Here is a 144,179-nt window from a genome sequence, read left to right as displayed (position 1 = left end):
AACTAATTTGGCAAATGAGTTAGGATATCGCTGGTTCACCGTCAATAGATCTTTGAAGTGATTGCGTATAGGTGCAATATATAATGATTCTCTATATTGATCTAATGCGAGTATAGCACCAGCCAAATATCTGAGTATCTGTGGCAATGATCGATTTTTTTTGAATATTTTGGGTAACAATAAATATATTTCGCCTGATAGAATATTCCTGTTATGCTGGTATATACGTAGCGTACGTACATATTAAACTGCTTCTGGTGAAGAAATGATTTATGATTTAATTTATAGTTAATCATATTACGATAGAGGCACACAGGAAATATTGAACATAAATAGCTGAAGAATGAAAATGATATCAATGTATCACATATGTTTGTCATTATTTAAGAAAATGTTATGAAGATCTGTGTGTTTCAATTATAAACGATTTATCTTTCGGTGAAAATACATAATGCATTGATGAACATTTTATTTTAAACCGTTAGAAAATTTGAAAAACCCTTGAAGGCATATAAGAAATAGAACATAGACCATATATAATATATCTCGCAGTATATACTGAAATGGCTAGTCATCTGTTATCGAAAACGATGATAATAATATGTAATGAGATATGGCTAGTGTTCTCTTATATGGTAAAATGGACGCTTAAGCTAATGAAGTAATAGATTTTTTTTTCAAACAATAAACAGATTTGATAATTCTATAGCAATACATATGTCCGCCGTTTCTAGAAGAGTAGCAACAGTACACTTTCTTTTGTTTATGCACTTTCTCCCTGGTTGTGTTGGAATACTGGCTGCAGGATATTTCGGATAAAACATTTATCCGGACTTCTAATAAAACACGACTTTGCCTTTCGTTTAATGAAAAGTGACTCACAACATTTTTCTCTTAACTAAGGCCACTTAGACCTTGTGATCCATTTGGACTGCTTGTCTATCATTAGATAGAATTATATCAATGTGGTACCCCTCATGCCGAATGGCTGAAAATACGTTCCGCAAGTTGCTAGATCAGCGACATTCCGCGACGCTGAAATATTCGGAATCGTATGTCGTGGGAAATGTATGAAACGTCCACGAAATCGGAATCGAGGTTGGACGGATGTGAAGTGCAATTGCACTCGCATCAAAGTGCTGATCACACAAAAGTGTGCAAAATTGTGGAATGTCGATCGTACCGAACGGTACGAACGATTGCTTCTGAAAAATGGAAAGAGTTCAGTTCTATTTGATTGTCAAAGCGAAAAGATCTAGGAATCGGAAAAGAGTTTACCTTGAGTGGATCGGTCAAGTCTGTGAAATATAATTGTTTGAATACAAGTCAATTGAGGTCGTCAGCCAATAAAGATGGTTTAAACACAAACGATAATTTCAAACACTAACAATAATGTCCTGTCAAAAATTGTGATTGCATACACATAAACGATCAAAAATGACATTTTCCAACGTGTGCTTGTGGAGGATGTTTTTGTCGTTGAATATCGCATTAAAATCTTAATGAAACTATTCCAGTTCACTACAAGTCGGATTCACTAATTGCATTGATAAAATAATGATCCGCACCCATTTTTATAACGATAATCACAATATCAAATGCATATGTTTCAATTGAAGGTTAACCACGTGTTTGTTGACTTAGACAATGTTGTTGGACATCGAATATCGTTTTATAAACCGAATGGATTTTTCCAGCTCCATGTCGCTTCGTTTCTGCAAATTACATCTACAGATTACAGTAATAAAATATTGATCCAGACGCGCTTTTAGAATAATAATCGAAAAATTAATAGAAAATTGAGTCATCCATGTGTATGGAATCACAATTTTTGACAGGTCATTATTGTTGGAAATTATTGTTAGTGTTTGAAATTATCGTTTGTGTTTGAACCATCTTTATTGGCTGACGACCCCAAATGATATTAGTGATTTCACGTTCGAACCTTTTGTTAATTACATAAACAAATTATTCAATAAATATAATATTTGCTGTGAGCAAGATATCGTGTTTCATCTCAAAACTGGGATACGGGATACGACACCAAGTGCATATTCCAACAGATTGACCTACTGCATGGATGATTCATCTCGAGACTTGACAAAAAACCGTTTAACTGATTAAGAAGATTGTCAATGGTTGCAGATATTAGACGACAATTGAGGTTTAAAATGTATCTAGTTGACTTCTTATGTAGATTAAATGTTACAACCTATGAAGTAATAGATGTTTCGATCAAAATAAGTAAAAGATTTGATGAATATTCTGCTGATATGCTTGCCGTTAGTCAGGAAAAGGTTAAAGGTTAAACAGGTTAGGTCAGGTTTCTAAAATGCTTTCTTCAAACTTAATGATCAATTTCCAAATTATTCACTATCTTTCCAATACACTCACCCGCCTGAAGCAGTTGTGAAATTTGTGAGACTGTTGCAACTACTTCAAAAGGCTGTTGTGTTTGACGTTTGACAGATGATTCGTAAGTTTGTATCAACCTGATCTACCCTTCCTCATTGTTACAATGCCTAATAAAATATAAGATTTAAAAAATTGCTGATGCCAATATCCAATACAAAGGAACCCTTAATGGGAAATATAATAGCACTTGTCGTTAGCAAAATGCTCATAAAGCTCCAACCATCCACATACGTCTAAACCGCTTATTGTTGCAACTTGCATCATTTTTTTTTTTGTAAAATGCCTCAACCCTTTTTATTTAAAACTAGGACAATATGTAAGATCGTATGAGAAATATTAAATTTTTATCTCAATAAATCTTGAGATTGCTTTGCAACCCAAAAAAAAACCTCTAACCCACAAAAACAGTAAAAGTAAAATTCGTTAAACCCTAAATTAATTCAAACGAATGACTCCATTCAAACCCATTTTACAATTTCGTACAATAACTCGTTTTTTTTTCTTGATCAATTTGAAAATACGATTTTTGATTGAATCCTTTTTGTAAAATGATTTTCATTCGAAAAATATCTACGAAAAAAAATTATGACATTTTATAATGATATTAAGTATACAGACTTAACCCAGAAAAAACGTGCTCCAAAATATTTGATCGTTATTTCATTTGAGCGAAAACATTCGTCCCTGGGAACATTTTCAATTTACATTTTTAGGGTGCCGAATTTCGGATGACGATAAAAATTGCATCACATAAATAACAACACTGATACTTTTAGTCGATGTAGGGATCTTATTGTTGTGCACGGCAATGTAGAACACAAATGTAGGGTGGAAGAATTAGTGTTCAAATTGTATATATTTTTGGACAAAAAAAGGAATACCTCCAAACAATGCGAGTGCAATTTATTTGAGTATTTTTGCGAGGGATTGTTTTTTTTTGTTTTGCTTTTAATTTCCAGTATGTTCAATAGACAAACTGGGGAACAGTTTGATTGAACAGGGCGCTTATGTGTCGACTTAAATCCGGGCTTTTATTCTCTTAAAAGCTAGGTGTGTCGCCGGCTTCCTTGTTAAACGTATTTTACCCAAATATTCTAATGATGTTAACAAACTTAACAATCAATTGCTTTCATCATCTAAATATATATATGGAACATCCCTCTAATTACGAATTATTTACATTTAATCACAAAGAACTGTTTGAGGTCCACAACAAAAGATGTACACGTTCTGTACTAATAACTCATACCGTTCAATCTGATGCCAATAGCTATTTCTTAAATTAAGAAAATATACATACATGCACGTATGTACCTCCGAAACATATAATAATGTACGTACACTGTTTGCGCAATAGTTTTGAAAAGAACGAACTTTGTTTGAATAAGGGATAAAGATTCTATTTCGATTATTTTATTCAATCTGAAATGATGGAGATAAACAAGGAAACTATAAAGAAAATTAAAAGAATTTCTTCATGCGTTCAATCAAAATAAAAACTCGAAAATCCTTTAAACTAATATTTTCTCATATCAAACAAAATTTGAACAATGCAGTTGAAGACATCACGAATCTCGTCTTTTTTTGCGTTTTAGGTGAAATGCAGTCAGTATTCTGTACCTGAATGTTTCTAAAAGTATACTGTCATTTAAAGTGATTTCGTCCTGCTATTTTCACATAAATTTTACATTTACTTTCAACTAACGATTTCTATTCAGTTTTTCTCCATAATTTTTCGATGTCATTTTCACAATAGATTTACCAGATCGACGAAAGTAGTTGCCAATTTATTCCCAAGGATTTTATTTCTGAGTGAAAAACATAAATTTTCTTAAAATAAATAAAATTTTCTTTGTAATAACGGGACGTAATTCTCGCCTCAAGAACACGCAATCAGGATGCACATGCACAATTTAAATGTCTCAAAGCAGCGAGGAAAAAATATTAGGGTTTAACCATTATGGTTCCTAAAGCTCGTACATACGACTGTTCTTGAATTGATCAAATGTCTTTCACTAATAGAAATGTAGCATAAACTGACAAACTTAACAGCAATGTACCCTTTGCAAATTTGTAGCCTACATTTAGGCGAAAACATATTCGTTTTTTGATGATTTCTCTAAATCAATATTTACAAAAAGTAAAACCATTAAAACAGGCAAAAATGTGTTATTTTCAAAGAAAAAATTGATCTGTGGGTGATAGCTTATCCCTCTTGGAAAAACCTTTGCAGATTATGTAAATTTATGTAATCTGCACAGGCCTCACAAGCCAATTTTTCCTTTAAAAGTAACACATTTTTGCGTGCTTTAATCGTTTTACTTTTTTTTAAATTTTTTGTGTAAAGAAATCAAGAAAATGTATGTTGCTCCGACTGAATGTAACTCATTTAGAAGTCGAAGTGTATGTGTCTTTGCACGGGTTGACAATCTGACATCCAGCGGCAATACTGGTCAACGTAGTTTCAGTGTCGATTTGCTTAAATTTGGCATTCACCAGACAATAATTGTTCAAAACAACTCGGCTCATCTCCAAACTTTCAGCATAAAATTCTTTCAAACAACTCTTGGTAGACAAATAACTATTTTATGATTCACACTTCATGGTATGGAAAATCGAGAGGCTGACAATATTTCTCGTTTTATTTATTGCCAATGCAGGATGTTGTTAGGTTATCCTAAAAATGATGACAAAGTCACGAAATTTTGTTAACCCTTTCTACATTATATAGCTGAAATTAGACGGGGACACATAAACAAATTTTAATGGAAAAAAATCTAAAACGTTGTCTACTCCATCAAAAATGTGGTCGGAATTTTCAGCTCTAATCATCAACTCAAATACAAGATAAAGTTCCAACTGTAAAATTTGATTGTAAGCGATGCACGCATCTTAATGAGATTTTTTTGTTGTTGTTGTTACTTACCCAAGAAAGTACCATACAAGATAGGTTGTTAAAACTAAAAGAAAAAACATTCATTAAAAATAAGTCGATCCACGTAGGAGGTTCCCAGAAGACTGAACCGGAAATTTTGTGCAAAATTTTTAATTACAATTTCCAAGTAACATAAGTACACATAATAAAACGTTATAACGTCAGTGATGCTGAGTAACACAACGGCTCAGAATAAATGAAAAATTCTTATCAAAGGTGAATCGAATCATAATTGATATACCAAGCACGTGTTACACGTTTGTAGATAGTCGACATATATCTGACATTGATGTAAGGAATAATAAATTGAATAAAAATTTTAATTTTCTCCTGTGTGCAACTGCATGTTGGATTCAATAAATCAAGTTTTAATTCTGTTAGACAAATTAAAGAAAAAAGAAATTGTTGTGCAGTTACGCATCGGCATTTCAGACATCAACTCATTGAAATTCGGCGTCTAGATAAATCGCCACAAATGCACAATTTCACGATGTCAATTAATCTAAAACAAAGATTTCGATAAGATCATGCTCTTCAAAAGGAAAAGTCTATCAGAAAATCCTTTTATGGCATCATGCGCTTGATAGTATTTGTTTGAATTGTTCTAATACATGTGAGGCTATACCGGAAACTATGTAATATCGCCATAGGCGAGGTACCGCATTCAACATGGATTAAATCGCTCAACATGGATTAAATCGCTGCACAGTTTTTGAGCAAATATTGTTGCAGCATCATTTCGTTCTCATATTGGGGTCTTTCCTGTGCCATATTTAATGATACAAGAATCGGAATTCAAGGAATGTTAATGCAATTGTCATTGCTTCCATAATCTGTTGATATTCTTGACCGTCTCAACTATTTTTACTGCAAGATTCTCGTTTGCAAATTCTGCTACGGAACGGACAACAACGGGTAAACAATTAGATCAGAAATTCTGATTCTTGTTATTATACAGAAGAATATTTGTTAAAAATAGTGAAGTAATAGATTGAACGTGCTTCTGGTCGGTAAATGCAATTTTTTGAGTACATTTTTCGCATTTTCCCCTTCGGGTCGGGCCATAACGTCCTCACTCGTCAAAATAAAAATTTGAAACCTCTATACAACTTATGCGTTGGTAGTGAGCCAGCTGGTACATTCAGTATTGAACAAAATTTGGAATAGTAAATTACGTACTGGTACAGCGATTTTATGTTTGCACCTCTGTTTGCAAAAAATAAAAAAATCCATTACATTAGTTATTTGTTTACCGCGGGGAGAAAATACGAAATTTCTACAAGTGGTTTGCTCGACTTGGAATTTCCTATTTATCCCAAAGGTGAACACAACGTTTTTCATGCGTGTATGTTGTGTTTTGAAGTTTTTTTTTTTTCACGAAACAACATCGATTCGCTATACCATTTTCGAAAACATAAATAAAGTGACAGTTCTAATGAGAAAACTTTTATTTTCTTCTCACTGGAGAGAAACTGCTGCACTTTTCTTATTTGATATGTCATTTAACCAGTCGTCAAGCAAAGACAATTTTGTCATCTGAGGGGAGAAAATAAGACAAAACACAACCGAAGACTCCCGGAAACGAACTCTAACTCTACCGTCATCGGGGGGAAACGGGACTTCGTGGGTGCAGCGACTTTTCTTCGTTCTACTGTAATAATTTTCGAGCTATATGCCGAGAAATACTTGCAATTTACTTCGTATTACCAATTATACAACGTAATTGGACACGCATCCAACGTGTAAAAATATTAACGAATTCATTTAATTGTTATAATCTTTCTTGTTAGCTGTTTTTTTTATCAATTTTTATTTATCATTAACGAAATTGACATTGATTTCTGCCGTGCAAAACAATTGATGGATCTGTGAGTGGAATATTTAAGTCGGTGGATATTTTATGGTTTTCCTTTGAGAGATTTTCGTTTTGTGTGTACTGTATTATATACAATGTGCAAAGACGTTCCAGGTTCGTTTCAGTGGAATACCATTGCGAATGTACGAATAAAATGGAATATTGGTTTGGATAACAAGTCTTTCAATCAATCGACTGTGGTAAATGCACGTAATATTCTGAGATAATTAAAATATATTCACTCTTGTGTTATTACAACAAGTCCTCAGTGTGTGTCGTTTTTGTTTTTTTTTTATATTATTATTTCTCTTATTGGAGTTTGTGGGGGCTTAATTAATTGATTCGATTGAGTGAAATGTCATTTGAAATGTTATCGTACAGGTGGCACCGGATATGTTGCTTTTGGTTGCATTGATTTCGGGAAAGATATACTCAGTGGAATATGTGAGAAAATATATTTATTTGCTATGTGGATTTCTGTATTTCTGAAAAGAAATGAAAATTGAAAAGAAATTGAAGAATACAACCGGGGACTACATTATTATATGGTATACCTACTTGAAGGGTAAAGACTTCCGTTCAAAATATTTGCTTAGAAATATTCAGATGGAATTATCTACATCCAAAACAGAATTTTGAAGATAAAATAATTGGCGCTTACGTTATTAGTATATTCCTTATGGACCAACAGTCCACATAAAATTTAATAACACACTTTTAACGAGCCACAATACACACACGCATAATTTGCCCCGTTCATCCTTAATTGAAATATAATTACGTCGATATTTTCGTTGAACAATGGCTAAAGCATAATAATTATTTTATTTAGTCATTTAGTCAACCTCGTATATATCCCGTATTAACTGATAATTTGCTAAGTATCGTTTTTTTTTGCTTCTCGGATATACCATTCGGAGGCAAATGATACGCGAAGCTATTACATTGTCACTTACCAACCAAATGCTATAAATCACTGACTTTAACAAGGCAATTTTTCGTGTGTTGGATCTCTATATGATGAATTCTCATCAACTGATGTTAACAAATTACTTTTAAGCAGTTTTTTTCGGGTGCTTGGGTGGTCTACTTAACGTTTGGTGAGTGTGGCTGGTCTGATGGTTTGGTATATTGTTACGTTATATTTTTTTTCTCATTTTCGGAACAGCAAAAATATGTCGCTGAAAGAGGTTTTTTTCCCTCCTTTAGTTGGTTTAATCATGTCATCTTGAAAGTAGAATTTGCTAATTTGAGGCTTTCAACTGAACATAATTTATATCATTTAGTGCAATTTTACACAAAAATTCTTACGAAACAAAATTAATTAAAAAAAACAGTAGGAACCTTACGTTTTGATCAGCAATAATAAAAACGAAAGTTAAATTTATCGATTTGAGTGTGGGACTGTGAATGAAAACAAATTATCATCAATGAATAAATACCATTTACAGGCCAATGAGAAGGACTCAAACTTTGTGCATTTGTTCGTTTTTTGAATCATTTTTTTTACTTAAGCGGCTCGATTGGTGTTTTGTTCACATTCGCGTTATTCGTTGCATATCGCTGCATTAATTAATGGTGACAAATCCACTGAAGAGACTTACCGGATATAATATTGAGGTTAATCAGTGACACTTTTTCCAGATGGGCTGAAAGAGCGGTTGCCCACGGCGCCCCCAAAAGAGCACTGAGCTTAATTTACATTGACTAATTGACTATAGGCCATGTTTGGCCAAATAATTAATTGTTGCTTTTTAAGTATTTTTCTTACTAAGAGAAGGTGAATTAAGAAACGAAATATACGGACGTTTCAATTCCATTTCAAATGGTATACAGTGAACGACATCTCAAATGTCTCACTGTCAAATTTTCCTGAGAATTTTATTGTGTCATTGCAAATTCATAATGACATTCTCTGAAAAAAATGACAGTGAGACATTTGAGATGTCGTTCACTGTACAAATAAGATGAGTGTTAAAAACGAATTTCTTTTAGGAAGTCCTTTATCAGAAGCAGCATCAACGTTGTGTTTGGAAAATAAAATAAAAGACCTTATGAATCTGACAGAAAAGCTAAAACAGATAAGCTCACACAGTGCATATTATCTCCTTCGGTTTGCCATAACGACACCTCGTTTAATATTCTTTTTACGTGGGTCACCTATGTGGCAAAACTGTTCAGTATTACAGCATTATGACGAGGTGCTTAAAAATTCATTAGAATCACTTTTCAATTTACATCTTACAGAAAAGGCCTGGATCGAATCTTCTTTACCCATCAAGAAAGGTGGTATCGGCTACATGCTTCAGATATAGCTCTACCTTGTTTTCTTTCATCACACGGTGGGGCTGAACCAAATTTAAATAAAAAGGTCGGATAACCTCAATTTTTTTTCATGAAATGTTAGCATGGGTTGAGTGTAGATAATATACGTAAAAAATAAAAAAATTCACCGAGCCGTTTTTCAGAAAGTACTTTTCAACTGTTTGTAGACTGTCTCATACATGTGTGGGACGTTTTTTTGATATGCTAAGCTAACGTAAGTATAGCCAGTGCTCTCAGCTTTCGATTGATACCATACTTGCCATATAAGTTTGGAAAAATTAGCAGCTACTGTCCCTACTGTGTGGTATAAATAATGGAGAGTAAGAGACATTTTTATTTTGTACAATTGAAGAAAAACCTTATTTTTGTTATTCTTTCATCTTATTTCTGTTAAATAATAAAAAAAAAACAAAAAAAAAACTAAAAAAATAATTTTGCTCCAAAAATCAATCATTTTTTATACCACACAGTAGGGACAGTAGCTGCTAAACTTTCCAAATTTATATGGCAAGTATGGTATCAATCGAAAGCTGAGAGCACTGGCTATACTTACGTTAGTTGAGGTTACCCGACCTTTTTATTTAAATTTGGTTCAGCCCCACCGTGATCAATGTACAATGTCTCTACTTTGCTAAATCAATTGTTACACGAAACTTACCGACAAGCCGATTTGGTACAAGTTGAGGCTGAAGAACAGTGGTGTCAGAGGATTGGAGAGTTACCTGAGGAGTCGTTACGACCATTACAGAGTGCATGGGAAAATTTTTGAAATAACCAGAAAATTGGAAGTAATACATTCATGGCATAATGAGAAAATTGACAAGGATCGGTTGCTGGCAAATTCAACCGAAGAATCTGGTTCTTGGCTTCAAGCTTTACCATCACCGCAGCTTGGTACACATTTAAACAACGACGAATTTAGAGTAGCGATCGCATTACGTCTTGGTTTGCCAATAGTACAGCCCCATAAATGTGTATGTGGATCGAAATTAGACAAATACGGTAGATAGGGTTTATCTTGCTCCACAGCTTGAGGAACACTATCACGACATCGAAACTTCAACAATTTAATGCAACAAGGATTGAAATCAGCAGAAGTTCCTTGTTTACTTGAACCACCAGGATGTTCCAGACCAGATGGGAAGAAACCTAATGGCCTCAGTCTCTTACCTTGGACCAAATGAAAATCACTGTTATGGGACTATACTTGTGCTGATACTTTTGCGTCATCGTATATAAATCGAACTTCAAAAGAATTAGGTTGGGCAGCAAAACACGCGGAAGAAAAGAAGTACGAACACTACGTCGATTTGCGAGAACAATTTATTTTCATTCCAGTTGCCACAGAGACGTCCGGTGTGTTTGGCAAAGAAGCAATTAAACTAATAAAAGCAATTGGAAGCAAGATCGCTGAAGTTACTCATGAGAAAAGAGCGACGAGTTCTATGTTCCAGCGATTAGCACTCTCAATTCAGCGTGGAAATGTTGCATCGATTCTTGGTACAATTCCACCTTCCAAGAACTTGGCAGAATTATTTTATTTATAAATAATGTAAAATACTGTTAAATAAATGATTAAAATAGACTCAATACCGCACGTCCGTTGCGCTTATCGGTGGAATGAAGAAATAATCACGTCACCTATAGGTTAGTGGTACTAGACCAAAAAACGGCCCAATGAAATGATTAGTAATATTAGTGATAGTATAGACGTATATAAGTAACATCATTACTAACGTTTCTAACAACAATCAAATGCAACACTCGTTACAAATAATTTAATTTTAATTTACAAAACATGCAACTTATACCATCACCTAAATATATTTAACAATAAACTCAACTATTTTGTTATGCTTAACGCAGCAAGTGGTCTTCAACATCGTTTTTATTTGAAGAGAAAAAAAAACGTTTTTCATAGAACGATATCTTCATTATACTACATCTGAATAATAATAATAATCGCTTTGTCATCAAATAAACAAAAAATATATCTTACCAGACAGAGACTCGATTAATTTTATATAAATAAGTTAATTAAAGCAATTTGGAGGTTGTAGCTCGTGCTCTCGACTATTTCTTCTTGTTTATTTTTTTTATTTATATTTTTATATGTATAACATTTCGGGACACAATGACAATAACATCAAGAACAGAAAACATATCGATTAGTGAAAAGAACAGTATGAGGAATAAACAAATTGAGATGATCGTTTTCTTTGACAGACCCGCATATAACCGACATGATGCAGCCAATTATATTCAGAAATCGATGGGTGTTCGACGAAATTGATATTAGGAAATATTAAGAGAAAATTTAATAGGAAAAAAATGTACGGAATACGGATGTACATTTATGATTTTGTAAGAAAATAAAACTTTGCGGAACAATATACTTTTGATTATAGTTGTTTTCGATATAATCTGACCACGAACTAATTAACCATCTGTATATTCATTGAGTCTCTTATTTCTTTTGATCTAAATATATGAATTAATCACAGATTGACAAAAAATCTATTACTTCATTAATTCAAAAATTTATTTCGTTCTTCAAAATCAAACTAAGTCATAGTTCATCGCTTATAGTAACCGAGGGTAAATTTTAAGGTTTGATAACAGACGAGACATGTAGGGATATTGCGATGGAAGATTAGCAAAACTCGAAATATGTGAAATAAAACCAACAAACGTTTGCACACTTGAGGCAACATAAAGATCGTCAGAAAATATTGTAACTGGGTATTTGCAGTGGAATCACCTGGTCCTTGGGGAAGGGAATCAATGGATTTATTGAGCAAGATTGTCTCTAATCTGATTCGCATAATTGGTGAACCGAAGTCTAGAAATTAACTGTTTCAGAGAGTTTCACTCCAGCATCCTGAAAAGCACCCCAATGGAGGAGGTATATCTCGTTCAGTGATGTTCTTTTCTTTTTCGTTTTTATTTTGATTTTAATTGCTTGTACGTGATCAGGTTTACTGTAGAATGAATGGAAATAAAGTTTGGATTTTAGTCCTTGTTTCATAGTTTCAGGGGTTTCAGGTGAGTCGAAAATTAGGTGATTATTGTACACCTATAAGTACGTCTAATGACAAGTTATACAACAATAAAGGGTACTTCAAACTGATTTCTCTCCACCAATTTTTCTGTACCAATTGCAGTGATAAAAGATTTTTTTAAAGCTGAAAGAAAAATTTTAGATAATGTTTTATAGCTCAACATTTACGTGGCATTTTCAAATAGTAAGACATTCAGTTTTTAGTACAATATTCAGTGTATTCAGTGTACATCACAACCTGTACTACAACCCGTAAGGGTTGATGGTTTAACGCTAATACCGAGTAATACAATTTCTTATTCTATAACTGGCAGTTGGGATGACGAAATTCTTCAAACATTGTTCTGATGTCGTGTAGTATCGCGGACATGGGACCGAGCAAAATGGCGGTGTTCCTGTCTCGCCTGGTGGACACACTCTCTCGTGTGTGTCGGGAATGATGCGAGAGCAGAATGGTTCATACTCACCGTATTGTGCATTGGGACAAGGAATTCGTTGACAATCTGGCCAGTTTTTAGTACACTGAGTGGCTATAATGCAAAGTTCTGCTGAAAATATTATCTCATTAAAAAAGTGTACACTAAACGAGATCTACAGATCTACTCAACTGGAAATTCGATCGCTGGCTTTAATGGCTAAACTATAAATGTCAAATATATTTTTTTTTATTGTTTCAGTATACCATCTTGCAATGCACTCTCTCCATATGTAACTTTCATTAAAAATCCTTTTCCAAATATTATACTTTCCATTAAAAAAAATCTTAAGAGAAATGTTTTAAGTGATATCTAATCAACTGTCTCGTGCCACAAACAACCATCATGTGACCAAATACAATACGGTTTTTTTTTGCTTTACTTAGATTACACACATAGATATCCCTTTTTTGCCTTTCAAACAAGTGCATGCCGAAAAATCAGTGTCCTTTATTTATTTATTTTTTGAAAGCATACTCATTCAATGACTGTTCTAAGAAACCGCACCTGCACTTGAGATGTTGTATATTTTTTGTTCCTCCTAAATTTATTTATTTGGAAGGATAATACCAATATCTAAAAGTATAATGTTGGCGCCAGGACAATTATATTGTTTTAAGCTATCGTTGACAATATGCTTAAGATAGAGTTTCCCATCTATTTTTTTTTTTGGTAAATTTTGATTCAGCAATATTAATTATATTGTCCTCTGAATGTTGCAATGTTACGAAACATTTTCATGGAATCGTATACGGAACGATATAGAGATATTCCATCGTGGTTAATGTTTCACGCAAAAGTAATAAATAATGACCATTCAACAGGAAAACAGGATAAGTTAATAAAAGTTGTTATTAGTATCGATATTTATGTTGTGCATTGTTTCATTCATTTACTTTCGTTTTTATTATTTTCTCATGGTAGCAGAAGTTTGCAATTTATTACAAGAAATGTAGCCGTAAATATAAGAACGTTTGTTGGTATTTCTCTTGAACATTTATGGTGGTAATAATGGGGTAAAACACATTTTACGATATTCTTAATATCAGCGTCAACAATAAGTTATTACCGCAACATAATTTTACATTTATTGTGCACGACACTCTCTCTTCGCTCTCTACGAATATACTTTTCAATGATTGAGTAAAACTATCGCAAAACTGGCAAGTGAGAAAAATATTAATTTCGTCAATAGGACGGACGTCTTCGAATTGATTGTATTGTAATTTACCTGGGTATTGGCAGTCTAGGTGGAAGCTGGCTGTACTATTAGTAAAGATTACGACACAAATCTATGTATTGAAAAATGATAGAGAAAAATGAGATGGCAATTCGTGATCTTTGTTTTTTCATAGAAAATTGACGGAATCTACAGAGTATAGGACAGTGCCAATACTCATTTGTCGTTACATTTTTGGTATAGGACATGGTATGAGACATATGGTTTATAAAAAAGTGACTGCACTATAGTCGACAGCGATAACAAAAATAAGAGGATGTGCTATGCTAAATTCAATGAAGTAAAAAAAAGTTTGTAATCTATGTAATGATTGCGGTCTGCGTCTTTCGAGATTATTCATCCAATTTTCAAAACTTCTTCGGAAATTAAATAACAACATCGACGTCCCGTGCACATTTGTCTTGAACTTTCGATTTTAATTATTTGCATGATATAAACGAGTACACATATATATGAAGTGTGTGTTCGTCAAAGAACACCTTTACGCCTAAAACGGTCCAAAAATAGCAGATGTTTTTTTTAATATTAAAAAACATATTTAAAGAAAGAACAACCAATTTTTGATTCGTAATTAAAAATCTCTTCCGTGTAGTTGGTACTGGTACATATAATTTGAATAAATTTTAATATCGAAAATGTCTGTTGATTGATTCATATCACGTAAATATAACCATGAAAACGGCTCTCAAAAAATTATGACAGAGAACATACGTTCCGTTGTTTCAAAATGTTATTTGTGTTCGATTTTAAACACAAAAATTTCTATTGTGAGTATTATACAATTCCTATTTCATTATGCAGATGAAAATTCAATTATTTTCTTTCAGTATAACGTCATTTGATTGGATTCTTTCATTATTTTTAACAGGTTAGACGCACATTATTTACATAATTGAGAAAATATCTTTCAACACAATTCACTTCAGACAAAAAATATTTGCGTTTTCATAATAAATTATGTCAACGGAAAACTTTGCCGTATATAAATATCGTTACAAACAATAAAAAGAATATAAACAAAAAAAAACGGCTTCAATATACATGCTGTAAATCAAAAATTGTCCTATTAAACGTACCGAAAGAAATCTATTGGCTACCGAAAAATCTATGCTATCATTATGCCGAAATCAATGTTTTGGACGTCGTGTACGTGTACATTTTAATGCAAAACACCAAATAGGTGTAACCCCAACTGAAAAAAGGGACGGTTAACGACTTTGAACAGAAAAACACAACATTTTTTTGCCATACTAAGATTTATGATTTGAAACGAAATTGATTTTATCTGTGGGATTTCGATGATTTTTACAAAACTCTCAATTGGGCTTCCAATCTGCCGATGAAAATATTATTATTGAAGAGGAATCGCCAGCTCAATAAAAATCGGCATCGACAAGAGGAGATGAATATAAAATTGTCGTTTTTATTTGTTGCTTTTGAATCGGAAAATAATATGCAGCAAAATATTAAATCTTTGATTTTACTGCTCCGAAACGTTTTTACGGCACAATTGATCGACATTTATTCCTTTACTATTTGATTTGGGTTACAGGATAAACATATGGAGGCATTTCGGTTTTCATGCGTTCGCAAATAAAATAGTTCGAGTTCCTTGTTTGTATTGGTTCATTGAGACCGACAAATCCTGTTATATGGATATAAGAGTCTTTCTCCAAGATAAGATTTGTCTCCTTGCCAAGTCAATTATTTCTACAGAGGGATTCTTTTGAATTTCGACTGACCGAAATCGGCGCTATTTATTCCGGGACTTTTTTATATATGCCTAGTTAGGCCTTGGTGCCTAGGCCCCAAAACCAGTCTCAGATAATTTTGATCTTCCACACCTGGCTGGTGGTCAACGGTGCGAAGTCGAAAAATGGGGTTTCGTAATCCGGATTTCATTTCCGTAAGGTTTCGAGGACACTGGCGTGTATGGGTTCGTTGGAAAGCTGAGGTCGAGTACTCCTGGGGCAAATAATAACTTCATAGAATTTGATGATAAACGGCCGAAAATATGACTTCCGGAAAATTTCTGAAAATCGATGTAACCTCGGTGAACTTTGATGAGTGCTGTGACCTCACTAATGCAATTATTTTATTAAATTATTACTTATTATGAATGTGTAGGACCTCAGCTTTACAGCGATACCCATATTTAGAAGTTTGGCACGCGACTACGTAACAGATGAAAACTGTGTGTTTCACTCCGCCAAACTACTAAATATGCGTATCGCTGTAAAGCTGAGGTCCTACACATTCATAATAAGTACTCGACCTCAGCTTTCCAACGAACCCATACACGCCAGTGTCCTCGAAACCTTACGGAAATGAAATCCGGATTACGAAACCCCATTTTTCGACTTCGCACCGTTGACCACCAGCCAGGTGTGGAAGATCAAAATTATCTGAGACTGGTTTTGGGGCCTAGGCACAAAGGCCTAACTAGGCATATATAAAAAAGTCCCGGAATAAATAGCGCCGATTTCGGTCAGTCGAAATTCAAAAGAATCCCTCACAGCTATTGTTACAGTAAGTCTAGGGACATACAAAAAGGATGACCACAATTCAGTGTTGCCATAGAGAAGTCTAATTGGGATGGCTAGCGTAAGTTAACCTTCCTAAAATGCATAATTTTCGAGGTACAACTTTGTCTTGCAACACTGAATTGCGCACGTCCTTTTTGAATGTCTGCCTTTCTTCAACAATAATTTTCACTCAATGTATCCAACGCGTCCAGGCCCGAACTGGTTATATATGTGATCCCGACAAAACTCGGTTGTGCTTAATTATTTATTTATCATTTAGAGCGCCTTCACTCTTAATGCTTGGGTGCACCTTTAAGTAGATAGAGCAGCCTGGCCCTGAACGCGTCTTTATCTCGTATGAGCAGAGCAGTATTTACTTTTTATTTACCTTTATTGGTCTTTTACTCGGCGAAATCTCTCAGCTCGTTGTTCTATCGATTCAGGATTTAATTGCAAAGAAAAATTAAACAATTTTCCATCTCTGACCGATTAATTCAAATTTAAATTACGTTTTTTTCTCTCTTCTCCAATATTATTTAACTACTTGCCCGCATTAGTGATTCGAGTATTTAAAACTGACTGCACTATATATAAACAGCCCAATCGATTATATATAAAATATAGCATCACTTGTATGCAAATGCTAATTATGCACACCCACTTGTTAATTTAAAAATCAACCTAATTGATACCGCAAACAAACAACCTTTTTAACAAATGTTAAAACAAATGTCAAATCAAATCGATTGAGATGTTATCAGTAATGCAATATTTTGCATATTTGCGCTTTGAATTCAATTACAGAATTTGCACAAAAAACGTCTTAAATCGTCGGTATTTGACAGGGATTAACACATTCTGTAAACGTTTGATCATATTCATATATGCATGGCATATACACAAGCATATATATGGAGGTTTGTTTTTGCCATTAGGTTGAGGAGGTACATTTTTGTAGAGATGTACGTACAGGGAATTGGCTTAATACGATTTCCATTCGGAATGGATTTATAATTTAAAAATTGTTTTGTCAGGTTTGTAGTTTTGTGTGTAGCCGATGTAAAGTCATTTAGAGCACGAGATTATTGTGCGAGTCTTAAAATCATAAAGAAAAATATTTAATGATTAAACTTGTAACTTGTTTACTTGTAAGCCCGTTCGGTAGCACGTTCGTTTCATAAGTATAATTGACAATTATTGTTAAGAAATTTACATATAAATGCTCATAGCCTTTTAAGAGTTTTTTTTATATTTTTTCTTACTTGCTTCTGTATTGGAAGTAGCAAATTTACTGTGTAATCTTTTTAATTTCTTGAAATTCGTTCTGTTTATAACACGGGCTGACATTCTGAATATTATTAAGCGTTTCAGATTTTTGTATTAATTACCAGTATACGATCTGAAACGAATACATAAAATCGCACACAGTTTACCATCATGTTCGAGTTTTATCAACGCCGTGCGTTGGTTTTATCCAAAACAGTTGGACGGGATTCTCTGTCGTAGCATAATGAATATAAGTATAAGACAAATCGAAAAAAAAAATCTATTGGAATTAGTTTCCGGGACGGGTAGTCATCTGTTACAGAGAGCGACGGTCAACAGAAGCGCAGAGCTTTGGTCAGTGTTGACTTAAATTGCAAAATGTACTAATTCTCTAGCAGCAAAGGAAGTAGAAGATTTTGTATTAAACTCTATGAGATACTTCAAACGAAAGAAGGGACAGATTTTAGGATTAGATTGTTTTAATGTGTATGTCACTTGCAAAATGTTACTCACAGAAATGGATGCCTTGTTACAGCCTATATGAGGGCGTTTTTTGTTGATATCGTTAAAAAAATCCTTTCTGAAAAGTGTGAAACGACAAGAACCACCACGACTGTGTTAACCATAGAACAAATTAAATTTGTTTGTGACAGTTTGACAATTTCTGAGATCGACATGTGTTTTCCATTGTGCAACAAAATCAACACAAATTTTCAATTTCAGTAACTCAAAATTGCTCGTGTTATAATACACATCGTGAGCCCAATCAAGTACTTCGCACCGAGATTCATACAACGTTTTATGCAACATAGCGATCTAAAGTTCGCAGTTTTCGAACGTTCACGCTGTAAGAGCGGTCGAAATTCAAAGTGGAAAGTACGGTGGTCTTTCTAACGTTGCGTCATTTTCATACAATGAAGCGTTGAAATGCATTTTTCGGTTCATTTTTTCATCGAATCGTTAAAATTCAAATTTTAGGCACACTTGCGGCGTGAATTATGATCTCGAGTTACATAAATTGATTTTAAAACCAAGCAATTGAAAGTTTTGAAGGAAATTCGGTACGTTTCGGTACCTAGTCAAGCTACATTAAACTGGACAACTTAAATGACAAGTCAGTCTTCCGGTTCGTTTTACGCGTTTAATGGGCATGTGAACAATCAGATTTGTCCGTTTTGTGCAAGGTTGTGAAAGAACAGGTTAAGATACTTACGAAGGCGGGTGAAAATCTTGACAATTCAGACATGCATGTTTGAAAAGTCAACTTGAAAACAATTTTATTTTTTTGTCTTAACCTGTTCTTTCAGTCCCTTGGTTTTGTCAAACCACTACGATTACAGCTGGAGTTATAGCGATAGACACTCAACGTATGCGTGTCAAAGCACTTCTGTTTTATTTGACTACCGGCAATCACAGAAGAGAAAGAATTAACGAATGTGAAAATTTCTGTTAAAAATTCTTTTTAATTAAATTAACGTTTGTTATTGAAATAAGAAAAAGAAAAACATTTCTGGTATGGATGTTGTAATTATAATAGTTTTCGATTCACCTGCGTAATTTGAATTATTTAATGTCTCAACTTTTTTTTGACACAACTCATTAATTGCTGCAGCAGATGAAAATTTATAACCTTGCTGTTGAGGTTGTTAACTCATTTCATCTGTTCGTGGTGCAATGGAATTGTGGACGAAAATAATCGTAAATTGGCTACGTTATAATACTGTGACTGCTGTGAAAGCTAGAATGCTCCGTGATGTAACGAAACTAAAATATTTATGACAAATCGGGTAAAGCACATCATGTCATTACTTCCATCTCGGACCGACTCCATGTAGAATAAATAATAAACCAACGAATTCAATATGAAAACATTTAGTCGCGTGGAATAAGCGTGGCAAAATATAACAAAACAACTCCGCCTAGATACTGCTTATCTTTTCTACCAGACATCAAAAATGCCAATAGAAGGGGAACAAATACCAAAAGACCATTTTCAACATAAAACATAATCAGTAATAAAACGCGAAAACATCTGCTTCGTACCGTCAATATCTATACTCTACATACTATAATGCATAACCTTGCTCTATACAAAAACACAATACCCCAAAAAGTTTTATTTGAACATTCTTCCCCGAGTTCGATAATAATACAAGATATATATGTGTGTAGTGTGTACGTATATATATGGCATCGCTTGTTTTTATTCCGTACCGTCGATCCGCTGGTAATTTTTGGTACCTTTCCTACGGTGTAATGCCATACATAAAATATATATATATATATACCATATATACCATATTTATATGGTACAGGCATGCATTCACATCCATTTAATGCATCTATAAGTATCCAACATAAAAATATAGCACAGATTTTGATAAGTATGACATAGGAGGGATTAGCCAAAAATTGTTATTTGCCGGTTCAGAAAAATAAAATCGAAAAAATTATAACACAAAGACTACCTCTCATAGCACGTATAATGTTATTATAAATTGTGTTTCTAGCACACAACGAACCGATCATTTATTATTCATTTATAATGAGATTCAGTTTGCTAGAACCCTTTGCTACACTGGGCAAAAATAAAAATAAAAAAAAAGAATTTCAAAACAGAGAATTAGATCTCGTTATGCAAATCTGGTTAAAATTCACTATCATCATCCTTGAATTAATTTTTATTTTAATTTTTTTTATCTTTTTATAGAATGTTCTCGTTTGTAGGGAGGGATTTTGTAATTCACAAAAATTGCTTTGGATTTTCATTTTTTTATTTTAATTGATATCATCTAGTGTCGATGTTCAACGATTTTAGCCGTTAGCCGTAACGGAACGAATAAATTCCAGTCTTTAATTTTATATCATATGCATACAACAGAAATTGCATAGTAAAGTATTCAGGACTCTTCTATGACCAGTAATGTGAGAGAAAAGCCTTAGGCTAAAAGTTTGTTGGTATAAGAGGGATGCTGATTTATTGTTGTCATATACTCACATGTTCGACTCGTAGTTTTTTTTTTCAGGAATAGGAACAATGGGATAGACTGCATATCCTTAGCCATTGCTTCAAGTATATGATAACTTGTTTCAAAGAAATTACAATTGATACCATATGCGTTTCTAGTTCATGAGCCATATGCAGATACTACAATTATTTTACAATTACTTGCAACTATAATTACATCCTAACTTGTCGGTGAACGTGTTCCTTCGTTACATTCCGATGAAAATGTACCAGAAAATGGTAGAAAAAATTAAATAACTTTTTCGTAACCAATCGAACATGTGAGTCTCAACAAAACAATTATTGTACACGTGAGCCACACAAACCCATCCACATACACAGTTTGGTTTATCGTTGTGCACCCCAAAATAAATATTAAATCATTCTTATGTGAAGCATTAAGTTCCAGCACCCTAAAAACGAAAAATTATAAATAACAAACTATATACCGGCATATTAACCGTGAATTTGCACAACAATAATGTTGGATTTTTCAAAGTTTTTGTTGTTGTTAAGAACGGGATTGATGGACTCGTTTTTCATTTTATCAAAATTGAAATGAAAAATTAAATTTTGTTTGTGTTACCCAAGTGTTAAGATTTTTTTTGTGTGTGCTAACATATTCTATATACTAAAAATAAGGTTTAGTTTTAAGTAAAAAAATAATATCCTTGGGGTCTTAAAATACAGGATTGAGAGATACCTGAAAATAAAATTTAATAAAAAAAAAAACATCATTCATGTACTATGTGTACGTATATGCGCATTAAATAGATAAAATAGACCATTTGCCAAGTTGTCTCCTTCTCTATAAAAATTTTCATGTTTGTCGCCATTAAATATTAAAATTTTTAATGTCCTGACTTCTTCCTCTGTTTCAACCAAAAAGAAAAAACAAATTATACAAATCGTATGGCACACCATAAATAATAAAGAACCAACAAGTCAAGGAAATATTAAGAATTTATTTTCTCTTTTTTTTCTGTTGGTAAGTGTTTTCAAGTGTAAAGTAATATTATAAATATAAATTCGAAACACACTTGGGCACACATGTTATCGTAGATTCATTAGAAATTTTTCACAGAAATGTTCCGATTTTATTTAATAAAAAATTATTAACTGAAAGATGGGTAGCACAGACTATGAAATGGAGCTCAATTTATGTAATAAATGTACTCAATCCGAGATAGAGTCTAGGGGACATTCAAAAAAGACGTTTGCAGTGATGAGAGGGTACCGTCATTCATTGCTTCATGTAAAAATAAATACTAAGAGAAAAGATAAACAAACAAGCGCTCACTTGGAACCACTTTTCCATTACAAGCGATAACTTCAGTTGTGGACTTTAGATTCAGACTCAGACGATGGACAAATATTTGTTATTTTGGTTGACAAAGGATTTTCAAAAAGAGGATTTTCAAATATTGTCAAGGATTTACCAATGGCCGAAAGCACATGAACAATTTTGCGTTGATGGGATCGACAATTATGTTGCGTTTTTCATTGTTTAGCCTGTGGTGAATATCGGATTAAAATGCGAAAACGAAGCATAATTTTCTACGATTTTGCGGATTTTCTATAAATTTGAGGATTTTCTTTGGTAAAATTTTGATGGATTGTCTTTTGACTGACAAAGGATTTTCTATGAATATTTGTACCTCGGACTGAGACACTACAGCTAGGCTTATGTCAAAAGTCTACAAAGTCACCATACTCACGAACTTTACAAATCATAATGGTTTACCCCTATTGTGTTGATATAGATTCTACGACTGGAGACCTTCTAAACTCTATGTTTTTAGCGAATGGTTTTAGTGACAGTTTTGATTTTATAGACGGCATCAATCAGTGCCGCCTTTTCCATATGGGCCAAATGGGAAAATTCCCGTGGCGCCCGAAGTGGAGCAGAGGAAAATGGCGCCCGAGATCCTTAAAAAAAATTAGCTTTACTAAATTGGCGCCTATTTTTCCAATTGTCCGATGGCGCCCGAAAGCTAAAAGCGGCACTGTCATCAATGCATTCTTGAGAGTGCTGACGTCTAATGTGAACGTCCCCCTAATTTAAGTCAGAGTTTTTCTATGTGCTTCTAGACATACTCATCATTTCACAACGGGATTAAACCAATGAAAATCTACAACTGTTTCGCTGAGATATCGTCCAAATTTTTAAATTTTTAAGTATTGAAGATTAATTTTTTTGACTAGTTGCAATACACCCGTTTCAACTGTCACGAATAGATCGAATTTCTTCGAAATAAAATTTCATGATATTTGAACATATTCGGTGAAAAAAATCATTATTTTAATCTCCAAAAATTCCTATTCGACAATAGCGAAGGATATGTCATGTTATATATGCATAACACACTTGAATACATTTCGTATAATAGTTGAACGAACGATTCGAGATTATATTTAAACATGTGTGCAGTTTCCCATTGAATTTTTCAATTTAATTATAAATTTGACTCTTTTGTTGTAACGCAATTAGCCTGAAATTCTAAAGACGAATTGGTTTCATTTCATTTTTCAATTTTTCGTATATCGAACCTTTGCTATAACACATCATTAACCTCGCCAAACACGTATACGCGCTATGAGGACTTATTTAATGTGTGATATCCCGAAAATGTATAAGTATCCCGAGGTCGTAAGTGTGATGTACCAATAATTACATTTTATCGGAAATGTGCTTTTTAGAAAAAGCGGTACAGTTGTTTTTGTATTGTACGGTCCTATATGGTGAAATGATCGAAATTTATATATTGCATGGTAAACGAGAGAGCACATTATAATATGTTATGTATGATGTGGGAATATAACATATGGTTTGTCCGTTACGTTTTTTTTATACGTTATATTGCATTCGAGGAATGATGTTTAAAGTAGATGTGAACAGTGCGGAGGATATATCGCATTATGTTCGAATGTTTAATTTAACGAAAATATTTACTTTTATTAAAATATTCGAATTGTTTACATAGGATTTCAATTGTATTACGTTTTATATAGAAAATAATAATAAATTAGAAGTGCGTAGTGAGTCATGCATTGATCGATTCGCCACAATTTATTATTGTGTTCTATGTAACGCAACAAAGGATATTCTATACCATTATCATACTCGTTTTGAAAGTATTATTTTACGCAAAATTTTGCAACATTGTAATATATTGAGGTCATTACAAGACACAATTAAATGCAAAATTTGAGTTAATATAGAATGTTGCATGGTACTGACACTTCTTTGTTATTATCATATGAAATGAAATGTTGAGGCAGCCTCATATGCTTAAGTATTGATTCCTCCTACATTACATTAGGCAACAGAGGTCATGTACACGGATGGTGACATAGTGCGTTGAATCTTGGTGCCATGAATATGGAACACACCTCCGTTCGTCCCTGTGACGTACGTCTGTGTGGAGATGTAACCCACTCGAATATTTGACAATGAAAGTGCACCGATCCGGTCGGCCGTTGGTGTGGTCAGGTATTCAGACCTTCTGAGTTCAAATAACAACTCGATTGGTCTCGATCACCTATCTGTGGTTCAGACCAGTAACTTTTTTTTGACTGTGTGGGTGAAATTTTTTCTGGTCTGGACCACAGATAGGTGATCGAGACCAATGGAGCTGTTTTTTGAACTCAGGAGGTCCGAATACCTAACCACACCAACGGACGACCGGATCGGTGCACTTTCTTTGTCATATATTCGAGTGGGTTACCTCTACACACAGATGTCACTGGTACGAACGGAGGTGCGTTCCATATTCAGGGCACCAAGACCTATCCAACGCACTATGTCACCATCCGTGTACATGACCTGTGTTGCCTAGTGATTATTTGTTGTTTCTACAATGTTCGAACAAGTAAATTTTTGCAGAATAAATCTAGATGGTCGAAAGTTAAACCACAGAACTTACAACATAAATAGACGGTTTTACTTCCGGTTTTTACTTTCTATTCGACATTATGGTATAGCATAGCAGGATAGTTCTGTCAAATGCAAAGTAAAAAACCTTAAACGTAATGCAAATCTTCAGCGGATCACAAATATGAAGCCCTAGTTTCGGGTGATCTAAGTGCAGCGTCATATTTCGTTTAATGTGGCGCTAAGGATATCTACAGCATTGATTGAATGTGGTGAATATAAATGTTGGAAAATTATTTCTTTAAAATTCTTTTGAAATCTATTGCTAACATGAAGTGAACCTGTGATTTGCATTACCTTCAGTGGTTTATATACTTCGAAGTTTCATGGAATTTCCAATGAGTCACACTAAAAATTTGCATAAAATACTGTTGACCGATTGTTTCTATATGCATGTTCCTTCAGCTAAAGACAATGGCATACAGAAAGAGTGAAAAACAAAAACCAATGTAATCAACATTATTGTAAGTACCGAAATCCTTAACACACCTCCTTTGTTCTGTACGTATATTTTAGAGACTCTCGGGCGACCCTTAATTTTACAACGTCGAGAGGTATGGAAAATTAAATTATAAAAATAAAAAGTAAAAAAAAATCTTAAATTACTGGTGGTAATATTCGGTACATTGTGACTATGTTTACAGTTTGACTGTTTTACAAGCAGCAAACACAATGACGAAATCTGGAACTGCTTTTGCTTACAATATTTTCTAGATAATCTCTTACTTCGTTAGTTTATACACTAAATGAGATATATAAAAGAAGGCACTACCCATTGATTATCGATTATTTACTTCGACGTTATCGATAACAGATGATTAGTAGTTTTTTTAAAAATGTAATCTTGATGTATGAGACACTGTTAGTAAAACGGTAGTAGTGTGATCGATAGAATTTAAACACAAATTCATGTGAAATCAAGGCAGGGGGGGTTATCAACAGAAAACTAGTATCATAAAAAGCTCAACCCAAGTAACGACGACACTACTAGTTTGCGTCGATTCCTGGTATCGTAAAACATAAAATGCGAAATGTTCTTATTGCTTGCGTATAAACGTAGACCAGCAATTCTTTTATAGTCAATAGCAGGTATAAACTAAAAATTTTTGAAAATGTTCACTCATTTGGGACTCATTGTTACGTACATATACGATGGGACAACGTTTTTGTTAAAAAATCTCTCGCTATGCGATATCGAAATACAACGAAAATATCAACGGTAAATATCGGCTATGAAATTGTACCCCAATTCAGCAATATATTTAAAGAACCATACACCCAGTAAGTACAATAATTTTTATATAAATAAGTACAAGCTTAGGGAGGAGTCATTATATACAAAAAGCAAAAAAAAAAAATTTGTTTAGGTATAAAATGTGTTTGACTTAGTTTCTACCACAGTGTTAGTTTTATTTGTTCCTGTGTTATATTCCATAGAACCCATATGTGTACACATATATATATACACACAAATATTCATAAAAATAACAACCCCGATAATACCGTACATATGTATTACTCATAAATACATTGAAAATAAATATAATAATTTCTATGCCCGACTTTAACGTAAATGAAACTAGTGGCGCAGTTTTATTTTGTTAAAGTCGTTCGAACATTGCAGACAGCGCGCACGCGACTTAACATAAAACAGCTGTCCGGTCTTGAGAATAAAAATACAAAAAGAAACGTCTGCTCATAGAGTGTGCTCCCGCATACAATTTGTGTGGGTATATTGATGAACTAGAGAAACAGTTTTTTTTTCGGTATAATTTCATTTTTCTATGGTCTATACCAACTGCCATTTAAAAAGAAATTTTCTTATCACCTGTGAACATTCTTATGTGTAAATGGACTAAGTGACAAACGGATTCTGATAAATGAGTGGAAGTTAAGTGGAACTTTTTTTAAATTTTGTTTTAATTGTATAAGAATGATAAGAGTGGAACATTTCGTTTAATTAATTTGAATAATTAATGAGCGACAAAGTGATAATACAAACTGTTTCCATTTCACGTGTAATTTGAGTGAATTTTACAATAATGGCCACAATTGGAGTTCTGTCGTTCAACATGACACACAATAATGGATTAAAGCAATTATCTAGCTCAGTGACTAACATAAACAATAATAATTCGCCGAAAATGGTTAAGTCCGGTGTAACGAAGCGAAACAGTGAAATGAACGTTGTCCGAAGAAAACAAAAAATTCTGCCGTTAACGGAATCAAATTCAAATATCATGAATGTGACATCAGCCAACGAAAAAGCGGCACTGAAAGCAGCCAAACAATGTGCACAAAATCAAAAGTTAACAAAATCACAGACACCTCCACTAGCCGTTGCCAGACGAAATGCACGCGAACGAAATCGTGTAAAGCAGGTAAACAATGGATTTGCAGCGTTGCGAGAACGTATCCCAGAAGAGGTAGCGGAAGCATTCGAGGCGCAGGGTAATGGGCGAGGATCAGCGAAGAAATTAAGCAAAGTGGAAACGCTACGCATGGCCGTCGAGTATATTCGAAGCTTGGAACAGGTCCTGGCCATGGACAATGAAAATAAATCAATTTTAGACAATACATCCGAAACGAACAATTCATCTGTGATATCGATGACCACACCACCTCCCGAAAATTCGCAACAACTTATCGATGATGGACTAATCATGGAATCGTCGTTGCCCGATTTAACCGTCATCAACGGAATGCAGTATGTACGATTGCCTGGTACAAACACGTACCAAATGTTGACAACATTCTACGAGAACGACGAAAATATGCAACCATTACTACAGTCCCATGCCATTTCATTGCTCAACCAAAGCGACTTTTCATCCCAAATGCTCGATCCAAACATCGGTTATATACAGACACCACTAAATGTAATGACACCTGCATCTGTATCACCCAGTGCCTATAGTGGTCAATCGCTATCACCTGTCCTACATGATATAAAACGTGAACATTGCTTCGTAACATTACCACATTCACCGATTGACGATAAGACGACTGTGTTTTTAGATTCAAATCATTCGTACGATGGAATAATTACATTGAAAACAGAAGTTCACGACGATGATATGCTTGCGGAAAATCAACCATTGTCGGAGGAATCAATGATGGAGGCCATTGATTGGTGGGATCAAACTCATAACGACAGTCAGGATGTTAGTTAGAATGGGGGGGGGGGTGATTTATGTTACCGCATTGCACAGGTCCTAGTATTTGATTGCATTTTGTCTTAAAGCTTTTTTCTTAACGGACATCAATATTTTGTATAGTGAACGTTCTCTTTTTACTTTAACTGAGAGAAAAAGTTTGATGGCACAAAACGTATGAAATGAAAATGCGAAATAATAAGAAGTTTGCTCGGTGCTCTAACTATGATTGTTCTGTTTTCACAGCAAATTGCCCAACGATTACGACTAAATCTGTCACAGTTAGAGCAATCGAACTAATTTCTTACCCTTCAATTGGGAAAATATTGATTAAGTATGTAAACGCAGACACGAATCGTAAACCAGTAAAGACATACAGTGTTATTGAGGTACTATATTTAGTTATTTTATGGAAAATTTAAGCATAGCTATAACCGAATAATTAATTATTTATTAAGTAATTTAAATAAATTTTATAATATATTTTACTGGAGGCATTTTTGAATAACCAGCCGTCCCAGAGTCGGCCACCAATCTCACATTTTGAGAACTATATAGAAAAGCTCACTATAAAGAATAACTCATCTGATAACCTTGGTTAATCAATAAGAGTTCAGTCATCGAAATTTGTCTTTTCATTTCTGCAATTCCCTTCGTTTCTTACTTGCTCATACAACCTTAAGACAACATAAAAATGTATACAAATATAGTCTTCCAATGACCCTGATATACGCACAATACACACACCGTCTCATTGTATTAAAGCGCGCAATAAACGTAGGGATCAAAGGATAGTGCTGAAGTAAATAGAATGAACATTTTCATACATTTCCAGACAGGGTAGGGTATTCAAAATTATGGTGAGTAAAAGAACAATCGGATGAGCTGGAAACTTATGATATGTTACACACTCGGTAATAGGTCGATATATTAAAGAGTAAACGAATGCTAAGGAGAGAAAATTTAAAATCTGACAGTTGGATGTAAGTAGCACCTATTTTAAGAGTGATATCGCCAAAACATCTTTGGCTAGCCTTGTAGGCCTTGAAGAGGCGCACATTTTGAGTATACACACCACCAGGTCCACGTTGACCTGTTGGTGATAGCAATCATTTTACGTGAAAAAATAGGTGATTTTCCCAAGTCCCTGACCGGCTGCAGTGACATAAGTCCGAGACATGGCAGTAGCCTCTGTAGTATCATAACATGTAAAAACATCCTTGGATAAGATTCACTGCAAAGGGTTGGAGCGACTTTAGCGGAAGTCCATCCCAAGTCGACGAAATTTTATCCCTTTCTTTCGTTTGTTTTTCGCTTTTTTGAGGTTTTTTCATTATTTATTGCTGATAAGAGTGAGATTAACTAAAATAAAGAATTTTTCGATGTATTCATGTTGTTCTTGTACTCTTGGAACCCAAATTTCTATATAAACGTATGAATCATTTTTGGACTTTTTTGTGGCTATTCTACATTTTTCTACACAAACCGAGAACACACATAAGGTGACGGTTTGAAACATACGCCAATCGTGCCAAAGACCAAAATACGCTTATCCGATGTTGATGAAGAAATATTTTGGCAAGTACCCCAAGGCAAGTAATAATAAACTGGTCTTCGGTCCTCTCGCTCGTATCGTAAGATGTTGAAAGAGAAGTAAAGATTTTGACAAGTACTTCAAGGCAAGTTATAATTAACTGGTATTCGGTTGTCTTGCTCCCATCATAACACTCTATTACATCGTGTAAGTTGATTGAAACGGAATTTGTGCCAAAATGAAAAACAGTCGGAAATGGATAGCCATTAAGACTTCAACAAATGTAAAAACAAATTTATGTCGAAAACAAAACGCTGCTTCGTTTCATGTACTTTTCATAGGAAGTTTGTATACATTTAGTTCTGTATGTTCTCGACTTCCTCTGGATTATCCGTGTCAATCACGGAAATTTTTCTCCCGAAATGCTTCTCAATATCTCGACAAATTTGCATTGACTTTTCGGAGTCAATTAGGTTGACGGCAATTCCGCATTTACCTATTTAACAGAAGTCCATTTGTGTATTTTGAATCGGATTGACAGCACAAAAGTGCACTTACCGAAGCGACCTGTACGTCCGATTCTATGGAGATATGTTTCACAGTCCGCATTTCCCTCCACATCTACTTGCATATCGAAATTAACCACAATTGTGACCTGCTCCAGATCGATCCCACGCGACAGTACATTTGTTGTGATTAGAACTTTTTCGAGGGATGCCCGGAAACGATCCAAGACATTTAGTCGCTGCTCAACACTTAGTTCGCCTGTTAATTAAAATTTGAAGCCTAATCAGACCCTGGTGATCATTTCACCCAACCGATTTTATATTACCCGATAATATTCCAACGGAATGCCCATCTTGGCTCATTTTTTGAGCCAACCACATGGCAGTTTTCCGAGTCTAAGATGAAGAAAACCGGGAATGTCTTTACAACAAACACACGAAATAATTGGACAAAATTTTACCTGACAAAATATAATCGCCTGTCCGATACTAATACCACCGTAGATGTTAGTGATAGCGGCATATTTCTCCTCTTGATTGGCACATCTGACGTAGTATTGGCGGATGTTGTCCAATGTTTCTTGTTCTCTCTTCAATCGAATTATCATCGGTTTTGATACGATGAGCTCAGCAAATGACATAACCTTCTTGTCATACGTGGCAGAAAAGAACATCATCTGGCAATTTTTAGGTAACTGTCTGCGAGTGTAAAATTAAATTAGAAGTAAAATAGACCGGAAATTCAATGTTATCTGCCTTACTTATGTATGCGAATACACTGCTCCTGGTGCCCTTGCTCAGCAATCATTACATCTGCCTCGTCCAGTACGAAAACCGTAATTTTCTTTATGTCAAAAACTTTGAGCTTCAGGCCCCAGTCCATAATTTTTCCCGGCGTTCCAATGAGAATGTGTTCAGTCAGCTGCCGATCTCTGTGAACTGAATTTGCGATCAATTTTGGATGAAATTAGGATAATTGGAAAATTTATTTCCCAGATGTTACCTTCTTCGCCGCGAACTGCAAATCTCAGTTGGATGTCTTGCCGATACTGCGACATTTTAGCCGCCACTTCACCCGTTTGAATTGCCAACTCATAAGTTGGTGACAAGCACACTACCTAAAATTATATGAGGCAACCATCTGTTATCGACCTAGCTTAATGTGTACTTATGTACGTTAAAACAATTGAAGTACAAGATTTTACATCAAACACTAGTCGAAAAATTTAACAAAGGAAGTAGCTGATCTGTCGATTCTATGACAGTGTGTAAAAGGTTAAAAATTAAGGTGCAAAACGCGACGAAAGCCAGAAGATTCTCAAATTTTAATGCAATAAACCTCACCTGAACGTAGTTTTTAGTTGTGTCGACACGGGACAGCATTGCCAATACAAACGCTGCAGTCTTTCCCGTTCCCGATTGGCTTTGAGCGATCATATTTTGTGGCGGATTAGCCAACAACATCGGCAATGCGGTTTCCTATCGGTCACGGACATCAACGATTATTTGAGCTTTGAACTTCGAAAAATGCAACAGTAAAATACCTGTATTTTTGAGGGTACATTAAAGCCCATACCATAGATTCCTCGAAGGAGATCTGGGTTACTAACCGAAGGCGAAAAATCAAAATAAAATTAGAAGAGAGCGTAGCAAACACTGCGACGTTAGCCCCGTACGAATCCGTACACCTATTACCTCTTAAATCAAAGAAGAATCCGCAAATTCGAATGAAAGCCTGGGGCCGAATAGCCTTCCACTTCTAGGACTCTAACTCACGCTATATATACTCGAAAGACCTTTCAAAGGCGGGCCTAGTTCAGGAAAAGCCTCCCCAAATATGCCTGTCTTTAATCCGAACAGAGTTTTTATTTTGAGGATTTGTCATAGGCTTCGTACGAGGCTAAAATCGTAGTTGGGAAACGATAAGCCAGGAGTTCAATTACATGTTCAGAGCTTCGAAAGTCTTAACGGAATATAGAGGGTTGTTCGGATCATTGCGTTGCACCTCTAAGTAAGACTTGGATGAATTTAGTTGCTTGCGAAATAATTCCGATAGAAAGCTTGAATCTGCCAAACTGGACAAAAACGAGCCAAGTGAAATTTTCATTCAAGCGTTCAAAGAAAATCAAAAATAACCTTCGGTTGTCTGGATGCTCTCCGGCGGTCTTGCCATTTCCATTCGAGGTTAATTTTTTATCATTGTCAAAATTGAAAGCCTACACCAAACAATAAAACGTGACATTGAACAAAATAAATTTTAAGCGATTATGCAACTGTGAGTCGACAAGAACAATTTTTACCTTGTTCGATACTTTTCGTTCTTGAACCGTTCTCCCCCAACCGTGTGTGTAGCCTGCCATAATAATGAAAATCTTTACGTTCTTTATTTGCGGATTAATTGCTTTTTGAGCAAAAAAAAACTTGAGTCAATTACAGATTATGCAAAAAGGTTGAAACATTTGTTCAAAGTTTTTTATGCAGCAAGTTGGTATGAAACACAGCTGTTTCAATGAAACTGCCTTACCAAACTTGCAGATCTGTGATGTCGGTATTATCAAAATGAGACTAAAAACCAAGGTTCTGAAAGAACAGGTTAAGACACTTTCGAGTTGAACACGAAGGCGGTGTGATCAAAATTTTCCTGTAGCACCAACTAGGTTTGGAAAATTTTATATGACGCTTTCAACTTAACAAAAACATTGATTCCTTGGTCACGTGGCAGCACTTTAATTTGGGACGCAACTTGTACCGACACTTTCGCTACGTTTCAGCACGATAAAGGCGGGCAAGGCAGCGGAAGACAAATCGAATAGAAAGGTGACGAAATACAGCTCACTGATCAGTCAAGGCTATCCCTTCGTACCATTCGCCGTCGAGACAATGGGCCCGTGGTGTGCGGAAGCCATACGGTTCTTTGATGAGTTGTCGAAGAAAGGTCGCGATGAAAACACATGAACCGAGGTCCGGCACGTTTCTACGACAACGGCTGAGCATTGCGATCGAGAGAGGAAATGCGGCGGCAGTCATGGGCACTTTCCGCTCTAATGATAAGATGGATGAGATTTTTTATATACTGACGTAGTTTGTATGAATGCCAAATATTGTAATATCCGTTCAAATGCTGACGAAAATAAATAATTTAAACAAAAAAAAATTGTTTTCAAGTTGACTTTTTAAACAATATACATGTCTGAATTGTCAAGATTTGTGTTTCACCCGCCTTCGTAAGTGTCTTAACCTGGTCTTTCAGAACCTTGCTAAAGACGACTCAATTGGGGACGAATTTAAGAACGTCCCTCAGGGTCTGTCCTAATTATTGTTGGTGTCACCTTCACAAATCACCGTAAAACACAAAAGGATGACCGGGTGGAAATGAAAATCTCAAAGTCCGTAATGGAGACTACAAAACTCAAAATACAATAGATTTGTTTCGAGTTTTTGAGACTCTCGTTGTTTACTAGGGTGTGCTGAAAATTTGTAGAAGCCTGCATGCCAGTAGACCTTCTAGGTGCTATCAACTCCCAAGACATTCAATTCAACGGACCTTGTTTTCGTTGTCATAAACCCGTCCATATAAATTCAATTTTCTCATAGTCAATGTGAAACCAATTTTCGCTTCGAGTTCTGAGGAGGAGGAAGTTGAAGATGTTTTCTATTCAAATTCGAAGCATAATGAGAAATCGGAAACGTTCAACACTTAACCATTTTACAGTTTCAAAAAAATAACTGTTATGCGAAGAGCGAATATATAAGGCCGTTTATCAATAGCAAATTGACAATTTTTACAGTTTAAATTGTATATTTCCTAAACAACAATGTCAACCATATCACGGAAGTGATTGATTTTGATTCAGCATTCTTTTCATATACTATATGCCGTTATCGACGAAATAAAATAGAAATTGAATTCCTTTTCACAATATCCTTTGATAGAAAGGTTTTGGAATTAGTAAATAATAAAATGAAAAAAAAGAAACATTTAAAATGTTTTCCTTTTTTGTTCAATTGAATTGCGATGAGTGGAACGAATAACGGTGAAACGGAACATTTTATAAAATAAAAATCCTTTGACATCAAAATGACGACAGAGAGAGGAGAGAAAGAAAAAATCTTTTGGATTAAGGTGAATTTTTTTTTTCATTTATGAAATTCTATACACCTAGTTCCTGCTTACGGATTGTATAAATATTGAGTTCCAAGCCTAAAATGCATTTCGTATACAACAAACAAAAGCTACCCCCTTTTTCAATTAAATTCGATTTGGTTAAGGTGCGGCAAACGTTCGATAAATATTAATGTACCGTTTTCCAAATACACATTTATTTCGTACATCCAATGGAAATTTTCATTTTAATTTTATGTAGAACCAGACGAAAAAAAAATTGTTTTGTCACGAAGAAATTTTATTGTGTAAATCGCGAAATGATGAAATTCTGGTTTTTAATCGTTTTTCTAAAAATGAAAGGCAAGTCACAAAAAAACAATATTGTTAGTAAATTCTATTCATGGAAACAAGATAAATGAAACAAATGTTTTAATACAAAAATGCTCTGTGTGAAATATCAACGTGATATTTATTCAACAAAATCTCAGGAAAAAAATGCTTTTTACCTTTTTAGTAAAAGGTTCATTGATTTCTTCTTTAATGTATTCCTTGTAAACAAAAACGAAATATTTTATATCAACGACATTTGAAGAGAGAGAAGAACAGAAAAAAAAAATCTATTTATCCATCCATAAAGTTAGTTGCGTTGCACAAGTCTACATACACAATAGAGCATTTACATTATACGACAGGACTAAAATGTGTATATGCTTATAGAAAAAAGGACCCGTCGAGCCAGACGTTATTATTCTCTGTTTTCAAGATTTCAACAGCGAAGACATGTAGATATACGTACATATAGATGTTATGTGCGTGGAACAAGTTTTTCTTAATTTTCATTTTTCTTTTCTTCCGGGCTTCTTTTGTTTGCGCCAGGTTTTTTAATGCACTTGGAATTTTATATTTGCGAATAGTCAGTCATATAATACGGATTTTTTTTCTTCCTTCGTCTTCTGTATATTAAAATAATCATTCGGTTTTTTGAAAAGTGCGTTGTTTGAAGTCGTGAAATACCACGAGCAAGGTTTTTGTGTGTACACGTCGGTGAAATACACTATAATAGAAAAATGCAAGGAAGGGGTGATTTAAATTTCAGTTTGATTGTTGATCTTGAATTCGTGAATTCAACTCGCTGTGCAATTTTTTTTTAGTTTTTTTTTACTTACGAAGTTTGCTTTACAAGTTATGAGAAATTCTAAAAGAAAAGTTTTCTTTCTTCAAAAACTTGCTCGGAGAATTTTATCGTATTCTTGATTGAACTGGCAGTCCATCAACTTCCACATTTTAAACGTTTAAACTACATTCGTATAAGTTTTGGTTCCTTTCATTCGTCCCTTTACTAAATAACACGATTTCTCACCTATAATTTCTGTCCTCATACATCGAGCATCTTATATGTCCGTTGCCGGTTTAAATGATTAGTCGAATATCTTCTCCTTTTGTGTACATTATTCGGGTACGAAAACGTCCATAAATTAGTGATAAATCCCATAGTCATCTCATCCCAGTCATAAATTAACGGCTAAACTACCCGGTTATGTAAACAAAAATGTTCCATCAACTTAACCCGATTTACCATAAATTTTTCGAACAAATTTAGCAAAGAACAGCGTCAGTTAGTACCAGTTTGAAAAATCAACAACAAAACTAGCACTCAAGATAAAATATTACACAAAACAATGACATGGATGAGAAGATGATCTCTTCAATATACCCCCTTGACTACTTACTTTGCATAAACAAAAAACCAGAATGGAAATTGTTCCGTTACCGAACCTGCAAATGAGATAAAAAAATAAATAAATTTTGACAAAAAAGAAATTTACATCAAAACGTCCCGTACGTAGATGCTTAAATCACCGCAAGTAAAATGTTTGACCGAATTTGAAGAGGTCATTGGGGGTTATTTATGTTATAGTCAAAAGACATTAAATACTTTCATTGTTTGAATAATACACACATGGCTCTATAATTTCTTGTTTAGATTTGGACGAGGGGCACACATCCCATTTATAGGTAAATCTTCTTTTACGACGAGAACAACAACAACAACAAAAACGTAACATCATCATGCATATTCAATCGGTGTAATGAAGAAAAATGTTTTAAATAAAAAAAAATATTTTTGTTATATCCCTTAACGTGTACTGTACGTTCCGATATTGTCTATTTGCTCTGCTCGAAAGAGAAAAAAAAGAATAACGAAATTACTGGCCCATCTATACACAGATAAGTCGTGGGAATCGAAAGATGCTGATCTTGTACGTAATGGATTTTTTTTGTTATCAAAATTTCGGGAACGAAAACTTGATATTGTCCCATTGAAGGATATATTTTTTTCGTTCTTTTTATACCTGCATGTTTTTGAAAGTCTATTTCTCGTCTACGATGCGCACACATCCATGATATATATTCAGAAAGAATAAATTTATTGTTAGATGAACTTAAATCTTCGGGCCTAAATTCGTAATATAGACGAAATCTGATTTCCCAATATTTTTCTTTATTCTCTTGAATTTGGTATATATATAGAATGTAATGCACGTGAAGTGTACTTTTACAGTTGATGTCAAATCTTCAAGGATATTATTTATTTTAAAGATTTTTCATCTTTTTTTTTGCGATCACAATAGAAACCGTTTTTCTTATTGTTACGTAAGCATGAAAAAAAATTGCATATATGATGTGCTGTACCGATATGAAAGTTGAGATTCAACGCAATGGAGGGAAGAAGATTATTTTCTTATTTTGAAGATAGGATTTCGTATCATCAAAGAAAAAAAAATGCATTAAAAGTAAGTCAACGTTTTTTAACGTTGATCGCATGCCACACATCGCCGAATATATTTCATAAAATAAAATAAAAAATTAAAGACAACTCTCGTCAACCGAACGAGACACAATACTTTTAACGAACAGTGTTAAATGCTCACGTCCCTACTGGATACCTGGAACAATATATTTATAATTAAAACGAAATCGTTTAATGCAAGTCCTGCATGCAATATATATAAAAGGTTCCTACCCATTAAACGTGAAACTAAAATGTCATTCCGCGTCCACCTAATATACGTGATTAAAAGACCATATCGCACCAATAACAAAACCGTATATTACACATCCTATATATAAATATGCTCGATTATAATATGATTTGATATTAATATAAAAACGAGGGTGCAACTCCCTATGAATATAACAGTAATTGTTTAATGTGTTACATCCAACTGTAGTTTTTCTCACGAGCAAAAGTTTGTGATATTCTAGTCCGTTTTTCCAATGTCATCGTCATTTAAATGTCCTTGTAATAAATGCATTTTGCTTTTAATTTATATTTTTTGCTATTGGTGATGTGGGGAAATGTTAGATCGATTCCCATGTTTCATTACAAAAAAATTATTTTTTGGTTTCTCAAACGATTTTCGATATTTTAAAATTAAACGAGATGTAAGTAGTCCGGCACGTTGGGTCAATGAGCTTGCTTTAGATTTTTCGCATTTTTTTTTTCTTTATGTCATCTGATTGAACTGGAAATTTTTCTGGAAAATGAACAAACGATTTGAATGAAAAAAGTAACTGTAGATGCACATAGCAACGCGTGTTGGACATATAAAATAATGACTTGTCAAAGTTCACCGGTTAACCTAACGAAGGATTACTGTACGAGCTCTTTGAATGAAAATTCAAAGAAAAGTGCTTCCACAAAATGTTGGTATTTTCGGAAAATTTCGAATTTCGAAAAATATTGTGAATGATTCTTTTGAAAAATAGCCTACCGAAATCGGACGCATTTTACAGTGGACTTTTTTATATGTGCCTAGAAAGGACTTACACCCAAGAAAGCAAAACCACTTTCAAAAAAATTCTTCGAAGCTTGTGTGGCTGGTGATCGGTGATCAAAGACCGAAAACTTGCACTTTTCTCACAAAGATTCCTCTAGTTACACGAACCGTTCAGGGTCGAGTGGGGTGTCATTAGAAAGGTAATCACATGTACTGTTGAGCCGAAGAAGACTTATTGGGTTTAAAATTCATCCACACTGAAATATGTGCAGTTGAAGTTTTCAACCGAAGACTTACACTGTTCTTACAGAAATTTCTCGAGGTACATAAAAGGTACATGCTAGTGTGGTGTATCATTTGAAAGGTAATTGTATGTGCTTGTGGGCCAAATAGGGTCTTATGGGGTTTGGTTGCATATGCGATGAAATATAGGCACTTAAACATTTCTTCTTTTATTTCATCGCAAATGCATCCAAACCATAAGACCCTATTTGGCTCAAAATCACATAAAATTATCTTTCTAAGTCGAAGTCCTTTCTAGGCAGATATAAAAATTCCACTAGAAAATGTGTCCGATTTCGGTAGGCTGTTTTTCAAAAGCTCTGTTCCGTTCAGGAGATATTTGGGATTCGGCCGGAAAACTGATTTTCCATTTTTCAGAAAATGAAATTGTTCCACAGTTTTTCATGCTCGATCAAATAACATTAAAAAAAATCGAAAACCGTAGTACGAGTGATCCGACTTTTTCCGACACAGTGTGCCGGACTAAAGAGATGAACGAGAAGAAAATAAAAACTGCCACCTAATACTGATATGAATGGCACCGAGTCGGTTTGCATAAATTATAATTCTGTCATTTATAACCTGTTCTTCATCCTTAAAATTAAAAATGCAGAAAATGAAATATTAAAATTAAGAACCGTAACTTCTATAATGATAAGGCACAAAATATATTTCTCCATTGAATGTGTTATAAATGCTTAAATTATACAACATTACATCACGTGAATTAACCCATTTTTGTATTTATTCAATTAAATATTCAGCCAACAGTGTCCTATTCGAAATATTTTAAGTCCCTTCCTGAAAACTAGGTTGATAAATATTTTGTTTTGTAAAAAAACGTATATATATTTCGTTCAGTGGAATGGTTAATGTCGGTAATAAAAAAGGGGCTAATTTTAAATTATATGCGCATTTAATTATTACACAACCATAAGGTTCATTTATGTATCACATACTATATGTGTGTAGGTAAAAAATAAATAAATTCTGATATGTAGTGTACCCGGTAGAATGTTGTATACAGTTTATAATTACGCTCTCTATACCTACCTACATATATACGTAACCTTCCGAAATGTATATATATATTATCATGAAATTAAGCCAAGCGTAAACAGAAATTTGCATTTTTTCCCGAACCACATTTCGAACTAAGAATTTATATGCCACAAGGGATACGTTTTTAACTTTTAATTTAAAACTACAAAAAATTGCTAACAAAAGAGAATAATAAAATTTAAGGACATGCACTATTTTCCTCAATTCAATTGGCAGGTAGGAATTATCAATATTTTTTTTGATTTCTTTTCCTCATACTTATTATTCGTTTGCTCAATCGGAATTTGAATGGATTAATCTGTCAGGAACGGTGAAATGCATGAAAAGAAATATTGATTATGATTATTTCGATTAGGGATCTCTCACTGCCAGCTCTGTTCTCGAATTCAAAACTGCTGTGTGATAAACGGTTTCGCCAAAAAAAAAACTGCATTGTTCGCATACCGAACAAACAAAGCCGGGTAAAACCTATCCCAATTATTATGGGAGTACAATTTGGTTGATATTGAAAACATCTTGATGCTAACCGTTATTAGCAAGGTATTTTCTAGGTCAACTTTTGTTGTGTACTTAATGTGTGAACCGTTAGAAAAGCATATACAGTGCGGGACGTTTTTCTCAACATGTTGCTCTGAATGATGATGATTTGTCTCTAGTGCGACTTGTGTCGATTCACTTTGTGAATCCAGAAAGGCTACTGTACAGTCGCTAACCAATATCATCTAAGACTCCGTACCTTAGAATGCTTAGAATAGTTGAATTAACTTAAAAACGTTGATGATAGTCTGTCTTAATAAAGAGGAGTAAAAACAAATATGAATCGCGTAGATAGTCTATAGTCTTTAGGTGAGACACTAATAGAAGGCAAAATTCTTAATTGCAGAATCGACGAATTATAAGACGAACCTATCTGAAAAAAACGTTTTTACCATAAAATACCACAAATCCAAAAATGTGCATTTTTTTCAAATTCTTTTTTAGTTGATAGTTTACTCCAATTGTTTTACAACTAACACCATCACCCTTCACACTGTACATTGAGTTGCTACTGTTGTCCCTCATAAAGTCAATAATTTATTTACTTTCAAATTAAAAACTTCTCATCGCATCAATAGAAAGTGCTATCATTGTGTGTCTGAGTAAAGTCATAAAATCTTTTATTGCTTTTAGTGGCAGGTAACTATTAAATGTCATCGAAAAAGTGAATCTCTACCGAAAATATTCATTTCATTTTGATTGTCCACTGCATTTCATTTCGTATTATTTTTCGTTAAGTTATAGTGAAATGTTTTGACATCAGCGCGGCATTAAGAAGCTTATGAAAAGGATAAATAAAGTCATAAGATCTTCTTTTTTTTAAACATATTTTATTTATATCAGTGGAGGTGTCGGTGAGTTTAAAACGATTATTATTTTGAAATAAAATTAAAATTTTTATGAATGGTATGAATGGAGAGCGGAGTCATTTTCATAAGAAAGAATTTTCGAGAATGTTAAGTATGAACCTCGGTTATTAACAACCAAAGAAAATATATATTTGTAATTTATTATAGATTCAAGTTTCTTAATAAACTAACTCGTCGATCTACATATGAAAACAATTAACTGGAAAAATGTTGAAATGATTTTTTTTTCCTTTCGTCGTCTTCTCCTTTCTTCTTTCTTTTGAAAATTGAAGTAGACGACATTCAGATCAACTGGATTTAATTAATAGAACAAAAATTTTCAGAGAATTTCAACTATTCATAATCCTAGGATCCTTCCTAAAATGCATTCGATGCACTTAAAAAAAAAGAAATTTCGTAAAATTGTCTTTTTAAAAACGAAACTGTATTCAATAATGTCTTTGCCTTATATTTCAATAAAAGCCCATCTGTTATGCAAACATATCTTCATCGTAATATTTATGATGAAGTTCATTCGGTTGGCAGAATTTCCGCCCTGATGAACTTAAAAATAGAAACGTATGTTATGTCTTGTATTTTAAGACTGAGTAGAAGGAAAAAAAATATTTACTGTTAAAAATATGGTGCGTATGTTACGTTATGTGAACAATATTGTCGATAATAACTTGTTGCCGACACGATATTGAATATTTTATCTGTCTGGCACAGGAGTTGATAATTTTGGTTTCTAAGTATTCGCAGAGGGTTGCTGTAAGTTTGAAAATAAAATGAACACAAGAAAACTTACAGCCACAGACTTTGAAATAAGTGATGGTTCGTTTCACCTGTTTTTCAGCTGATCCACTTATACAAACAAAAGTTGTTTTTTATGTCTTTAAATGGTTTTACTAGTATCATGCGCGTGAGTGTAACTTTTCCACCCGCATAAACATGTGTGAGAACTCGCCTTGTTTATATTAATGAATTAGCTGAACAACAGCTGAACCAAATCAAAGTCGCCGACTTGCTATTTTATGGAAAATTTATGAGGCCGTTTTTGACAGTGTACGGAGGTCAGATGTTACTTATATTTTCTTAACATGTTACCTAATGGAAAAATTGCGCAAAAAGACACAAAAACTGCCAACCACGGGTGAAGCCGATTCGAGGTTCGAGGTTGACAACATATCCTATACGCAAGAGGCACAATTTGCTGTTTGCTGTCATTTGTGTTTTATTAATTAGTTTCTCAACGCAAAGTTCTGGTATAATAGGCCAATACAATACAAAATTCGAAACATTCATCTCGTGTCTCTCAAATCCATGGAAGCGTTATATTGAAGGGATGAAATACTATCTACACGTGTTGAATGCAAAATGTTATAGTGGAAAGCAAAGAGAAGAAGAAGAAGATAAAAACAGTTCTCAAGGGTGCCGTTACATCATAACGAATATAAATTGGTCCTTCTTCGTCACAACTTAAAATCATCCACAATTTCATTATGTTCAACCGAATTACTCAAAAATTTTAATATGAAAAACTTATGGCATTGAAAGATTTAAGTGTTCAATACATTGTAGCGCCGTCCTCTTTCATGTTGTCGAACAAATTTTTATGGGCAAATGTTACGAAAATTGAAAATTTTGGTGGATACATTTTGTGTTGCTCGTTGTTCCACATTCAATATTTTGACAATTTGTTAGTGATATGAACTTTAAGTATAGAAACAATTATATGTAGAAATTCGATGAAACTTATTTTTTCGTGAACTTACATACCGTAACACATCCAGTTTAATTTTCAAACATATGCTTACTTGTACGTCTATTTCATGGTTCACGTAATTCTTGAGGTGGTTTCGAAAAAAATTATAAATTCAACAGGATAAAAAAGCAGTTTTAAGGTCCATATGTCACAAATTTTAATGGCAAAAAAATGTCTTGTAACATTGCTGAGAATACGACAAAGAATTAGGTTTTGCCAATGTTATCGAATATGATACGAAAATGCAATGTTCTTAACAACAATCATATGTGTGATTATAGACCTAATGATACATGCATATTGTCGTGAATAAAATTGGTAGTTAGAATCTAGAAAGAAGTACTCGTTTTTAAAACTCGCAGTCCAACTGCTTTACGTTTCCAATCATCTGTTATCGATAAGGACGTGAGAAATAAAAGAGAAGTTCTGACCAATGTGATCTTATGTAATAAAAATCATTTTCTAAAAAATGAAGTAAACGACTGGAAACACGACAGAGTAAAGTTAACCAGGCAGGAGCGCTGATTTGACTTGGGACCTGATTAATCTAGTAGCCCTATATTTTTTGCGAACAAAATTTTCCAATTTATGTCAGTGTTCATTTGAGTTCATTTTCATCCAGTGTATTAGGTCCCTTATTTGACGTTTCGAAAATGAACCGCTCCTGCCTGGTTTATTTTACTCTGCCGAGCTGGAAATCAATCTCTTGAAAATACTTAGATCAATAATGAAGTAGTAGATCCGACATCCGATTGTAAAAACGTTGATATGATTGAAAGGTTCTGAAAGTTAAATCAATACTCTCTCTAGCAAACAAACTGGTGGGAAGGTCTGCTACTTTGTTTAATAAGTCTTAATAAGAGGCACAAGTATCTCAAACTTGTTTAGCCCCGTAAGTCGATTTTATTTTCAGACAGTTTAATTGCTAAAGAGAGTGTTGTATGAACTGAAATTCAATTTCCTTGGGCTCTACGTTCACCGAATGCAGAACCAATTGGAACATGCTTCTTGACCGAGAGTAATAAAACTCGGCCACACATAAAAAATGAAACTATAAGACAACGCAAATAGAAGCAATTAAACGAAACCACAATTGTATAGCTGAGCTCAGCATTTTGGTATCATGATAGACTCATAGATGAACTGTTACTCTAAACCTCAAAATAAACTTTTTACCTGAGGACAGTAATTCAAACGAACATTTTTTGGTGAGAATATTAATGATGTCAGGAGAGAAAACCTACCCATTGTTTACTCAGAAAAATTCAACCACAACAGAAATTTAAACCAGTTAGAGAATTACTTTCTTAAATTTTCTAACACCTCATATATATTCATAAATGTCCTTATTAACGCTTATCCAACTTTCTATTGTCGGATGAAATGAAGTTTCTCACCATATTCCATACAAAGCGTACCCAATGTTTAAAAAAAGAGAAAACACAAAATTTACAGCATAATAAACCAACTTAAGCTACCATTCAGTGACCTTTTCTTTTCACTTAGAAATTACAAAGTACGAACTGACCATAAAACCAAATAGAAGCCCATCAACATAATTTGGATAATGCGTAAACATATTCACGGCACGAATCGGTGGAGAAAAACGTGCATGATATTTTCGTGTACAATATAAAATGTCCCAAACCTAAAAGATTAAAGGATTGACGATATTATACGAGTAAACTGCAAGTTGATTTTAATTAATCAAAAATATCTGCGCCCAGGTAGACAGCAAAAACTTTTTTTTATATATATTCATGCCAATAAGTTACGCTAACTAACGTATGAAAATCAGTCACTTGTAACATGATAATATGTGTACTTCACCTTCATTGAATATGTGCATATCATTTGCATATTTAAATAAATAATTTTCGGGGTGCACATATTGTTCCGCATGGAATTGATTTTTTATAAAAAAAAGGTAGAACAGTTATGGAATAAAATGCGTGAACCGTGAGCCGAATGAGCAATATTTGAAATGAGAAATTTTAATTTGTCAACATGGAAACTCGCACGACAATTCTTTGGATAAATGATAAATCGTTTAGGACGTTTTGTACCCAGTTGATATAAGATTACACAATGCGCGAAAAGCTATTGGTTTACCAATTGTTGTTTACGCTTGGGCCGGAATTGATTAATTTCGGAATTTATCTTGCAAACTCGTTCCCTTTGCATGGAAAGCTGTAAGTACCCCGAAATTGTCTAAAATCAATCGACCAAGACAGATACGTAAATAACTATTAAACGAGACATGTTCCAGTAGTCCGACAAGTGACTAGAGCTCGAAGTGATTGCAATACTATGTGATAGTCATGATTTGTCAGACTATTCGGGTCGGGCCTCATTACTCGTCAAAATATAAATTTTGGAAGGAAGGACATAATGTACTAATATTCTAACTCCAACCATTCCAAGCTTACTGTTTCGATAATATTGTGATACTCTATTCCATTTCTCGGAACGTACCAGCCTAAAAATTGATGACTTCGATAACGAAAAGTGCGAATTACTATTATTATTTCCTGAATCTGATGCTAAATCGTTAAATTATGTAAATATTTAGCAAAGTGTAAAAAAAGAAATTTCATTTTGCTTCCATTCAACACTTAATGACAAGACAGATTCCTGATCAACGTCGTCACAGGCTTAGATTATCAGTGTAAAACATAAATATTAATTTTTCATTTAAAGGGTTGAAGTATTGACATATCACAAAATAATGTTGAACAACAAAAAATTGAATTAAAAAATGTTATCCGGATGGGGGACGTGCTTTAACGTTTTACAAAGGACAAGCAACCTTTTGTCACTATAAAATCTTGTACTTTTAGTGGTTGATATGTTTCTTTTATTTCATTTGTTGGATAACGCATTTAGCGTGTATATACAAGAATATAGCTGCTGTCATCAAAATTAAATCTTAATTAATAGTTGTCATTGTTGTCTGATAAACAAAAATGATGTCGAATTTGAACAATACTTACAATTGCATACAAAATGAACATGAAAACTGCTAATTACATTCTTAGAATAATACAATTTGGACTCAAAATCGACTTTTTCAAATTTTTTTCCAACTGTACAATCAGACCCTTCTCAACACGGACGATTTTTTTTCTGATGTCACACAGTTACAACACAATGCAACTAAAAATAAAAATGAACAAATCGGTACAAAAGATCGTTGATGTTGATGGAAGCATTTTTTTTTTTCTTCTCTCCTTTAAAAATCATTTTGTTTTGATACATTTCACTTTCATAAAATATTATACGTCATGCGGGCTAAAAGTGATTTTGTCAACCCCCGATTAACAATTCAATGTACCCTTTTTGTCGAAGCAAAAATGATGATAGTGGTACGTTTCTAGACCACTACTGTCCAGATTTATTTTGAATAAATTATAAAGCGTATATATACAAAATAAGTCATTTAATTCGTCACTACAGGAGTTAAATAAAATATTCCTGGAATTAGATGCGTGCCACTGAAAATATATCGAGAGAGAAAAAAAAAGTTTTATATTATACTCGGTCGCTGCTGGAAATATTTGTATGAAATTTTCCATTGCGCATAGGGGTTGACGGATTTAACTTAACATGACTGAACAACAACAACAGAGAGCCTTCAGAAATAGCTGTAGTACATCAAACAGCCATAAATCGATAATTATCAACCGTCCATTGGCAATTTAGTTTCCTCATTTAAGAAACAATTGAAATGGATTGTGGTTCTGCGGTACATTTTAAATTGTTTCCTATTGCCAGACACATCTTATGGACAACACAACGAATTCGATAATATTTTCAGACAATGTTGAATTTCACCCTTTCCCTGTCTATTTTTCAGTACGCGAGTAATCATACTTGTGTAGCTATTACTCATGAAATGGTAGAGTAGGGTGTTTGTCGAAGCGAATCATATGAAGTATTGGTGTTTTAATGGAAATATTGCTACCCTTCCCCGTTGAGTACATTTTTTAACAGCGGAAACAAGGACTTTTTTCCAACAATTTAAAATTTTTTTACAACGAAAATATCAATCGAGTAAACAGGTATATATGTATATGCTTCGTACGCAAACAAAAACGCAGAAAAAAACAACGAAAAACCAAATAAAAATTAAATATTTTTCCTGTCTATGGTTCTTGATTTTTGAAGCTGGGAAGTGGTTTTTATGTTTACTGTTTGATGTGAACGCAAACAAAAGAAGGATCAATTTAGTTTTAACATAATTTTCATAATGATGTTTAATAGTGGTTCTCTGTCTCTCTGACTATGCCAACTAAATTACGACAGTAAAGTCACCAGTTCTGTTTTTTTTTGTTTTTCAAATATGTAAATGACTGTAGGAAGTTTGACCAGAAAATTATTTGAACAGAAAATAAGGTAACTGACTTCTTTCTATAAAAAAAGACAACAACAATCAGGATGTGTTTGATGAGTACTACCGCAACATAAAAGCCTTTCTTCTTATAACCATGAAATCAAATAATCCTTACAAGGTTTTTCGTTGAGTTGTGCATGTTATCCTTCAGACAATAATTTACAAATTATGTAGGAATATAATGCAAAATTTTCAAAACGTTAAACGTTATAATAGTTACATGCTTCATGCATCGAAAACCATACTTTTCATTTTTCAAGAACTACTTTCGATGCTCTCAGCATGTAAAATCCATTACATAACTCGGGATAAAAATGAAAAGTCTAGTTTTCGGATGTTTATTGACCTCGGCTTCGCCTCGGATCAACAAAATTCACACGAAAACTATAAGTTTCATCTTTTTATCTGTAGTAATGTAATAGTAGATTACATACTTGTGCGAAAAATCGTTGTTTTCAAGAGTGTGGAGTTTGAATGCTGAGCCGAAGGCGAAATATACAACATCACGAGTAAACAACGATTTCAAGAACTACTTTCGACGCTCTCAGCATGTAAAATCCATTACATAGCATGGAATAAAAATGAAAGGTCTCGTTTTCGTGTGTTTATTTCATCTATACGCCTCGGATCAACAAAATTCACACGAATCCCCCGCTTATATTGGTCGTCGTTGTCGATAACAGATGGACATCACGATTCTTGACAATATAATTTTGTGAATATGACTTAAGCAGTGAGATTAATTAAATATGTCACACAAGCACACAACCTGTCTATGGTCGAGATTTCCATCACAAAACTCATCAAAGATTTTCAATTTTCTTTCTTTATTATTCTCTGAACTAACAAATCATCGGTTTTCCAATTTGATTCGAAATCCATCGGCTCTCTTTAAAATAATGTCGCCTTGGAGTTGAAAGTCGTCTTCGCTAATGTCAGACGTTACTTTAAAGTTACGAATGATTGTCGACAGAAGAATCTTCAATTTCAACATTGCGTATTTACGACCTCTGAAACATACATAACGCCAAGCGCGGTTTGTCTCTATGTTTTATTATCTTCAAATATTTCTAATACTTACACACAGCTTCTGGGTCCTGCAGAGAATGGAATGTAGCCATAGTAATGACGATTTTGACAACGCTCCGGCAGGAAGTTATCAGGATTGAATTTGTCTGCATAATAATATAGGTCGAATCGACGATGCGTCTTAAATGTTCCTATAACAACTGTTGCTCCAGCTGGTATTACAATATCATTTGTCACTGTTATCGATATGCACACGAATGAGATGAGTGATTAATTATTGAATCATAAAAATCATTTACCAAGCTTAACGTCCTCATTGACACGTCTTGCAATAATGGGTACCGGAGGATACAGTCTTGGAATAGAACAAAGGAGCCGAAATTGATTCTCTGTTTATCATGGAATACAAATACGAAGCTAACCTTAATGTCTCTAAAATAACTCTTTCCAAATATTTCATCTCAAGGGTGTCATTGAAGGTTGCTCGCCTATCACTGTTCCCGAAAATATTCTGTTGTTCTTCGAACACCAACCTTTGAATATCGAGGTGAATTCCGAGCAAACAGAGTACAAAGCTCGATCCAGCAGCGGTCGTATCATGACCTTCATTTCGAAAGATAAATCTTTAATTGGATCGGGATTGCTGTAGCAATAAATATGTTAATTGACCTTCAAACATGATCGTGTCGACCTCTTCTTTTATTTCAGCGTCAGTTAATTCAGCACCATGATAAGCAGACTCAATCATTAGATCAAGAAAAGCTAGACGACGTTTAATGCCAACATCGTACTGATCCTGATCGTCAAGATCATCTCGAAGGCCATCCGCTTTAGACGAAACATCAGGGACGGTGTTGTTATTATTGATGACATCGACAAACGTTGGTAGAGGAATATTTCCTTCAGCCATATTTTGCGCGAAGATTTTTTTTTTATTGGCAAAGACTTTTCCGGTCAGGCCATGAATAATTGAAATGAGTTTGTCTTGCTTTGCTTTCAACAATGAAAAATTGAAAAGAGCATTGAACCGATAATAGAAGGTACGGTGCCGTAGATGCAAAATATCACACAATCTGTTAACGAATTGTAAATCAACATTTTTGATCACATCAATAAAATACCAAAGTCACGAACTTCATCACTGCCATTGCGTAATTATATCCTTCTTTATCATCATGGGTTCTTGGATGACCCATTGCCGTCTCTGAAGTTAGTTTTGTATTTAATTGTATCACAAAAAACACAACAATTAAAACGTTTCGTGTTACGAGAAACTCACCCAGTAAAATGTCAACGGTTGTTTCGCTCATATAATCGTGAATGTCGATTTCCTTTCCCAGTTCCTTTTTCAGTCTAACGACGGTTTTCAAACTGTTTTCATTAAAAGTGCTCACAAATGTTTTCAGAACATTCTGATGGAATGCCGTTGCTATAAGTTTTCGATGCGATCGCCATTTTTCACCACTACTTATCAATAATCCGTCGCCCAGCCATGGCTTAAAGAAATTGTAGTCGGTCGATTTATCCAAATGAGTGTTGCTATTCAGTATTATTTCAATGTCGTCAGGGTGTGTTAGAAAAACGAACAATCTGCTGCCCAGAAATCCTCTGACAACGTCTCCATAGATTAGTCCCAGATCCAAGGCACGTTTGAATATTGCTTTGAAATTACGAGATTAACATGAAATGCAGATTTAATGTGGATGATGTTGTGTTGCTGGTCAGTACCAAGCAATACAAAGTTTTTTTTCTGTACCTTTATTGTTAAACGATAGAGCCAATAAGGCATTTCCGAAAAGTGGTAGAGGTACTGGTCCCGGAATTTTCATTCCCATTTTCCATGTTCTCGAATTTTGCTGAAGCCATGATATCAAATACAAAATCAAGACCGTGCAAGTAACCAGGATGTAAAATTGCATTTGAGAGCTATTTGGTTTCGTGTTATCTATTTCGTAGGCTAACGACATTATTGGAGAAGCAGACTAACACACCGATTCCGACCCAAAACAATTACTGAATGACTTGTATCCGATTTTTCGTTTGTAATTTATATAAAATTTATTTCACGTTCGCAACGGCTAGGTATCTTGGAACACAATAGTACTAATGTATCAATGCATTGACGTATTTTATTTGTATTTTATTTTTGATTAATTTAATTTATTTAACTTATTGTTTCCTTATAAACACAATTACGGTCAGAAACCGTGACTTATACGAGTAAATGAATTCGGCAAGAAGAACCGGAAAGAATTTCATTTTTTGTGAAAATACGATTTTGTGCATGTCATTTGCATTTGCAATCTCTGTTCCAGTTACACAAAATTAACGGTAAATTAAAATTTCCTTGCCGTTTACGGACGATTATGTTATCGGTTATCGATAGCGGCGAGATAATTAAGTGATATGCTCTTGCTATAGTGTTACTTTTTATAGGAAACATCCGTTGACGTGTAAATTAGGGTGGACAAACTTTTTCGGGACACCCTTGTGATTCTGAAAGCCCTTGACGAGAAACAAAGATAGAACTTTAAAAAATGTAAAAAAGTTCGCTTGATGGACTTTGGAAATCGGTTTAAAGGCTTCACAAACATGATAAACGCACTTGTTGACATCGGACTCTCGACTGCCTGAAAGAAACATAATTTAGATGAAGTTTGCTTTGCCAAAAAAAGAAAAGTGAAGAAGTTGTTGATGTAACTGGATATTGAATTGAATTGAAATCATTTATTTAGCTTCAGCTACTAATACACAATAATTTACATAATATCACAACAAGAAAATTTGACAAACAATTGGTTTAAAGACAATCATAATTTACATCTGGTATATCACCTGTAATCGTTCAATCAATTTTCTCTTAAATAAATTCTCACTTGTCTCTTTCTTAATGTCAGGGGCGCCGACTTCTAGGTGGCGTTGGGTGCTCAAGCACCCGACACCAAGATTCGTTGGGTGCGTAGCACCCAACAGATATTTGATATTTTTCTTAATTAAATAAACTAACATTATTGCCACTGTTTCTGAATTGAAACAAAAAAAGCCTTCAGACATTTTTCGAACCTTCACAAGCAATAATAATCACGTTTCTGTGTGAGTTGTCTGGAATTGTAGTTTTTGTATTAGTTTTGTCTTAGCTTGGTGTTCCACTTCAGCACTTTCCTAATGTAGAACCGAGAAGAAACGTGCAGAAATCGTCATCTATATTACAGACGATATGTTTAAAAATAAAATCATACGAGGAATATGACAAAGGCTATGAAGAATACTTTTGTAGAAATAGTCATTTACGTCACAAGGACAAAGGTCCGAAAGTACTTTTCCATGTGACGTATTGAGTTTTTCATGCTTGCTATGGGAACCGAAAGTAGAAAAATGTTTACTTTCGCCCCTCAAAATTGACATTTTTACTTTCGGTTCCCATAGCAAGCATGAAAAAGAAATAGTATGTCAGGACTTTTGGTCAGGGCGAGGGCGACCTGGATTGGGTACGAGTACGACTTGTAAGTATAAGCTGAAACCTGAAATGTTAACTTTTTGACTTGTTGTCAAAATGGAAGTCAACCTGAAACTACTTTCGAGCCAACCTGATTTTTTCAGGCCAGTTTCATTTTCTTTAACCGGAAGCCACCCTGTTAAGATCAGGTAAATGAGATTCCGATTCAAGTTTTACTTTACCTGAACCACTCCGACCATTAGACGACAGTTGCATAAAAAATGGAAAACATGCATACGAGCAATTTTTCTCTAATGTCGATATACATGTCCAGAATAGAGACGAAAAACCGGAAATTTCAACTCAAATTTTCCACCAAAATATTATATAAAATGAAGTTAGATTGTCAAAAGAAGGCTTGAACAAAATTAAGTGAATGTAGTTATTCCGTAATATTTTCATGAAGAAGTATGTTCTACAAGTACGACTTAGACATTATTGACTCAATCTGGATTGCAATACGATCACTTCATTTTAGTTTTTTGGCGAACCCTATCTATTTGGACGAATGTAGCCTTATTTTATGACGTTCTGCTGGAAAACTAGAGTTTTTGGTTCGGTTTAGACAGGCAATTTCTTAAAGGAAAACCTCTGTACGCACTCATGCGCCCTTTTGTTATAGTTTGTTCTTAGCTTTCGATTTCTCGACTATATTATTACTACGATGGGAGAATACATATTTCTCTGTTAGATTTACAAATCACTGAGAACCAGGTCTTGCACTTTCTCTTGATATTAAATTAAGTTGCTAGATTCGCTATCGTGAAAATCACTGTACAGAGATCTCGCACCCAACAACCAAAACACAAGTCGGCGCCCCTGCTTAATGTCATTTGGCAGGTCATTGTACATTTTAAAACCTTTATGGAACAGATAATTACTCCCACTCACTGATCCAATGCGATATAGGTGAAAGTCATCCCTCGATCTGGTTGAGTAATTGTGGATGTCTCTTCTGTATGTAGCCAATTCGCTCAAGTATTGTGGCAATTTCCCGGACTTTAAACGGTGGATGAACGTGAATGTTGTTTTGTATATTCTTTGTTTCACGCTTAGCCAGTTCAGCGTCTGCAGCATCATTTTGATTGATGTGTACTTACTGCACCCCAGCACAACTCGCATCGCCCGATTTTGCAGTTTTTGAAGTTTTTTGAATTCTTCTTCGCAGCTCAGAAATAGGATGGTCGAACAATAATCGAAGTGAGGAGCTATGACTGATCGGTAGATGTTGCATTTGGCTTCAAATGTCAAATACTTCGAGAGCCTGACCAGGACACCAACTTTTCTTGCGACCTTTTTGCAAAGTAGTTCCATCATGTCATTAGCTACAACTCTTTCACTCTCCCAAATTTTTTCGACAGCGCAAATTTTATCAAAAAAAATCTAAAAAATCTTTGAGGCATCTTCACTCGAGAGTCCGATGCCAAGAAGTGCCTATATTCTGTTTCATGCATAGTGTTAGCATTTTAGAATTGATAATCCGATTAAAGTTCAATGTAGAACTGATATTTGGACTTCTATCTGCGCTGACCCAACTAGCGAACTTTCTTCAATTTTTTCATACCAATCTTTGTTTCTCGTCAAGGGCTGCCAGAGTCGCTAGTGACCATTCTAGAATATAGGCGTCACCAATTTTGTCAGTTTTTCGTTGTTTGCGCTCTATTTTCTGATGAAGTACCTTTATTCTAGTAAAAGATCTTGCCTTCGTTTCCAAACAGCATTCCCATACAGCAAAATGTATGGTACAGTTAATGACGTAAAAGATTTTGTCAGGATATTTTTCTCAGAAGTGACAGAGATATCTGTTTCATCACTTCAAGTTATCGATTGACTTCATGTGATATCATATGACAGGTAGAGGTTGATAGTATCTTCATAGTATATTGTAAATATGGTATCTTTAGTTATTAGGTTCAAAGACAAATCACCGTGTTAGATAATCTAACGACAATTCCAAATAATGTAAGTTCGTGGGCCTCATTTGTTGAGTTTTGAGTGCATCGATTTGAAAATGAATAATCTTGTAACGTCTATGTGAAAAGAGTTTTGTTCTTCAATTGCTTCTTTCAGTCCACTCTCTGACTATGGGCCATGTAAATATTTTACATAACAACAAAATTCCACTCTTCATAATCATGATCTACGTCTCTATAATGTTCTGAAAACAAAACGAAAGGTGACCCGTACTCAGTATATTTCAAGAAAAATATTTAAAAAAATTATTTTAATTGAAGTTCCGGTTTTACCTTTGTTCCGAACAAAAATTAATTGTCTGCTGATCAGATCGCGTAAAATTAAATTTTTACGAAACACACAGGACATTATACAATACATACATAAAGCACACATGTGTGTAATTTTTATTGATGTTCAAATAACCATACCGTAACATAAAGATGACACACGACCGACACGCGACCCGTCTTCCTTCTTTTACATTCATTAAACTCTTTTTATAAACCTCCCACTTCCTACTCAATGTCAAGACATTTAGGTATATTTTCACCGTATGTATAACCGTATGCACGCATCACTATATAATATACTCTGTTGGCGATGGTATGAAGCGGTATCGTACTGGTAAACACACTTGTTTTTCAGGCAATCAACGCAACAAACCGTATCTACGTATAATAAGGTAAAGTTCATATAAATTCGTACCAGTATACCTGTTTAATAGAAATTTCATCAATGTGTGTTTTCATTACATTCTCTCTTATTCTGTTCACGTTCACATATTAATGTACGTCTTTCTAAATAAATTCTAAATCCTCTTGTCGCATTGAGACAATTTATTAAGGGTCGAAATGTTGCTGACTCCAACACGAGGCCTTCAATTAGTAGCAAAGTGTAGACTATTTCTTTAGCCTACATAAATATTACCCACGCATTAACTGAAGCCTACCCTTCTTAACACAAATTTCTTAATTTCCCTGATGACCAATTAAAAGTCGTCGGAGACGGATTTTCATGGTCACAGTAGTAAGCGACAACTGTTGACGACATATTCGGTTTCGAAATGTGAAAATAAACAGACGGAACGATAACTATATGCATGCGCGTATTGAGGAGAGTTTTTATATCCTGTACGTGTGAAAATGCCTTATTCAGCATTATTTGGTTTGTATTAAACGCATAGTTTTTCCGATATACGTAGCGTATTCATACACACAACCGAATGTACGGAGATTCAAATAAGCCTAAATCCATATACTTGAAAATGAATGACGAAGAAAGAAGCACACAAAAAAATCTATCAAAATGTCGATCTCATTAAACAGACAAAAAAAAAATCAAATGAAATACGATCCATTGTAAATTAAATGGATTCCAAGTGGCTAACACTAATAGCTAAACAGGAAGTTTGCATTTGTTGTTTTTTATGTTAAGTATATTATGTCATGTTTTATGATTACGAAAACATAGTGTTCTCTAGGAGACACGTTAAAGTGATTTTGTCTTTGATTTTGAACTGTGCGTAGCGTATACCACATCTGGAAAATGATAAGTGGTTTTTAATGTCTGGCCAAATTGCATAATAATGTTGAAAAGTGCAGTTTTCAAATTATTTCGAAATTAGTAGCTGATTGGCATTTTTACAGAAGGACTTCACTTGAGGATATTATATAGTCACGACCGTTGAGTTCATTATCAATTTTGAAGAATCCTTCTGCATATTCTTAGACAGCAGGTAGTACATCCACAGAACTATGATCGGTTAAGAATTACTCGAGTTATAGTGGAAACCAGCGAAGAAAATTTTCAAAAATTTCGTTCGTCTGATAAGGGAACAAGAAGCAGTAGACCGACCATACAGGCACGTCGCCTTAACCATTTTGTTTTCCTTTGGTTTTTTAAAGATATAATTCTGATATAATTTAGATGTCCATTGACAAGACGGAAGGACAGAAGAGGAAAATCTGGATTATTGTTATGGACAAACGGATAAACTTTTGCAATGATGAACCAGCTCTGATTTGCTTACACTATCAACGGAGTGTATCGCTGAGTAATACTCAGTGAGTATGCAAATATAAAACGGAATAGGCTTATCATGTACCTGGAGGTTGTTTCTATTGACCTTTTACAGATGGTAACCATTTTGTCAGTTTTCGAGTCTAGTACTTCTTTTGATCGAAGTATTTTCAACAGATTGATAGAAAATCTTTTACTTCAATAGTTTTGTCATACTTTTATCTATATAAAATCACATAAGACCAAGCTCATAGCATATTTTTGTCGGCTTTATCGATAATAGATGGCATAGCCTTCCGGATGTTTGGATTACCATTGTCCAAATTAAAAAAATCACAAAAATATCATTATTACAAATCGTTTAATTCTTATTTTAAAAATAGATCGTCCAATACCGTTCAATTAGTTCATTTGCAAAAGTTAACAATGAGATCGTAAGAAAATTTTTGTATTTTTTTACAGAATCGTGCAATACATTCGACTATATCGTATATTTGTGTACTTTATGTTACTATACAGAAAATAAATGTGAAAAATGTGCACTGGTCAACACGAATTCACGCAATTCAGCACGTAAAACATACAAGCGAATTTGTTACACGTTTTGTTGAATTAGTTAACGTCCTGTTCCAAAAATGAATTACAGTGGGTGGATGAATAAACCAGTAATATGCAACAAAAACGAGTCGGACGTAGTAAGTACGTTTGTGCCGACAAGTTTCGTTTTGTTTTACATTATTGATTTATTTCAGCCATCCATCTAATCAATTGAAGAACACATTTTATTCCAGTCCAACAAAACGCCTAATAGAGTCACTAGTATCTTTCCGAGCTCGATGACGTTTTATACAATTTGACTCGACTGAAAATTGCACATTTTTCGATTTTATTTTCTGTAGATATTCGATTATTTAAAATAGAAAAAGATAATTTGTCCAATTAATTTAAATCAACCAACCCTTGGCTCTATTTCGATCCTGAACCCATCAGACCGCTTCAATATAATGTCTCCTTGAAGCCGAAAATCGCTCTCCTTCAAATTGGACTTGACCCTGTAGTTTCTCAATATGGTTGAAATCAGAATTTTCAACTTGATCATCGCGTACTTGCGACCTCTGAAAATGTTTGAAGAACACACACAGCTCCATAAAACTCATTTCTAACAATGAAATCAATTAAATACTTACACACAACTCCTCGGTCCGGCACTAAACGGTATGAAACTGTAATAGTGTCGATTCTGGGTTCGTTCCGGCAAAAAGTTGTCCGGATTGAAAACTTCCGGATTCGGATAGATATCTTCTCGTCTGTGTACTTTAAATGTACCGATAACAACGGTACATCCGGCAGGAAGTACATAGTTTTCGGATGCCAATTGCACGTCTTCATTGATCTTCCGGGCGATCATCGGAACTGGAGGGTACATACGGAGCGATTCGAGTATAACCCTTTCCAAGTATTTCATTTCCATCGTATCGGCGAATGTACATTCCCTCGACGAATCGCCGAATATTGACTTTAGCTCTTTATAGACACGGGATTGCACATCCTGATGTATTGCCATCAAACATAGGGCGAAACTGGAACCGGCTGCTGTTGTATCGTGTCCCTTTTTGTTTTTAATTAGACACGATTGTTAGTGAGAACGGCCGTTAATAAATCATCTTAATTGCTAAGAGCTGTAAGTACCTCGAACATGATAGTATCCACTTCCTCTTTGATTTCATCATCATTCAAATTTGCACCATTTTTTGCCGCTTCGATCATCAGGTCGAGGAAAGCAAGCCGACGTTTCTCACCTAATTTAATGTAATTTTTTTTATAAATATATTTAATCGACTGTATTAAGGATTCGTTTCGTGAAAATGATTTAAACAGCAAACATGAAATGTTATCGTGAAAGAAAAAAAGGGATGTGAGTGTGTGTTGTGTATATAATGTAGCACTGGAATTTCTGCTAAACAAAAGTCTATTAAATGTATCTGCGAATGGATCAAGCGATTAGTCACAGCTCATTTAATTTTTCGTACAATGTTTTCTTATTCCGGGGCTGCATTTTTTTCTTCTCTCTATTTTCTTAAAAGCTGTTTACGTTTCAAATCTACCGTGAATAATATACCCGCAAAGGATGAAATGAAGCAACCTTACCGACATCATTCTCATCAATATCATCCAGATCGTCACGAAGACCTTCGACTTTTTTTGTTGGTGTTTTTTCCACATAATCATCGGCAATAATTTCGGCTAGTGATGGCGATGGAACATTACCTTCGCTCAGATTTTTTTCGTAAAGCGCTTTTTTCTCCTTGATAACCTTTTTTGTTTGCGGTGTGTTAAAAAATGGAATTCGATTAAATTTTTGCGTCGCATTACCTTTGGCACATAAATAGACAATTATGGTAGAACATACCCTTTTGGTTAAGCCATGAATTATTGATAGCAGTTTTTCCTGCTGTTTTTTCACGTTTGTCAAATTGAAAACAGAATCGAATCTCAGATAGGCTTTAATGTGTCGAGCGTGTAAAATATCGCACATTCTGTTGTGAAAGACATTTTTTTTTTAATTTTTGGGAGAACATAAGAGATATATTTGGCAAAACTTACTTCATAACAGCCATGGCATATTTAAATCCATCGTCATTTTCTCCCATTCGTTTGTGACCCATTGCCGTTTCTAAACAAATTTTATCAATTCACTTTCCACAATTTCTACCACCTCAGACTCAGGACATACCTAGCAATATGTCCACCGTTGTTTCACTCATGTAATCATGAATGTCAAACACTTTGCCCACCTCTTTCTCCATTCGTTTCACCACATTCAGACTGTTGCTGTTAAACGTTCCCACGAACGATTTCAGCACGTTCTGATGAAAAGCTGGAGCAATCAACTTACGATGGGATCGCCAATGATCACCGTTGCTGATTAACAGACCGTTGCCCAACCATGGTTTGAAGAAACGATATTCGTCCGACTTTTGAATATAGACGTTGCTGTTCAATATAATCTCAATGTCCGATGGATTCGTCAAAATGACCACCAGTTTCGGACCGATCCAAACTCTCGCCACGTTTGTATATTTCTTTCCCAGCTTCAGAGCAAGCTCCATAATTTCTAGATATTGAATCATGTCAATGGTTGAACAAATCCTTTTTGGAATACAAAAGCTCACCATTATGATTCTTTCCAATTACAATATGAGCATTTCCTAACAGTGGCAGTGTGGGAGGTCCTGCGAATTTATGAAAAATTGTTTCCGAGTTAACACACAATTGCACAATAGATGAAATTCACAGCTCTGGTTTACCGGGTATTAAATTTCCCAATTTGGCAATGCGTCTATTTTGCATCCAATAATAAAACAAAGATAGCACAACCGAAGCGGTGATCAATGGTAACATCAAGGGAAACACGTATCCCATCTGAGCACCTTCGACAATTTGTTGGGTTGCCATTTTCAATTTGTACTACGCGTTCCGATTCGTTGCGACGCTTTTCCGTGAAGGTATCGAACGCTATCAACTTACTTACTGCGCTAACTGATTTGTTATATCGATGTTTTATCATTTATATATGGTTGCGTGTCATCGTATGGCGACGTGCAATTGAATTTATTCATTTGTATATTAATTACACAAATAAATAAATGCATAAATTACATTGACTTAATTTTATTAGTTATTGTTTTGCTCGATGCAATTTTTGCCTACACTTTCTTCAATACGATGTACACGCACAATTGAATGTTTTTTTTTTCAACCAAAAAATGGTGAAATGTCCATAACTTTGGCAACCTTTTATATACACCGAAATAAAAATTAAAATAAAATTTACATCTCGGACGTAGGTACGGTACTATACAAAATTCGGAACTTTATTTGTTGATGCAATGAAAGCCACCCATGCTAATTTTGATTTCATGATTGATTCATTTTAAACAAAAATAAACTACTTTCCTTAATCTGGCTAGATCTGAACTAAGGCGAGTAGTTGGGGCACTAACAAACCACTGCTAATTTAAAGATCGCCTCCACAGAATAGATCATTCGATCGATCATGTCTGTTCTTTCACCTGACACTAGTGTACATATCCTCACGTACTGTCCTCTGTAAACCGGTTTCAGATTTAACACCTTCTCTTCTGGTATCACGAACTCCACGATCTGCTACCTAAAGATTGCTTAACGACTTATTCGGTAAGAATTAATCCCAGTGATAGGAGGAGTAAGGCTTTGGAGTAGGAAACAAGGGATCGTAGATCTGAGATTACGCCTCTATATATAGAGGCGTCTCCAAACATCGAATCTAATTTAATCTTGTAAGGTGAAGAAAATCTCAAAAGTTCAATAAAATTTCATGAGTGAACCATATTCATTGTTAATTCAACAACGTTTGCGCCAAGTTTCCATTTATCAGTATTTCATAAGCCTGTCATAATACGCTGTTTATGTAGAAAACCCAGGGTGTATTTTAAAGAAACGTAAAGACAAACGCTACTTCTATGTGGTGAAATACGTGTGGAACAAATAAAACGAAAGAAACAAACGAAACCCACCAAAATTGTATTCTTATGAGGAGATCAGTTTAGTTTCACAAGCTTCTCTAAATTTTACCAAAATTTGCCTAAAGTAGGATCCGTGAGTGACGTATGTCCTTAATAAGCTGAGGTTCCTTAAATACAACTAATGACCAAAACAGGATGATTTAAAAACCAATTAAAATAAAATTAGTCATTGACTTTGAAGTCTTCCATGGGGAATCTGTGACTTAAAACTGATAGACACAACGATTAATGATCTGATATTGCCTCCAGTACCTAGTTTGGAGACTATACCGAGACTCCATACTGGTGGGACAGTGGCCGTCTGTGAAGCATTGTGGCCACGGTGCGGCAGCATTTCGATGCACTTTTGATATTTTTGGATATTACTAGTCAGCTCGGAGCACTCAACAAGGTTCCACAAAAATTTTTGATTTTCATTCGGTGACATTGGTGCATTGCCCATCCTGTCAGATAGAGTGGTGGAAAACTGGTTGTGGTTTCAATCGATAGTGTCTGAAATTCTAATAACAATTGTACCAAAATTTGGTACCATAAGTGCAAGTGAAGCCGGCAGAGACACGCTAAAGTTGAAAAAACGTGATTTTCAAGCAGTCATAGAGGCATGGATACTTGAGAGATGAAGCTAATAAATAGTTCTAGCAATAGAGCTACAATACTCTATAGAGTAACCAATGACCAAAAAGTTATTTTTGGAGACCAACTACGTGGAGACCGCCAGTAGCTCAAAGTTTTCCCTCATATTTGGTAAAATGTGCAGGTTTCAGAGGCACCTGAGACACACTTATTAAAAAAAATTGTAATTAAAATGGTTAATTCTGAAATGCTGGAAGTCTCAGCTGTCCGTCGACGTCACACTTGCAATGACTTATGTCAACAGTGCCGATATGTTGTGTGAATAAGTGTAATGTGTCCTTCTACGACGAAATTTGTGATTTGTGATCTGTGATATTTCATTTAACACAGAGCCAGAGAATGAGACAAACTGATATTTGTTGAAACAACTTTCTTTTAAACGGTCTATTCAATATTTAACCGGTTACAGACGGCTAGCATATGACCAGTATTATTATCAGGTCTATTACATCCATTGATCAAAGTATTTTTTTATCTGTTGATTTCAAATCTTGTACTTCAATTGTTTTTTACATGAATTAAGGACAATATTACCCAGAGCGTGTCAATATTTTTGTCGTCGTTATCGATAACAGATGGATATGTGATCATTCGCTAAAAAAGCCTTAATTGAAGCCAATTGTTTAATAATGGTAAAGTGAAAGTGATTTAAAATGTTGGTTAAAGGAAAATTATATTGGTAGACCAGGAATATTATCTACATTCTCTTGTTCATTTATTTTCAGGCAACTTATGAACTTCTCTATCTATAATTTAAATTTGAAGTAACTGCCTTTCTGTACATAACCAATGGAAGGATCCAAGGAGATAATATTTTACTGCAAGCCATCAGCAATACTTTTATTTGTATTTTCCATCTGCATAATTTAATTGCTTCACTAATGAATCAACAAATTAATTAATCAAAAAATAATTTTCTATTGCAACACATATCGTTCCCTTCTTTTGTTACTTTGTCTTGCATTCCACTTCAATTAACCTTTTCATTCTAGGTATTCAAATCGAATGCAGTTCATATAGCACTTATTGCCAATCAATAAATGCATTAATTAGCGCGGTGTAGTGTGTAAATTTTAATTATCGTATTCGATTATTTAATTCTATTGAAGGTGGTCGCTATGGGGCAACATGAGTGACAAATAATAGCTGAAGAAAATTAAACACTCAAAAGTGAGATTTCAGTGAGATAATTTTTTATATTTTCTTCGATTTCATCCAGATCCATTCTACAGCCCACGGAACGACACAAAGTGCCATGGCCAATTCCAAGCAATGAAAGGTAATCATATCGTCTTTGACCAATTCATCGATTTTTGTGACTAGTAAAGTAAAAACGAACATTATAATGCCTTGAATGAACATGAAAAGTCCGTAGCCTGAGGGAAATCTAAAGAAGGAAAACATTTTTAATGACAATGTTACTTGATTTGAGCGCTGTAACACTTAACCTTTCGGTGGTCAAATAATCTCCAAAAACAAGTGGTAACGGTACATGAATCCATGTTCGTAGAAAGCCCATCACAGCAGTCACTATTGCTATACCCAGGAATTCGCTAACATACAAAAATACTGTGGGTAAAATTATGTTTTTAGTAATATTACGGAAGAGCCCTGCATACAACTATTTGAATTGTCTTTGATACTCTTAGATAATTAGAAGAAACGACAATTTCAACCCAACCGGATCACGCAGATCGCCATTCTAATAGATACGCGAGAACACACCACTTCTGATGATTTTACATATAAAAAGACATCACGACGACAACAATCATCACTACAGGATAATTTTGTTGTATGAAAATCTGGAAAATTACCGCCAATTGTAGTGTGCCATTCGCGTATCTGTAACTGCGTGACCTCCCCAAGGTTTACAACCTTCATGAGAACAACACTACGTCACGAACGTATGTGTGAGCATAGTAACGTGGATTTAACATGTGGAATATTTAACATGAATTGAATTGAAATTGTCGATTCCTACAAATTCTATTTTCCAAATCGTACCAAATCGTGTGAAAATGGTCAAAGCAGCACCAATGAAATAAATGTCCCTTGCTTTCAATCGAATCCAGGAACTTGAAATGGCAAGAAATATTCGAGAAGCTAGATCAGCCGTCGCACCAATAGCTATGATATGAGCTACAGTTGGCTAGTGGCGATCGAACTTTATAGTCTTGATCAAGTACCGAAGAAGAATAATATTTCTGACCTTATCAAAACCTAATTTCAGCAGGTAGGTGGGTTGAATGGCAAAAAAGGACATATCCGAATAAAGAGCAAACGACATGCCCAGTGAAATGTTGACGTATATGGGATCTTTCAGTATGGTTAGGTCCAAGAAATCGACCACTTCTTTCCTAGGAAAATTTTTCGTATTTAAGCTTTTATCCCCAAAAGAAACGCAAATTACCATAAGCCCATTATACAATTGGGTTTCGATGCTCTTGGTTCTATCTGTTGAGTTTTCTGGTCTTTGTCGTTCAATGGTACCATTTCCTGAATGTTACAATCCCTTTCTATATTTGTTGACGTAATTACCTGGTCTGAGAAAGTCAATCAAATATTTTCCCTAAATTTCCATTATGTCCCAGTCACCTTCCATTAAACGCTCATCTTCGTCTAGTATTTTCTTCATGTGCCACTCAACCGGATGCATGACAAGCATACCAAATATAACATTACCGTGAACACCTGCCCGAATGGCCATGAATCCACGGTATCCAAACTCTTCCATAAAATATTGGACGAAGAGTGGATAGGCCATCGATCCCAGTCCGAATAATGTTTGCGCAAAACTCATCATCATTATGCGTCGTTTAACAAAATACGCATTGAATGTAGAATAAGATGCAGAAATCATTAGCCCGAACCCAGCACCTACAAACCCGACATTACGTTGGTGGAGCTATGGACTCGATTCATTATGACAACCATACCTTCCAAAATACCAAATGCGAATATCAATTCGGTCATCGACCTCGCAAATGTTGCCCAAACACTACCCGATAGAAATATCATGGCTCCGCACAATGCAACAGCTCGCACAGAGAATTTTTTAAAGAAATAATTCGTCACCAAACCTAGGTGTTTAGCTTCTTAGCAAATAAAAGTTTCGTATGGTCATTGAAACTTACCAACACAACTGAATGACGCAAAATACCAACTCATTAACATTGGTATGGCACCTGGTCGTTCGCCAATATCAACTAGGAATTCGGCGAAAATTAGGGCTAACGATGGAAATGTTCCCAATGTGAACGTCTATTATGGATTAATTTATGAATTAACAGGAAATCTGTTTCGCTTTCGGTATAGGCATGCATACCAAAAATATTGCCAATCCTAGCAGAACTAGAAAACCCCATCCTCCTTCTGGTGGAACTTTCTTGTATCGTTTAGCGGTCATCGTAAGTTAATTTATTTCGGATGACTTCAGTTTAGTGATTTCGTCTCTTTGATAAAATATTTTGTGTAATGCACTTCATCTTACTCTTGAATGCTACACGCTAGCTACAGTCTATAATCAACTGGCACAGTAGCAAAACAGTTCGCTATTCGTTTCTAGTAAACAGATTGGTAATTAACCAACGTGTTAACGTGCAAAAAACTCGTCAACAAAATGTAATCTGTTGAGCAAATATGATTACAAATATTTAAGAGATTGTGGTTTGTCTAAACTGTCGTCGTTATCAGTTTCGTGCACTTAATCTCTCTTACTATTTAGTAATAATCATATCATAGTGGTTCGCATGAAGTCAAATATTGAATAACGTCTGTTTTCTAACCTAATTGTCATTGAATTTTACTACAACAAATACAAGAAGAAAAGTATGTGGAAAAATCAGTTGATTTGACGGTTGTAGATTTCTGCTATAAGCCCCATACGAACTAGTTTATCTAGTAAACACAGTCGGATAAATACGTAGTTCATAGTAACACACATAGTGCGGAAACCATAGCTAGTTCGAATGATCCACACACACATGGAAACAAACTTAATCCGTATTTTATTTTCACAGTCATACTCATTCATAGTAGAGTGCAGTGTGATGGACCAGCTGATAAAACAGCTCAAGCAACCAAAGACATAAATTCGGTTGACATTTTCTGTGTGGCAAGAAATTACGAAATACTGACAACCCTAAGACAAAGAAATTGAAACGCTCCTCCTAGACTTCCAAGAATTTTTTTAATGTCACAGCTACGTTTTCTGCCCTTGAAACTCAATAGCCTTGCCATACTCTACGAGATAAAGCTAAAATTCTGAATCGAAACAGAAATCCAATACAGTTTGTTCATTTCATTTTTACACAGTTTCTAAAGATTGTCGATATGTCAGAGTTTTTAATGTACCCAGTCAATTAAGTTCTTCCCAAATTGCGCAATATTTGAATTCGCGATAGAAATTTTAACTTTTGCGCCAAAAATTTATAATTTGGGAAGAACTTAATTGACTGGGTACATTTAAAACTCTGACATATCTAAAACTGTGTAAAAATGACATGAACAAACTGTAAATTATAATTTTTCACGCCATACTACCTATCGTTCTAGAGCTGTACGGTTGGACCTAATTTTTGTGATCGCATTCCAAATCCACAACCCGAATTTTTTTCAACAAAATTAAACATTTTTGGTTTGTCCCCCAAAAAAAATCACTGGCCGAAGATTTTTGGGCTGCCTACACAGCTCTAATCAAGATCCTTTATTCGAGAAATTTATTGTAGCCGCACGAGGCAGACGTCAGCTGTAATACTAATTTTTGACCGACCAAAAAATACTACCGGAAGATGTTCCCGAAAATGATAGGCTAGCTACAGGCTAGCTTAATTTGTAAGTAGAAAAGTAGAATTTTTGTGTAAATTTCAATAAACACACAAAAAAGAAAATTTTTATTTTCATTCCGAGTTGAATGGATTTTTTATGCTGTCGTCGAAAGAAGGGGTTGAAACATGAAAAGCAGGACGCACAATAATGTGCGAAAAACTTTGAAATTAGGTCTTTTTCAACTATATCCTCGGACTCATCTTGGAACATGCGACCCCAATGTTGTATATCTCTCAGAATATTTGTTTGTTGTTAATTTGGTATCTCTAGCAGTATTTCCCATTGCTAATATCAAGTGTTACAATCGTTACATTTATTAACCCTCAAGTACTTCGTACGAGTCTAATAAAATTCGTATCTTTATGTCGTTGACAAATAAATATGAGATGGTGCAAATAATTCAAACGTATTACTCTTTCTGTGATTTTCCTTGGATTATAAATAACATCAGGTTATTCACACTGAAATTATGAAAATTATAATATGTGCACACCGACTGCATATTATACAAAAAAATGTATAATTAATTCCCTTGACTGAAAGTCAAGGGTCTTATGCCAGAAAATACCCTAAAATGTTAGTAACCATACAGTGTATGAAAAATTATCAAAACTTTAAATGTTTGAAATATTTTTTTTTGTCACGACGATAACTTGAGTAATTCTTAACCGATTTTGATGATTTTTTTTTTATCGACGAGGAATGAAATTCCTGAAGTTAAGTTCGAAGATGAGCCATGTCGGGATAAGGTTCTGGAAACTATTCCAGAAAAACATGATTTTATTGATAATTTTAATTGTTGATAATTGTAATTGATAATACAGTGCTGATAATTGATATTTTGATAATTTAATGTGTTGTGGTGATATTATTATATAAAATGTAACTGTAATAACTGATAATTGGTAATAATAATATTGTTCCCTTGGCTGAAAGTCAGAAAATACCATAAAATGTTTGTAACCTAAAAATGTATGAAATGTGAAGGAAAACGTAATTGTTTGGATGGTAATATTGGAACGTTATTAGTTTTGGGTTGAGCGTTAAAAATAATTGCATTTACCAATATTTCCATCTAATTGGTACCAATTTGATGATAATAACGCTAACGAGAATTAAAATATTTGTAAAAGGAAAAATTCCATTGGTTGTCGATCAAAAAATATTGGTCGAATATAATTTCCCGTAATTGTTTGTAACCTATTTTTTTGTAATCACGATAACTTGATTAATTCATAACCGATTTTTATGATTTTTTTTTAATCGACGAGGAATGGGATTCCTGGGGTTAATTTCAAAGATGGGCCATGTCGGGATAAGGTTCTGGAAACTATTTCAGAAAAACAGGATTTTACTCTGTTGATAATTGATAATACATGTTAATTGAAAATTAATATTGATAATTTAATGTGTTGTGACATTTTATGAAATGTTATGAGAAACGTAATTGTTTGTAATCTATTTGTCACGACTTGAGATGACTTGAGTCATTCGTAACCGATTTTAATAAAATTTGTATTAATCGACAAGGAATGGAATTCAAAGATGGGCCATGTCGGGCCTAAGGATCTGAAAGCTATTCCAGAAAAATTCATTTTACGCTGCTTATAATTGATAATTGATAATTATCGGTAATTGATAATTCCCTTCACTGAAATGTTTGTAACCACACAAAGATAGTTGGAAGATAGGTCATGTGGGCCTAAGTATCTGGAAACTATTCCAGAAAAACAGGATTTTACTCTGTTGACAATTGATAATTTAATGTCTTATTCCCTTGACTGGCAGAAAATAGTGAAAAATTTTGGTTCCTAAAATTATACATCTGACATTTGGAAGGTTAAGTTCGACGATAAGCTATGTGTGATCAATGCTTCGGAAGTTACCCCAAAAAATAGAAATGCAATGTAATAAATGAACAATATCATTGATATTCGATTATTGGTATTTGATAATTGATAGTTGATTTTTATATTTGATAATTAACAAGCAGCATATATCTATACAGTGAGTATATAGTATTACAAAAGTGAAGCAATTCTAACATTAGGCAACTTCGATGAGTGTGAAGCTTACGGCCCGAGCGAAGCGAGGGTCGTAATTCACACGAGTTGCGGTATCATATTGCAATATTAGACAGCTCGGCCTTGCGAGAAGTTTGCGATTAGACCAAACCTAATATTAGACAATAGACAACTGACGAGTGTGAAGTTTGCGGCCCGAGCGAAGCGAGGGTCGTAATTCACACGAGTTTCGGTATCGTATTGCAATATTAGACAGCTCGGACAAGCGAGAAGTTTGCGATTAGACCAAACCTAATATTAGACAACTCTGACGAGTGTGAAGTTTGCGGCCCGAGCGAAGCGAGGGTCGTAATTCACACGAGTTGCGGTATCGTATTGCAATATTAGACAGCTCGGACGAGCGAGCAGTTTGCGGCAAAGTATCAAGCAGAGTAATAGAAAAAAATAAAGCAGTTAATTTTGGCGGTGTCAAATGTCATTTTGATTTGGTAAGATTTTTACACTCGTAAAATTGCGATGAGAGCCAACGTATATTTGAAAAATAGGCACGAACGTTCTTTCAATGAAAATGTGATCACTGAAAAAGGCTTTAAAACACAATAGAATTTCATTGTGTCTTTATCGGATGCGCTTCTTTGTCACGTTGTAGACGATTAATCTGATATGAGATGAAAAAATCAGTTAAAATAAATTAAGATATTTATAATAGTGTAATATAATTGGTTAATTATTTTGGAAAAATTATCAGTCAAGGGACCCGACCCGCCCAACAGGTGGGACCTAGTTGCTCAAAATAATATCATTAATTTAAATAGTTCCCGTAACTTTATACGGCTTAATTTAATGTAGAGTTGATAATCATTGAAAATATTCGTAATATTTTCGACTTATTTCTCGATTTATTGTAATTAGAGTATAGCTATTACCGAGGAGAATAAACAGTCTGCGGAAACAAGTTGGGTATGTTTTATATAGCATGAATACGATCATGTATGCGATGCGATCAAAAATGGAAATGGAGATGATGTTGATGAGTCCGTAAAAAATGATAACTTTGAATGAACATAAAAATCCGAGACACCGAATCAAAATTAAAATTCCTTTGGTATCATAAGCATTTACGTCGTTACATGTGCTACATACACATCAAATAATCTCGTAATATTATCTCGGAGTAGCACTTATTGCATAATTCACTCAGTTCCTTCCTAAGTTTTCTTTTTCATTTGTATCATTATTACAAACGTATATACTCCTAAGTCAGAACAGTTCATGTATTTCACTGCGCCCTGTATATAACATTAGAGCTATTTCAGTAGTTTTGTCTCCCTTTATATATACGGTAACATACCATCACTACCTTAAAAATTCGCCTGAAAGTATGCTACTTTAGCGAATACTTTCTCCTGCACGTCTTTACAACAATTGTTGGGTTTGAAATTCATTTGCATTTTGTTCGACACATTTACTTATTGGTCAAGGACAATGTATTCTAGCGACCTTAACCCCGTGTTGAGCACACAATCAATGTATAAAATTATATTAGCGTCGTTTACGTTGACAAATAGTGTATCGATTTTTTGTACAGCTGTGCTAGGAGTTCAAGAGCAATGATATATTTTTGGATTCGTAATGATATTTCCTTCCGTTAGCGGTGTAAGTTATATAGGGCGTTGAATTACATTGAATTTTAATCATTAAAAAAGAAATTTTAAATTGAGATTGGGAATTGCGATCGGTGAAGAAAAATTTAATTGTTGTGTGTACTAAATTCGTAGACATCCCGAAAATGGTTGGTGGGGTGGTCGAAAAAACACTTAAATTTGATTAGTGTGGTATCAGTTGAAAGCTCTTGACATATAGAATGCGATGTGCAAATAATGTTGTACAAAAGCGACGCTTAGGGTTTATTTTCGTGTGTGGTTTTATACTCAACGGTGTTTCATAGCTCCTTCTTCCCATCCAAGCTTCAACATCCATACATATAATAACATTAATATATGGAAACTGATCGTTGTAACTCTTTCTTTTGTCTCCTCTGTGTGCTTAAGGTATCATACGCCCGACTAATGTTTAATGTCCGGATTTTCTTCAATTTTCTTTTATGTATATTTTCGGTTCTCATCAAAGGTTTTCAGAACTGCAAGGTTGACCCAAAAAATGAAGCTCCCAAGATTTTTCATACAAATTTGGACCAATCCAATAGCTGAACTGAAAACAAAACTGAAGTAGAAGAAAGAACGAATAAAAATGCAGCTGGAATTCAACAAAGACGACGTTCTTGGTTGGAATGATAATGAAAAGTCAAACAGGAAGTGGAAACCAATAAAATCGAATAAGCCAATTCTTGGCTAATGAACAACAAGCTCTGACGCATGTAGCAAGAAGCATTTTCAAAAAATTAAGTAAAAGATTTGAAATAAATCTTTTGAGAATTCTTCAAATGAAGTAATAGATTTGATAGTAATCATGCCCGCACGTTAGTAAGCGGGCGTGACGCAAATACACTACCAAAAATGTTTTTTTTTTTATTTTGGTGACGGAGGAGCATATTTACAGCAACTTTTTGATTTCTTTCCCTTGGATTCAATGGCAGACTAGGATGTTGAGGAACATAAGATAAAAGCAAAATAAAATGATCGAGTCTGGTTTTTGACAATTGAATTTCAATTGTCAAAAACCAGGCTCGATCATTTTATTTTGTTTTCATTTTATTATTAGGAAAATGGTTAAAAATTGTACTGAAAGAATTTTAACGGAAGAAAACCGAATCATCTGCCACTTGTGACGCAAATTTCTTTTTGTAAAATTTTCTTTCACAAATTTTTTGGGTCAATTTTTGTTGATGAAACTTTTGCGTACGGCGCACAATGCGTCACCCTCAGCGATATCAGTTATTTTGTAAGTAAGATAAAGGACTTGGGTCACATTTACCCTTTAAGGGTTTTTTGACTGATAATACATTACGTCAGTGGGTCAAAATTTTTATTTTGGCAAATGGGAACTTCAGAGCCCGACCTGAAGTGGATGGTGGTATTCTAACTCGTCAAATAAAATTTTGGACTGACAAACGTACTGAGTTTTATGTGAATAGGCAATTTTTCACACATAATGAAAGTGGTTTGACGAATCTGGGCTTTGATCCACCCAGTAAAATACTGAAGTAAGATGAGAACGTATTTATGATTTTGCAGCAATTGGCGAGGAAAGTAAGGACATACCCCAGCGTTGATCAAGAAAAACACCAAATTCTTTTCAAATACTTGACATGCACTTTTATATTCTCGACAATTAAATACAATGAAGTAATTTTACTTATATATGTAGACTACGTAAAACATTAGAAACGTCTGTAAATCTTTAAAAATGATCAACAAAATATGGTCACTAGCATTAATTACCATTTGTTTATTATACAAAAATATATAATTTCTCATTTTGCTAAGCCTAATTTTGTATAAAAAATAGTTTTGTTGTTGTTTATTTTAAAATGTTTTTACCCATCAATTCAGTACAACACGAGTTAGTACGGATTACGGTTATGAATTCATTGACATTGTCAAATCATAGCATTAAACATTATCGTTTGCATGATACTTGTAACATGACTTTCAATTTCTTCCACTATCATTATTGAATCAACGTTAATATTCGGTGAGTTCGGATTTACTCGGGTGAGTAATTTTGTTATGAATCTCAGCAATTGATCGATTTTATTGATATGGATTCCATTTTCAAGCTATTTTTTTTTTTTAATTCAGCACTTGACGATAGGTGGTGAGGTTTATTGACTTTGACTTTTTCAAATGAATGTATCAGAGCCGAAAAAATTAGTTGCTATCGGTGGGAGATATCTACGATGTCTAGGCGAAGTATCTGGCTAACCGTAAACCAGACAAGCTTTACGTTGTAAATATGAGATTTTTTTTCTTTACAAATTGTAGGAATTAAATCGAAGGAGTCTGATTCAGTCAGAAATTAAAGTTCTTAAGATTTTTTCACGGTACAGAATTTACTCAATTGGTAATTTGGTGGTAAACAGAAGATAATCAAGTCCCAAGAAATTTTTTTTATCATCTGTTATCGACAACGACTTCAGAAATAAGCGATAAGCCCTTAATAATGACGGCCATACATAGCAAGAAAAAAAATGTTAAAAAAATGAAGTAAAAGATTTAAAAACAATTTCTTGAAAATAGTTAGTAATGAAGTAATAGATTCGATAGTAAAATTGCTGATATGCTAACCGCCTGCGAAATAACACATCTATATTTCGTATATTATTTATAGATAAGTACAACTACACGAGAGACCCGTATGTTAAAGTTACACGAAAAATTCAACCACTGTCCTTTGGAACTATTTTTAAGAAACCTTCAAAGAGAATCTAATTCGTCAATCAACTAATTAACGATGGTACAGATCAGAAACTATTCGCATTTCCCTAATTTTTCTTTCTTTTTAATCATCTGTGGATGGTACCAGTACTCAAAACTCTGAATGGAATTGAACTTAGGAAGTCTGCACAACTTTACAGCTTTCAAATATGTAGTATTTATTATCGATGCTGGAGCTACTTCAACACTGACCGTTCACAGTTTAATGAGTGAATTGAACAAACGAATGTGCACCTAGATGTCTAAATTGCCCGATCGATACGACCAATTTAGACATTCAGGAACTTTCCCCTCTAAGGTCACTGCACATATCTTGTATATCTTAGTGTGGTGTGCGAATCTATGTTTAACCATTCGATAAAATTGCTTCGGCACGAATCTACGATCAAAGGCTGTACGGACGCAATAGGTAATGCTATGATCTGATAATGGAATTAGAGGACGATGTTTGAATATTTAAAATGGCTTAACGAATAAATATATCGAGAGGAAAACATAAGATTATGTGTGGGTTGTGGGAGTGAATGTCACAAAATTTAAAGTTTTTTTTATTCTAATTTGGTAAACCTACAATGATCACATTTTAAACGAAACAAAAAAAATAATTAATTTAATAGGAAAAGAAGCTCTCCTTTACTTAAAGACGTTTGTACGAGCTCTTCTTTTCAGCGTCTTGTCTAATGAAAATATTGTAAATGATCTGTGCTAAAAAACAACTTTTACCTCAAATTTTAGTTCATTCGATATTTTTTGTAAAAAATTAAGTCGATGTTTAAGCTTATCCGCTAAGTACACGTGCTGCAGTTGAACAATATGTGTGTGTCGTTTCAAATAAAAATAAATCGACGAACAAAACTTAAGTAGTTTCAGGCTTTTTGGCACGACATTTCAGCACAACATATTCAATAATCCAGGCTATACAGCAGATAAAAATGCAAACACTTTGAGAATGGATGCATAATGGATAACTGCCAGTAACGTCACGAATTAAACCTGGAAAATTTAATGTTCATAAATGTCGTTGCATCAGACCTGGAATGATTTATTTAACATACCAATCAACGGTCCAAACAGTACTACAAAAATAGCCTTGCCGACCATATGCCAACCGAAGGCGGCCGGTAATTTCTCCAGAGAACAGTATTCGGACACAGTCAATGTAAAATTTGATAAAGCAGCGCCACGGAAAAAACCGCATATTGATAGCCAGATCATTAGCTGTGTCCAGTCCGTTTGTTCTGCCATAACTGGAGAACGGAAAATTATCGATTTTATTCAGAGCACTGCATCACACTCAGATGTATCAACTACACTCACTTGATCTGGTGATAGCGACGAAAAAAATTGATATGAAAAATATCAATCGCTTTCGTACGTTGAAACGATCGCATATTGGCGGCAGTACAACACGGGCCGCGATGTCCGTGATTGCAGTCATGGATAAACAGTATGCCACGTCAGCCTTGGAATACCCCAAATTGGCAAAGAAGAATGGTGTCACCATTTTGAAATTCATTTCGGCCACATAAAATATCGACAGTCCAAACAAAATGTTCAGATAGATTTTGTCTTTTAGGATGTCCACGTCCATCAGATTAGCGAATCGTCGCCAAAATCCGAGCTTTGGCGGTGCCATTTCGATGCCCTGATCCAGTGCCTTTCCATTTTCGATTGACGGTTTTTTGAACAATGCCAATGAGTCACGATGTGCGGTTGACATTTCCAACGTTGTATTCACCCGACGTAGTGCCCGATCTTCTTCTTCTGCTTCGTCATCACCAATCTACAGATACAAAGCCTAATTGAAATCAATCGATTCTTTTCGCCCAGATCAATTCCAACTTACATTCATATGCACCTGCAAGTTACTTCCAGTAAAATCCAAGTTCGATAAATGTGAAATCACCGAAGCTTTTCGTTTTCGCAGGCTTATGTCTGTATTTGACAACATTCCACCTGATCCCGTATTAACAACGTTCGTGAAGACACGGTGGAAGGTCGGTCGTTTCGGCATGCCTCCACTACCGTTCATCGAGCTAATAGCCACCTCGGAGAAATTCTTGCGCATTTTCTTGTTACTCGAAAGAATTAGATTTTTCATTTCCGGCAAATCGTCCTCGTCATCGTTTTCTTTTGGCGATTCTTTTATCGGCACCATATCCGGAATTTGTGTCATCTCAACGTCAATCACTTCGTCTTTCAGATGCCATTTAATCGGCTGAAGAAGCGTCGATCCAACAGCGGCATGCAGTGAGAGTCCACTGATCAACAAAAGAGCTCCCCGAAATCCGAACTCTTCTAAAAGAATTCGAACCAATTGTGGAATGATCAACATACCTAACGCTGTGCCAGCCTAAAGTGATTCAGATTGGTTAATTGAGGTATGATCTAACCTCGACAATTACTCTTTTTTTTTCAATCAATGTCTACGAATGATAATGTGACAACGAAACAATAAAGTTTAATGGGGCGGTTTGAAATTAACACCCAGCTTTGCAAGAGATAATTTTGTGGTTGCAGTTTAATATTATGAACAACGACTGTTTTTTGATATTGTTGTGAACGACATGGTTTTAACCTCTTAATTTAATATGTTGTGAATAAGATAATGTTGCTGTGATGGATAGACCGAGAGCCTGTGTTTATCAATGTCACATAGGAACACGGTTTGATATCTATTACTCTGCCCGTTACTCGATACAAAAAAACGTCGGTGCCGTATCACATTAAAGAAAATCCAAATCAAAGTCAAATGATGAATGAAATTTAAAAAAAAAATGGAAAGACTTGTCGTGCGATATAAGTTGACAATTTGATTTTTCTGGCACGGGTCAAGAATCCATTAGGAATACCCTCCATAGGTCCCCAGTTCCTATTTGCGCTCAAAAAGAAAACTCGTAGAACGAATGCTTATCGCATCGTATTCAAGCCGTGGCGGACTGAAACGCTCACACGCTCCCAGACTAAAATATTTATTGTATTGTTAATGCTTACAGGCATTCTATATGTTATATGTTATCTAATAAACCTACGCCTGACTTTGTATTTTTGCAAGGCAATTGAAAACGTGATATTTCTCGTATAATGAGAATAATGATTAAACAGGAACATAATAGTCATTTCAGATAGAATTAGCTGAATAACGTTTCATTTCAAATATTTGTTTAATAGCAAATTAAGAAGCCGATTGTCAACTGGAATACATTTTCAAAATTATATTAAATAGTATCGATGAACCATTGACAATGTTAACTTTAAAGACGAAATGTTACGGGGACAATGCGATTTGAGAATTTCCTTTTAGATCGTTAGTCTTCAGTAACATTGACACCAACTTACCATAGACAGTCCAACAGCCTGACCACGTTTATGTTTAAAATAATGATTCAGTGCGACAAAGGCTGCTGATGTGGCCAATCCTACGCCGATTCCTAGAACGAAGCAAAAACAATTTATTCGAAAATAGCTCGAAAGTAATCATCACATCGAATGGTTTGTGCAAACAGAAATTTAATTTGCTCAAACATGTTAAACGGCTGTATTACTAATTATTTGTGTGAGCCTAATTTTTTTTTATATCAAACATTTGTACTGGATATTTCAGTCACATGATGATTTTTCTGTCATTAATAAACATCAATAAACTTTAATTTTGTTCTAGTTCTAGCTGTAAATCATACAGCGAACGAGTTTCAGTTCCGTATCATGAGAGTTTTATTATCATAAAATTTAAAAAGAAACGAAATGAATTCAGACGAAACAGCATAACGTTTTTAAATTTTGATATAAAAATTTAATTGTTGTGTGAAAGACGCTAAAAACAAGCTTTTATTTAAAAAAAAAAACCGCATACGGATCCACCAAATGTTTTGTACACGGAAAAAAAATGTTGAAATGTGAGTTCAAGTTTAATAATAGTAGGTAGTCAACACGTTTATATATTTGGTGTTACTGGTACTTACGGAAACATTATAGTTTCAACAAACATAGGTTAGTTTTTACATTTATAGATTGCCATTTTTTACTTGTACACCACTGTATAAGAAACGTATGAACCGTATGAACAGTTTCGTTGGTATTCTTGCCTAAATTTCACTGACGTTTACTGTTGACGCAAAACTGGAAAATTATAGGTATCTTCTCCATTCAAAGTATGTAAATGCCCTAATACAGTATAATAATATTTGATTTAAGTTCACTTCGAGTAGTCTGACGATGTCAATAGAAGTTATTTTCATATTTCAGAAGAAAAAACATCGTCAGCCTATTGGAATGAAGGTAAATCAATGAAATTCCATTTTCCTTATAATTCGATAATTATGGGCAGGTCTCTTTTCTGCATATCTGAATATCTACTTTTTACGTGAACTGAATTTTACGTAAACTTTTAAATGTAAGTGAAAGTCGCCATCTCCCTAATACCCTGGTATTTTAAACAGATTCTTTTAAGCAATTTCTTTAGTGATAAACATTTTTGACAGAAGTAAGAACTTTTCGTGCCATATTCATCGTGTCGTACTTATTGAGCCTAATCATACGAAATCAATGGATTAAATGGATCATTATGTCAACTTAAAACTACCCTTTGATTTTATTTAGCCCCGTACGAAGTACTGGGGGCTTATAAGATTAATATGCCGTTTGTAACACGTCGAATTGGAAGCAGACAGTAAGGGCAAAGCATTTGGTTGTGTTCATAGATGACGAATCCGCAATAAAAAAAATGTCCGTCCGTCCGTCCGTCCGTCCGTGACCCCTCTAGCTAGAGTAAATCACAACCTTTTTTCAAAATTCTTTTTTTCCCCGATTGGTATCGACAAAAGTAAGGTCAAGTTCGAAAATGGGCATGGTAGGGTCGGCCCCTCCAGAGTTAGGGCCCTATAGGTGTTTTTCAGTCTTTCGACGATATCTACCGAAATACGCACGCAATAGCTGCTTGTGATATATCAAATGAAAGGTATTGACGAGTAGAACAAAGTTGCTGAACATTGTTTTTGGGTAAGATGCAACGCGAGCTTGTTGGGAGGGCTCAAAGGTCGTTACTCGGCCCTAAGTGTTTTTTGCACATAAATCGAGTAAATCTCATCCGATTTTGCTAGATTTAGTTTTTTATGGAAGGTAACTGAATACCGAAAAGAACGTGTCGAAAAAAGTTTCAAATTTGGGCCCTTGGACTAAGGCCGCTACTCGGCCCTAAGTGTTTTTTGCACATAAATCGAGTAAATCTCATCCGATTTTGCTAGATTTTGTTTCATTTGAGAGATAATTGAATACCGAAAAGAACGTGTCGAAAAAAGTTTCAAATTTGGGCCCTTGGACTAAGGCCGCTACTCGGCCCTAAGTGTTTTTTGCACATAAATCGAGTAAATCTCATCCGATTTTGCTAGATTTAGTTTTTTATGGAAGGTAACTGAATACCGAAAAGAACGTGTCGAAAAAAGTTTCAAATTTGGGCCCTTGGACTAAGGCCGCTACTCGGCCCTAAGTGTTTTTTGCACATAAATCGAGTAAATCTCATCCGATTTTGCTAGATTTTGTTTCATTTGAGAGATAATTGAATACCGAAAAGAACGTGTCGAAAAAAGTTTCAAATTTGGGCCCTTGGACTAAGGCCGCTACTCGGCTCTAAGTGGTTTTTGCACATAAATCGAGTAAATCTCATCCGATTTTGCTAGATTTTGTTTCATTTGAGAGATAATTGAATACCGAAAAGAACGTGTCGAAAAAAGTTTCAAATTTGGGCCCTTGGACTAAGGCCGCTACTCGGCTCTAAGTGGTTTTTGCACATAAATCGAGTAAATCTGATCCGATTTTGCTAGATTTAGTTTTTTGTGAAAGGTAATTGAATACCGAAAATAACGTGGCAAAAAAGTTTCCAATTTGGGCCCTTGGACTAAGGCCGCCACTCGGCCCTAAGTGTTTTTTGCACATAAATCGAGTAAATCTCATCCGATTTTGCTAGTTTTTGATTCATTTGAGAGATAATTGAATACCCAATAGAAAGTTGGCAAACAATTTTGGGTTTCTAAAATAATATCGTAAATTGTTGGTTTTATTTGAGAGGTACTTCGTACGGGCTTTCGTAATTGCGCTATGCGAAATTTTAAAAATGAACACTTTCAGTAAATTTGACCATGCCCAACTTGACTTGCATTTTGGTAACAGACGCATTAGAGGGTTGTAGACGTATTAGGGTTCCGGGCGTATTACGGCTACGGACGTATTATGGTTACGGACGAAATAGGATTACGGGTCGTACGGGGCTAAGTCGCAGCAAACGCTCCGACTGTTCTGATGCCTTGTTTAACTTAGTCTTGACCACCACTTGAAAAGGTACATGAAAAGTTAGAAAAACGCATGGCATTTGAATGTATTTTTGCTAAGAAGTGAGGAAACTCCACTGAAAATTATGGAACAAGTGAGTTCGCCTGTAGAGGCGCCACATTTTTTCCATAGTACTTCATTCTCTGCGGCTTATTATCATGTGAACTAACTTCACATGTGTCATTACAGAACAAATGTCACCATATGAAGTTGGTTCACATGAAAATGAGCGCAGTGACAGCAGTAATTTTATGACAGAATGTACTAAAATATGGAAAAACTCTATTATGTACATTTCTTCTTAGTTTCTAAACATCATTCTTCTATAGTAAAGACTTACAATAAACTTAAGAAATTGTCTCGAGTCGCTAGATATTATGCCATTCTTGGAACGTTTCTATCTCTCTCACTCTAACGACTTTGGAATATAGTTTTCTCACTCGCACTTTTGGCAATTTAAAGTGACTTAGTTAAGGTTTGAGGCAGAAAATATTTTCTATCTCTTTCATCATTCCGATCAGAAGAATGACTCAAACCACTAATGTAACAATAGATCGGAGCGAGCATAATGCACTCTCACAACAGAATGCCGATGGACATTAGACTAAATATCATGACATCCGTGGTCTCGAATCTAATCTCGAGTTAAACAAATTATAAAATTTCTGACCGTGTAGAAAAGAAGGTTTTTCGTTTTTCTTTGCTGAGTTCATTAATAAAATTTATTGAATACACCGGCGACAAAAATAGACAGGACCGAGTCTGATTAAATATTTGAGATTAAAAACAAAACGAAGAAAAAAGTATTTCTCAGTCGACGCATGAACGTGGAGCATATAAAGAAAATTTCCATTGAAAATATAAAAATTCACGATGGAAATGTTTGAGAAAATACAAAACAAATTAAATACCAAAAATTTTCTTTTTAAATTCGTTCAATAACAAAAACAGCTAAGTACATGCATACATCACGAACCAACACAATTTATTTACAAAAGAATAAAGTTAAATGTAAACCAAAAATAAAAGAAAATAAAGAAATAAACGAATGATCAAACCAACGACGTGTGATTGATGATAATTAAATTGTAACCATCACCGAAAACAAAAACTGTTTTCTGTCAATAAGACACGAGTATTTGCTAATCAAAATCTCCATGTTTCTATTTATTTAAAAAAAAAATGTTCTAACGAGCTTATCTTAGAAAATAATTTGTTTATATCTGAACGAGGTTAAAATTTAGTTAAGATAAATGTACAGAGATGAAGCATTGGCTGTGTCATAAAGCTAAAAATTCCAAAATAATCTTGTTGACAAATTATCGAAAATTTCCTTTTATTTTGCTGATAAAAGATGTCTAGTAGACGATGATATTACAGTAAACAAAAGTTATTCATTTAAATTGTTATGACCGAAAAATAAGAAATTTTTATGTTTCTAAAGTCTACAACGTTCCGTATGAATCATTTATGTTGTATTGCCACACTTTCCATCAACTACAAAAGTTTTCTTTCATAAAACATTTTACGGATAATTTTTTCCGTAAAAATTCAATTTTACCATCAAACAGAGAACCATGACGCAATATTATAGCCGACAATAGTTGTCTTAGGTAAGCAAAGAGATGGAATACGAAAGTGTAACAAACGAGTGCAAAACCTGTACATATCGAGACAAATCTGAATATTCATGAGATCAACCAAATTAACACTCAACGAATTTAGCGAGCATGAACCAATTAACATCAAACAGGTTGTTTCTTTAGCATTGGCCCCATGTGACTCGTGTCTCGGCTGGAGCTTTTACAACATCAAGTGACACGTGTGTGTCGACCAAATTATACGAAATATATTCGTTTACCATTGATCATGTTTTATGGGAGTCTTACCCGGCTAAAATATATACATTTTGGGTACCAATCGATTTGTATAGAACGATTCGTTTTTTGTATTAAGAGGAACTTACACTATAAATTGTGTGCTTTCCAGTGATAGATGGAAATGAAATTCATATATTCCTCCTTCAATCATAACGAGCGACAGTAATTATTCTACCCAACATTTTACAAGGGCACGGTAAAATTAAGCGTTTGCACAAACAAACAATTATTCAATGTTTACTCAACTCATGCCGTCGAATCGCTTCAACCGGTAGAGATACATTTCATATGCCTTTCAATCGCTTCAATCGCACATTTACATTTCTGTGACTTAGATTTATTCTATTTATTCTAATTAATTTGGCTCATCTCTTATTTGACTAAAATAAATGTGTAATTCTAAAATAACCTTCAGATGTGTGGAGATGAGACGAAGAAAAATAATTTTTAAAAAAATATTCCAAGTTTAGTGTATTTTCAAAATTAGTTGATGTTCTCAACGTCCATAAGTAAATATTTTTCAGGCTTTATTATTAAGTTCATTAGGTGCCATATTTAAGTCTATACGACCTCTATTTTCGCTCATTTTCTTAATTACTTTTACTGGTGGTGTATCGATTGAAACCATTTCCCATAAATTTATAAATAAATGTATTATCTAATCGTATATGTGTCACACTGCGTAGTTCTAGTTTATTCTGTAACTAAGTTTAGATATTACAATCCTATCATTGGAATTATCGGAAAATCAATAAAAAAAAAATTTTAGCCATCGTCAATAATAATAAATTGTGGTGCGAAAGGTCTATGCCAAGTTTGTTTCGTGTTTGTTGATATTTAGATCGACATTTTAATTATCGAATGGGTTAATGTTTTTCCAGCTGAAAATCGTTCTTCGAATTTCGCGAAAAGATAAATAAATTTTAATATTTCCAATCGATAGAAAATATTTCAATGCAAAAAAAATAATAATCTCAAGATTCACTCAAGGATTACGACTGAACTAAATGATTTTTGTCTCTCTCCTTATTTCATGCTCCACTGCTTGATGTGATTTTATTGATTTCAATCTATTTGGCTCGAAAACAAACAAAACTTTTCCAGAAACTTCAAAAAACTTTTTCATTTAAAAATCAAACGTAAAAATTTTTGGCATTGAAATTATGGTTTGGCAACACGTTCGAATCAATTGATCAGTAATATTGTCGCATTTACATTCAAACACTGTTCATTCAAACGGACCATTAAAGAAAATTACCCTCATTTTATGGTTTTTAATGTACAAAATGAACATCATATCTATGTATGATGTTGTACAATTACTCTGTAGAATAAGAATCCAATCCGTCATTCGTTTCTTTTGTTGTCTCGCATTTAGATTGGTTGTTTGTTTGGCGTGAGCTATTTGCTCACGAAACAATATGAAATAGCACGTAACAGTTCAACACTCGCTGTTTTATGATTTTATATATTAATTCAATCTATAGCTTTCGATTTAACAATTCGAATGCCTCAGAACGCAACCTAACAAAGTAATCAAACCAGTACGAATGTAATTTGAAACAACACGTATTGTCGCATCTAATAATTATTAGGCGATTATCTAACGAATAACTGTCAAGAAAAAAGGTCGATTAATGGTTCTAGGAAATCGGAAAGTAAATTATATGCATAGGTATGGCTCGGTAATGTAAAGTTGGTTTTAAGTATATAAACATTAAACACAATTAACTAGGTACATCGTTTTTGGGTAAATTTCACTAAAGGTAATCTAAATCCATTTTGAACACACAGCTATATTCGGGTGAATACGAGTGCAGCGAGTTGACATCGGTTTCAATCAAGTTTTATTCGTAATGAAATTGTTTTATTTTGTATAACAAATATTTCAAATCAATTATACATCATTCTATAATATATATTTATATATATACATACTTTTCCAGCATTTATGCTATCATATTCACCAGATTCCGTCCTCTTCATTGAAGTTGTAACTACTAGATCGGACGAAATATGACTCAAATTCAAGCAATAAGTATGTTTTGTGATTCGCTGAAAACTTGTATTAAGGAACGTCAGAGAATTCCACGTTAAATCCAAATACGTTAACTAGTACGAGCACATTAGATTTTGAGCTTGCAAAAATTAGTAACAAGCTAATCTTTTCGGGATTCGATGGTCCTTAGGGATCTTTACAATATACCAAAAGTCCCACTCGATCCCACTTGAGCATTTTGAGAAAAGTGATAAAAACCGAAAAAATTGAGGTTAAGTGCAAGCATTTTTTGGTTGTTCTACCAAAATCTGAGTTTCGAAATTTTTTGTTTCAAATTTATTTTTTACCTCATTCTAGATACTCCAAAGTATCCAAAACCACTTAAACACAAGAAAAAAAAATCCTGCCAGATATGACTCTTCAAAGTCAAAATTTCATGAAAAAATCGACCTCTGCGAAAAATGTTTATGACTTTAAACCGTCATATTGAAAGTCGAAAATCCGTATGACCAAATTTTTGCGGTAAGTGGCTTAAAAACATCTTTGGACTATTCTGAACATTTAGCAGCATGTCATAACTTTTTTCACAAACAGAAATGTTTGTCGCAAAAATGTTTGCACACCGAAAAATGGCCGACTAGAAGAAAATTTCATACAAAATTTTCGGATGTTTTGTTCTACAATATTGCTGAAAATGAACCGAAATTGGCTATAAATGAGATATACCCAAGAATTGTTTATTTTAATTGGTTGTTGTTGAAAAGAAGTCTCAAATGTAGGTCAATTTCACAAATTTTCCTATTTTTTCGTCATCATACAAAACGCGAATAAAAATATTTCTTTATGATCGTTTAGGCCAGTTTGATTTGATTGGAGGCTGGAAATATGAGTAATGAACATAATATAAAAATACCACTAGAAAATTGGTTGTTTATATCCGATGGCAGTGTGTAGAGATAAGACCCTGAATAGATTTAGCTCATCCAGATACTAAACTTTTTACTCAGCTATTCGGACGGAAAATTAACGAGTACCACATAGCGATTAGGGCGGAAAAATAACTAAAGTTGGTTCATTGGTTCTAGAAGTGCAAACCTGAGTAAATGTACCAGGACTTGTTTTGATGGTCGGTGAAAGTGTTTCACTGCACTTCCAGAAATTGCATTCGTTGTTATCGGCACAAGAAACCAAACTTAGTTCCAAATTTAGGAAAATGTAGTATATCAGAACTAGCTCTACTCGCTCGAGTAAACTTCTCTTGACAAATTGTTAATTGTCACTCAATCATCAGAACTTTATCGTGTGATAATAGGTGTTTTTACAACTGAACTAAACTAAAATCTAATGTGCTAACACTAAAGCGTAATAAAGTTTTGACTCGACAGATCTTGGTCAAACTAAATTCTTGTAAGTAGCGCATGATCTCGGGTTTCCGGCAAAATATTTAGCTTTTTCGATTGAGCTTACCGATTGATAACACTTTGACAAAAAAGCACATTGCTCACGTCATGATTTTAAAGTCTTATAGCATGGCAGATCGCATGGTTCGATTACTTTAACGTAGTCCTGGGATCATACGCCACTCACATTTTGTTTGATCAAAATCTGTCGAGTCAAAAATTTTGACTCAAAATTTAATTATTTTATTACATTTATCGATGGTATAAGAGTTAGAGTTACCGTATTTGGATTTTTTATGTTTGAGAGCCAATAAAATATGTATAAAAAAAGGAAGTCTAGCACGGAAGCTCGAGTACTGCCTACCCCATGTGTCATGGAATTAATAAACCAATCCCACCAATCCTCATATCATTACATCATTAGGTATATCAACTAAGAACGATAAATGGATATAATTTTTTATCTTGCGAATATGGTGCCCTTAGATCTTCTAACCTGTCCTATGGCGATATATCTTTTTACAGTTCCAAAATGTTGCTTTTGAATTTCAGTGCATATACACTGGTAATAACGTTACTTTGTATGTAAAGCATATTAATTACTATTACTAATTGATTTACCGAATCAGGTAGAAGTAGGAACATTTTTTTTGTATTTCGTTTCGGTCATATGTAGCACATAGCAGTAATTTTAATTACGACAAAATCGTAAATTATTTAACCGAGAGTTGAGGCATTTCTTGATCTAAATGATCAAAATGTACTAAAGTGTATCGGGCTTTGTGGACCAAATAGAGAGATTCCAAATGACTCTCCCTGTACCTTTACTGAAGCTACATTCTCCCTAATAACACAAAAGAAACTGTCGTCATCTAAAAGACGCGTGTATTCCATGCTAGTTACGAAGAAATAAATCAATTATCAACGCAAATTCATAAAGTAAATTACATTTTTATGTACTCAATTTCAACGAAACACTTAATTCAATACATTAAAACGAAATGTTTGTCCAAAATTAAACTGTAAAGTCCGACAATATGGCATTCATTGTCAACACAACATCAATCGTTCGTATCATGAATTTTAGCCTTGAACTCAGCGCACATACTTTTCTCCGCGCGACATAAAGAACTGTATGTTGTGAATGCTAAAATACATTTTGTTATGCATATGTAATAACCTATCTTTTACTTTAGCAATTAGCATTGTAAGTTAGCACATTACCACAAGTGTTCAACGAGAAATTCAGTTCGCTAAAAATGATAATTTCATACAGTAAGATAATAATCGTACATGAATCAGGGCCTATTTTTTGGGCTGTTGATTTCCTCAATTTACTGCAATTTGCCGAAAGTATCCAGATTTACTAATGGCAAATTTTAGCAAATTTTGGCAAGTATTGAAATTTTTTAGTAAATTTAGGAAATACATTTTCCAAAAATGGGCCCTGGCATGAATCAAATGTGAACGTGATGATGATGTGCATTCTAATGACTGTAATATTTGTTTAAAGGTAGAAATTATAGTTGCTTACAGCTGTAATGCTAACAGAATTTAATTCATGTTCTACACTGTTGATTTGTCAACATATTGGAGACAAAAAAAAATTTGCAGCTTAGTGTAGACCAAAGAATAGAATTATTTAACGCTAAATGCATTATTACATATTCTTGCAACGTAATATTACATCACACTTTCAATCGAACACCTGAGCGAGAGCAGATTTCTTGCTTTAACATATAGATATAAGGTCGGGGACAAAATCAAATGCTCCGTATGATCGAAACTGGTTTTCATACCCGTCCGAAATAGACTTCAAAGGCAACACAACATGTAATTACCTTAAATCATTTTATTTTCAACCCATTGGTGTGTATAATATCGGTGCTAGCATTACCCCATAAATTACGGTTATTTATTATGGTTTGACGATAGCAACTTATTATAATCCAAAATGCGTACGATGGTTAGAAGGGGTTTTCAGAGAACATGAGATAATAAAATGTCAGAGAGTCAAATTTTCAGTTATATAAAAAACTCTGATATAGAAATAAGATACTGAAAGGTTGCGTGAACCGTTCACAAAAATATAAAATTTTATTACACAAAAAGAGTACCCTTTCCCGACTAATTTCTCGTCCAGGCGTTGTGTTGATGAGGTCAATAAGACTATGAGCCCCATATATATATATATGTAGCAATGTTTCGTTTATGTTCCGAACGAACTCTCTATGTGCATATTATACAGCGAACAGACGTACCACAACATAAATAATATGCATGTAAATATAGAAAAGTTTTTTATCTTTGTGCCGTTGCTCGTTGTTATATATACATCGACGATAAAGTAACATCTGTTACGAACAAAGAGAATAACACTCCGTTTTAATACGCAATCTTTTGGTTGGTATATAATATTATACACACACAGGTAATGTATGACTGTATAATGCATGTAGCCATGTGCTGATCAGCTGACTCACATTTTAGACTGTATACAAAGCAAGTTAGATTTAAATATAAAAAGAAGAAACACTAATGGTCGTAATGTTACTTTTTCATTACTTAGTTATCTTAGTTTTGTTGTTGTTGCAAAAAAAATCGGAAATAGGAATGAATTTTGCATCGCTCAGTGACTTATCGGAATGGCAATGTGCAATTTTCATTTGAAAAGTTTTACATTCCAAGCGTTTGATTACACCACTTCTGGTTGGATTCACGACAACAACGATTTGATACTGTAGGATCTGATAATTCTAATAAACTTCACAAAAAAAAAACCATCAGAGATAAAAAGCGATTTACTAAAACAATCGCTAAGTAGCTGCGAGCAGAAACGAAAGCACGTCTAGAAAGTGAAAGTATTTCACAGTTAATCGCAAATTCGTGATATGATAAGTAATGTTTTTGTTTGAGCTGGGATATATTTTGTTGATATTTATCAAACAAAAATAACATAGAAAATTTTATGGAAATTATTTACAATCGTCGGTCTGGTAATTGTTTTTGACTTACGGAGATAATGTCTCTTTGCGCATATTTTATCTATATTATGATGCACATAATAACATAAACTTATGATTAAAAATAACTCGGAACGATTGGGAGTTTACTCACCATTAATCACACTGTAAGTCATCAATATATGAGCCATACTATTTGCTGGCGAAGTCAATGCTAATCCTAATCCACACAGTATTGAACCGGCCAATGCTACTTTACGATAGGAAAATTCTTTCAACAGTGGCCCAACGAATAGTCCAGAAAAATTCATGCACACATCTAAGGCACTCATAATAATCGCTGCTCCTGTTGTGCCCACGTCAAGATCTCCCAGAAGATCGCCGAATAGAAGACCGAACGATGGTTCGATTGATCTTGTCGCTAACTGGAAAGAAAAACATTTATTTTAAATAAGGATTCTGTTGAATGTGGTGGTGTCGAGGTGGGAAATCTTCCCTCATGGGAATCTCCACTAAAAGAGAGTACAGTTTTAAAGGGTTTAAAGAGTTTTTGTTAGGGACTAGCGATCGCAACAGATTTCTAATATTGACTTTGGTTAGATGGAGAGCAGGAAACTAATCTCGCCCCTATGGTTGAAACCAAAGTCGGGTGCCTCTGCTTATGGAAAGAAATTAGAAAAATTGAGCTGAAATTATTTTGGACTAGTTTCGAGGTGATTGGAATAATTGTGAGTAGTCAAAAAAGTCATTTAAAACCAACCGATAGATTACCGTCTCCGATGTAAAATTTTATTTTTCTTAAAGTGATTCACACTTTGTTTGTTTGATTAACGACACCGGTGAGCTCAAAACAGATGAAACCAGAAGCTGTTTACGGTTATAATTTTCGGAAAAAAACCAGCCGAGCTAATGAGTTTTTGAACTCGAGACAATTTATTTGGTCGCAACATTCTAAGATTTCTCATTTCATTTTTGACGATCAGTTTCAACTATCAAGTGACTGGACTCAAATTCGAACAAACAAAAAAAGAAACCATTTTTCGCTTCGTATAATAACAGCATAAAAGAGAGAAGTAAAAAAGCACAGGCAGGCATAATAAGTATGTTCTTTAAAAAAAAATCAGAGTCCAGTAATTTTCCACTTGTTGCGTATACGTTAGCGTGTAGTTTTTTATGCGTTTAAGAGATACATCGAGAACATGTACATCATATTACATCAGACTTTCCATTTTGATAAAAAAAAATAAAAAAAAGTTCTTATACTCACATTTACTAAACTAACACCGAAGCAAGCCATCCAGCCCCATCCACCGTCCGGAGCAATTTTCTTTGTATTTTTCATTTTTGTTTTATTTAATTTATAAAATGTATCACAGATTCCAAATCTATTCAAGCAATAAAATTCTCCCCGTCTGTGGTGCTCCACTTCAACCTTTAGCTGTTCGGTATACTAAAGCCTCCAATCGTTATATGTAACAATTGATGCATTTGTTGCAATATAAAAATTGTTCGTCTATATGTTGGTCCTTTATTTCAACTATGTATGCACTTTCATCCATTCAAAATGAACGTATTGTTCTCAGAAAAATCATAAAGATCTTTTTGTCAGCATCCAAAACACTTTAGAATTTCCTTTATGAATCAAAAAGACGAACAGAATTCACAAAAAAAATTCTTTTCAATCCGAAAAAAACACAACAAACACAAACACTTAAATATGACAAACGAAATCCGCAAATAAATTTACTTTTTATTTAAAAATAAAACTTAAAATTAAAATGGCATTAAGTTTTCGTCACGAAAGAAACAATTCACGTGTGTACGATAAGCTCCTAGTGCACTGATTTTTATGGAATATATTTTGAATCGGATGGCTGAGTGTCAGCTCCATCCTATCGCGAACACAAATTGAAACTGGCGTACTAGTTTGATAAATTTCCGACCGTTCGTGTATGTGTACCGAGGAAGGTGTGTGTGTGGGGATGTGTATATATTATTGTCATACTCGCATATATAGAAGATGTGAGACAGTAGATTATACTTGATGTCGAAATTCATGTATAAAGTAGAAAGATTGCGGTTTTACTATAGTTATTAAAGTCGACGTAATAAATAGCTATTTATCTACCAAGGTAGGTATGAAGGTATTTTTTCGCACTAGATGTCGATTGTCGACCCGAGGCGAAGCCGAGGTCGACAAGACGTCGTGTGCGAAAAAATACCGGAATACCTACCGTGGTAGATACTAGTTATTTATCTACCAAGGTAGGTATGAAGGTATTTTTTCGCACTAGATGTCGATTGTCGATCCGAGGCGAAGCCGAGGTCGACAAGACGTCGTGTGCGAAAAAATACCGGCATACCTACCGTGGTAGATACAACGTTTTTCGCAATTTCGGGCCATAATCAACTTTCCAATGCAAAATATTACCAAAATTTCTACCAAACATTCACATGAAAACATGAATTCATTTGAACGATCAAGCAACCTGCACTATATACACATTGCAATGTGATGTATAGAGACGCGCTAAATAAAGTCAAGTAGTCAATGCTTAGTATGTACGCTACAACAATACGTTCTGTATAATTGTGTGACTCTGTAGCTGAATGGCTATGGTCGTTGCTTGGTGTTTGGAAGAATTTTGGTGTTGGATGTTCAAATCCTGGTCAGTGCAAAGTTTTTATTTATAAAATTTAGTCTTTCTTAAAGGTACTAAGCTATGTAGCGTGCGAAAAAAATGTGAAAAAGCCCATGTGCGAAAAAAATAATCAAAAACGCACTGTGAAATAAATACCTTCAAAACGACATTAAATGGATGCATGGAAAGGTGATGATTATGGCCCGGAATTGCGAAAAACGTTTTTCGCAATTTCGGGCCATAAGCACCTTTCCAATGCAAAATATTACCAAAATTTCTACCAAACATTCACATGCAAACATGAATTCATTTGAACGATCAAGCAACCTGCACTATATACACATTGCAATGTGATGTATAGAGACGCGCTAAATAAAATCAAGTAGTCAATGCTTAGTATGTACGCTTCAACAATACGTTCTGTATAATTGTGTGACTCTGTAGCCGAATGGCTATGGTCGTTGCCTGGTGTTTGGAAGAATTTTGGTGTTTGATGTTCAAATCCTGGTCTGTGCAAAGTTTTTATTTATAAAATTTAGTCTTTCTTAAAGGTACTAAGCTATGTAGCGTGCGAAAAAAATGTGAAAAAGCCCAAGTGCGAAAAAAATAATCAAAAACGCACTGTGAAATAAATACCTTCAAAACGACATTAAATGGATGCATGGAAAGGTGATGATTATGGCCCGGAATTGCGAAAATAACTATTACATAACAAATGATGAAAAGTTGAAAAGTAGAGTTTTCGTGTGAATTTTGTTGATCCGAGGCGAAGCCGAGGTCAATAAACACACGAAAACGAGATTTCTCACTTTTAACCCGAGTTATGTAATGGCTTTTACTATGCTGGTGCATGTAATAAGGCTATTACATGTATAGGCAATAACCTTTACATCACTCGCATAGTAAAACGCCGTACTATACACGGAAAATAAAGTGATATCTCGTATCACGATGAGTAAATGTACCTCGGGCTAAAGCCCTCGGTTACTTTTACTCATCTTTTACTCATATCGAGATATCACTTTACTTCCCTTGCATAGTAATGTACTATTACATGTTTTTGAAACCTAAACCAATTTTCTTGTTTTCCCTTGGTGTGTAATAAGCTACTTTCGACCCTTGGGAAAACAATAGCAAGTAAAAACTTATGATTTATAGGTCGACTCAAACTGCGTTTTGTAGAGAAAGCCTGCGTTGGTCGGTGGAGGCGCTAACATTTTTTTCAGTACTTTATTCTTTGAGCTGTATTTTCTGGTGAAATAGCTCCACTCTACTAAGATATCCACGTCCACGAAATGTTATAGCAGTGAAGGTGCTGCACAAAAATAACGCAGTGCTGAAATGGGTTGTCAATTTCACAAAGCCTAACCTCAAACAATTATACAGCTCCATATAAATTTTTGTAACATTGTGGTTAGCTTTGTGAAAATGACAGCTCATTTGACATCTCAAACGACATTCACAATGATCTATATGGATAAGATATGGTTAAGATAGATGGCTTATCATTAGTGGAAAATATAAGTAGGAGGAGTGGGTGATTTTGCCTATGGGACCATGAAATCCATGAAATTGTATAAAAAATAAAATTGAAATTTCAAACAAACGTAAAAAATTAGCAAAGCTTTGAACCATAATTAAAAGGTGTCAGAGGAAAAACTTTCCAATTTCCAATTTCTACAGCTGAAAAATACATTTCCAATGTGATACTAAAAATGCCATCTATTGTAAGAAAAATGTCACTTTGTGAGTCACTGTGAATCTCGTGAAAAGGGAACGGAATTTACGCTTTTATCTGATAGAACACGGTTTTAAACTGTTTAGTCGTCCGTACACTATAGGTTTTTGACACCAAAAATACTCCTGCTTCGTCATCATTGAGTAAGTAAAGCGATTTCAAATGATGAGGAACATTATATTATTGAATTTAATCTCGATAAAAGTGCATGTTTGATGACACTTTTACAGTTGTTATGACTCTTATAATATGTCTCAAAACATAGAGTATCTAATACAGATCCATGCTATTCAAAAATACACAAAAATTGCTTAAAAATATTTACGGCTAGGATGACTCATGACTCAAAATGGCATGTGTTGCTAGAATATACAGACATAAGTGATAATTACCACTGTCCTGGTATACAAATTTACTTATAATTTCTCTATATTAGCATTAACATGATATTTGATTGCTATTTTTGGCCTTTGTAATGTTACAAAAGATCATCATCTGGCAGTAAACAACTCTATTCGGCATAGTGAATTAGCATTTTATTTGGCTTTTGTTGCTATCCATATCGACGATTTGTTGTGATCCATTATTTAGGTGGAATGAAAACGCGCGGATTAAGGGACTATATCAGTAACGTGTCGACGACCCACATTTTTTTCTGAATGGAACAAAAGAACGAAAACAAATTCCTGTAGCCAGACACAATTCAATTATTTATCATTGGTAAATCGTCTGCTTATGCTATACTTATATATTTGAGAAGAAAGAGTTCTGACATTATTTAAAGCGAAACAAAGATGACATTACTCACAACAATTGTATTTAAATCGAAAAACAAATAATATTCCAGATTGTCGGAACATTTTTGGGTCTTTTTCCTTTTACATGTCTGATAACACAATTTAAACTGTAAATGATCGAATCAAATTGATAATTTCAAAAACAAATACACTCTACAATCTGAAGATATCCGCATTTCGTATACTATATAGTAAGTAACAATTTAACTATTTATAGATGAGTTTGTTGTACGCACTTAATTTAGAATGTGCTCTAAGATATTATACGTATAAATATCGTCACGCGTATGTCTCGTGGCATTGTGAATTGATAAATTCCAATTTTTATGACGAGTAGACCATTCATTTACAGTATACTCTCATAACTCATCAATGATTTACTTTAAATTGATGAAACTCTTGCTGTCCGTTCGTTGATTATGACTTAATTAACATGCCTACAATTTTTTTATTATTATTCTATCTTATCGTATCGTATGCGTATCGTTGAAATATCTACTCTAGAGGTAAATGTTGGAAAATTATCCGATAAATTTGTTTCCCTTTGATTTTAATCCCTAACCTAATTCCAAATAAATCTAACGTTAACGACCGTCGATTGTCAACAACGTAATGTGTGTCAACAGTTTTATTTCTTCCCAGATTGAAGTCAACAAAAAGAGTAATTCGATCGGAAATTGAAAGTATTAACTAAAAGTTGATATGGAACGTCAGTTCTGTCTAATGTTTGTCACTAATATTAGTAACGTTTCAAATATAGAAAGTTGTAAGATAGCGTTAGATAGTGTGGTTTGGTTACCAACTTTTACTAGAACAACGTTTATGTAAGATTTTTATGAATATGAAGTGCATTACAACTATATATGGCAATGGCCCAGTGAGATGTAAGTAACATATTGATAGAACAATATGACAGCTTGAATACTAGCCAGAGCTAAATGATTATTTTTTGTCAGATGACTAGCCGTTTCTCATTAGTGTAGGAAGTATTAACATAGAAATCAACTCTAGAATCTCCTTTTTTAGACTCCTTGGGCTTTAAACAATTAACAAGCCACTATAGAATGATTAAGGGTTGGTTACGAAGCGAAAAATATCATTTTTGAGGGGAAGCCCGACAATTTTTCGGATGTAAACGTTTATATGAAAACAGTTCTTACTCCATGGGCTATATACGTTTAGGACAATATTTTTCAAGAAAAAGATATGAGAATAACAAATCAGTTATGCTGTCGTTTGTGATCTAAGTCTAGGCTGAGGTCAATAATCATATAAAAACTTTACTTTACATTTACAAAAACTACAAAACAGTAAATATTTTACAGCCCTAAGGTTCTAACAGCCTTTTATATGCTTTTGTTTTCCCTAGGGTCGAAAGCTTATTAAACACCAAAACAAGAAAATTGGTTTATGTTTCATTTATTTATTTATTCATTTCATCAATGGCAACATGCCCCCTGACTACTTACATTTACAATTGTTTACATTACAAGATAAAAAGGACAAGATTTATATAACACAAAAAAAAACATGACGTTTAAAAGCAGCAGGTAGATCTGATTCGTGTGACCAAGGAATAAGGACCAAGAAGATGCGTTTTGCGTCAACGACCTTGAAAAGAACGGATTAGCGAGAGCCAATCGACTAGATAGGCTCGGTTTAGCACAAGTCGATGAGACTTGGAGTTTAATATTTAGAAGTCGTGAGACCATTTAGAAGTCGTGAGACCAGATTAGAGTAATCGATACCGATTAGAGAAAGAACCATTGGTTCATAATTGCAAGATTATATCAGTGTAAATCATGATATCTTGGTCTTACCGTTCAATTTGATTGGAATCTTCAACATCTTTACAATCGGTTTGAATGATTCACGCGGCATGCCCTGGAACCAAAGCTGTGAGAAACGGTTAAATTCTTTGCACATGTTATTTATCGGTTCATGATATCCATAGTTTGTCCTGTGATCATCAACAACAAGAGAATCATCAGCACGAGTAGGGTGAGGGTTTAAAACAATTTTCCTGTCTTTGGTTTTCGTCGCGCCTCACCTTTCGCCGAAGTGCGAACATCAGAAACTTCTTCTGGATCGATTCAATTCTATCAACAAAGGCATGTAAATCCATCTCGTATTCAGCTTCGCCCTCGGATCAACATGAAAACTCTACTTTTCAACGTTTTATTTTTGCAACTCAGCATCATATAATACGCACTAGATACATCAATCGTTGTACTGCGGCGTCGTGTCATAATTACACGAAGAAAATTGAAGAGTCGAGGCTTCGTGTGAATTTGGTTAATGCAAAGCATAACTCGGTGAATGAACACACGAAAACGAGACTTTTGTTTTTTATCCCGAATTGTGTAATGAATATTACATGTCGAAAGTAGTGGTTAAAACAAGAAAAACTACATGATACGAAAACCACACTTTTCATATTTCAATCACTACTTTCGGTGCCCTCAGGGTGTAAAATCCTTATTTAACTCGGGACAAGAAATGAAAAGCCTCGTTTTCCTGTGTTTATTGACCTCAGCCTAACAAAATTTACTCGAAAACGTTTCTTTTCATCTTTTGTAGATAGTGTTATAGATAGTGTTATGTGAAAGACTAATCAATTACCCAAATACATGAATTGTGTACATATTAGAATCAAGGGTGTATACTTGCAGAGAGGTAATGCAGATGCAGATACACGGGTGGAACACACAAAATTTTACTATTTCATGCATTATTTTCGTAGTAGGTGTATTCTTAAATTTGACACTTTCATAGTAGATGAATTCGTTTTTATGTGTTTTCGCGTATCTAATAAAATTGCGATCTGTGTGACTTCCCCAAGTATACATCCTTGATTAGAATCTATAATAAGTGTACTATTCAATATATCTTTGCAGCGCCGCCTGTAGTAATTAAATTAAAAGTTTTGGCTCAAAAAAATGTTGATTTGAAACTTCTTGTTTTTTTACTTTTCGTGCAGCAAATACAGGTAAAAGGTCAACGTTACACCGCCTATTTTAAATTTCACTTAAAGCTTTAGTGAAACTCTCGATCACAACAAAAATTCTAAAAACAACTAATATGTAAGCTAAGGTGAACGACGTAAGAACTGACTATTAAAGTTTACGTATTTTAATGTTTATATTGGTTCAATACAAACTTTATAATATTCTTTGTGATTCATAATATTTAACTGACCACGAAGACGTCCACGTATCATCTGATCATTCCAGGTTAACCACTACAAAAACATCTAGTTGAAGTAAACGACTAAAGTGATTTTAGATGGTATTTGGAAGAAACTATTTGATCAGTTAGAAACGGCTTTGTCATCTGCGGTCATTTCTTATTGAATATGTAAGCAATTAGCTGTATGCCAAAACGTACAAAATTGGACCTTTTTTAAGAAAGTGTTTTCATATTTTTCATCTGTTATCGACAACGACGACACAATCGACACGATAAGTATCAAAAATATACATTGCTAATATGAAAAACTGAGACAGGAAATGTACACTCAATCTTCACTTACATTGTTTAAACAAGGTTTGGAGCTCCATTTACCTAATTTCACCGAAAAAACCGACTCCATTCACTAATCGAAATACGTGTTATAGCAGATGAAGTAAAAGATTTTCTTTCAATCTATTGATTGTTGTCTGTGATAGACGTGCTTAATAGCCCTATTCACGTTAAAAAAATGTGGTTCAGATCGTTCGGAGGAATGTCGATTTCGTTTCATTATCGGACACTAAACAATTCTCTAGAACATCATAATTGACAAAAAATTGTTTCTGAGTCGCGCAACGCATTCAAAGTTTACATGAAAACGCATAGAAACGCATGGTAACGCATAGAAACGCATGCATTTTCGATTGCGTTGCGCGACTCAGAAACAATTCTTTGTCAATTATGATGTTCTAGAGAATTGTTTAGTGTCCGATAATGAAACGAAATCGACATTCCTCCGAAGGATCTGAACCACATTTTTTTAACGTGAGTAGGGCTAGTGCTTAACAAAATTTTTTTTTCCCAGACTCAAACACCATGTATCACTCGCAACACCTTCGTTAAGAATCAAAATCTAATAATTCGTTCGTCTAATAAAAGTAGCCGACACAGCAACTCCAACCACTTCATGTTGTCTGATCTTGTCGCAGAAAAAATTTGAAAAAAAGAAATTGTTTGCAAAAATTTGATTATTTATAAAAGCAAAAAATACTTCAAGTATACAACAACGACATGCTAGAGTTCGGAAGTACATGAGAGATGATTAAATATAACTTTTCGGCTTAAGAGGGTGTTTTCAAGTAACATTAAAAGTATGTTAAGTGGTACATATCATTATCACAAAAAATATATCTTATGACGATGTTTATGTACTGTAACAAATCCCTGGATTGATTCTAATAAACGCACAGTGCGTACTTGAATTTTTTTTTTATCAAAATGAAAAGTACGATGATTTAGATTTTGGATATAAATTGAAATTTGTGGGAGCCATGAATAATGTTTCGGATTAAACGACATATTGTGTTTATTTTGCCTTTAATATCCATCCAATCTTACTGTGATGCAGACGAAAGCAGCAAGAATATGTGATTAAATTGGAGACTAATCATCTAAATCAATAAATATTTCTGTAAGAATTCAATAGCGTGCTGAAAAAGTAAACCCACCTTATTTCAGCACATTATATATATGCTAATTTGAAATTGCTGAAAAATATTTACGAATATTATTAATTCCGTTCATTTGCTAATCAACAGTTTCTACATCAGTTTCTACAGTTGGCATTGTGTTTGAATCGAAAAAAGTTTAAATCAATAAAAATTGTCAATTTCTACAATTTATATTGAATGCAATTCTACAGTAAACTTGCGATGACATAACACATTTTCATTAATATTTAATTTGCAAGAAATTATTGAATATAGAAATACTGATAATGAATTTACCTTCTGCAAAATAGAGAGTGAAATAGTGCGAGGAAAAATACCAGCACAGGGTCGATTAGACTACCGTAATTTGCATTTAAAAATCTTAAATTTGAAAAAAAAATAAGGAAAAAAATCGCATAAGAAACCTAAATCGGAAAAAATCCTAACGAATAATTTGCATAGAAAATTTAACTTAAAACGGTTAATAGATAATTTGCATAAGAAACTTACACTCACCTCAAAATAGTTAGCAAGAACTACGTGTCTCTAACAGTTCCATTTCTCACAAGATGTCACAGATTCTGTGCACATTACGTCAGTTTTATCACTCTACCCTGAAATCATACTGACATATGAAACTAGTAAAACGTGCGGGAGAAAGAAAAACGGAGAGTCGATCGAATATTGCTAAGTATTTTGATGTGAGTGTAAGTTTTTTGAAAAATAATTTTTTGAAATGGTCGTGAGAGTAACTCAAGAAAAGTGACTATAAATAATGCGCATACGAAACTTAAATTTCTTATGTAAATTACTGCAGTTGGTGTGTTGGCAGTAAACAGAAGTAAATAGGCGTTGATAGCGTTAATAGTAAACATAAGAAAAAAGACAACTACCAGTTATACTAACAAACTAATGTACTTGTAATAGTCGCTGCAGTGATTTCTGTGCTTTCTACTTTTCTTTTTAACATTTCTAAATTCCATTATAGCGGAAGCTACAGGTAAAGCAACACTACAGGTAAAGCATATCTGCATTTTGTTTCGCTAACACCAAGCAAGATATACAGATAGAATCATGTGCAGATCATGAATTTATAATCATTTAAGGAACTTTATGTTAATTTGAATATTTAGCAGAATTTTTAATGATTACGTCCCCTCTGCTCTAATGTAACATGTCAACATAATGACTGATTAATCACGAGACATAAAACCTAATCGTATCACGAGATTTATCTCTGATCGTAAACTTTATATACCTGTTTTGTGCTAAAGTCAAACTATTATTATATTTGGATAGTAAATATGGATTTTAGTGCTTGATTCGAACGCAGTGAGATTTGGATAACGTTAAAGATTAAGAAAAACTAACCGTTCTAAATGCGATTTTTCAATTACGACAGAAGCAGGTAAGTAATAAATTAGGTATCTAATATTTACCCCACAAATGAGGGTGGAAAAGACTTAACCAAACAGTACCAATAAAGTTCATCAATACGTCGAGTTCATGTAACAAACTTTGGTTGTGTAGTGTGGAATTGTAACGATACCATGGTTCATTTGGATGGTTTTCGTAAATTGTCTTAATTTTTCAACTTTATTTTTGTAGCTCTCCCTAAGCCCTATCGTATATATCCCAAAATAGACGACATTTAACCTTTTAGAAACGCCAGTCGTACCGTGGCACAACCATTGCTAGGAATTTCGCGCCGCGTCATTCACAATAATTGACAAAATGACACAATTTGTATAAGGAAAATGTCACTTTGTGGGTCATTGTGAATGACTCGGCGCGAAATTCCTCAACATCCATCCAATCTATTACTTCGGTTATGTAAAGTATCCCACAGTGCTTGCAGCAAAATCGTTTGCTTCCATTTCACTGTAAATGGCAAATTAATCAAAGGTTCGAGTGAACTTTTCAATATGAAGATATATCTTATTCTCAACCTTCTATAACCGAGATGAGTGAACCTACGGGCAAAAGTTGTTCTACGATTTCTCGGAATGACTCGAGCTGTCGATTGGTAAAAAACATTGAAATATCCCGAACCGATGTCTTTCAATTAGTCAACCAACTCGCAAATTCAGTCGTTATTACATCGCTCAACTGTTTGTACGATAACAAGTAATTATCCACAATGTTGTGTGGTTATGCAACTCGATGAAAATGTGCAAATGTGAATTTTGTTTCTAAGTAACTTTTCGGCACATTTTAAATCTAGATTTAAAAGTGAGTGGTCTAGTGTCTACAGTGAACGACGTCTCAAATGTCTCACTGTCATTTTTTTCAGAGAATGTCATTGTGAATTTGCAATGACACAATAAAATTCTCAGAAAAATTTGACAGTGAGACATTTGAGATGTCGTTCACTGTATGATTATTTACTTATCATATCTAAACGTTTTCCTAACAATGATGAATGTTGACTCATAATTGTTGAGTATAGGGATGGGCGATATTGATTTTGATAATCGATAGGTATTTTTATCTTGATATTATCAAATCATTATCAATAATCGATAATAATTGATTTTTGCTAAATATCAAGATATGGATATTTCGACAAATACCAATATTTAGGCAAGAAAACGACGCACTGTTTTACAAATCTATGTGTAAATTTGTGAATTCTCAGCTTTTTAACAAAGTATTGAAATTTTGAAAATTAGTATCGAAAAATCGATATTTTGATAATTATCGATATGTATCGATTGGTATTATCGATAATATAGAGCGCCTCCCATCTCTAGTTGAGTAAGATGAAACCAAACTCACATTTGTATTATATGCACATTTTCATCTAGTAGCACAACATGATAGTTTATAACACTGACTATAGGGCCTATTTCAGGGAATAATATTTTCCTTAATTGTTTAAAAATCCCTATGATTCCTCAAAATTCCCGAAAATTCAAAAATTTTATTTGTTTGTGGATCTTGAGAATCTTCAATATGTGGTCATGGAAGTAAATAAGCCAAAACACTAAGAAATCGAGGAATTTTAGGGAAATAATTCCCTTAAAATAGACCCTGGGCCGGTATCAAAAGAGTTAACTATAAAATGCGTCCGATATTTGTTGTTGTTTCTACTATCCCTTCTCCAACGTGTAAAGTTCTGTTTCACACAGAACTTGTTATAGTATTTGATCTCGGCGATGGTCAGCATCTTCTAATTAGCATAGAACTCTTCCTGTTTCATTGTTGCTTTAAAAATAAAATCATAAATGAACTCAGAACCTACGTAATCTCATGTTCTCCAATGTTTCCGTCCGAATCATACCCCACAAATTGAGAATAGGTCATACGCATTGATTGTTTTTTTGTTTTCGGAGTTATCTATGATATAAATAACTCCACTGATAACGAGGCGATGCGATATCTATGAATGACCTATTTACGTTATGGTAAAAATGGTTCGAAGACAGCAAGCACAGCTGGAAAAATCATAAAATCATACATTTCGATAAGTGGTCTTTGGATCGAGAATGGAATGGAATAATTTTTACATTTTTAAATCCCTTAAAATAGGCAATGAGTCATATAACAATTACAGCAGTAACAACCGTGGTTTATCTCAACGAGTGCCTTTGATCATAATTTTGCAGAGAAGTTTCATTAACAACATGAACCTTTGCACGAGCCGGTAATAAACTAATTCCTAGAATTTCGGAAATTTTATATTAAATTACGTTGTTCCCAATAACGTATTTCAATAATACAATCAATACATTTTCATTCAGGTAGCCACTTGAGTTCTATTGGCAATAAATCGAAACTTGCTACAAGATAAGATGACATCTTCATCAATGTTGCATATGTGTTTTATAGATAAAATGTTTTCAATAAAAAAATATTTTCTTTTTCTATGTACTGTCGACGTTATAAATATTGTCGACATGTTTTCAATGATTGACCCTGACACACATTTTACCGTTTATGGAAATACGTTTGGCACATCCTTTGGGTCAAAAAAAAAATAGGTCAAAGAAAGATGAAATATAATAGTAAAGCTGTGAAGGCTGAAAAAATTTTCAACGAAACATAACGAAATATAGTTGATGGATGGGGTTATAGCAAAAGGCGGATAAGTTTACGTTTGCTTATTATATGAATAATAAAGTCGGAGCATTATAATTTGATCGATTCTACTCATTTAATTCATTTTTAAATAATTGTAGTTTTCGAAGAAATCATTTCGAAAACATTACAGTATAAAAGCTTAGACTTGTGCATTTGAACGGATTACCCGCAGGTATACCGCGAGTAAACAGCTCTAATGCGCATGTGTAAGCTTTTATACTGTAATGTTTTCGAAATGATTTCTTGAAAAACTACAATTATTTAAAAATCAATAGAATCGATCGAATTATAATTCTTCAACTTTATTTATATTTTAATCTGATGGAGTGGTCTCCGGTGACATCGACTAACTTCTGAACATTCTTAAATGTTCAATAATATAAAATCCAAGCGATAATACACGCAGTTGAATGGAGTTGCTGGAGAACTTATTGGTGTCGCAATCGGTAGATTCTAATTCTAATAGAAATGGTCCCATGGGTGTAATAGAACCTTGTGGAGACTCGTTCAGGAGTGGATGGTACATTTGATAATTATTTATATTGATGGAGTGTCCCAAATATACTATTACCAAATATACTTCCCTTGAGTCTCCAGGGATACAACCACCTTCCAGAAAATTGTCATCTCTAAATTTAGACGAGTCTCTTCCAGCTTCTAAATTTCAGCTAATGAGGCTAGGTCCAATATTAATGTACTAGACGATCAAGCCCGAGGGCCGTTGGATCTTTACATGCAGCTCGGCCGGTTGGTGCCGCTACTATGCGAGTGTTAGTTATCGCACACAATTATATTTGGGCCTTTCTTTCTATGATTTATATGTTGTCTTGGGGTTGCTTTTTCCAATACAGTCATGTTTTCATTTTTGTTTATTTCTATTTTATAGAGTTGATGCTCTTCTTTTCTGGTATTGCTCGTTTTTAAACTACAATAAGTTACCATATGTCGCATGTAAACATTACATAGTATGAAAACCATCGTAGCAATTGGTGTTTTGAGGACCATTTTCTGGAATACTGTATGTAACGATGGTTTTGGGGACCTGATGTATGACAATGCAATTTTAATGTAAATAATTTTAGATTGTTGAAATAGGCACGGTTGTATTTCTATACCTTCGGAGTAGAAAATGTATACAAAAATGTTGTTTTTGGATCTAGAAAATGTGTTAGACCGTAAGTACCCAAAGTCATAAGTTTAATCACTACTGAATGTTTTGGTCTTTTCGTTCTTGAAAGTTGACTTACACCATCATATTATATCATTCAGAACACACATAATGTCAAGAGGAGTGAGGTGAAAATTATGAAGTAAAGACTTATTGATGTGCACACATGTGTGCTTTGAATATTATCAAGGAGAACGAAAAACGGGGATTAGGGCATGACTCACAATCGTGCCAAAGTTCTCACGTTCAATGTTCTTATTGGAGCGCTCACAGTAGCACGTTTTGGTTACTCAAGTCAAGTCAAGTCGAGCATTCCATCGCATCGTGGGATAGACTGCCTTGGACTTTTTACACGCTACATCTTCCTTAGACTGGAAGGATGCATAAAAATTCTTCACTTCTCAATGGAACGCATGGTCCATGCGTGTATAAACACACAACTTACTACAAATTGAAGAAATTACTACGATATAACAACAATATTTCCAGCACTGAAGTTACTACTTTACTTTGATTGAAATATCGAATTAACATTGAACGTCAAGAGTTTATTTGTCAGTATAATTCATTTACAGTATCAAAATCAGTTTTGACGACGATCTATACTGCTTCCAAGAGCCTGGTATATACCGGCACGTTACTCACTGTTGGAGAATAAAAATACGTTCTCAGTCGATATACCAAAGTCCAAACAAATTAGTTGATTTACCTCTTGTAAAAGTTTGGACCTTTAGTGTTGACTTGTTCGGTCACATATGCCACAATCAATTTCAGCAGTATCTTTGATCCAACGGTGATTTTGAACTTATTTGGAACTTGATGAAATATGCCGTAAAATTCTTTAAGATCGGTGGTGTTGTCCGGTATGAATGGAGTTAATCCACCACTTTGGACAAACGATTCCAGTTGCTCGATGACGGTGTCATCGATGTCTTGCAGAGAGATTGGATCGTCGAGGCATTTAATTCGTAATATATTTTTGATGTATTTGGGAACATTGCAATGCAATTTGCCTTCGACATAACCCCAAAATTCATCCGCATTGTAGAAATCTTGTTTGATCGTCATCTTGGCAAATTTTGTTTGCAAATTATCTCAAACTTCAAAATTACTCAGTTGTTTCAATTATCGGACTTTGATTACACGGAATAATATTGTAATTTACTTGAGTCTGTATCGGTTGTTTTTCCTAGCTTTCAGCGTCAATTTGAACGAAATCAGTGTTGCCAGCCACCAACTGTCACAACCGTGTAAAGAAGTGGGGTGAAAAGAGTTGAAAAGTCTAAGAGTCAAAAAATGGCGCAGAACGCATTTTCTAATTACTTTGCGTTAGGCTCGGTTCTCTCTAAAAGTATAGTTACAAAATTTAGTGTCGGATTTTTCATCAATGAACAAATTAATAGTCTTGCGAAGCACTGACCTAACTTAATGATCAACTAACATCATATTGATCTGTTACCGTCAGTTAGAATACGTTTTTCTTTTTAAGTAATTGAAAAGCTGGATCTTTTGAGATGCAGGTACAGAACATCCCAAAATAACAATAAGCGATGGTTTTCGCTTCATTAATTCTTAGTATACTGACCAGCCTGATTCCTTCTGACCATGAGTTTCAAGCCTACAATACTCCTAATGATGTGAATGACACCATTTGGGAATGTAACAAAAACAACTAAGTTCGATTTTCCAGCCGATTTCGGAAAGGCTGCATTCGTAGTAACTACTGTTCTCTGATTTTGCGCTATCCTTTCATAATTGCTTCACGCCGTAAGTGCTTTGAATGGTTATTTGTGTACCTGTTTTGGACGATTGATTTTAGGCAATTTCGCGGATTGTAGGCCGAACGAAATGAGGCTTACAAGCGAAAGTGCCTTAAATCAACCGTCCCAAACAGGTGCACATGTAAGTTTTCATGCAGAGGGCCGGAAACCCGAGAAAATTCGAAAAATTGCCCTCATTTTCGGCCCCGAAGCATGAAAATGTATTTTTTGTTCACTTTTTCATCGAATCGTTCAAATTTTAGGCACACTTACGGCGTGAATTAACAAAACAAAAACTGACCGTGAGTAAATTCTCAACGGATTGAAGAAAAACAAATTATTCGACAAGGAATGAAATTCGTGAGGGTTCAAAAGAATATCTGTCTAGCATCTTTATCATACGACAACTTGAGTAATTTTCAACAGCTTTCCGAAAAAAAATTTATTCGACCAAGACTGAAATATAACTTGCACCTAAGCCTCAGATGGGCCTGTTGTGCTTCCCCACAGGATTTCTGTTGGAGCAGCTCTTCAAATTGATTTGTAATTGATTGTATACGAGCCTAGATTTCATGTTCGTGTCCTGTTAGAACGCTTGTGAGTCTTTTGAGATTGAGCGATAAGAGATAATTATCGTTTTTGTTGTTTATTTTGATTGAGTTTCTGGCTTGTCGTGCAGTGTTCAAAGAATTCCAATAATTTTTGAATTTTTGAGCTTTCCAGTTCGACGTTATTCGTTGGAGAGTAGAACGTGATACTGCGGTCGCTGGTTCGGGACCGGTGAAATGAGTGCTAGAAGCTAGTCTTGCTAGTTCATCTGCTTTTTCGTTTATGGTAATTCTTGAGTGACCAGGGACCCAAGTAAGTCAGACTTGAATCGATTCCGACAGTCTTTGAATGGTGTCGCGACATTCAAGTACTATTGCAGACGAGAATTTATATCCTTTTATAGCTTTATAGCTTAACTATCTGTGCCTATGATGATAGGTGGAGAGTTTGCGTCAGAATGTTTTAAAATGTATCTACAACACTCAAGTATTCCATATATTTTTGTTACGAAGAACGTAGCATAAATACCCAGTGGAATGGACAGTTCTATTCCCATAGTTGGGCAGAAAATTCCAGAGCCAGTCATGTTATTGCAACGTGAACCGTCCGTAAACCATGATACCTTATCACTTAAACTTAAGTCAGATTTTGGCCAGTATTCACGCTCTGGGATGTTGGTACTGAATGATCTCTTGAATCTGTAAGTTGGTGTAATTAAATCACAGGGCATGTTGAATTCTAAAGATTGGTTTATCATAGTTTTCCACAATTTTGAACGACCGAAATTTGACTCACTAATAAGAAGGGAGGATTGTTTGAGTCACAGAAGGGACGCTCGGACTGCAGGTTGTCAGAAACGATCGTAAAAAAAGATACATTACAATCGAAGTAGTAGATTAGGAATTTACGAAAGCAGGTGCTACTTAAAAAAGTGGAATCTTCATTCAAGAGAACTGACCCACTGGCGATCTGCGTGACCTACACAAAGTATACAGACTTGCCTAAAAGATGGGCCTAGTTCATACTGTATACGCTAACAACTCCGAATATTCAGACAGAATAATCACCAAAACTTATATTTTAATTATTACTGCCATCTGTATGTAACAAACTGACTTTCTATCCAAATTTGATACCTTTCACGAAAGCAACCAGTAAAGTGGAGATGCCAGCAGCAAAGACTCATTCATGTCTCGTAATGAAAAAAGCTAATAGATCCAGAGAGCTAAATTTAACGTATGACCGTTAAAAGTCCATTACATATTTTTGTTTCATTCTAAACAATAAGTGAATCGGAAAGATTCAAAGTTTAGTTGATTAAAAAAAAATTGAATGAACACACAACTCATTCGTGATCATGGATTATTGTTGCTGAATGAGAATTTTTATCAGGTAAAAATCAATAAACCTAATTGGTAATTGAGTTTGTTTTTTTTTCTGTTTTACAACGAGAACTAATTGAATGTTGTAAAAACTAAACATAAACCAACTGAGACTGTAGTTTGATCTCTATAATGTGAATGACGCGATAGATTGTAATGGATTACACTTCTTAATCATAATGAGGTGGAAATATAGACGACTTAAATTTCGCAGTACGTTTTCATGATAAATATTTAAACGGTGTATATATACGAGCACACCTTAACGACCGTCTGGAAAAATATTTTGTTTGCGGGAAATTTTTGTTTAGGGAAAAACCTGTCCTAATTTTGTCGGACTGTTATCAAAACAAAAACAGAAATGCAAAACAAAACAAAAAATTGTTTTTTATAAAAAAATGATTCATTTAAATGGAGAAACGAAATGAATTAGTTTTGAGAAACAACCTTCTTCATGGACAATGGAAATTTACATTAAAAATACAGTTTTCGCATTATCATGAGACATAGTAAAAGCGTAAAAATATTCTTTTCTACAAATGATGTGTTTTTAGTGTCGCTTTTGTCCTTGTCTTGTTTACAGTATAAATGATGACAAAGACAGTCGAAGGAGAGTAAAGATGAGTAAATATAAGTAAAGATGATGGAGTCTTACTTTAATATCTCTTGCTACTACTATTTTTATCCACTTTATTTCACGTTTGCGGTTTAAACAAACTCATTTACTCCAATCAAAATCCCCTGACAAAATGAGGTGAGAAAATTTCTAATTTCCTTCACTATTTCTCTACTATGCGGAGAAAACAGGTTTTCAAATGTGCGGTGGGATGGGTGGTATTAACCTTAATTTCTCCACTCAAAAGCCATGAGAAAATGACATTTTGTTGACGCTTTGTCTGATGACAGTATGTAGGAGAAAAATAGAAATTTTCTTCACTGAACACTGAAACGTAATCATTGTTTTTGTTTTCAAAAATTGTGTAACAAATTGATGTTTTTGTTTCTTAGAGAAAAACGGTTTATCGCACCTCGTACTCTTTCCCGAGGTAAACATAACGCTTTTCACAAGAAGGGCTTCCGAAGTTTCTCGCTGCATTGGGAAAAAGTCTTTTCGACATTGGTTCTCCATCCTTCTTCTATCCAATTCCATTCCCTATTTTGTATAGGGTGGTTCCATTTTTTATTGTTGTGTAGTGAAGTCTAAGATTATAACATATGTTTCAGACAATATCTGCTTGTAAATTTATTTATTTATTGATAATTGTTTTTTTTTTCGTAGAAGTGATAATGCGTAGAATATAGGTAGAATCAAAGGCTGCAACAGTGTATATCACACTTATATTACAATTATTGATCATAGACCGGCTAAAAGATTAGAATATTTATAGCAATAAGTACACACTTCTGCTATAGTGATTAAAATATTGATCGCATGTGTGTTATGAAAAAGAGAAGAAAAATATGAAAACTTTTATGACACTTCGTTACTCATTCAATCGAAATATATATACCAGAAAGCGTTTCGTGGCTGACGGAGCTAACGAGGAAATTGTAAATTTTTCTTATGTTTAGTGACGATTCATTGATGAAACGAAACAGACGGTTTTTTCAAAATTAAATGTGTACACAGTTCAGCACACGATTGTGATAAGAACGAATTTGAAATTTTATGAATAAAAAATAATATTTAAAAACGACTTCCTTATGTTTTTTAAACGAATTGACTAGTGTCAACTGATTAATTAAATGAATTTATGATTTTAAACGTTTTATTAACAAAACAGACAGAAAAAGTGCATTCATCTTGAGTTTATTGAAAGTGGTCAAAGTGCTTACAACTACAAAACCGGTTGCCAATAAGTTTTTTTTTGTACTGTGTACTTAAATCGAATCATTTCTTATTTATCACGTTCTTGGTTGGTATGAAATCAATCAGCTTGTTTTAATAAAAAAGACATAAATTAACCTTCACTAAATTGTTAGGAAAAAATAAAGTTTCGTCATCTTTTTATAATTTGTTTTTATTTGGACGGCAGATGATCAAAACAAAACATTTTTTTGAGTTAGTCAGTTTTTTTTTCTTCGAACCGCAACCTTTACCAATTTATTGAGGAAAATTCCTTGTATTTTTATTTTCAAAACGTAAACAACATTGTGAAGACAATCATATTTAACTCAAACTAGATTTAATGTTAACAGCTGTAAGCTCTAAGAAAGAGTGTGCGTGTGTGTTGCTACTATAATATGGCAGATAAAAATGAGGAAAATCGGGATGATAGTGACAATGTGACAAAGAAAAAAGTCCGACGAAACAAATGTGATTTGGGACCGAATTTTGTTGCCCCTGACGGTGGTTGGGGGTGGTTTGTGGTTATTGCTGCTGGTATTTCAAACGTAAGTGTGCACATGCATTATTAAACAATGTTGTCTTATCAATATCATTCAGACGATTTTGTACCTATTCACAACATTAAATTACTCTGCGTCAGCGTTTCGTTTGTAATCAATTTTTAATTTACTTATGCTTTTTTATGTACACTATTGCAATCGTTAATGGAAAAAACAAATAATTACTGACATCCTATGAAAACTGTGAAACAAAAACTTGGAGGCTACTTTTTATATCACGAATATGATATCGTGTGTTGGGCGCTGAGACCTGTTATGTGTCTGTATTTACTCTATTTGTCCTCATTTTATTAGATGGGATATACCCACAGTTTCCAATAGAAGAGTTAAGTAGCCAACACTACCAGAAACATATTGCTGTCTCTGAGGCATAATATAATTTTGATGGTAAATGACAATAGTTGAAGAATAATAAAAGGTTAAGGGTTAAACCTCGCGTAATGGATTAATGTTGAACAACGCAGGTGGTACACTTTCAATGACGAATTCAAAATATGTTTACATGCGTACTTTTCATGTTTTAAGACTTCTTTTGATGCCTCTCAGCATGTAAAATCCATTACATAACTCGGGATAAAAATGAAAATTCGGTTTCGCCTCGGATCAACAAAATTCACACGAAAACTCTACTTCTCATTTTTTCATCCCTAGTTCTGTAAATTACTAATTATCCACTGAACCCTCGGAAAATGAGTCATTACTTTATTGACATGAGCGTTCAACTTCATTTCCCGGTGGCTATTTTAATGAAATATTTCGTATCCATCGTGATATATTGTTCATGGTTGATTGGGGGTTGTTGGCAATTAAAACACCACGCTTGCCACTCCGGGTTGGTTAGTCTAAAACTAGGTCTAGACAGCAGAGGTCAAAAGTAGGATTGGTCTTGGATGGGCAGCGTTCGGAAAATTTGTTGGTTTTCCAGGATTGAGGAAGCTACTGAAGTATCCGAAAGAAATAATTTAGAGACAGACACGCCTGTTCCGAAAGACAATTTAATTTAGAATTAATTCTTACAAACATTGATCACTAGATTACCTCCTTTTTCTCAAGCAATAGTCGGTGACTATGATTACATCAAAGCAAAATAAACAACAGTCTGAAAAGAAAAGTGTTTGATTCATGTAACCTACCGGTGCTGACGTATGGAGCAGAAACATTAACACTAACGAAGCCATCCGAGAACAGAGTAGCACAAAGAGCAATGGAACGAAGTATGCTTGGGATTTCGCTTAGAGGTAAAATGACGAATTAGTGGATTCGGCAACAAACGAAAGTCGTGATGGGAAGGTCTTGATGGTAAAAACCCTCATTGATATTGATGGATAGGACAGCATCTCTAAAGTCAAATTGGGCAGTACACATTGTGAGAATGACAGACGAACGTTGGACCAAACCCATAATGAATTGTAGACCACCAATGACACGACCAATGGGTAGACCACCAGAAAGATGGACGAACTCGATCAAGCAAGTGGTAGGGACAAACTGGCAGCAAATGGCAATGGATTGTTCAGAATGGAACAGAAGGATGGTGAGGCCTACATCCAGCAGTGGATATCAACGAACTGATTGCATTATCTTTATTAAACGCGAAAAAAAGGCTGCAAAGTAACCAGCAACCAGTAAAAAAACGATCTTTTCAAGAAACAAATATTTACAATAAATAAAAATCATCAATTCTATTACGTCCCAAGGTCACTAAAATGCAACTAGAATTTCTTCGTTGAATCGCAATGGAAACCTTCTGTAGCAGGTAGTCCATAGAGCGCGGTTCCCCAGAAGCCTTTTGCATTAATGATCCCAACTTCTTTATAAATGTCTTTGTCTCAGGACCCAGTGATTCAAAAGCAATAGGTGTGAATAAATAAATTATCTTTTAAACAAATGTAATGATTGTGAAATCTTTCGGCATTATCAGCAATCGAACCAGCTTTTTTGGATGACTGATTAACAAAAGAAGGGGCTAGGGTGTCTCTAATGGTTACATCCCACAAAATAGGTCTACCGTGACTCCATGGAATTAGAGTCATACCATCCGGTCTTTTCCGTCATCTCTAGAAACTCCCGGAGGCTGTACTAAATTCGGAAACCCTGCAGAAGAAAATGCATGAGAAAAGATTTTGTTAACTTCATCATGTCCAGGAATCCATCCTCCGCTTTTATTGCAAGATAAACCATGTAAGCCATCCTTCTTAACGTTTTTACCGCAAAGACATTTATTTATGTTCTTCGCATAATTGACAACCTAGACGAAGACCAACAGCAATTCGTGCAGAGTTGTTATCTAATAATAAGCCTAACTGACTATGCTATTTTACTTTACGAGTACTAATTTAATTATAGTTATAAATATTATGCACGGATGACAAAGCGGTCGAGGCTTGCCGAGACGGCTTGTCATACGTGCATATTCTTTTTTATCGCATAAGCGAAAACGAGACAACAAGATATGCGAATGACACTTTGACAATTTACAGAAGTATAATGTTTGTTTATATATCCTAGGTGAATAATTTTTTCGGGGAATCACACCGCGTATGCGATAAAATCTCTTACAGTTTAAAATAAGTGATTCATTTCGTTTCAGCTATTTTCGGCTGATCCACTCATACAAACAAAAGAGCTTATGCTGGTCTATAGTAAGAGTCTATACTACGAGTGAAATAGTTACACGCACGCGTACAGCTAAAACCGCGTAAAGACGTGTAAACAATTTTGTTTGTATGAGTGGATCAGCTGAAAATAAATGAGTCAACTATTTCGCAGTCGCCGACTGTAACCGTTTTTATTAGATAAAATTAATACTTTCACTCCAAATGTTAGAATAATCCGAATAATCTGAGTAAAACATTGATGAGACGCATTAACACAAAAGTTTTCCTAGCTACTTAGACTTAAACCAAGTAAAAACGCTTCATAAAGTAGACAACGCAACGAGAATTAATTAATCGATTATTCTTGTATCAATACAACTGGTTTAACTTATATTCGTTCAACCACGAGACATTGATAGTGTGACGACAACATATGGTTCGCATGGTCGTTGTTAACATTCGCGGATTTGAGATTAAACATCGTAGACCAATAATATTAGGTCCTATATGCAACTATAAAAATTTTGTTTATGAAAAATTAATAAAAACTTGATTACACCGATGATGATTAAGTGCTTTTATCAAGAAATATTTTTCTCAGTTAAAAATGCATTTGCGTACAAAATTAAAAATATTTTGCACAAAATTATACTAATGTTCGGTCGGTATCTCACTTTTTTTTCGAGTAAAAAATCACCAAAACAATATTCTTCAAGTCTGCTCACGTGTTTGTCTGCTGATCGCAGCTGCTTTTATCAATCAAGTTCATTTTTGCCGGTTTGTATAATTAGAGTTAAAGACAGCTATAGTGCGTAATGCCGGTATATCAATGTATTCGAACTCATTAAAGATTAGATAAATCGTATATTAATTTATACGCACACTTTAACGCGGCTATATTCATTCATCTTTGCTGATAATAATAATTTGACTTCGTTCAACTGAAATAGACCCTATAGAGAATATCAGATAATTTTGTCTAACACTCCAACGAAACGACCTAAATAGATATGAGAAAAAAAACTATCTCCTTGAGACTATCAGACTCAATTTAATTGATCATATTAGGAAGTTTGTCTGGGAATATGTATACTATGTAATCGCGCGTTAAGTTCAATGGAAGTCATTTCTACTAGACGAGAAAACGATATTTTTGTTCAGTTGAATCAACGAAGTTGATAGTTTTAATCGAACATTAGCTTAAGAGCACTGAAGTAAAATCTGAGAAATTGATTGGCCATCCAGACGAGTACAAATAATTGTTAAAACAAGCCAATTTAAAGATCCTACAATGTACTCACACTTGCATTGCATTATCACTTTTACAATGAACTACATAACATTGATATCTTCAATACGAAGTTCGTATTACGAACATAAACATAAACAGAACAAAAGAATAAAACTCGCTTTTAACTGCTTTTTAATTAATCACATGACTGAAGACTTAATCACAGCTGTGATCGAGACAAAATGTAAATAAAAAATTTCTTTACATGACTACGTCGTAATCAGCTTTATGTCGCGTGGTATAGCTTTTACACATATGAGGGGCTATTCAAATTGTGTGTAGGCACCAGATCGCGGGAAGGAAGTTTCCAAAAATCGTACAAATCGTTACATTTCAACAGTTTTTCGAAGCTGGATTTAATGATAATGTTCAACCGACTGGATATTAAAAAAAATAGTTGTTCTTCAAGTGGTCTTTTATTGATGATGCGAACGAACTGAACTATCGACCACAAATATAGGCACACGATCAACCAATTTTCTTTGAACCGAGGGGCAAAATGATTCGTAAAGAATGGGACAACATTTAAATGTTGAAATCATGACTGTTAGTTAACCGACGCGACGCAAGGCCACTACTACAAAAAGAATTTAAAAATTTTTTAGTGACTAAGAAACTACAGCCACCTTTTGACTTCCCCACTTGGCTTAACGACTTTGTAAATGTTGTAGTTTGTTAATGAGTAAAATTTGTGAGTTCCGACGCACAGTTAGTGATATCAATTATTTTGTGGGTAAAGACACGAGGACTTGCGCCATCTTCACCCTTTAAGGGTTGTTGACGTCATGCTATGAATTTTTGACTCCCCCTCATGTCACGCAAAAGCGTCAAAATCGATTTAGTTGGAATTTAGTTTTCATTTGAATTTTGTTAATAAACATACGAAAATGAGACTTTTCATCCTTTTATCCTGAGTTCTGTAACGGGTGTACATGCTGAGGGCGTCGAAAGAAGTGCTTAAACAGCGCACTGTCTAGCCCCGAAGCTGACTTTGACGTCACTCAAATAGAGGAAGTCAGCTTTGGTGCTTGACAGTGTTGGCTTAAAACATGAAAAGTACGGTTTCGACGCATGAAAAAATCTTTTATATGTTTGGAAATTTTGCTTTGTGTGGCAAAATAAAATCCAAACAAGGACGCAATCTACTATTATCTACCTAGGTGAAATAATAGCAGTGAAAAGGTGTTTTATTTCGCCTTCGGTAGATAAAATAGCACCTCTGTCCAAATGTTTATGTCCAAATGTTCGCCTTCGGCTCATGCAATAACTCCCCAAAGTGTCTAAATAAAAATGTGGACAGAGGTGAATAATCTACTATTATCTTTCACATTGTTGTTTGATAAGTTAACAAAAACATTCCTTCAAATCAGGATGTCTTTTTTCTTTGAAATTTTATGATGTCTTTACTTTACTTTACTTACTTATGACCAAGTCAACGAACTGCAATTGTATCGTATAATGAAATGTTTATTTAGTTCCGTAGCAGATATTAGATGTTTTTTCATTTTATATCTAACGTTCACATTTTGTCTGTTTCAGTTGAGTGCATTTCCGATGCTCCAGCAATTTGGCCTTGTATTTCGCGATCGATTGGCAACGCTTGGATTAAGCGGATCAGAAATCACAACAATAATCAATTTGCATTCGTGCTTAACATCATGTGTGGGTGCGTTCGCATGTGTGGTAATCATATGCTGTATTTATTACGCTAACAGATAATTTATTTATCGATATTCTCTCATTCATTGCTTGCTCTTTCTGTATAGTGATATACATGCAAATTATTTTCCAATACTTTTTACTGATACTATAATCGTTATCGGTGATCTGAAATTGATTTATGAAAATATGAAATAGAATATTATTGAAGTCAACCCAATAAAATCAAGCGATAAGTGACTCCATGAAATATGTCTATAAATAGGAGCACGTGGACGTCCATAAACCAGCCTACCTTTTTCCCTCAGCTAATTTATTTGTCTGCCTGTACAGTTATCTCATTATCAAACTGTTAACTTCTTGAGATTACGTATGATTTGCGTCAGCTGACAGTAAAAGTCACCAATTACTAGTAATTACCAGCTGGAACTATTCGACAGGTTAACTTTTTGGCTAGACTCTAAAATCACAGAAGATACATCCTGCTGAAGTGTTTCTTCGACTTTAAAAAAATATAGAAAACCAAAGGAAGGTGTCCATCTTTACTTTACAGAAGAAAGCTTTTATCTTCAACAGAAGCAATTTTTGAACATATCCGCCTTTATCATCGACGTCACATATCTTTCTTTTCCTTCTTCTATACAAAACAGGTAATCTTTGATTGTTATATCTTGCTCGAGATATCGGTGAAGATAGACTTTAAAAAAATGAGTTCATGTGGTAACGGAACTGCGTTGGCTGCTTTTCTAAAGTTTCGTACAAAAAGATTTAATAAAAAAATCCAAAGAATTTAATTTGATCAGACTAGTTCAAAACATCTGTCCGTTGACCTACTAACTATAAAATCCAAATTCACGAAGAATGCGCTGGTAAATCCATTATCAACCGCTACACAGAGAAAAAAGTCGGATTAAATGTTTAATCTACAGAAAGATTACGAATATTTTAAATATTTCGAAAGATTTCTTTTCAATCTTTTTTTAAAGATTACAAAAATTAAATCTTTCGATAGATTGCGTTTCGGGTTAAAATGGCTAAAATTGATAGTAGCAATGAAAAGTAAAGAATTTCCCACGAAAATGTTTTGTTTTTGTTTAAAGTTCGTTGTTATGGTATCTAGAGTTTATGATTAGAAGCTACTGCCATGTGTAATTTTTAGTCACCTGATAGCGATTCAAAAGTAAAAACCACAGTACACAAATGTTTGAGATTTTTTTTTCTTTTCTTAAAGGATATTGATTTCCGAGTTAAGAAAATCGTTGAAAAAGTAAATAATTCTTCCATGCAAATTGGTCTGTTATACTTCTTAATCAAAGGTACAATTAAATATGGGTGCAAAATACCGTTTTATTATAATATTTTCCATACGCTTATGGCACTTTTCAATAGTTTTGCCAGGCTCAACTTCCTTATCTATGCTCATACAGATTTATGAAGTATGATAACCGTTTATTAAATAATTGGAAAAATTAAAAAAAAATGTTGCCTTCGATTAGGATTTGAACTCGTTTACTATGATGGTTACCTCAGTTGGTACAAAGGTTTCGTTCAGAAGATTATTTTTTAATCTTTGAAAGAGTAGAATCTCCGCAACAACGGTTCGAAAAAGAATCTTGCTAAGATTAAGAACCCAATAGCTCAGTGGTAAAGTACAGGACGGGAGATACGGAGTTACCGAGGTGAACGAGTTCAAATCCTGATCAAAGTAAGTAAAAAAAACATTTAATTTCAACTAAATAAATAAAATTTCCAATTTCAGAATAAATAAAACAACTAAATCTGACTCAATATTCAAATAAATGTTGGAATAAAATTTGTAATTTCAAAATAAAAGAAATTGAAATCTCTAGGAAGATTTCGATCTAATCCGTCGACAGATTATTTTCGAAAGATTAAATGCAAGTAATCTTTCGAAAAATTAGATTTCAATCCAAAAATAAATTTGGTCCTATATGTAATCCGAAAAAGATTTAAATCTAATCCAGGATTTTTCTCTGTGTAGCATTATAGTTCTCGTGTCCTAGTAACGACTGTGGATATAAACGGCTCCGATCCGAATTGATTCTAATCAAACTGACCTACAAATTGAATTTGAAATCGTCTCTAACAAATATCTTCTCAAAATCCGCAGGTTTACTCAATGGACCAATGTTCAGACGATTTACATATCGCCAAGTAGGATTCTGTGGTTCGCTATTGGTGGCGATATCCGTATTCCTAACATCCGTATCGTCATCGTTTCTAACTTATGTGATGAGCTTTTCTATTTTGTACGGTTTGTAACAATGTTTGGCTTTATTTGAAAAGCTATTCATCTCATACTAATCCTTAGGTATTGGCGCTGGTATCAATGCGTCGGCGAACTCTTTAGCCGTCAACACATACTTTAAGGAGAAACGAAGGATAGCAACCGGTATTACATGGACTGCAACGGGTCTAGGTCCCATAGTGTTTCCCATTCTGATTGCTTACCTCATACCTGAGTTTGGTGTGCAGGGGACGGTAATGATTTTTGGTGGAATAGCTCTAAATGCTGTTGCTTGTTCCTTGGTTTTTCAACCAGTAAAATGGCATGTGAAGAAAGATAACAAAGACTTGGAAACATCGAGCCCTCAAGATAAGCAATGCGATTATTGCTTGATGGCATCCAAGAAGAATCAAAGTGTCTTTTCCAGTCAATATCTATACAATTCGGATCATCACAGTATGACAGGATATGAAATTATAGACCCAGGAACGCCAATGATGACCTCAGCGAACGATGGATGGTTTTCTAGGAAACCTTCATTTTCCGGCTCCACTATGTCATTAACTTCCAATCGCACAACTAGACTTAATTCACGAATTCCATCCAGTCAGAATCTGCTGATTTCAAATAAAACTTCCTACGTCAATTTGGGGGCGTTGTCGAAAGACAGCAAGAGTATAAAAGATGGCTACGACAAGGGTAACACTGATGACAAAGTGACCGTAGTAGACCCACCGATGCAAGATACACCTCAGACGAGGAAAAAAAGTTTTTCGAAATCGGAGAAACGGGAAAAACTAAAAGAGATTTTCAATGCAATTAAGATCGACGAAGCTCCAACAGAAGACTGTCCCAGTTACAAGGCACCTCAAGACTTAACAAAGAGCAATTTCAATATACTTCAAAATAAGCCATTTATTAACGATGACACGTTGTTCGTCAATAAAATGCCAGATGGTGTGTCGTTACGAGAGGGTGATAAAGACGAGGCTGGTTCCAGACGTGGTACTTTCAGTCAACAAATATCGGTGACTGAGAAGAAACAAAGCATTTTTGATGATTTGAAGTACTTGAATGACAACAGTGGTTTGTCCACAAAAAATCAATTGACGCCATTTCGTAAGATATCAACGAATTCGTTTAATGCAGAAAAGGAAGTTCTTAAGGACGTTTCGAAGAGACTAGAACAGTACGTATCCAACTCTAAGAGCGAACATTGTATGTGTGGCGAGGAAAAGAAACTCTTGGTGAAAAACGATCAGCCTCCGAATGGCGTTTTGGCAGAAGAAGAAAAGCATGAAAACTACACATTCTTTCAAAAATTGTGCGTGTTCTTCGATTTGGATCTTTTGAAGGATATCCGATATATTAACCTAATGGTCGGCGTTACCATAGCAAATTTTGCGGAATTGAATTATTCAATTCTAACGCCATTCGTACTGGGGGAGTATGGTTTCAGCAAACAACAGATCGCAACTTGCATGTCGTTGTTAGGTGCTATGGATATATTTACGAGGTTTTTCGTACCGTTCATTGCCGGAAAAATTGGATGGGAAAATAAAACGTTTTTCCTCTTTGGCATTTTGGGAATGGGAATGGGAAGACTTTGTAAGTATCACATCAAATTAATTTAATAATTGCTTGTCACCTATGCTAATAATGTGGAGACGATGCCAATGTTTGTGAGAAAATTGATTATAGTCCTTTACGTCGATGAACGGAATAAGGAAGCTACACAAACAAAAATTTGACTAAAAACTTTAGAAAGACAATTTTACCTAAAAAAAAAAACTTTCGTAGATGTTGAGGAAAGGTAAGTAGATCTTTATAATACAGGAACGTATGTCCTGAAAGACATCGTCAGTCACTTTGTGACGCAAGATTCTGCTTCTAAAAATTTTTTGAGACAACTTTTTTTAATATTTTAAGTACTGACGCTGAATGCGTCTGTTTTTTTAAAGCATGCACAGGAACTTGCGTCACATTTTACCCTTGACTCTTGACAATCACTAGTCTCAAGTCGGAGAATATGATTTCGACTTGATAAATAATGGTCGTACGTAAGTATATTAGGAGCTTTTGAAGCTATGCTGAAATCGTGTTTGACATAATTCTTTTCCATATGCACTGAATTCCAGTAAGAACTGTATATCTATTCGCTTAAATTTTGATCGAATTTTGAAATAATTAAATTGTGTGTTCAAGAAACTCATTCATACGACATCTTCATACAATATTTGTAGGTAGATATAAACACACCAAAAACTTTGGATAGTCTACACACAGGCTGTTATAAATTGAGTACAGTACACAATCTCTGTTATGTAATGGTCTTGTACTACATGTACTCTGCTTCAAACTTTTATGCAAATTTATTACCTTACATTTCTAGTAGGGATTGTGTCGTTGTTTTTTATTCGATCGTAGTTTTAACAATCCCTTTATTTGCATCATAAACATTTGTATTTCAGGTGTAGCACATATTCGTTCGTACGAAGCAGTTATTGCTGCATCATGTTGGATCGGCCTAAACAAAGGTTTACGAACCGTTTTCATGGCTCTAGTAATTCCTAGCTATGTGCCATTGGCTCGACTACCAGCCGCTACTGGTCTACAACTTCTTTTCGCTGGATTCTTTTATTTCTCTGTTGGACCGTTAATTGGTTCGTGAAAAAACTGTTTATTTCGTGAAAATGGTTTACTAATAAGACAACAAATATTCTTACTATACAGGTGTTATACGAGATGCAACTAATTACACGGTGACGCTGCACTTCTTAAATATTTTTACATATTTGACCGTTTTCTTTTGGGGTCTGGAAAAGTATTTCGAAGTTCGGAAAGAAAAGAAGAAAAATGCAAATATGCTGTGATAATAAGGAATTAAACGAATTTAACGTAGAACATAATGATGACTTAAAATAGTTAAAATAGCCGTAGATTTACTGGATCGTTCTGTTTCAATGGCCTGCGAAGGTATCAAAAATTCATAAATTTGTTAAAAGATCTATGAAAATTCCATTAGCAATACAATAACTTAGAGGTGAAAATGGCAAGGCCAAGGGAAGACCCATATACGAAAAAAATGCTTTATACGTTGTTAACTTCGAAGTATTTGATGCAAACTCTCTAAAACAAAATGGACCCTACTTTGACTTGGGTCTCGTAATTTCTGTGATCCGTTGAAGGTTTGCATTACCCTCTCTTTGTTTAAATACCATGGTTATCTTTGCGAGTTCAATTTTAAATTTGACTCAATGATGTTAGTACATTACTTCTCATGTTAGTCTTTCTGATATGTTTTACGAGCACACGCATATTAGCGTACATTGGGGATGAACGTTATAATTTGTATATATGCCCTTCAGCAATCACATAAATTACAGGAACCTATACAGAATTGAATTCGAGAGCAGTGCAATATTTTCTTCGGTATAGCCCAAACTTACCGACAATCTAATGAAATTAACCGGAAAATTTCAATAATTCATCAACAACGGAATTCTATTGAAATTTTGATTACTACGCAATTCATACACACCGTAATAAGTAGAGATACCTTTGCATCCCATTGATATAAACGATATTATTGTACTTTAATTTAGTCTAGTAAGTTTTGTTAAACTGTTCAATATGATTGGTACTTAAGAGAATTAACAAATATTGTGGTTTATCAGGTGGTTTTAATAGTGCTACATACGCATCACAGACAGTGTTGTATGAATTGGTGAAGTAATACTTTCACTACAAACATTTGCTGACAGAACTATCCTGTTTTACCTACTCATCTGGTCATACTCATGGAAAGAGTACAACGCCCGTCTACCCACGGTTAGCGAATGAGTAAGCAGCAGGCCCAATAGGTTGGACCGATTTTATAAACTTGAAAATTCTAAGTAGCAAAATTGAGCTGCTCAAGACTGCCGTTTGAACGTAATTTTGGGATATCGCTAACTTAAAGCTGCTGTTATGACAAAACATCTAAACTTAATGAGAGGTTTCTGCACTCTGCACTGCAAGTACAAATTTTTGAAATTAGTTTAACAACCAATTGTTAGGAGAGACTACTATAGAAGGTCTGGATTTTCAATTTAAGAAAATCAATCCATACTATTGCCCAAATCATCTAGCCGTGCTAGTCGCTGTTAGGTTTATGTATATGTTGTGGATGGTAGATTTTAGGGAATTTCGCGGGTTGTAGCCCAACCGACAACTTTCCATTCAAAGTGACCAACAACTTAGAACCAGTTTTGTCTAGAACGCAGAAACAATTCAGTCAAACGTCAGCCAAATATATTGAATCTAAGGTGTTCGATGGAGACATTCGGGGAGCAATTAGAATATTGTCGAGTGATGATAATCTTCTTAAATATGACGTTGCAATTTTTGAACAATTAAAAGAAAAACACGGCTTCGAGGCTCCTGTTGATGACCCGTCATTGCTACCGGACCCAAACGAAGGAACAATAGACATGACCTCTGAAGACACTAGCAAATCTATAAACTCATTCCGAAATGGTTCAGCAGGTGGCATTGACAGCTTAAGTCCACAACATCTAAAGGACCTCCTGTCAATTAATAACGGTTCTACTGAAGGTAGTCTTTTACAAACCTTCACTAAGATGGTCAATTTCATGGTGTCAGGAAAAGTGAATAATAAATTTCTGCCAGTTATTTATGGTGCTTCGTTGATAGCATTATCAAAAAAGGATGGTGGAATCCGACCTATAGCAATTGGATGTACGTTTCGCCGTTTAGCATCAAAATTAGTTTGTAAGAGCATTGCGGACAAGCTATCTAATATGGTGAAACCCACACAGCTTGGATTTTCAGTGAAAGGTGGATGTGAAGCCGCTGTCCATGCCGCCAGAATTTTCCTTGATTGCAACGATGGAGCTGAGATTTTAATTAAAATCGATGTAAGAAATGCCTTCAATAGTGTCTTCCGGAAGAAAATGTTACAGATAGTCAAAGAGAAATTTCCGAGTATTTACCCGTATGTATATCAATGCTATGCACATCATACCAGTTTGTTTTTCGGAGATTGGACAATTGATTCAGCAACTGGATGCCAACAAGGAGATCCACTCGGTCCCCCACTGTTTTGCCTAGTAATCAACGAATGTATAAAGGAACTTTCATCGGACTTGAACGTGTGGTATTTGGACGACGGAACGTTGGGTGGTCGTGGAGATCATGTGATCGAGGATTTAACAAATATTAAACAAAAATTTAGTCTTCTCGGGCTTGAGTTGAATCCTTCAAAATGTGAAATTTACTTTCTGCCAAATGTTCTCGGAAATCGACGAAATGCTATCATGGAAAACATTGAAAAGATTCTTCCAGGAGTTAAAACAGTATCGGCTAGTGAATTGACTTTACTCGGAGCTCCACTGACAAATGAAGCTATAAATTCAGTTGTCGAACAAAAAATGCAAATGCTTTCGAAATTCTTCAAGAAAATAATGGTTTTACATCCACATGTTGCATTGTATTTGCTACAACATTGTTGATGGGTTCCGAAACTGACACACCTTTTACGATGCTGCCCTTTGTTTGGTCAAATGGAGGTTTTAAAAAGAATGGACACAGAAATTAAGGCCACATTGGAAAGTATTCTCAACATACAACTTACTGCAAATGGTTTTCTACAATGTTTCCTGCCTATAAAATTCAGTGGACTTGGTATTCGACTGTTATCAGATGTTGCTTTGCCAGCATTTTTATCATCTTTCAATAGTTCGTTTGAACTGATCAACGAAATTTTGCCACCTTCAAAAATTGACATAAGATGGGATGAATATAACATTGCATTGAACATGTGGAAAGCTTTTTGTCCAAACGAAGACATACCAACCAATGCTAACATGCAAGAATCATGGGACCTGCCTTTTATCAAAGAAAAAGTAACCATGATTTCAAATTCAAACAGTTCCACGAAAGCAAGAATTCTAGCATTGTCCGAGCTAGAATCTGGTGGTTGGCTAAGAGTTCTTCCGTCACCACATTTGGGTACATTGGTAGATCTCGATGTATTACGCATTGCTACCGGAATTCGTCTTGGATTAGAAATATGCGAACCGTACACATGCATATGTGGATATCCGGTCGATAAATTTGGTTTACATGGATTGTCTTGTATCAAGAAAAAGGGAACGTTCTGTCGTCATGTCAGCTTGAATGATTTAATTTTGAGGGCCTTGTCATTGGCTGGTTTCCCATCGATTTTAGAGCCGCCAGGATTAATCCGTAGTGATGGCAGACATCCAGATGGCATGACTTTAACACCTTGGATGAACGGAAAAAGTCTTGTATGGGATGCCACTTGCGTAGACACGGTGGCCAGCAGCTACTTACATTTAACATCAAAGAAAGCTGGCGCAGCAGCAAATCAAGCATGTGTGAGAAAAGGAAAATTGTACGAGGAAATTTACACAAAGAACAATTTTTTGGCATTCGCTGTAGAAACTTTTGGATCATTCAGTGATGAAGCAAAATTATTCGTGAACCGATTAGGACCAATTTTAAATTCAAAGTCAGGAAATAAATACGCGAAAACTTTTTTTATTAATAAAATTAGTTTGGCGATTCAAAGAGGAAATGTAGCTGCAATTTTAGGAACGATACCTCCAACAGCAAAGATGCAAGAGATTTTTTATTTAAATGATTAGATTGTATAAAAATCCGATTTCACCGATTGTAAAAATTTTATCAGAAAATAAATAAAATTGTTTTAAGTGACCAAATTACATGAAAAATGTTGTCTCGTGGTATGAAAATTGTTCTTTTAGCTACTTCTTTGATCCCATGAAGAACGTATTCTCAGCATACTCAATAAAGATTTTATGTAAAACAGATGAACACTTGCAATTGATAAATTTATCAAATGCTAACCACAGTGACAAAAAATTTGTTCAATCTGTAATGTGTTATGTCCCAAAAGCAGGTTATACGTGAGGAAGTCTTTGTATAGTTATGCTGTTATATCAAACAAAAACCAATAGAAACATTGTATGAGTTTGTATTCAGTATTATTTTCTAGCTTTTTGAAACGAAACCCACACATTGCGAATGTGTGGAAACAAAATCCAACAAACAAACGAAATCGTAAATAAACCTAAACTAAAACTTATACAATCTACAAATGTTCTAAAGCCTAAATGTAAAACTATGCCAAATATTAGCAGTAAGAAACCAGTAAAAAAATACACCGACGATCGTAGGTACTTCCATTCGGTTTGTGAGAAAGCCGATCGAATTATTTCATCCTGCAGAAAAAACGATGTTCCTTGAGAGAATCCGATCAGTGCTGAAGATAGGGTTAAGAGAATTTTCGATGTTGAGATGAGGATACCTATCGTAATGGAACGAGAAAATAAGAATTCTGTGAAATTTTCAAGTAACTAACATCTCTTCCAAAAACACTCACAAAATAGCCCAACAATTTTCAGTAGACCGCTGAGTACGAAAATTTGCTTCTGATTATCTTTGAACGCTTTTCCTTGAAATGGCGTCGATACGGCCACAACTACCCATGGGAATGCCAATGAAGATATCAAAAATGGTATTTCATTTGAATCTAGGCCGTATTGAGTTATTGCGATTGTTGGCAGAACTGTGACGCACAGAACGTACGAATAAATGTCGGATGATTTCAGCAAAATCAGCGGTAGAAAGTTACTCGTTCTGAAAGCTCTTTGGACATGATGAATTACACGCTGATAAAAAACGTCCGTCAAATGACGAGATCGGTACAATATCCAGTGCTTCATTTCTTCAAACCTGCCCGTTTTCGGAATGGTAATTAACTCACATCGCTGAACTAATATGTTACTAATCGAACGATTGTCCAGATCTTCTTCACTTTCCTCTTCAATAATGTCCATAATTTCAACGCCAAAGGAATTAATCATTTTACCATCGATGAAGTCGAATTGTTTTCCCGGATTTTGCCAAAATGGTCGGGTTATAGCTTCATCAGTACTTTTCTCTTGCGGATCACTTTCAATTTCCATTTCCAAATTCTCAAAATAACCTGGCATTTCATTGTAACGATCGGTCGGAGTTTCTGAATTCTTCCTCAAGCTACAATCTACCGATGATCTGTGCCGTCCATTACTTTGAGTAATAATCAGACAAAGAGGAAGTGCATTCAATACAACAGATCCCATCAAGATAATAGCTGAATGAGATCCATAGGCATTGATGAAAGCGTTAAAAGTGTATGGGAATATAAACTGACAAAGTGATTGGCCGGTTGAATAAACTGCATTGATCCAATGTAGATTTTCAAATTGATACATTTGGTGCAGCGCATGCCACACCTTTGCCATCGTGAGACAGGTACCGAATCCTGCCAATATTAAAAGTCGTTGTCGAAATTATTAAATGCTAAGAATTGTAGGTCGATGTAAAGCTCAAGCAGAACAAAAATTGTTCAGAAACGCTGTGAGTTTGATTGTTGTAAGCAGCACTGTCATATTGTAAGTAAAGTGTATTTCACCATAAATTCTATGTAAATTACCTCCTAGTCCCCCATAAAAAATTGTACCGATAAGATAGTATGGATCTGATGATGACAACACGAATCCATTGAATGTGATGCCTGCACCGGCAATAAAAACTCCAAGCACTATACCCATTCTGTCGCTCAATCGGTGGATCATCGAATAGGACTTAAAGAACTGTGGTGTTAGCATCAGGTAAACACTGTTAAATACAATTGGTGCCAAAACATCGTAATCATCCGGTCTTTGAGCTAGGCATAAACCATAAATGTAAACAGGGCACGAAAGAATCATCTAAAACGATTCAAAATGTTGCACTGAAACTCTGCGACATATGGTTTTCAACGCGAAATTCTTACATTGATGAACAAAGCACAGGCAAAATACTTCCATTTTACAGATTTTATTTCGATGCATTCTGATGGTTTTGCTTCCGTTCGGAATACTTCATATCGATTTGAATTGAACTCATGAACTTTGTCACCACTATTTTCCATTTCATGGTTTGATTAACTCTTTGAAATTAAATTTCATTGCTTGTCTAGCTGGTTAATAAACAAATAAAATAATTTTCTCGAAAATTTTACCGCAAGTAAATTCGTTTTAAAACGAGTTGATCGACTAGAAGAATATTATTGTAACTCCAGTTATACCTCACTCTTTAGACTTTTTTTTTCGGCTGTTATCATTTTAGCAATATCTTTATCTTATGATTGTGACAATTACACAGTTTAAGGTGCTTTTTTTGATAAAACAAAAGTAACGAAGCGAAAACGAATTCTTTATATCATTATCTATATGTGCGTACCGCAGTAATACAATGGGGAGCATCTATAGTCGGAAAATATGACGTAATCAAATATTTCAAAATATGGAAGAGCTTATCGATTTTATGATAAATTGGTAATTGTGATAATCATTCTTTCGTCATGTCAATTCAACTAGACAGATTCTAACACCAAGGGTTAGTTCAATTTTGAACTATTTTATACAAAAAAACATAGCTAACGCCGACCCGTACGAAACAACTATTCGTATCAAAAGCCTTTAATATGAAACTCATCATCTCTCTCACTTCATTCTCTTCTCTGCTGAAGAGAGCCCTAAAATCACTTACATTGCCCATTCTTTGCCTTGTTATCATGCATAAAGAAATTGCCGGAGGCAATGTCGACAGTTCGTACGAAGTCAAATTTAATAAAATCCTATATGAACCGTATAAGGCCATAATTACCTATATTTTACTATAAATGATGACTTTACAGATTAATATGCCATTATATAGCTCAAAGTAGCTATATACGCCTATATATACCTAAATATAGCTGTATATATATGTCCACATATGGGATGCCTGCAACCCCAAACACAAAACCAATTACTTCTATGTTAACAGAAACTGTCTAAGTACCATTTTTCCACTTTTACTAAAATCCAATATGGCCGCCGGCAGCCATTTTGTTAGGAGGCCGGAAATAGTACTGACGATTCACATTTATTATAACCTATCAAACAAAAAATCATGAAATTCGGTCAAAGTTTACTTGAGATATTGACAAAAACACCACGTTCGTCGTTCACTGTACTGCCGATTAGCCGGATATGAGCTCACTCCAAGAGACCTAGCTCGCGCTGTGGTAAACCGAATTTCAACTTTTTTTCCCTGATTGGTATGGTCAATACCTATCTAATAAAGCAATAACAGTCGAAATCCGTTCAAATTTGGCTGACCTACAAGCAAAAACTGATTGCCGCCCTGTACCTGGCTCACTTCAAGGGCTCTAACTCACGAGTCGGTGATCCGATTTCCATAAACTTTTTTTTTGTCGATCGTAAATTTTTTCGATTGTAAATATATTTCATTTACAAGTGTAGCATTTAAATGTCCGGAGATATCTTCGTAAAACCGTAAAGCACTTATTGGGCCACAGCTCGGGAGGGGTAGATCCAGAATCACTCATCTTCGAACTTAGAGAGGCTAATGTTACCAAACTGGGAAAAAGAGAATTTTCAAAATCGGATGCGTTTTATTCAAGCTATCGTGCAGACAGACGGACGGACTTTTTTCCGTTGATTTGGCATCTCTGGACAACCACAATAGGTTTTCCCTTACTCAGGGAGTCCAATTCGACGTGTTACAAACGTATGCGTAAACCTATAAAACAGATATTGTAACAACGGTATAATACTGCCCCGAGGGGCTAACGACTACTTACGTTTTCTCGATTTTTCGTCTTTTACATTGAATTTCATCGACTTATTTGCTTCAAGACGTGTGTCACCATTTCCTTAAATCGGTAACCCATCGTATACCTCGGTTTCGCCGAGCTCACCAAATTAAAAAATTATAAACTTGTATGCCGAATGATGTTAATGTAAGATTTATGTGGATGCCTAAGCCTGCCATAATTTGCATGAAGGACCTAGTGGCTTCACTAAGTCTTTTATGAAAATTACGGCAGAACGGTGCATCAGAAAATGACAAAATTGGTTGACGAAACGAGCAGAGCTGAGTTTTCTTAAGTGAGAAAAGAGTAAAGTGTAGGCACTTTTATCACATCAATTTTACTAAACCTAGCTGTCAACCAAATTTAGTTGTAAGATTGCTTCGGCTACCTTTTTTCATTGCAATTCTTCATATATAACGCTGCTTGGAGCAGAGCTGTGATACGAGACGAAACAGATTTTTTTTAAAAAGTGTTCATCGGAAACTTTTATCGCTCACTCTCACGTCTACCATGTGAGAGTTCCATGTGCTTTGAGAAAAGTGTACCTTTGATGCAAATTTGGGGCATCGGTACAGTTTTCTCAACGCACATGAAACTTTCACAGACAATTTTATTTTTTATTCAAAGCTGACATATTTTTACTCGAAAATGTGGTCGTACATTTTTTAAAAGGGGCTCTCGTAAAAAGATATCAACGATCAAAAATTTCGAAACGCAGAAATGTATGCTACAATTTCAGCGTACGCTCGGAACCTCTTAATCCCAATCCGTCACTAAATTATGGCACTGTGTCTCACAAACGAACCGTCACATTTTGAAGAAGAAAAAATCGTGTTTATGACTAAAAATTTATTTCTTAATTTTTCTCGAATTTTTGATCTTGTCAGAGCCTTTTTTACTTAAAACATAGGTCGGAAAAACATTTATACATAAAATCAAACTTACAAAATTAAGAGAGCCAGCATGACTTCCACATTTCAATCATATTAAAGGTATAAAAGGTAATTAAACTTGGTGGTTCGATCATGTTTTTCCGGTCTCTCAACTTAAGTATCGGCTGACTAATCTACTCTAAAAAAAATAGTTTAACACTGCATCATGTGTGAGTTTCCCCTTAAACTAACTATCAAACCACCAAGTTTCGATACTTTTGATTAATTCTAAGTTCTTAATTTGTAGTTTCCGAAGTAGAACCGGCGCGCAATTGTGTCCTTCGTTCAATTGAAGCAATTCGAGAATACTCTATTTTTTCCGTCGAAATAAATTATCGAAATACATCAATTGAATGGACTGAATGCGTTATTGTAGAAACGTTACCCTTTTCTGACGAAATTCACTTAATCCTACAAATAATAATGTTCTTTTACCTTAAAACTGGTACCAGCTTACTATTCACTCGTAAAAAATAAAATAATTAAAAGTCTTTTCAACTCCTCGTATCAAAAATTAAATCAAAATTTTGAGCATTCCGTTCCTTTCATGCAACAATTTTCCAATCATAGGCCGGTGGTGTTACAACTGTGAGAACCTTGAATAATAAGAAATTTCTACTCAGTTTTACGTTAAATGCTTTGCTGAGAATAGGTAAAAAAGATTTACCCTTGAATGACCATCGATGGTTTCTACCTGTGGTGATGGCTTAAACGAAGATACAATCCATGAAGGTGTGAATTTACCCGTTTTTTTGTTATCGTCATTTTGAAGGCTATTTACTGTATCTCAACAAAATAGAAAATTTAATTGTTACTTCTATAAAATGTTTGCATAATTTTACAGTCATAACTTACCACTCTCAGGCAGAGTTAATTTCTGCTCCGAAGATGATGTAGTAGCCACACCAGGAGTCGGCCTCACCGAAAATCTGGGCGATTTAAATGTTCCAAACAAATCACTTTCGTCTTGAGTGTATTCCTTCCAGGGCTGAGGAGTTACAACGTACACTTTTTCTTTTGTCACCGGCGATATAGCTACGTTCAATTTGTTCCACAGCTCGTGTGTTTCCGATATTTTATTCGCTTTGAATGGCATCGGTAGAATTGTCGTCACATGTTTTTCACCATCAAAATTAAGTTGATTTTCGTCAATTGCCTTGCCGAAATAGTCGGCTTTTTTGTATTCTTCATCTGCATACAATTGTTCAACGGAAGTTGTTGGAATCATGTCTGTGGTTGTTGTAAATGGTTGAATCGGCGTTGTCGTCGTCAAGTACTCTGTTGGTATGTTTTTCGAAAGTCCACGAAATGATATCGTACTCGCTTTGTTTGGAACCATTGAGAATTCTTGCTCAGTCCATCCATCAATGTTCTTCTGTAGTTTGGATAGGTCTATCGAGGTGTAATTTGATTTCTCCTTCTTTAGTAGATCTCGTAAACTAGATGCTAATATTTTCGTTAAATATTTGGTAGTTTTCTTCATTGGAGCTTGAGTTACGGTGGCCGTTACCACCTGTGATTCCTGAGAATCCTGATAGTCATTGCTATGCGTTTGATGCGACCAGCCAGACGAAGCTTCAAAATTTTGGAACTTGTTTGCTCTAAACGGTCTCGGTTGATTTTTGTTGGTGTATGGTATGATAATTTGAATTTGTTTTGGTTTTTTATCTACAGTTGCCGGAACCATTTCGGTGTTCGTTACACTCGATTCCACTGGAACATTTGTTGGCGGGGCTGAAGTCACTGGTGTTGAACTGGGCGCGTATGCCAATGTAGTATATATACCCTGATGTGTTGAAGGAGACCATGGACTGTAGTCGAACAGCGGTTTCGTTGTTGCGACTTCGGGTATTTTTGTGACTTCACTTAAAGAATTTGTTATCGGAGAAAGGGATGTCTTTTTTAGATAAAATATAGGTGAGTCCAGCAGATCTTTAGGCGTTTCTCGCTCTTTCTTGACTACTGGTTTCGCCTGCTCATTCGAAGTTTGCACTGATGCTTCAATTTCTACGTTAGTCTTTGTCCTGCCATGACTATCGCCGCTTTTGAAAGGCTTTGGCCCTAATGTTGTCGTCTGCTGTATCTTTGCTGGAGTGAATTGCACACCATCTGACTTTATTGTTTCTCGATTAGGCTCGTTTTCAAGCGTGAAATTTTTGGAAGACGCAGAGGATAAACTGTCTGCGGCTTCACGCTCATGACTGCTGTCCACAACTATTGGCTCTGACAAATATTCGGATTGGGAAATTTTGTTTTTTCCTGATATTTGAGTGTTATCCGTCAAGTCTATAATTGGTGATTGAATAATACTTGGTGGATATTCTATACTCGATGTGAATTCTCCCAGAGGAACACTTTTCACGATTTCAATGTCCGAAGTGGGAGTAACGGCTGATCGAAAATGTAGTGCTTCATTTTGACCTTGAGGTACTTGTTGTTCGAAGTAAATGGGACCATGTATGATAGGAACAGGATAAGCATTTGTCTGCACAGGTAAATTATCGACGACTGGAATGGGCACTCCATAAGATAGTAAGCCGTTATTGGACAAGGGCCTTGTTGCAAACGGTTTTATGTCATACAATGGCGGTATGAGAGTAGCACTTAGATTGGGTAATGGTATAGGAACAAGGTGATTTTGCGTTTGTTGAATCGGAAGAAGGTGATGAGGTGGTTGGTATTCAGGACTTGTAATACTATTTGCTGGAACTGCACGAGGCGTAGAATAAAACAAAGGCGGTGTATACGTGGGAAGCGCTACACGTTGGCCATGTGGTGGCCGTTGGAAAGTATTTGGATGTTTAAATGAACTTGTCGGGTGAAAGCTTGGCGGTTGCTGGAAGTGTAAGTGATGATTCTGTGGCTGTTGATTATATTGAGGCTGCAGGTGTTTTTGGCTATTTCCTTTCGTTGAAACGGGTTGTCCGCCAAACACTGGCATCCATGGCACTTTATTACAGGGATTACAGCCGGATTTTGGTTTTTGTTGCGCCGGATCTTGGATCGATTGGGGTGGTGCTGGTGCCGAGAGATCAATATATCGTTCCTGAATCATATTTTGTTTTCCCTCGGACTGACCATTCGGCATGATCGGCGAAGCATTCGATTTTATTTCAGAATAGGTATGTTCACCACCATACCCGAACCAACTGGCAATTCGTTGAAAAAATGTTGGTTCCTCATTTGATTGGCCGTAACGTTGTACAGACTGATTTATTGGCGGTGGAATCAAGTGGTCGGATGGTACAGCAGCCGATCTTGTATTTGTAGTAATTCCCTCAACGCCAATTAACAGCAAACATATGAGTAGGTGAGTGTAACCCTGAAAACATTTTAACGTTACTATCAAATTTTAGATTTTAAATTTATTTTGTTGTAAAGAGATAGTTGAGAGTTATCGTTCAACGATTTAGGAAACCAAAAAATAACTAAATTCTAAGAATAGACGAGTTATTTGAAAATAAGAAGACATCCATCTACAATGTAGATTCTACATAATTCGGGTGTAACGATTCCTTTCATTTTTCTTCACAAATTTAGCTGTCTTAATAGTCAACGTCCCTCCGTGAGTTCCGATCAAAATATGTTTTTTAACATATCGGTCAAGAGTCGCACATCTGGTTTTTTAATGCTTTGTTTTGATATTTTGAACTGTTTCGTCGAGATCATAAACAAAAATATATTTTTATCACTAAGTCAAGGCTTAGCTTAGTCGGGAAAGAAATTTGGGCAAGTTAGAGCCAAGTGGTATGAGCGAAAGCAATTTTTTGTAAAAAAAAAATTGACGCGAATTTTATCGGACAATTTCTGTTTAGAAAGAAGTGTTAAGATGTGCGTGCCATTGATGCTTTGTGGATATGACCGATTTGAGTTGCTGAAATTTTAAGGAACTCCTCTTGCTATTTCCTAACGTCTAACGTCTATCACACGTGATACAGATATGGATACATTTTAATAACTGATATAGCAACATTAACAAACGAGTATATGAAATCATATTGAAATGAAATTATATTTGTTTACCGAGCACATATTACTTGGCTGTATAAGTATACACAGCAAAACTTTTCACATAATGTAGGAGACTAGGTCGGACTATTAGGTGTGAGAAATCGTTCCGTATAAGGTAGATGTATTAAATTGTCACTTTAACAAATCTTACTGTTTCTATTTGCTGTAATCAACCGGCAATCTTGTTTTTAATATTTTATTAACTACGCTGGCTGTACCGTCGCGAAGGTCTTGTTTTGATTTTTCATTCAATTTCATTTTCGCTTTCTGTTTTCTTCGTCTATTAAGGCATTTATAAAACGTGTAGTGTACACTGTATTTAGAAGCGAAATATTGAAATGGAAAGAAGTGTTGTTTAGGTAGGTATCGTCATATCGTTGAGATCCCTTTCTATAGACTGTTTTTTTAATGTGATGTCATTAAAGCATTCTAAAAAACAAGTTTTGTTCTATCATTACAGAATGATTCTTTATAGTTTCTTGTTTAGATTATTACGGCATCCACCGGTATGATACTTGTTGTGTTAAATGAAATTTCATTTAATTTATTTTGAATGTTGTAGGAATGAACAAAAAAGTTGAAGAATTGACTTTTTGGGGAACTAAATTCTTGAAGTGAGGTTAAGTTCGAAGACTGTGACAACGCGGTAACTAGAGTATCTGAACGTAGTAATAATCTATGATTTAATGACTCTATACTTTGTGTGATTTTTGGTTTCTATAAAAAACATTTCAAGGAGTGTGAAGTTTTAGACCAGAGCGAAGCGAGGACCGTAAATCACTTCACACAAGTTTCATTTATAAGAGGTGAGCAAGAAAAATGCCCTCTTTTCAGCGTATTTTGCACACAATAAGACATAAGCATTGCTCGTTTTAAAATGTAAGTATGGTAATGGGAAATTTAGGATATTTTTGTAACAATTGCAAAAATCTATTGAGAAAATCAGTCAGCGGACCTGACCCATCCGAAAGGTGCGACCTAGTGGACTATGTGCTAATTAAATTGTGAGTCTCGGAGCACTTTGCCTTTTCCATTCTCCATTTAATTTGTTTCTAAAATAATCATCCAATGATCACCAATTAAAAGCATTTTACACGTTTTTAACACAATAATGTTGACGGTAATGTTGACAGAACGTTTAAAACAGGAAAGTAGTTTACGCATTTCTATTTTATAATTAATTCCCTTGCGCAAAATCGAAATCAGTACGACTTGTACGCCTAATTAATTTCACAACTTCTGCCACTGGATATTATCATAAGGTGCAACTGACGGCATATTCGTTTTGTTCGGAAAAACTTGTCATCATCAACGAAAAAAGTAGTCTGCACACATTAACTGATGGTACATTTCTTACACTGCAGAGAGGCATAACATGTTCAGTTATTGTTATTTGTCAATATTTTAGAAAACATTTCCGTTACAGATTTTTTTCCTCGGCTGCAAACACAATAATTGTTTAAATTTGAGATCTGGTAGAGATATCATCAACCGATATCTGAAAACGTGTAATTAAGCTATTTCTAGAAATGTAATGGCCATTTTTCCAGAGCAATAAATGCTGACCATGTTACATTGTTCAAATATTTATTGTTGCTAAAATTTGTGGCAAAAGAAATGAATTTTTCTGTGGACAAAAATAATGCTCAGTAAACAACCAATTTTTTGTAATAATCGCAATGAGCTTGATAAAGTAGTTCAAATTAGTTGGAATGGTTTATTGTTGTGCTGAAGTTACAGTTAAATGGAGGTGACTTTTTGGCATGCTTCTATTTGTGAATGGAGAATGGATGGCACGAAAACTTAAGCAACCACAGAAAAACGCTCAGTTTAGTTAATTCGATTTGGTTATTTTAATTTCAATGTTTTCGCGTAACGTTTAATTCTACACTGGAGTGAAGAATTTGCAACAGTTGATGTTTACCAGTTCTTACTCACGGTATTGTTTATATTGCCCCATTTGGGGCGAGAGTATTTGTCGGTATACTCCACTTACACGTATGTGTGTGTGGGTGAATAAACTGGCCGGCTATTACACTAGTGATACAACGAGTAGCATGAACGAACACCAGCTGGTATAAGATCAGCTGGTGCAAATTCTGCACTTTAGTGAAATTTACGCATTGTAATTTTTAGTTGCAGATCGTTTAAAACAGAATCTTGGAAAACTAAATTAATGGAAATTTGGGGAAGCAGCTAGTGCTTGCATTGTTGCCTTACAAACTTTCGCGCCGGATTCTACTAGCAATTTAACAAATAAATAATTTTTTGGATGGGCTAGCAGTAAAATGTACTGCATTCATTACGCTCGGAATAAATTTTGTGAACTCGCAAACTCTATCGTGTGAAGCAACTGAGTTTGGAATGTATTATTTTTACTCTACACTTGCCAAAATAACACTTTTTCCGAACCTCGTTGCTTTAAAACAGACTTGTGAGTTTGGCTCGTATCACAAATTGATCCCTCATGTAATGAATGACTTCCGTCGCATCCAATGTAATCTACTATGAGTCTCCAAGCCAACTGTATGTTGTGGCGCCAGAATCTGTGTTCATATAGATCAGAAATGGATATGTCTGCATTACACTGTAAAGCTGGGAGAAACATATGCGAAAGTAAAACAAAATCGCCAAATCTCTAGGCGTGTGTATTCATGCATCGATTGCCCTAGCAATGAAATCGAAATATAATATAATAGATCCATATGATGCTGTATTATATCACAAATAAATCGAAAGTCTATAATGTTATAATAGAGCGCACGTTTGATTATAGACTGATTAATTTAATCATAATTTAATATCGAGTATCAATAATAATGCGGTTTTTGATCGGGTGTATATTTAAACAAATTAATACAAATTAAATGGATATATGTGTATCTCCACAATTTCTCTTTTTTATATTTTTTTGGATAAAAAAACCTACAAGTTCAATGAAATTTGTTTATGAAAGAAAAGTGATGAATAATTTTAAAGTAAAAACGAATTAGAATACAGTCGACGGAACGATCCACTGATGATCAATAAAATTATTATAATTTCGGACATAAAAACAATTTCTTTTTATCATTTTGTAAAGACAAATGATTTTGAAAATGTTTTGTTAAAACTGATAAATGGTTTATTATCAAAGGGCGAATATGATAATCATCATTAAAACTTCGACTGTTGATACGAATATCACTATTTTGTACCTCGTCATCCAAAGAAATTCAGTCAGCCATTGATTTAGGATCGATATAAAAGTAACGTCGCGTTTTTTCGCTATTTTTTTAGAGTCCTTTTAACAAACTGTTTATTTGTTCTTGTAACTGTCCTTCCGTAAAACCTGACGTTCGAAAAGAAGTTCAATAAAATTGAAACGATGAAATGTCATGACTACGAATAAACATGCGAATATTATTGATTCGATGTGAAAACGAGTTTAATCATCACACGAAACAGTTACATTTGATAAATTTCACTGAAGTGCAGAATTTGCCAGCTGGTCTTTCTCCAGATGGTGCTCATGTTATTGTTTATAATAATAGTGTATTTGTAGTAGAATTTACTAACTTACACGTGTGAGTGTGTGGGTGAATAAATCGGCTAAAAATGAGCACCAGCTGATGAAAGACCAGCTGTTGCGAATTTGGGACTACAGTGAAATTTACCGAGTGTACTTATCATTTTCATATCAGGTTAATCCTAAGAAAAACTACAGTAGAAACATTGATCAATGTTCAATAACAAATCCCAAAAGTTCAAGACACATTTACTTGGGTTTGTCAGACTTGATGTACTTGATACGGTATTTACATATAGAAAAGGCTTATGTATAAGTCTAGGGTCAATCCCTAAATTCGGACATCTTTAATAAACGACGCCTACCGAACTAGTTCACTAATTGTTATTTATTGCTAAGCGACCAATTAAATCAGCTAAAGCAATGAGTTCAACAACAAGAAAACCAAACAAAAAATTCCAAAACCGTTTCTCTTTAAAAATAAATATCGAATACCAAAAACAATTTAACGAAAGAATTCTAATTCAGCTGAAATATCACAGTCCCAATTTAGTCAAACAAACATTCATTTATTGTCTTCGGCAATTAAACTAAAACTTTTTCTATTGAATTTTACCTATCTTAATTAGAAAATGTTTTACATTTCTTACTACAAATAAGGCATTCATCTTCCACGATCTATACCTACACTTTGTCTATTAACGTAAGTAAAAAAAAAAAAGTTCACAGCTTACCACTGAGAATAGACACAATGACAATCAACCATCTATGTACGTGTATATATACATTTCCGTATGTTTCATCATTCGTGTGATAAATAATTATTCTAACTTTTCTTAAGATTGAATTGGGTGATACGAATTTCGCTGCTCATGGTTGGATCCGAAGTAATTTTACTCTCGAAGACTAGACAATAATAATGATTTACGTTGTTAATAATATTTTTTTCTCTTTCAGCATATTTTTCGATGCCGGGCAAAAGTTATGAATTCGAAAAGACATGAAAAATTAGCATACAAATACAATAATGTAAAATGAAAAAGAAATTAAATTTATAGAAAATGTGGTGGATTTATAATGTTGCCGTATGTCAGAATTATTATTGAGATATGCGGGGAGAAATGCGTGGGAGATTTTTTTTATGTGTTTCAAGTTTAGCATTTGATTGGTATGCGGTGATTTCGCGCAGAAATTCTTACATTAATTAATTTACTTGCAGTTTTAATGATTCGGCAAGTTGTTGTTGTTTTTTTTTGCAAGAAAAAAGTTGGAGGAATCCGGAAAAAGTTTTTAGAAAGGGAAGATAATTGAAGAATGCAAACTTTAAAAATGAATTTCCAAACATTCACAGGCTTCACATAGTTGCCAATGTCAATGTTTGTTCTTTTAACCAGATTAAAGTAATTGATACTCAGTATAGCCAATTAAAGGAAGATAAAAGACCAGTTTTAAAAGATGATAAGTTCTTCTTTTACTTTATCTCTGCAATTTTAAATTAATATTCGAAACGCGTAAAACTTATCGTCCAATTAACGAAGCTTACGTGATTCGCATTTCATTTAGATGATGATTAGATGAAATGTTTTTTTTATTTCCCTGGAAAAGTGAGCCAAATGTACCAGAAATGAAACGTAATTTTTCCATTGTTTTGAGGTGATTGAAAATTGAATTGGAAATTGTATTTAAATTGGGAATATTTTTTCTCATGATTATAAAATTCGATGGAAAAACGCAACAATGATTTTGTTTTTATTTTTAATATTTTTTTTACGAAAATTTATTGATTTTAGGAAATAAGGAATCTAATGTTTCGTAACTGTTGAATTAAAGGAAGTACACACATGTTACAAGATGTTATCCAACATCAAACATAATCGCGGAAATTCCTGGTAAGTATTGTGAACGTTGCGTATCCAATTTGAGATATTCCTCAGAGAACGTTGATACCTACTATGTATGAAGGATTTATGAACGTATCCTCCACACATATCACCACGGCAAAGAAAATTAGCTCAATTTATGTCTGTGTTCATTTTAGATCATTAATTGATACAGTTTATTAGGTCCCTTATTTGACGTTGCAAAAAACCACTCCTGCCTGCCGTGTTTCAGTTCAATATATTCAATGTCAATTGAATAATATTCGCTTTTATCGAGGTAAATTTCCCGATAGGGTGCCAAGTCCTAAGGAGTTATCCAAACAAAAAAAATTGGTTGAAACAAATTGCTCATACATTCGAGGTAATACTTGAAATTATGCCGATACTTAAATCGTTGACTCAACCGGTATTCATATGTAGAATGCAGGTTGTTTGCAATGAGGCAAATTAGGAAAGATGAAATTGTGGTGTAAAAATACTATGTCCGAACCATTTTCCAGTCATCCGTTAGCGACATGGATGACAAATAAGCACTGATAGCAGGTAATGACGTATTTTATAGCAAAAAAGTATGTTAGAAAGAATGAAGTAAAAGATTTAAAGATCTAAAGAATTAATAGACTCGATAATTGTGCGGGAGATATGCTTGACGTCTGTGATAGGTTGAATATTTTGATCAGGGTTTCCTACCAAATCCGTTGCATTTACCAGATCACATGTACAGTGTAGACTGTGTTGATGGATGCATCAATAAAAGTCACCGCTTTACGGACCGAGTGACGAAAACTCATATGGAATTAGGTATTGGCACTTCCGATACACTGTAGATGGCGTAAATTTTCTATGAAAAACGAAAGATCACGAGCCATTTTTCTCTCTAGTTTTTCCATATATTTTTGACGTATCGCGATCTTTGCTAATATAATAGTGTTACCAGCTGAAAGCCGACCTAACCAACCTAACGAACCTAACCTAACTTCCGCAAAGTTTTTTTCCCTATATTTTATCTGTGTCTAAAATATGTGTTGTAGGCGCCGAGTAAATTTTTTGAAGTTTGAAAACATTTCAATCGAATATGAAGGATCTGCTACTTTAGGGTTAAATTAAAATGATCTTTATGTGAATAAAACTAAGGCAAAAACAGATGCCTCTATTGAATCCTAAAAAGACGTAAATCTGATCCTGAATTTCTATTTATTTCCTTCAATAATCAAGGTATAAAAACTGCGGTAAGAAAATACTGCGACAGACATGTGTACAGCATTGTTATAGAATGGATTGTTTTAAATGGTCAGAGGATTTGACTTAAAGGAATTATGATGCAAATTGCAAATGAACGGTAGTAATAGTTAACACCTGCAACCGAAGTCATACATTACCCACAATTTAAATAATATTAAAAATTAGCAAGAGTTTTGATACGAAATTTCCGTTAATTTTTCTTTTTAAAATGTTATTTTGGTTGAACTTACCATTATTGTTAAAATATATTATCCTTTATTTCCAAATTGTGCAGGTGTTCACTCAAAAATATCGTAATCCTTTTCAATCCATTATAATATTGTTGAAATCCTTTGATATTTTATTTCTTTTGATATTTCGTGTTTGAATATAGAAAACTTTTCGGTCACTTTTTTATCAACTGAATATTTTTTTTCTCGTAATTTTTGATAATCAACTAATTTAAAATTCAATCAAACACTTAGCACATCAATTATTATTATTATTTTATCGATCGCCTCACTCCTACACCGCACTTACTTCACTATTCAATTAACACATCAAATAGAAAATGCATCGTAAAAAACGTTCATACATCGCAATGCATTTCATTTTCAAAGCACACACAGTATATAAACAACTGACGGCAAATATAAAAACGCATCCAACATACTCGAAGCGCAAAGACGAAATAACATAGCTAGACGTTGTAATATGGTTATATACCTAGTGACCCATTTTTTTCCTTCTTCACTTCTACTCTTTACCTGTTGAATATTTATTTGAAGACATAAGTTCGTTATATATGTATAATTTGAAGATGTTGAAGACTCGCTGAAGAGACCGATCGGATTTGAAAAAAGTTGATCAAATTCAATGGTTTGTATTGTGTGAACTTAGACCGATTCATATTTTTAATTTATCAATATAATATTATGTGGAAGATTCATCATCATTAGGGTGTAAGGAAATAAAAGAAAACCTTTTATTGTGGAATATTTCGGTTTATAACTACTTCTTGTTCAACATTTTTTTTCTTCTTTTATTTCTTTTAAAAAAATGCATTTAAATGGATTGGTTTTTTTTTTCTTTTTTCGAATTAGTCTGAGATGATCAGTTCGTTTCTATTTAAAAAAAAAATTTCATGATTTTCTGTGAAGAAGGGTATTCATAATTTCTTTTGTTAAATGTTTTCCGTTCATGTGCAACAGAAATTAAGGACCTTCATATTTTTCGAACGTGCTCTTAAAATACCATGAGATTTCCTTTTTAGTCGACTCACACAAATGCTGTGCGAAACAAAAGATTTTTTTGTAAACGATTTTCGGTAAATCGTTGGATCTATTTGCGTATTACGATATTGACGAGTCTTAGAAAGAATTAGCAAAATAAATTGTGTTGATAGGATAGCAGATTACACCACCCATTCAGCTTTCAGGTGCAGCGGATCACACATAATCAATTAATTGATTTATTTTTTCAAAACAATCTTTCGGATCATCTGTTATCAATAACGAAGACAAAACTCGATTTTGTTATCAGCCATACACATTTAAAAGTACCGTCATATTATAAATTTCTTATTTTTCCAACTTCTTTCATTTCACCATAACGAGTATGTGGAGGAATGAGATAAGTAAGCAAAATAAGAGAAATAAGAAATTTATAATTTGTCAGTAATTTTAAATGCACATGGCTCTAGCAAATGGAGTAAAAGACTTCAAGTTCTTGATGGAAAACTAGTCACTTAGAAATGATAAATGATGAAAATTAGTATCTCTGTCGGTTTCAATCCATTGCCAGTACCGTCACAATCTTGTCCGGCTGTATCCTCTAGAAAGATTTTACGCTACGACATTTAGATCTGGTTAGTTCGATTTATTGACAAACTCTAATATTTGGAATATGGAGTGCTTAACCTGTCACATACGACTATTCATCTGTTATCGATAACGACTACAAAAATAATGACAAGGTCTGGGTAATATGGTCCTTCATATAAAAGTAAAATGTTAAAAAAATTGAAGTAACAGATTTGAAATCTACAGATTAAAAATACTTTGATCGATATAATAGTGGACCTGCTTAGGCAAAAAATCGTGCATCTTACAAAATCGTTAAAATGAAGATTATAGGTTGTTCCGTATCGATTCCTGATTCAAAATTGATGTGGGGCTAAGACGGCAGCTCAATGGTTGTCTGGTGAGCGGCCCCAAAGTCCCTTTTTTGTATGATTTTTCATTCGTAAGCGAGAAGATATATCAATCCACTTCCAAAGGATAAGTTATAGAGAAGTCTACATTTTTTTGTGGAATTTATTTTTTTGACATTTGAATCCAAAAAATTGGTCGAAAAATATTTTTTTCCTAAAGGAAAATCTCTGAAACCGATAGAAAGACTGTAAATTCGCAAAAACTTACTTCAAAAGGTTTATAGAGAATTTAAAGAGCTACGTTTTTTCTTTATTGAATCGGGCAGCTCGTTCCGGAGATATGTCCGTAACAGTGAAGTCACCACATGTTCTTCATGTAAAAATACATCGAAATTATTATTTATTTAGAGTAAATAATCACACGTATTTCCATGACAATCGACTTAACCGAGTTTCATATTTACACGGAAACATGCTCCCTGTTCTAGAATTTAAGGATTTTGAAGAATCTCTGAGTTTTTTTTATAGTTTATAGTTTCGACTTCCTCTCGAACCATTTACCATTCCCCGAACATAAAACACCCTTTACAGTTCTTGTAGCATAAATAACTTTTCGCAATTCCGGTCCATAATCATCACCTTTCCATGCATCCATTTAATGTCGTTTTGAAGGTATTTATTTCACTGTATTCCTGGACACTGGATATCAACTTTTTTTTCGCACGCTAAAGAACCTATTACCTAAATTTTTATAAATAAAAATCATGCATTGACCAGAAATCGAACCCCAGACACCAAAAGGTTTTTGAACACAAAGCAGCGACTATAGCCATTCGGCTATAGAGTTACACAATTATACCGAACGTATTGTTGAAGCGTTCAAATAAATATCTGTATACACAAGAATTTTGGATCAAAATGTAGGACATGTTTTGCATTGGAAAGGTGATTATGGCCCGAAATTGTGAAAAACGTTGTATCTACCACGGTAGGTATGCCGGTATTTTTTCGCACACGACGTCTTGTCGACCTCGGCTTCGCCTCGGATCGACAATCGACATCTAGTACGAAAAAATACCTTCATACCTACCTTGGTAGATAAATAACTAATAACGGTTCGAGTTACGGAAAATTTTCGATGCGAATATCTTCTTTTTTCGTGTATTTAAATCGTCGGTAAAAGCTGCATTTATGTTCTTCGGATAAATAATGTAACCTACACTGTCATGTTCACTATTCACTAAATTGACCAACGTTGTCTACCACAGAGAGTAATCAATCGAGTCAACTTTTTTCGTCTTTATAATGCCTCTAACAGTCGGATGGATCAAAGATAACATTATAAGTGTTTACATTGAAACCTTTAAATATGTGAATATGTAGCAGACAATATTACGTTGGTTTTTCTAAATTACAAGGAAGACCAAAAGTTAAATCGAAATTAATAAAGAGGAAGAAGAAAGACACTTCTATAGCATAAATATACATGCAACGCTCCTCTTGATTACTTTTAGAAAAATCTTGAAACGTAAGAATTATTGTCTTAAGAGTGAAAGTTGTTTCCACATTGACCAAAAATCACACACACTTATGAGGTCCTAGTAGTTATATAGGAAGTAACAGATGATAATGCGTTTTTATTTTGCTAATTTTCAATCGAGTGCTTCGCATACGCTTCGCAACTTTCCATTAAACGTTCATTTTTCTTTGGAATTAAATAATGTGTTAAATTATGACTGGAAAATTGCCAAGCTGAATAATTTATTTCAAAAATATATCCGCGCAAAACAATGAACATTTTTATTGGGACAATTCACATGCATAAACTTAAAACTAATGAATGATGATACACACCGGCAACAACCGATTTTCCGAAGAAACAATAAAAAAATATTAATTTCAATATTTCGCTCATCAAGTAAACATGTCGAGTGCGAGAGTATAGCACACCTAAACTTTTCATCAATACCTCACCCATTCATTTAATTCCTTTGCATATACAACACCCAAGCAAAGACAAATAAATTTCTCATATAATTTCGGAATTTGCGAATTATTAAATTGAAGTCTCTGTCAAATCACAATACGATATGGATATGAATACATATATTATGTTATATATATATACACAAGATGGAATACCGCGCGGAGAGCACTTTCAATGTTGTTTGTTGAATTGGTGACCCTGATTCCACGATATTTATAACAATGCAACACAAACAGCAACAATTTGGCGCTCACGATTTCGATCTTGTTTTCGAGAAACGTGTGGTGTTGGTGTACTTTCAGGTAGATTGTTTACTATAGTTTACAATGTACTTTGTAATGGTGCCCGTTCTTTTGAACTTCCTGATGAATCGGAAGCTTGCGCTTGATATACTATGTGGCGTTTGAGTGAAATGAATGTTATGATGAATCGTGAAGAAAAGAAAATGTTTAAAAATTATTTTTTTTGGAAACAAAAATAATTTGATACGATGCCGGGTCTAGCCTGTGCACAATTTTGTACATTTGAAGAGAATATATGTAAAAAGTGAAATGAAGATGAGATGGACATTGGCTATAATGCGAAACATAATTCTGCAGAACCGATTTGTCATTCAATTGACTTTCACCATTAATGCGATTACTTAACAGCCAATTTTGGATATATTTAGTATTCTCGGTGGAGAGTCTGAATGATTACAACATAAATTTCGGTTTCATAAAGAATGCAACAATCTAAATAATTTGATATTCTGCACAACAGTCAGCACTAAATTGTATGGAATCTCAATCAGACACAACATATAATATAAATTACTCGATGTGGCTATTTTATTAGTGAAATGTCGGAGATAATGCTCCTTACATCGATGCATTGATATTTTTTTTCTATCTTTCTTTAATTATTCCGGTAGCGTTTAAAAAATTAAACAGTCAGACAAGGCGACTCGGAACATACCAAATAGAAATAGTTTACGTTAATGCAATGTGTTTTTCGACATTTCTTTCCGCGACATATTTAACGTGATAAATATTTGTTGAAAAGATGGTACATTTTTATGGTAGTGTATGGTACATTGTTTCTGGTGACATCAGCCGCTGATTAATGCATTTTCGTATGCATGTTCAAACATTTAATTACTTTTACTTTGTCTGTAACGTTAAACGTTTTCTGTGTAAGAAGTCAACCACTTTTACTTTCGACTAAGATCTGATGTCAATAAAGTATTGATAAAACAATGAATCGATAAACATATTCATAAATATATTTGCATTAATATTCGTTGGTGATTCTTTCTGTGTTTTTTTTTTCATTTCTTTCTTTCTTTTGAAATGACCGTAGTGAAAATATTTACTTCTTCTTTTCGTAATAAAGCTACTGGCTATCGACTTTATCGGCTATAGAAATTATATACTGTCCTTTCTCTTGAATCATATCATCGCCAGTAAATCCAGTCGTGCAGATGAGCTATACTTTTACTAATAATAATAGAAATTAGCAACGATCATCGAACTCAATTAGATCTTCATCATTTAAAAATTAGGAAGTAATTAGGAAAGTCTAGTTTCGCTACTCAAAAAATTTAGTTCATGCGAAGTGTTTGATGAAAAAATATTTTTTGCAGCAATTTTAGTTCACTTTTTCGAAGTCAATGTATCGAAAGCAATGTAAAGCAACGTATTTCTGCTTAAAATTATCACTGGAATATAAATTTGCTTACATCACTCGTTGGCATTGAAAACCTTAAGGTTACGTAAATTAAATTTCAGGGTTTTTTCAAGCAGAAATACGTTAATTTGCATTCTTTTAGATACAACGTTTTCGAAAAAGTGAACTACAGCTAAAATTGCTGCAAAAAATATTTTTTCATGGAAAATTTCACGAAATTTTTTGAGTAGCAATACTGAGCATCAAATTTTCATTCTAAAACCACATTCATCGAAATTTTACCCATGCATGTTTGGTATTATTAAAAAGATAAGACCAGTATCAATTGGGGAAAACAGTTTTTTTTGTGTTTCTGTTGCTTTTCGGATGCACGGGAACCGTTAGAAGTTCGCCGAAATTATACATTTTTCACCCATACTTTCAAGTGCTCATAACTCAGTTTGGATGAATTTTAAACCCAACAAGACCCAATCTGCCTCGAAAGTACATGCAATTACCTTTCTAATGACACCCCACACGACCTTGTACGTTTCGTGGCCTACGAGAAATTTCCATAAGAAAAGTGCATGTTTTCAGTT

General features: G+C 34.4%; 10 protein-coding genes and 1 long non-coding RNA gene across 17 annotated transcripts; 3 read left to right on the top strand and 8 right to left on the bottom strand.

The window, feature by feature from the left end:
- The first annotated feature begins 26,504 nt into the window (after positions 1-26,504).
- LOC119068560 (achaete-scute complex protein T8) lies at positions 26,505-28,814 on the top strand. Its single transcript, XM_037172188.1, has one exon. The coding sequence runs from the start codon at positions 27,082-27,084 to the stop codon at positions 28,210-28,212; it is 1,131 nt and encodes a 376-aa protein (XP_037028083.1). The 5' UTR covers positions 26,505-27,081; the 3' UTR covers positions 28,213-28,814.
- A 1,214-nt stretch (positions 28,815-30,028) lies between these two features.
- On the bottom strand, positions 30,029-32,721 carry LOC119068557 (DEAD-box helicase Dbp80-like). The gene is made up of 11 exons (XM_037172183.1): positions 32,535-32,721; positions 32,371-32,450; positions 32,178-32,309; positions 31,779-31,839; positions 31,579-31,713; positions 31,238-31,352; positions 30,996-31,173; positions 30,696-30,933; positions 30,561-30,630; positions 30,287-30,493; positions 30,029-30,224 (listed from the first exon to the last, which is right to left on the bottom strand). The coding sequence occupies exons 1-11, from the start codon at positions 32,592-32,594 to the stop codon at positions 30,085-30,087; spliced, it is 1,416 nt and encodes a 471-aa protein (XP_037028078.1). The 5' UTR covers positions 32,595-32,721; the 3' UTR covers positions 30,029-30,084.
- Positions 32,722-47,816: 15,095 nt separating this feature from the next.
- Positions 47,817-50,067, bottom strand: LOC119068916 (cytochrome P450 4g15-like). Its single transcript, XM_037172778.1, has 8 exons — positions 49,794-50,067; positions 49,317-49,697; positions 49,172-49,241; positions 48,707-49,110; positions 48,460-48,640; positions 48,337-48,392; positions 48,090-48,273; positions 47,817-48,018 (listed from the first exon to the last, which is right to left on the bottom strand). Exons 1-8 carry the CDS (start codon positions 50,002-50,004, stop codon positions 47,859-47,861), a joined length of 1,647 nt encoding a protein of 548 aa, XP_037028673.1. The 5' UTR covers positions 50,005-50,067; the 3' UTR covers positions 47,817-47,858.
- A 5,785-nt stretch (positions 50,068-55,852) lies between these two features.
- LOC119068914 (cytochrome P450 4g1-like) lies at positions 55,853-59,055 on the bottom strand. Its single transcript, XM_037172777.1, has 9 exons — positions 58,817-59,055; positions 58,682-58,741; positions 58,243-58,623; positions 58,113-58,182; positions 57,919-58,045; positions 57,657-57,822; positions 57,198-57,307; positions 56,696-57,117; positions 55,853-56,623 (listed from the first exon to the last, which is right to left on the bottom strand). Exons 1-9 carry the CDS (start codon positions 58,962-58,964, stop codon positions 56,458-56,460), a joined length of 1,650 nt encoding a protein of 549 aa, XP_037028672.1. The 5' UTR covers positions 58,965-59,055; the 3' UTR covers positions 55,853-56,457.
- Positions 59,056-61,877: 2,822 nt separating this feature from the next.
- On the bottom strand, positions 61,878-64,279 carry LOC119068913 (monocarboxylate transporter 1). Its single transcript, XM_037172776.1, has 9 exons — positions 64,035-64,279; positions 63,844-63,970; positions 63,646-63,789; positions 63,305-63,586; positions 63,120-63,252; positions 62,919-63,066; positions 62,714-62,858; positions 62,155-62,275; positions 61,878-62,093 (listed from the first exon to the last, which is right to left on the bottom strand). Exons 1-9 carry the CDS (start codon positions 64,113-64,115, stop codon positions 61,901-61,903), a joined length of 1,374 nt encoding a protein of 457 aa, XP_037028671.1. The 5' UTR covers positions 64,116-64,279; the 3' UTR covers positions 61,878-61,900.
- A 7,664-nt stretch (positions 64,280-71,943) lies between these two features.
- On the bottom strand, positions 71,944-88,435 carry LOC119068912. Of its 3 annotated transcripts, none has more exons than XM_037172774.1 (8): positions 88,271-88,435; positions 87,791-88,155; positions 86,678-86,948; positions 75,297-75,388; positions 73,804-74,310; positions 73,275-73,740; positions 73,013-73,204; positions 71,944-72,950 (listed from the first exon to the last, which is right to left on the bottom strand). In XM_037172774.1, exons 2-8 carry the CDS (start codon positions 87,863-87,865, stop codon positions 72,814-72,816), a joined length of 1,740 nt encoding a protein of 579 aa, XP_037028669.1. In that variant the 5' UTR covers positions 87,866-88,155; positions 88,271-88,435; the 3' UTR covers positions 71,944-72,813. The 3 variants fall into 3 exon arrangements, with proteins under 3 accessions (XP_037028669.1, XP_037028670.1, XP_037028668.1); XM_037172775.1 differs by having other exon boundaries at positions 87,791-88,121; XM_037172773.1 differs by having other exon boundaries at positions 87,791-88,435.
- A 13,704-nt stretch (positions 88,436-102,139) lies between these two features.
- On the bottom strand, positions 102,140-102,923 carry LOC119068911. The gene is made up of 2 exons (XM_037172772.1): positions 102,322-102,923; positions 102,140-102,256 (listed from the first exon to the last, which is right to left on the bottom strand). The coding sequence occupies exons 1-2, from the start codon at positions 102,678-102,680 to the stop codon at positions 102,250-102,252; spliced, it is 366 nt and encodes a 121-aa protein (XP_037028667.1). The 5' UTR covers positions 102,681-102,923; the 3' UTR covers positions 102,140-102,249.
- Positions 102,924-106,864: 3,941 nt separating this feature from the next.
- On the top strand, positions 106,865-119,407 carry LOC119068909. 2 transcript variants are annotated; one of them, XM_037172768.1, is made up of 7 exons: positions 106,865-107,697; positions 113,140-113,266; positions 115,391-115,534; positions 115,592-117,115; positions 117,979-118,170; positions 118,241-118,742; positions 118,775-119,407. In XM_037172768.1, the coding sequence occupies exons 1-6, from the start codon at positions 107,548-107,550 to the stop codon at positions 118,378-118,380; spliced, it is 2,277 nt and encodes a 758-aa protein (XP_037028663.1). In that variant the 5' UTR covers positions 106,865-107,547; the 3' UTR covers positions 118,381-118,742; positions 118,775-119,407. The 2 variants fall into 2 exon arrangements, with proteins under 2 accessions (XP_037028663.1, XP_037028665.1); XM_037172770.1 differs by lacking the exon at positions 106,865-107,697 and having other exon boundaries at positions 113,156-113,283.
- A 3,105-nt stretch (positions 119,408-122,512) lies between these two features.
- On the bottom strand, positions 122,513-124,941 carry LOC119068910. The gene is made up of 5 exons (XM_037172771.1): positions 124,602-124,941; positions 124,374-124,529; positions 124,032-124,308; positions 122,937-123,860; positions 122,513-122,861 (listed from the first exon to the last, which is right to left on the bottom strand). Exons 2-5 carry the CDS (start codon positions 124,509-124,511, stop codon positions 122,539-122,541), a joined length of 1,662 nt encoding a protein of 553 aa, XP_037028666.1. The 5' UTR covers positions 124,512-124,529; positions 124,602-124,941; the 3' UTR covers positions 122,513-122,538.
- A 2,555-nt stretch (positions 124,942-127,496) lies between these two features.
- On the bottom strand, positions 127,497-138,486 carry LOC119068906 (flocculation protein FLO11). Of its 4 annotated transcripts, none has more exons than XM_037172766.1 (4): positions 138,046-138,486; positions 128,030-130,496; positions 127,842-127,954; positions 127,497-127,770 (listed from the first exon to the last, which is right to left on the bottom strand). In XM_037172766.1, the coding sequence occupies exons 1-4, from the start codon at positions 138,046-138,048 to the stop codon at positions 127,720-127,722; spliced, it is 2,634 nt and encodes an 877-aa protein (XP_037028661.1). In that variant the 5' UTR covers positions 138,049-138,486; the 3' UTR covers positions 127,497-127,719. The 4 variants fall into 4 exon arrangements, with proteins under 4 accessions (XP_037028661.1, XP_037028660.1, XP_037028659.1 ...); XM_037172765.1 differs by having other exon boundaries at positions 127,497-127,789; positions 127,842-127,960; positions 138,046-138,476; XM_037172764.1 differs by having other exon boundaries at positions 127,842-127,960; positions 138,046-138,476.
- On the top strand, positions 130,349-136,298 carry LOC119068908. Its single transcript, XR_005086248.1, has 4 exons — positions 130,349-130,484; positions 135,354-135,469; positions 135,535-135,580; positions 135,651-136,298. It is a non-coding gene; the product is annotated as an uncharacterized LOC119068908 (long non-coding RNA).
- Positions 138,487-144,179: the final 5,693 nt, after the last annotated feature.

Source organism: Bradysia coprophila (assembly GCF_014529535.1).
Source record: "Bradysia coprophila strain Holo2 chromosome X unlocalized genomic scaffold, BU_Bcop_v1 contig_20, whole genome shotgun sequence".
NCBI classification, from domain to species: domain Eukaryota; kingdom Metazoa; phylum Arthropoda; class Insecta; order Diptera; family Sciaridae; genus Bradysia; species Bradysia coprophila.
Note: the sequence above shows the minus strand (reverse complement) of the source record. Positions and strands in the feature narration are given on the sequence as shown.

Bases quoted from the DNA above. Each gene is read 5' to 3' on its own strand.
- LOC119068557 (XM_037172183.1), bottom strand. From the start codon at position 32,594: ATGGCAGGCTACACACACGGTTGGGGGAGAACGGTTCAAGAACGAAAA. The intron at 31,714-31,778 runs GTATTTTACTGT...CGTGACCGATAG, and splicing joins ATGTACCCTCAAAAATACAG to GAAACCGCATTGCCGATGTT. The intron at 31,174-31,237 runs GTAACATCTGGG...TCGCAAATTCAG, and splicing joins TGCAGTTCGCGGCGAAGAAG to TTCACAGAGATCGGCAGCTG.
- LOC119068910 (XM_037172771.1), bottom strand. From the start codon at position 124,511: ATGGAAAATAGTGGTGACAAAGTTCATGAGTTCAATTCAAATCGATAT. The intron at 123,861-124,031 runs GTAATTTACATA...TAATATTGGCAG, and splicing joins TTTTTATGGGGGACTAGGAG to GATTCGGTACCTGTCTCACG. The intron at 122,862-122,936 runs GTGAGTGTTTTT...CCATTACGATAG, and splicing joins GAAAATTGTTGGGCTATTTT to GTATCCTCATCTCAACATCG.
- LOC119068916 (XM_037172778.1), bottom strand. From the start codon at position 50,004: ATGTCGTTAGCCTACGAAATAGATAACACGAAACCAAATAGCTCTCAA. The intron at 49,111-49,171 runs GTTCGTGACTTT...ATTCGTTAACAG, and splicing joins TACGCAATGGCAGTGATGAA to ATTGTGTGATATTTTGCATC. The intron at 48,274-48,336 runs GTAAATGATTTT...TATCGATAACAG, and splicing joins CAATGAGGACGTTAAGCTTG to TGACAAATGATATTGTAATA.
- LOC119068911 (XM_037172772.1), bottom strand. From the start codon at position 102,680: ATGACGATCAAACAAGATTTCTACAATGCGGATGAATTTTGGGGTTAT.
- LOC119068912 (XM_037172773.1), bottom strand. From the start codon at position 87,865: ATGAAAAATACAAAGAAAATTGCTCCGGACGGTGGATGGGGCTGGATG. The intron at 74,311-75,296 runs GTAAGTTGGTGT...GAATCACTTTAG, and splicing joins AGGCTGTTGGACTGTCTATG to GCTGGCACAGCGTTAGGTAT. The intron at 73,205-73,274 runs GTGAGTGTAGTT...TCCGTTCTCCAG, and splicing joins CGTCGCTATCACCAGATCAA to TTATGGCAGAACAAACGGAC.
- LOC119068913 (XM_037172776.1), bottom strand. From the start codon at position 64,115: ATGACCGCTAAACGATACAAGAAAGTTCCACCAGAAGGAGGATGGGGT. The intron at 63,790-63,843 runs GTAAGTTTCAAT...CTAAACACCTAG, and splicing joins TGCGTCATTCAGTTGTGTTG to GTTTGGTGACGAATTATTTC. The intron at 63,253-63,304 runs GTGACTGGGACA...TGACTTTCTCAG, and splicing joins AGATGAGCGTTTAATGGAAG to ACCAGGTAATTACGTCAACA.
- LOC119068914 (XM_037172777.1), bottom strand. From the start codon at position 58,964: ATGGCAACCCAACAAATTGTCGAAGGTGCTCAGATGGGATACGTGTTT. The intron at 58,046-58,112 runs GTAAGTTTTGCC...CTTTCACAACAG, and splicing joins TATGCCATGGCTGTTATGAA to AATGTGCGATATTTTACACG. The intron at 57,308-57,656 runs GTAAGGTTGCTT...ACATTAAATTAG, and splicing joins TATTGATGAGAATGATGTCG to GTGAGAAACGTCGGCTTGCT.
- LOC119068560 (XM_037172188.1), top strand. From the start codon at position 27,082: ATGGCCACAATTGGAGTTCTGTCGTTCAACATGACACACAATAATGGA.
- LOC119068906 (XM_037172765.1), bottom strand. The intron at 127,961-128,029 runs GTAAGTTATGAC...TATTTTGTTGAG, and splicing joins ATTAACTCTGCCTGAGAGTG to ATACAGTAAATAGCCTTCAA. The intron at 127,790-127,841 runs GTAAATCTTTTT...AAAACTGAGTAG, and splicing joins CCATCGATGGTCATTCAAGG to AAATTTCTTATTATTCAAGG.
- LOC119068909 (XM_037172768.1), top strand. From the start codon at position 107,548: ATGGCAGATAAAAATGAGGAAAATCGGGATGATAGTGACAATGTGACA. The intron at 107,698-113,139 runs GTAAGTGTGCAC...TGTCTGTTTCAG, and splicing joins TTGCTGCTGGTATTTCAAAC to TTGAGTGCATTTCCGATGCT. The intron at 115,535-115,591 runs GTTTGTAACAAT...ACTAATCCTTAG, and splicing joins GAGCTTTTCTATTTTGTACG to GTATTGGCGCTGGTATCAAT.